At 37.5% G+C, this 126,545-nt stretch overlaps 8 protein-coding genes across 19 annotated transcripts in view; 2 read left to right on the forward strand and 6 right to left on the reverse strand.

Moving 5' to 3' along the window:
- Positions 1-15,665: 15,665 nt before the first annotated feature.
- LOC127794060 (ferric reduction oxidase 2-like) lies at positions 15,666-19,714 on the forward strand. The gene is made up of 8 exons (XM_052324945.1): positions 15,666-15,865; positions 15,974-16,079; positions 16,191-16,352; positions 16,425-16,707; positions 16,896-17,223; positions 17,370-17,610; positions 18,108-18,820; positions 19,575-19,714. Exons 1-8 carry the CDS (start codon positions 15,715-15,717, stop codon positions 19,712-19,714), a joined length of 2,124 nt encoding a protein of 707 aa, XP_052180905.1. The 5' UTR covers positions 15,666-15,714.
- LOC127799454 (uncharacterized) lies at positions 18,277-27,850 on the reverse strand. 3 transcript variants are annotated; one of them, XM_052333514.1, is made up of 8 exons: positions 27,558-27,850; positions 25,352-25,452; positions 24,417-24,731; positions 22,299-24,334; positions 21,092-22,178; positions 20,169-20,246; positions 19,961-20,076; positions 18,277-18,492 (listed from the first exon to the last, which is right to left on the reverse strand). In XM_052333514.1, exons 2-6 carry the CDS (start codon positions 25,352-25,354, stop codon positions 20,241-20,243), a joined length of 3,447 nt encoding a protein of 1,148 aa, XP_052189474.1. In that variant the 5' UTR covers positions 25,355-25,452; positions 27,558-27,850; the 3' UTR covers positions 18,277-18,492; positions 19,961-20,076; positions 20,169-20,240. The 3 variants fall into 3 exon arrangements, with proteins under 3 accessions (XP_052189474.1, XP_052189466.1, XP_052189458.1); XM_052333506.1 differs by lacking the exon at positions 18,277-18,492 and having other exon boundaries at positions 19,929-20,076; XM_052333498.1 differs by lacking the exons at positions 18,277-18,492; positions 19,961-20,076; positions 20,169-20,246 and having other exon boundaries at positions 20,580-22,178.
- Positions 27,851-30,804: 2,954 nt separating this feature from the next.
- Positions 30,805-38,022, reverse strand: LOC127797709 (proline--tRNA ligase, chloroplastic/mitochondrial). Its single transcript, XM_052330833.1, has 11 exons — positions 37,535-38,022; positions 37,376-37,432; positions 36,428-36,538; positions 36,167-36,253; positions 35,961-36,074; positions 35,653-35,859; positions 34,902-35,039; positions 32,994-33,155; positions 32,240-32,439; positions 31,194-31,277; positions 30,805-31,117 (listed from the first exon to the last, which is right to left on the reverse strand). The coding sequence occupies exons 1-11, from the start codon at positions 37,889-37,891 to the stop codon at positions 30,973-30,975; spliced, it is 1,662 nt and encodes a 553-aa protein (XP_052186793.1). The 5' UTR covers positions 37,892-38,022; the 3' UTR covers positions 30,805-30,972.
- Positions 38,023-38,377: 355 nt separating this feature from the next.
- On the reverse strand, positions 38,378-51,025 carry LOC127797693 (uncharacterized). 3 transcript variants are annotated; one of them, XM_052330810.1, is made up of 8 exons: positions 50,749-51,025; positions 49,674-49,933; positions 46,850-49,602; positions 44,851-46,773; positions 44,492-44,600; positions 40,469-40,523; positions 39,034-39,112; positions 38,378-38,616 (listed from the first exon to the last, which is right to left on the reverse strand). In XM_052330810.1, exons 2-4 carry the CDS (start codon positions 49,737-49,739, stop codon positions 45,498-45,500), a joined length of 4,095 nt encoding a protein of 1,364 aa, XP_052186770.1. In that variant the 5' UTR covers positions 49,740-49,933; positions 50,749-51,025; the 3' UTR covers positions 38,378-38,616; positions 39,034-39,112; positions 40,469-40,523; positions 44,492-44,600; positions 44,851-45,497. The 3 variants fall into 3 exon arrangements, with proteins under 3 accessions (XP_052186770.1, XP_052186762.1, XP_052186779.1); XM_052330802.1 differs by lacking the exon at positions 39,034-39,112; XM_052330819.1 differs by lacking the exons at positions 38,378-38,616; positions 39,034-39,112 and adding an exon at positions 39,120-40,380.
- Positions 51,026-53,295: 2,270 nt separating this feature from the next.
- Positions 53,296-61,281, reverse strand: LOC127803750 (uncharacterized). 3 transcript variants are annotated; one of them, XM_052340200.1, is made up of 4 exons: positions 61,021-61,281; positions 58,044-58,300; positions 55,278-57,970; positions 53,296-55,194 (listed from the first exon to the last, which is right to left on the reverse strand). In XM_052340200.1, exons 2-4 carry the CDS (start codon positions 58,107-58,109, stop codon positions 53,913-53,915), a joined length of 4,041 nt encoding a protein of 1,346 aa, XP_052196160.1. In that variant the 5' UTR covers positions 58,110-58,300; positions 61,021-61,281; the 3' UTR covers positions 53,296-53,912. The 3 variants fall into 3 exon arrangements, with proteins under 3 accessions (XP_052196160.1, XP_052196168.1, XP_052196178.1); XM_052340208.1 differs by lacking the exon at positions 61,021-61,281 and adding an exon at positions 59,931-61,006; XM_052340218.1 differs by lacking the exon at positions 61,021-61,281 and adding an exon at positions 59,623-59,895.
- A 6,025-nt stretch (positions 61,282-67,306) lies between these two features.
- Positions 67,307-80,954, reverse strand: LOC127807829 (uncharacterized). 6 transcript variants are annotated; one of them, XM_052345961.1, is made up of 6 exons: positions 80,735-80,954; positions 72,688-72,788; positions 71,442-71,858; positions 71,185-71,354; positions 68,945-71,086; positions 67,307-68,858 (listed from the first exon to the last, which is right to left on the reverse strand). In XM_052345961.1, the coding sequence occupies exon 6, from the start codon at positions 68,633-68,635 to the stop codon at positions 67,658-67,660; it is 978 nt and encodes a 325-aa protein (XP_052201921.1). In that variant the 5' UTR covers positions 68,636-68,858; positions 68,945-71,086; positions 71,185-71,354; positions 71,442-71,858; positions 72,688-72,788; positions 80,735-80,954; the 3' UTR covers positions 67,307-67,657. The 6 variants fall into 6 exon arrangements, with proteins under 6 accessions (XP_052201921.1, XP_052201940.1, XP_052201931.1 ...); XM_052345980.1 differs by having other exon boundaries at positions 71,442-71,950; XM_052345971.1 differs by having other exon boundaries at positions 71,442-71,562; positions 71,636-72,788.
- Positions 80,955-87,721: 6,767 nt separating this feature from the next.
- LOC127812551 (scarecrow-like protein 8) lies at positions 87,722-90,024 on the reverse strand. Its single transcript, XM_052352975.1, has one exon. The coding sequence runs from the start codon at positions 89,811-89,813 to the stop codon at positions 88,050-88,052; it is 1,764 nt and encodes a 587-aa protein (XP_052208935.1). The 5' UTR covers positions 89,814-90,024; the 3' UTR covers positions 87,722-88,049.
- Positions 90,025-116,993: 26,969 nt separating this feature from the next.
- LOC127790045 (protein DETOXIFICATION 35) overlaps positions 116,994-126,545 on the forward strand; it is a 9,557-nt gene continuing 5 nt past the window's right edge. Inside the window, exons 1-7 of the mRNA XM_052319299.1 lie at positions 116,994-117,417; positions 118,149-118,774; positions 119,179-119,235; positions 119,339-119,577; positions 119,664-119,782; positions 119,908-119,994; positions 126,168-126,545. The exon at positions 126,168-126,545 is cut by the window's right edge and continues 5 nt beyond it. Coding sequence (XP_052175259.1) covers positions 117,136-117,417; positions 118,149-118,774; positions 119,179-119,235; positions 119,339-119,577; positions 119,664-119,782; positions 119,908-119,994; positions 126,168-126,245 — 1,488 coding nt within the window. The 5' untranslated portion in view covers positions 116,994-117,135 and the 3' untranslated portion in view covers positions 126,246-126,545. The remainder of the gene's footprint in view (positions 117,418-118,148; positions 118,775-119,178; positions 119,236-119,338; positions 119,578-119,663; positions 119,783-119,907; positions 119,995-126,167) is intronic.

Consider the following 126,545-nt stretch of genomic DNA (forward strand, 5'->3'; position numbering starts at 1 on the left):
TTTTAGAATTAATTTGAGTTTATTGACGGAGTTCTAGTTTATTCTTGTGTTCTTTTGGGTTCTGCATCAGTAAGATGAATTATTGGTTTAGACCATGAATCTGACTCTTGAATCTTTTAGCTATTCTAACGGACTAGAAATCTAGTTCACTGCAAAAGTTTATCCAGATCATTGGTTAGGTAACCTTTATATTACTAATGCAACTACTAAATTGGCCAACACAAAAACTTGACTAGTCACTTTATATTTTGTTCCCCCTTCCTCCCTTTCCTACACTGTTTGGCTGGCCACTGCCAACAGTTATTTTATTTTATTTATTTGTTTGTATTAAACTTTTCCTCTTGTTAACTTTTTTGGCTTCTATGTGTAAATTATGTGACTAAATTAAATATTTCTAGAACTTAGTTAATGTTGTAAGAACTCTTGCTATGATAGTGTGTTTTCCAGAATAAAGCGTGACAGTGTATTTGGCCATACCTCGGGGGTGGTGAATATAATTACCTTTTTCTTTTATATTTTGCTTTTCTAAAACTCTAGTTTCTCTAGATTTTAGTTTACTATCTTTACCAAGGGAAAATGATAAGGAAATAAACTGAAGGAACTTCCAATAGTTAAAGTTTTTGACACAAAGGTGGAGTATGTGGCAAAATGTGCTTTGTAAAATGTAAATCTTTACTCATTTTAGCGTATGCGCCATCCTCTACCCTTTTGTGTCCTCCAGTGCCCCTCATGGAGTGAAGTTCACACAACACTTAGCTCCTTTTGGACCAGTCTGGTGTGAACATCCCCCTTTTACCAGCTGATTTTCACCCCAAGGCAATCTCAGCCTTAAGTGGTGTTCTTTTTCCTTCTTTTTAATGGCTTTCTGACTGTGTCCAATCATTTCCACAGTTCTGAGGAGTTTCCTCTCATAAACCAGTAAACACTTAGATTTACCTTAACCTTTCTTCATAGCAGATCCATCATCTTGTTTTAATTTGATTATTAACTGGCATTAGTTTTAACCACAACAGGTCTTCTTTGCTGTAGTGGGAGCCAGTGGAGCATAGGGAATGCCATCACAACAGCACCAAGTATTATTCGTGTTAGCCTTTCTTCAAGTGACTGTCCATATGGCTGTACTTCTTGGACTGGGAAAACTATTTCACTTTGACCTGAACCTTCTACTTTTGGCATCAAATGCTAACATTGGAGGGCCGACAACAGCATGTGGAATGGCAACAGCCAAGGGATGGCACTCTTTGGTTGCCCCTGGAATTCTTGCAGGCTTATTTGGAATTTCAATTGCAACATTTCTCGGCATTGGTTTTGAGAAGTTTGTTCTTAGACGCTTGTGAGCTTTGCACATTCGGGAAAGGTTCTTGAATTTGTTCTGGTTTTTTTAAGTTCAGCATCAATATCAGAATTCGCTTGTGGGTTCATGCAGTACTCCTGTACCGCACTGTCATTAGAACATTGGAAACTAATGGTCAACTGTACTTTCATCAAGCTGGCCTGCCCTTTACATTGTTATTTATCTAGTTCTAGTATATGCAGAGGAAATAACCGAATTGGCAGGTAAACCAACCTTTTTCTTTCACCAGGAAAAGGATTTTGGCCACGTGTACCTATTTGGTGAAAAAAATCTCCTACTGGTTCCAGCCACTAATGAAAAAGTGAAAAGATGAGCCGCCTCAAGATCATCAGGATGATTCCATTCTTGTCTTGTGTTTTTTGGGTGGCTTTTCATCCAGGTTGTCATGCCAACAAAAGCTTACAAGAATTCATGGACTCCCAAGCTGACCTCAAATTTTATAGCACAAGGTTGCTAGCCTGTGCTTTCTTTTTCTTGCTTCTTAGTTCTTAAAGATTTGTTTCGTAAATAAAATAGTGTCATGGGATGGGACAAAAAATATTCTGCTTTGCACATCTATAATGACTCTGTTCATGTCCATTTTCAGGAGGAAGTAGATTAAGTCTTTACTCCAAAGGGTCATTATCACTTCTGCCAATCTTGTTATCGGTACCTTTCTAATTGAACTTTTACCCATCAGCGAAATAACAACTCGCCATAATGTGTATGAATAATAACATTATCCAACTATTTGAAGTGGTTGCTTTACTGTGAGAAGCTCATTCTTGTGATGTCTCCTCTGGAAATAGTTTACTGCCAAGGAGCTCACTTTTGCAGCTATGCTTGTTGCAGTATTGATCTGATCTCTTGCCAACTATTTACATGTCAGCTCTGGCTACCTCCATATGCATGGACATGGAGACGAGTACATGCATTAACATCAGGTAACTTAAAAAATTTCCTACTTACAGGAAAAAATAAAATAAATTACAAGGTTCTTAAATATACTCCATGGTTGAGCTCTTAGAAGCGAGTATATGAATTTATTATCTGCCAATGGTAGGTGGCAAGCTAAACAAGCGGTGGTACCTTGCAGATCTTCAATTTTGGCCCTAGTTTGCCTTACATAAAGGTCTCACCATCTACTTGGCTATGTATGACTCATCAAATGGCACAGGTACCACCACTCATATTCTATTTTTACTTCTCCTGAACTTTCCTTTCTTGATTTTTCAAGTACATTCCTTTTCTTCCAACTTTACTTTGCTACATGTGTTCTCTCAATCTCACATTTCTCCACCAAACTTGCTGCATGTTATCGCCTCTATTATAATGAGAACTTTCCACTTTTCATTACTATGCCATCATGTGTTCTTCTTTAAGTTGATGTGGAGATTGCCTACCTCTGTCGTCTCTCTGTGTATTGACGGTTAAATTTATTAAATGTGTAAAATAGTTCATAAATCATGTACTTAAAATAAACACATAAAAATTTATGTATAATTCATTCTCAAAAAGTTCAAATCTTAGTTGTAAATGAAGTTGTTATAGTCTCTCCTTGCTAGATTAAACTTAGGAAATTTTTCCTTACAATAGTTATTGCTAAATGAATCTTCTTTTTTTGTGTGTGTGTTTTGAGGCTCCCAATAAAACCCCACAAGCATCTTGTCTGTGAATGTGGCTACTGCATCCAAGCTGCAGTGGCTACCATTTACTGTGACTTCCAATTCCAATATGGAGCCACACAAGCTTAGCACCAACATCAAACGTTTGGGAAAAACTGGACATGAAGCTTTACGAATTGCTTCCCTTTTCTGTGGACCATCTTCAGGTGTCTGTTGAGGTACCCTTTGGACCTACACCTCATTCTTCTAAGGTAAGGTTCCAATATAGGATAATGTACATGCATTAGAAATAGAAAGTTCTAAGAACCAATCCAACCTAACTATTAGTTGGATTTTCGGTTCAGTTTTCCGCAATGAAGTAAGTGAGATCAATTAGTTATTGATTTGTATTTAATTTTTGAAAATGCGGCAATGTGCGAAATTTTTATATTAAAAATAATATAATTGTCATAAACTCTTAATTCACTTTTTCATTACTAACATTGTTATTTAAATTTTAATTAAATTAAATATTAATTAAGTTAAATTATAATTAAATAATAAATAAAAACTAAAAAAAAAAAAAAAGGATCAGCCGGAACCCCGAGGGGTTATCCCGAGTGGCAACCTGGCGACTCCTATGGACGCCTCCATCACGTTTGAGGCAGTGTCCTGGAATCGAAACCGAGGAGAAGCTCGGGCCGCCCTGTTTAACCTCCTTCCCTGTGCGAAATGATAGAAACAACCAATCGATGGGTACCCATATCCAAAACCAATCAGCTCTAGTTCTGAAGCAATTGGTCGAAACTCGGAGAAAGCGGCGACCATCTCACTTCGAGGGCAATGGATCATTGAAGAGAAAGCGGCGACAACAAATCAATGAAGAAGAAGCTTGATAATTTTGGTTCAAGCTATCTGATGTCTTCGGTTGGGATTTCTTCTGTTCCTGATGAGGAGAACGCCCTCGGTCCCATAATTACGCCGAGACGAATACCTAACAGCGGTCAAAAGATACACAGCAGACAAGTATTGTCACGTCAATCAGATAAGCACTCAATAGAGAAACCCCCGAGACCTCAGGAACAGGCTAACCCACCGAAGATCACGGAGGCAACAGTTATCCCGAACTCCTCGGAGACGGAGGCTATCGCGAAACCCTTATCGGGAAAGTCCCGAAGAAGGCGGGAGGAAGATCCCGAAGATCCCTCATGATCCCTATCCCGAGAAAAGGTAAGAGAAGAAGGTGGGGGATTCTCCTTATTTTCCATCAATTAACATAGTTTAAAAGGGACAAGGAACCCTAGATCAAAGGACTAACTTAATCATCGGAGATCGACCGGGGGAGCAAGCCCCGTCTCCATTGCAGGTACATTCAGAAAGGCAAGAAGGGAACGTGCGGCTACCACTTCTGAAAATCCTTCATCAATTGGCGCCCACCGTGGGGCCGACATTCTTCTTTTCTGTCTTTCCAGTGCAGCGGACAATCTTCTCAACCGTGAATGGCGACCAGAAGACAGCCGTCTAGGGCCGTGAGGAGCAACCCCGTTCCGGAACCGAGTTAGCAGAACCCTCCCCGAAGCCCGCCGGGGAGGGCTCGGAGTCCGGAGGGCCCTCCGCCTCCTCCTGATCGGATAGCACTTCTGGAGGGTCAAGTACAACGATTGACGGAGTTACTCATGGGTTTTCTAGATGGCCAGCATCAGCAAGCCCAGCACTCTTGGGCGGAAGAAAGGCGCGAGCCCCCAAGAGAAGAGGAATCCTATCGACGGGACGAGAATCCGCAGAGGCCAGGGCCAGATGACGGCGAGGCGGCCGAGTCTCTTGACTTGTCGTTTGTGCAGCAGCGGCAGGAAAGAAGATTGCGGCAGTTGGAGGAGGAGATAGCCGCCCTAAAGCCAAGGACCGGAGAGGCTCAGGGACCAAGGATAAATCAGCCCCTTGGCCCAGAGATCATGGCGGCCATACCACCAGAACGTCTCCGTATCCCGGCCATTAAGCCCTACGCAGGGACCACCGACCCGATGGATCACCTGGATCTCTTTACCTCGCATATGATGGTACAGGACGCCTCAGACGCGATGTGGTGTAGAGTTTTCTTGGCCACTCTGGAGGGGCACGCACGGGCGTGGTACTCAAACCTGGCTCATCATTCCATCGTAAGTTTTGCGCAACTCCGGAGCAGCTTTCTGGCGCACTTTGCACCTCTCCGAAGACACCGAAGGTCCACCATGGCCTTGGTGAGTATGAAGCAAAACCAAGGAGAGCCCTTGAAGGATTTCGTTTCACGATTTAATATGGAAGCCCTGAGCATCGAGAACTTTGACCACAATGTTGCTATGGTGGCATTCCAGAACGCCTTGAGGCCCGGCCCTTTCGCCCAATCATTAGCCAAAACGCCTCCGAGCACGTTCACGGACATATTGGGCCGGGCCACGAAGTACATAAATGCCGAAGAGGTCATGCAGGCTAAGAGGGCGGAGCATGTGGAGAAGAAGGATAAAAAGAAGCATCCCGAGGAAAGGAGGAGTGACGACCGAAGGGAAAAGCATCGCCTTCGGTGGGATTCGGCGGGTTTCACTCCTCTGAACGCCCCGAGGGCAGAAATCCTGGCTACTATTGAGGGAAAAGATTACTTGAAAAAGCCTCGACCGATGAAGGCACCATCTGACAAAAGGAACAGAAGTAAATATTGCCGATTCCACCGAGATCATGGTCACGACACGGAGGAGTGTCACCAATTAAAGGAGGAGATTCAGGAACTTATCAATCGGGGTTTCCTGAGGAGCTACGTGGCAAAAACAGGTGATTCTCAGGGGAGAAAGGATCGACGGTCGCGATCAAGAAGCCCCCCCAAGAGAGACCGCGCGGAGGATCGAAATCGGGCCCAGCGGGAGAGATCACATCGAAGAGAAGATGATCATCCTCAGCCTCCGATATTCCACACACTCGCGGTCGGGGAGGTCCCAGTCATGAAGGACGAAAAAAGTAATGCGACCCGGCTGAAAAGATCGAGGAACGTGGATCCAATCTCTTTTTCAGATAGCGACCTCCCGGGGTACCCAACTCGAAATGACCCACTGGTGATAACAGCTGAACTCGGGAAGTGGGAACTTCGGCGGATCCTTGTGGATCCAGGAAGCTCTTCAGAAATCTTGTATCGGCAAGCCTTCTTAGGCATGGGGTATGAAATGACACAGCTAAGGGCAGCGAGGGTCCCTTTGGTGGGATTTGATGGTGAAGCCGTATATTCAGAAGGGATTATTCAACTCCCGTTGACGGTAGGGAGAGGTTCCCGAACTTCTCGTGTTATGCTAGATATCCTGGTAGCAGACGTGCCTTCGGCTTACAACATGATTCTGGGAAGATCGGGTCTCAATGCCCTTCGAGCCATCCCAAGCACATATCATATGATGATGAAGTTTCCCACGGATAGGGGGACGGGCGAAGTGCGGGGAGATTTGCGCTTAGCCCGTGAATGTTACATGGCCTCTATAGGCATGGCGAAGAGTAAAGAAGCAGGGTTGCAGAAGGATGCTGACCCCCCGAAGGAGGTCAGTTTTCTACTAGAAGGACCTGAAGACCCCAAAACAGCGGAGCCGGTGGACGAATTGGAAGAAGTACCTCTGGAAGAAAATTGCCCAAGTCGATGTGTAAGAGTGAGTATGGAGTTAAAAGATCCGCTAAGGAGTCGAATAATATCACTCCTCAGACAGTATGCAGACATCTTCGCGTGGACAGCCCGGGATATGCCAGGAGTAAATCCAGAAGTAATGACACACAGGCTGGGGGTCCGATCAGGCTTTCAGCCTGTCAGGCAGAAAAAACGAAGCTTCGCCCCTGATAGGGCACGGGCAATCGAGGAGGAGATCGCAAAGTTAGCAGCTGCGCGCCACATCCGGGAGGTGGATTATCCAAATTGGTTAGCGAATGTCGTGCTGGTGCCCAAAGGGCAGAGCAAGTGGAGACTTTGCATCGATTTCACCGATCTTAACAAAGCCTGCCCCAAGGATAGCTACCCACTCCCGAGGATCGACGCCCTAATTGATGGAACTGCGGGATGTTCGCTCATGAGTTTCCTAGATGCTTTTCAGGGATATCACCAGATTCCATTGCACCCGGAGGACCAGGAGAAAACGGCATTCATCACCAACAAGGCAACCTACTGCTACACCGTAATGCCTTTCGGATTAAAGAACGCAGGAGCCACTTACCAGCGCCTGGTAAATAAGCTTTTTCACCAACAACTCGGGAGAAATATGGAGGCATACGTCGACGACATGCTGGTAAAAAGTATGGTAGCCAAATGTCATCCGGAGGATCTGGAGGAATGCTTCAAAACCCTTCGTAAGTTCCATATGAAACTTAATCCTGTCAAATGTGCTTTCGGCGTTTCTGCAGGAAAGTTCCTAGGCTACATAGTACACCACCGAGGGATCGAGGTAAACCCTGCGAAGGTCAAAGCTATCATGGATATGCCGGCCCCGAGGAATGTGAAAGAAGTACAGAGCCTTACGGGTAGGATGACAGCCCTTGGCAGATTCCTTTCTCGTTTGGCAGAAAAAGGCCTTCCTTTCTACAAGGTCTTATCGAAAGCAAATAACTTCGAATGGAATTCTGAATGCCAGCGAGCTTTCGAAAAGCTGAAGGAGCACCTAGCCACGCCTCCGGTTCTTACCAAACCGAAGCCCGGAGAACCATTATACATATATCTGGCAGTGGCCAATGAGGCCGTAAGCTCGGTATTGATTCGAGAAGAAAATAGGATCTAGAGGCCCGTTTATTATGCGAGTAAACGATTATCGGGAGCCGAGGTTCGGTATCTTCCTATGGAAAAACTGGCTTTCGCCTTAATAACATCGGCGAGGAAACTCCGACTCTACTTTCAAGCTCATACGATTATAGTGCTTACTAACCAACCCTTGAAGCAGGTTCTTAGCAAGCCAGAGCTTTCAGGCCGGATGTTGAAGTGGGCAGTAGAGCTCACCGCCTTCGACATTGAGTATAGGCCGCGACCGGCCATTAAGGCGCAGTCGCTAGCAGACTTCATTGCCGAAGGGATAGGAGCTCCCGAAGGTCCCGAAGAAAATCAGAAGCCATGGTTAGTGGCGGTAGACGGAAGCTCGACCTCGGGCGGCGGTGGAGCAGGATTAATGATAAAGAGTCCCGAAGGGCAAATATGGCCTTATGCATTGCATTTTGAATTCCGAGCATCTAACAACGAAGCAGAATATGAGGCCTTATTGGCTGGGCTGAGGTTGGCTGAACAGTTGGGAGCTCAAAACGTTGAGGTGAGTTCAGATTCTAACTTAGTGGTGCAGCAGGTGAATGGAGAATATGAAGCCCGAGAAAGTCACATGGCGCAATACTTGACCCTAGCCAAAGAGCTGATGGCGCGTTTCCAACACGTAAAGGTGGAATACGTCCCTCGAGCCATGAATACAGAGGCGGACTTGCTGTCCCGAATCGCCTCTTCCTCTTTCCCTACAAGCTCTCGGGAAATTCGGATCGAATCTCTTCCGCAAAAGAGTATCGAAGAAGCCGCAGACCAATTTTGTATCGATGACGAGCCTAGCTGGATGGACCCCCTGTTGTCATATTTGAGAGAGGAGAAGCTCCCCGAAGACGACTCGGAGGCACGGGAGGTCAAACGAAAAGCCCGAAATTTCGTGTTAGTCGATGAGGAACTATACAGAAGGTCTTTTTCACAACCATTGCTCAAATGTATCCGACCTCGCGAAGCAGACTACATCCTACGGGAGATTCATGAAGGAATATGTGGAAACCACATCGGGGCTCGGGCGCTTAGTCAAAAGGCCCTGCGGCAGGGGTATTATTGGCCAACGATGGTGCAAGATTCCGAGCAGCTGGTTAGAACTTGCGATCGGTGCCAGAAAACGTCTAATTTGGTCCATGTGCCGGCAGTCGCGCTAACTCATCTCGCCACACCATGCCCCTTCGCTCAATGGGGTATAGACATCCTGGGGCCTTTTCCCCCAGCAGCTGGACAGGTCAAGTATATCATGGCTGCTATCGATTACTTCACAAAGTGGGTTGAAGCTGAAGCAGTGGCCTCTATTACTTCTCGGCGGGTGAAACAATTTCTATGGAAGCATGTAGTCTGTCGCTTCGGAGTTCCTCGGGTGCTGATCTCAGACAACGGCACTCAATTTTCTGACCGGTCCGTTCGGGAATGGTGCCAGGAGTTGGGAATCAAGCAACAATTCACCTCGGTAGCTCATCCCCAAGCTAATGGCCAAATCGAACTCGCTAACAGAACTCTGTTGCGCGGTTTAAAAACAAGAGTGGACAAGGCGAAGGGTAGCTGGGTAGAAGAACTGTCGAGCATTCTGTGGTCTTACCGAACTACGGCGAAGGTCTCCACGGGAGAGACTCCTTTCAGTCTATGCTACGGCTCGGAAGCATTAATCCCAGTTGAAATTGGAGTGCCTACGCTACGAGTAGAGCTGTTCGACCCTGAATCCAATGAGCAGAGTTTGAGGGACAACCTAGACTTCCTTGATGAATTTCGTGATCAGGCGAGGATTCGACAAGCTGCTTATAATCAGCGCATAGAGAGATACTACAATCGACGAGTAAGAACACGAAACTTTCTACCAGGAGATTTGGTACTAAGGCGAGCAGACGTTCAGGGAGCCCGAGAAACAGATAAGTTGACACCAAATTGGGAAGGTCCTTACAAAGTGACAGAAGTCCTCAGCCCGGGGGCATACAAACTACAGACCCTCGAGGGTACAACGGTGAAAAACGCATGGAATGTGCAGAACTTGAGGAAGTTCTATCAGTGATAGCTCTTTATTATCTTCATATGATCTGTTAGTTATAATTTTACATTATATGTCTTGGCATCTTTTCTTTTTATTGCTTTGCGTATGCTATCCAAGAATAAATTCATTTTTTCTCCTATGCGTAAAAACTCATCATTTCCAAAGATCTGGGAAGGCACATCAGCGCGAAGGGAAAGAATTGACATACCTTCAACGGGGCTAGACCCCTCAACTATAACAAAGGATCAGATATGATCCTCGGGGGGCCCGAACCCCCGACGAAAACAAAGGATCAGATATGATCCTCGGGGGGCCCGAACCCCCGATAAAAACAAAGGATCAGATATGATCCTCGGGGGGCCCGAACCCCCGACAAAAACAAAGGATCAAATATGATCCTCGGAAGGCCCGAACCTCTGACAAAAACAAAGGATCAAATATGATCCTCGGAAGGCCCGAACCTCCGTCAAAAGCAAAGGATCAGATGTGATCCTTGGAGGGTCCGAACCCCCGGAAGAGGCAAAAAATCAGATATGATCCTCGAAAGGCTTAAGATTGCGAGGATCAGGCGCGATCCTTGGGGGGGCCGGAGCCGAACCCCACCCCTTCTGAGCAAGCGACGAAGACCAAGTCTTGCGATGAGCAGGAGTGGTAAAAAAAGGAAGAATCAAGCCTGATCCCAAGCGGCCTTCTTTTTTCTTGTTTTTCAAAAGAAAATTGTGTGAAAAATCTAAACACTTTTATTATTACAACAACAGGTTTAATACAAAAAATGTCTACTCTAAAGAAGACAAGGCGGCGACAACATCGAAGGGGATGGAGTCTACATCCAGGTTCGGGAAGCGCTCTTTGATGAGTTTTCTCATATGCTCAAACCCACCCCGAAGAACTCCTTCTAATTCCGCGGCATAAGCTTCAGAGCTTCGGAAATCCTCGCGACCATTCTGAAAAGCCACTTGGGCATCCTTGAGGGCAGATTGAAGTTGGGCATGAGCGGTACGAAGGTCTTCTTTGCACCGGGAATAAGACTCCAACGCTTCGACCTGTCCCTTCTTGGCTTCCTTCAGCTCTAGAGTAAGTCTTTTCATATCCTCCTGAAGCTGGCGATTAACAACCTTAGTGGAATCCAGCTCCTCCCCAAGTCGGGAATTGGCCTGATTAGCCTCAAGCATGTTCTTCTGGACCAACTCCAAATCCTCGCGAACTTGAGCTTCGGCTTCGTTGGCAAGTCGGGCATCTTCTTGCGCCAGCTCCACAGACTTAGTTAAAATATGAACACGGTGCTCGAGACTCGACAGTTGGGAAGAAAGAGATTCCAACCCCCGAAGCCTTTCGACCTCAGACTCCAGGGAGATGATCCGGGTTTGAAGTTCGGATTCTCGTCGAGAGACCAGACCTTGGAACTCTGTAAGGTTCTGAGGAAGTAAAAACAAAGTATAGATTAAGACCTACTCGCATAGAAAAAGCGAAAAGTCAAAAGAAGAAGGAGTACGGTCGCACCCTTAGAATTTCGGCGCAATAGTCGATTTCGTTCGGAGTTCGTAGAGTCTCCGGTAAGACTAAAGCGGTTGAAGGAGCATTGGTGGCTTCAGGAGCCGAAGGTTCGGAGGGAGCAGCAGCTGGGGAGGCGGCCTCCATCCTGCGATGTTTCGTCCGGCGTGCTAAAATCTCCTTCGTCGACAGCACCGAAGCCTCCTCCAGCGAAGCCTCTCCCGTCAGCTCCGAACGCCCCGCTGGTGCCAATGGCGTTAAAATTCGTTTAAAAATCGAACTGATAGGGATGCTGGGAGGCGTAGCACTGGACTCCGTACCTGCCATGGTTTGCCTTTTCTGGGCCTCTGCGCGAGTTACAGCAAGCACCTGTGCGATGGTCGCCGAATCGTCTTCGTGAGAGATTGGCAAGCGCGCGGACATGGTGGAGGCTTCTCGCCGCGCGGTCGGAGAGTCTCTGGTTTGAGAAGGGGGAAGCTGGGAAGATGGGTCCCCCGAACCCCCAGCAATGCTCATCTTGGAAGCCTCTTGGAAGGTCCCGGGGTCTTCCTCCACCGCTCTTCGTGACCTGGACGGTAATGAGTTCTTCTTGTTACTCTTCTTGCTCTTTGGAATTCGCTCGGGAGGCGCAGTCCTCTCCAACACCCTCTGGTTGCCGGAAGGTGCCGAAGGGCCCTTACTCCCAGGGAAGTCCAAAATCATTCCCTTGGTGATAGCAGAATAAGATATTTCCCAGACCTCTTCAACTAAGAAAGAGATAACAACGAAAATCAAATACAGACAAAGGAAAAAGAGAGAGCAAAAGAAAAAGATGAAGGAAAAAGAGCTCACAGTTCTCGCCGTCCAAACCCGCTTGGGAAAGGCTGGGATTAGAGAGCCATCCTTCTTCCCAGTTCCGACTGTTCTTCATAAGACGGCAGGCGAAATCTTCAATGGTCTCGACACTCGGACGCTTATGCTTAGTGTCCAGAGTCCACTCGTTGCTGACAGACCAGATCTCTTGAGAAGAGCCGGATGGCCTGGGGCGGACGAAGACAAAACGCTCCTTCCAATCATCAGAATCTTTCGACCCGCCGGATTGCATGAGAGTCGAGGCAGAAATCTCAAGATTAGAGTATCCCTTGCAGGCGAGAAGACGGCTGTCTTTCACGATCCGAGGGGAGATGGAGATTCACCCTCCGGGGTCGCGGTTGGTCGTGAAGAAATAGTCGAAGAGGTCTCCAGTTGACTCAATTTTGTCAGAATGGCAAATAAGGAGGAACCCCATCAAGTATCGCCATCCGAAGGGAGACAGTTGGGCGGGAGCGATAGTAAGATGTTGCAGTAAGGTCATCACTCTTCTCCGGGGAGGGAGCCGAAAGCCCCTGTCTAAAGCACATTTATAAATGCAAAGGCGGCCGGCGACGGGATGACATGCTCGTAGATGGCTGTTGAACTCTACCTCCCACTCTTCGGGGACGTTGTACTTTTCTCTGAACTGTTGACATTCCGCTTGGCTCATCCATTGACATGGAATCGACGTAGCAGGATGTTTTTCCCACTCAATAAGCTCTGCACCGGCGGGATTAAACCTCCCAGAACCAATTATCGCCATGGCAAAGAGCTAGAAGAAAGAGAGGCGGAAGAGGTGGAAAACGCTTGCGGGCACAAGAAAAGCTAAAACTGAAGGAAAGTCGCACGGAAAGAGAAGTAGAGGGACTGAAGGGTTCCCATTTTAAAAGATCAAACTGCGGGGATAAGAGACCAAAGGACGAGCAATAATGAGCATTGATCATCCCGCACTGACAGAGCTCGAAAGACGAAAAGGCCTCGGACAGCGCATAGGGAAGGGATACCGCCGTCAAAACCGATTGATTTTCGCGTCTGCCAGACGCGCAAAAAAAAAAAAAAAAAGGGGGAGTTAAAGTGAAGAGCCTCAGGGGCCTTACTACTCCTCGGGCCCTTCAAGCCGAAGAGCTCAAGGAGTGGGGGGGCAAGTGATGAGGAGAACGCCCTCGGTCCCATAATTACGCCGAGACGAATACCTAACAGCGGTCAAAAGATACACAGCAGACAAGCATTGCCACGTCAATCAGATAAGCACTCAATAGAGAAACCCCCGAGACCTCAGGAACAGGCTAACCCACCGAAGATCACGGAGGCAACAGTTATCCCGAACTCCTCGGAGACGGAGGCTATCGCGAAACCCTTATCGGGAAAGTCCCGAAGAAGGCGGGAGGAAGATCCCGAAGATCCCTCATGATCCCTATCCCGAGAAAAGGTAAGAGAAGAAGGTGGGGGATTCTCCTTATTTTCCATCAATTAACATAGTTTAAAAGGGACAAGGAACCCTAGATCAAAGGACTAACTTAATCATCGGAGATCGACCGGGGGAGCAAGCCCCGTCTCCATTGCAGGTACATTCAGAAAGGCAAGAAGGGAACGTGCGGCTACCACTTCCGAAAATCCTTCATCAGTTCCTATTTGGATTTCTTTCACCATTTGTTATTGTTCTCTTTCTTCTGCTTCAGATCTCTTCTTTTTCTCTGTTGGATTCCTTCTTCTTCATTGATCATTTCAGGGTTTTGCGATTTGAAGATTAAGGTTTTTCACGATTTGGGAACAGGGTTTTCTTCTTCTTCCTTCTTCCTTCTTCCTTCTTCCTTCTTCTTCTTCTATACACACACACGCACACACAGACGTGTATATCACAGTATCCAGTCGCAAGAAACCCATCGGTTGATTGGATCCGACAACTGGAACCCGTAGATGGGTTTCGGCTTCTAATGCAGTTAACGATAGAATCCGTCGCTGGGGTTCCTGCAACGGAAGTGATGGACCATTCCGAAGTCCAAAACGGCAATGGAACCCATTGTTGATTTCGATGGTCGAAGCATAGCCGAGACGCCGGGGTTTGCCCTCTTATTAATTATTTTTTTGTTTATAATTAATTAACATCATTTTGTATAAAAAAAAGTCACCTGATAACAAAATTAAATCACATAAACTTCTCTCAACGTATGAATGACCAAACTAAGCTACACTGAGAACCTCGTATCATTATTATAATGATTAATGAGACTGCAGCATCGTTATAGTCAGTGGGTGCCTGCCTGCCATGACAAGCCTCATATCATAGCTACAGTGAGAGCTGCATCGCAGTGGCTTCTCTCTCTAAGCTGTTTACTAAAAACTAAAACAAAATGCGTACGAGTCTTTAATGAATTTTAATTATTTTTTTAAAATAAAAATAAAATATGAATATAAGTCGCGTTTAAATATTTTTCAAAACAAACATGTAAATATAATTAATTAAAAACTCAATTACATCCATAAAAGAGGAAGTCTTCGATTCAAGGCTTTCCCATAAAATATGAAATGAGACAACAGATGAGTGCTAGAATTTGCTCATCTCATCTAGCTTGGCAGATTAAATGACAGCCAAAACCAAACCAGGTCTCGCCAAATCGATATTGGGTGGTTATAGAGATAGGTTTTTAGGGGTCTTCTGGAGTTGCCCAATGATCAGGAGAGAGTGATAAACAGCCTAAATTCTCAACTTTAAATTCACTCTCTATGCAGTTAAAGTAGATTAAATTCAAATTTATCTCCCCAGCTAAAAATTATGAGATCGAGCAACAAGAACCCACCCGCGCAAAGAAAGGACTAGATGGTATAACAACATTTCAATAATTAGAGTCAAACCTATATGCAAATGCAATCATAAACCGCAATCTATATATTTATATGATTATTATATATTTGTATAAAATCACCCATGGAAAGGCTGCAGTGGGAATGCTAAAAGTTACCCCTTTCGTAATTGGGACAGGTCATTTGAATTGTAAAAGTCTCCACAGGGTGAAGTTAAAGCTATAGCTATGCATGAAAGCGACTTTTTTTTTAACTCTAATAAGTGCCACACAAAAAAAACATTAAAAGGCCTTTAAAATATATTAGTTACACATTACCTACCAAATTCTTTGGTAAAAGAGACGAGCCAATCTTCAATAATTAAAACCCATCTTTGGGTTCAACAATATATTAATTTAATCAAATAGTCAGTCAATCCATCTCCAACAAGAAGGAACCTTATTGAACATATTATTTAGTAGTATCTTGTTTAAAAAATTATGGGGACTACACACAAGTATTCACGCAATGACAAAGGGAAATTAAGTAGACAACCACTGGTGAAATAACTTAAAAAATCAAATCGACCCTTAATTTGGACAACTGTTCTGTTTCAAGACATTTGATTTGGAGGGACAGCAGGAGCCATGTAGACAAATCCAAATGACAATTCTTACCTATATGGCTTTCCAAATCCACAGTTTACGCCTCCCTCCCAGGTGAATACTCCCCCCTTCCTGTTGATTCTTATATTACCATCTTCTCTTATTTATTCTATTGCATAAATTATTAATTTACTCCACAATTACTATATAAGCCTCCCAAGAACCAGGAGCCAAAAACACGGAGACGGGCAGGAAAAACTAAACAAACTCCTTGCGAAAAAATCATGGGAATCCATCTAGCAATCAAGCTGCTGACAATAGTGATTTTTCTTGGGTATGGCATGATATGGATATTAATGCCAACTAAAGTGTTTTGGCTACACTGGCTGCCTGAAATTCATGCTAAGGTTGACACCACATGCTTTGGACTAGAAGGTCTGATTTTCTCTCGTCTTCCTAATAGTAATAGAAAATATATATATATGTATGTATATAAATATTGCTGATGAAACTAAATGCTATTTATCTTCGTCAACCATGCAGGGGCAAACATTCTGATATACACATTTCCAGTACTATTCGTTGCTGTTTTGGGATGTTTATACCTTCATCTAGGAAAGAACGACGTTGATCAGAAAGACGGAAGGTTGTCTTCATGGTCGAATGAAAAAACTAACGGAGGATAGTTCTTTCTATTCATACTGATGATTCTTTACCTCTATGATAGGAGTGCCACGAATTTTCCTTCGACCATGTGGAGAAAGCTAGCATTGGTGAAGGGTCCTCTGGGGATTGTTTCTTGGACAGAGCTCGCCTTCTTCTCCATGTTCATTGGACTCCTCTTCTGGTCTTTCTCAGCTTATTTACACGGGATGACAGCAAATATCACAAGAAAGTCTGCAGCACAAATGGGAGAGGAAGTGTAAGAACAACTACTTCATTTGGAGCTAAAATTACTTTGTTATCATATACCTCTATTCATAGTTTGTGTAAGAGATTTGAAGTTCAACCTAAATGGAACTGGTATGATTGGTTTTGGCAGATGGGAAGTGAAATTAGACAGCGCAGGACTATTGCTAGGCCTTCTAGGTAATATCTGTCTAGCGTTTCTCTTCTTTCCAGTGACTCGAGGATCATCAATACTGCGGCTTGTGGGCCTCACATCAGAGTCGAGCATTAAGTATCATATTTGGCTTGGGCATATAACTATGATCCTCTTCACAGCACATGGCTTATGTTACATCATCTTCTGGATTGGAACACATCAAATTTCCGAGGTACAGTATTCTCCCTGTTCAGTGTATGCAAGCAACAATACAACGATATGAACATATAGTTTCCTACAAGACATTATGATTTTCCAGAATCTATCTAAAAAAAAGGACTTAAATATGCTTAGTTGGACCACTTCTTAAATTTGAATATAGTCAGATCTTTCAACCTCGAATTTTTTGTTGCAATACAGATGCTCAAGTGGGCTAAAGTTGGGATCTCAAATTTGGCAGGAGAAGTAGCTTTGCTCTCTGGATTAGCCATGTGGATCACAAGTTTCCCTAGCCTAAGGCGCAGCATCTTTGAACTGTTCTTCTACACTCATCATCTCTACATTCTCTTCATTATATTCTTTATATTTCATGTGGGGTTCTCCTACTTTTGCATCACGCTTCCTGGTTTCTACCTCTTCTTGATTGATCGGTACCTACGCTTCCTACAGTCCCAGCAAAAGGTCCGCTTGGTTTCTGCCCGTATTTTTCCATGTCAATCAGTGGAGCTGAACTTCTCCAAAAGCCCAGGTGAATTCATGGTCCAAACAATAATTACTTAAGTTTCATTCTAAGAATTCAGTTGAACTTTCAGCATAAAAGATATAGCAATATGATAGTTGGGTTTTGAGATAGTGGCTTACTGGTGTATACAAATCCGTTCATTCTGGTGCCAGGGTTGAGTTATACTCCGACAAGCATCATGTTCATAAATATGCCCTGCGTCTCCAAGATTCAATGGCATCCATTTACGGTTACTTCCAACAGTAGTACAGATCCTGCGAAGCTAAGTGTGGTCATAAAAAGTGAAGGAAGTTGGTCTCAGAAGTTGTTCCACAAAATTTCTTCTTCTTCACTAGACCACCATGAGGTCTCAATTGAAGGACCTTATGGACCTGCATCCACTCATTTTCTCAGGTAAGCAAATAATGAAAAGTAAATGGCAACTGGCAAGCAATAGGTAAAAATAACTAAGCTTTCCATGGTAAGTGTGATCAAGGAAAATGAAGGAATCAGGTCTCAGAAGTTGTCCCACAAACTGTCTAAGCCTTCTTAACTGGACAAAAGTAAGGCCTTCAATTGAAGGAGAAGGACCTTATGGACCTTGATCCACTTATTTTCTCAGGTATGCGTAAGGAAAAGAAAATGGCAAACTATAGGTAAATACAACTAATTCTTTCATGATTTGACAGTTCAAGTTTTGAGAATGTTTCTAACAGAATGCTTCACCAGGCTTTCCCTAAGAAATTAAGACTTCCCTAAGAAATTAAGACAAAAACCAGAGTTCCAATATCACATTAGAAGAATAAAACATAAGAGAAATGATTGTTATTGTAATTATTATTAATCCAGTAATGTATTAAAAGTTTGGTGTGTGGCATACCTTAACTAAGAGGGAGAAACATCTGATGCAGGCATGACACACTGGTGATGGTAAGTGGAGGAAGCGGCATCACTCCATTCATCTCCATCATTCGTGAGCTCCTCTTCACCAAAAGCATAAGAAGTTGCATGACCAAACAGGTTCTCCTAATTACTGCTTTCAAGAAATCTGTGGATCTCACCTTGCTAGAGCTCCTAATACCAGTTTCCAGAGCAACCTATGGCATTTCTGGCTTGCCAATACGGATTGAGGCATATGTAACGAGAGAAACAGAAGCCATTTCAGATTATCAAAAGCCTTGCCGAACAATACAATTCAAGCCCGGTGCCATGGATGTGCCAGTTTCTGCAATTTTAGGCTCAAACAGCTGGTTTTGGCTTGGAACTATAATCTCATCCTCCTTTGTCATATTCCTTCTGCTCATTGGCAGTATTACACAATATTATATATATCCTATTGATCACAACAGTGATAAGAGATTTCCACATACTTTAAGATCTGCTATGAACATGCTATTTGTATGTGTGTCCATAGCAATGACCGCCACTGCAGCCTTCCTATGGAAGAAAATCCACAATGCCAAAGAAATGAAACAGATTCAAGACCTTGACATGCCAACACCAATGACATCTCCACAGCCAGACTCACAGTTCTACAATGAGGATACAGAATTGGGAAGCCTTCCCCACCAGTCACTTGTTCAAAATACTAAGGTGCACTATGGAGAAAGACCTAACCTTAAGAGTATGAATTCTTCTCAAACAACTTCTCTCCTTTTCTTATATTTGTCTAGCTGCATAAGTATAATTAGTTATACTTAAAACTGTGTGAATCATATCGAGGAGGGCATAGAAGTAAAAACTTCGGGAGATATTAATCTAGGCATAAACATAGAAATTATGACATCTTATTTATTTCTTTTATTTAGTTAATCTCTTATTTAATTCTTTTTTTTTTTGCTAGGTAAAATTATATTTATTTGTTTTATTTAGTTAATCCCTTATTTATTATGTTTCCACTTAATTATTTAAAATCCTAATCAGGGATTACTTTTAAGTTTCCTGGTTAGGGTAGAATCTATAGTCTATATAAACCCTTTTAAGATGTATTTTTGAATACCTTTGATAATTGATTTGAGTTTTCTCCGTCAAGTTCTTTGTTCTTGTTGTTGGTTCTGCATCACATACTTTCACTATCAGTAGTTTCAAAGCAGTTGTCTTCAAAAGTGAAAATTGGGTGGACAAAAATAGAGAGTCAATAAATATGGTAATACTTCATTATCTATAGAAAAGAATAAAATTATGAAGCAATTCTCTTACATGTAGCAAGTAGGCCAATATTCCAACTTCTATATTAATTTATCAATAGCCATTTGGCTCTGAGGTGGCTAAACATGTCATCCATTTTTTTCTTCCTTTCTGGGAAAAAAATTGCAGTCCCCTCCATCTAGTAGGATAGAGTTTTTGATATGTTGCTATTGTTGAAAAAAAAAATGCAGAATTGATCAGAGAGTGTGATGGATCGAGCATTGGGGTTCTTGTTAGTGGCCCCAAGAAGATGAGACAAGAAGTTGCAGCAATTTGCTCATCCTGTGAGAAAGGTAACCTGCATTTTGAATCAGTCAGCTTTACCTGGTGAAGGAAGAAATCCTTTATATTTGTAGTTCAACGTCTGGTTAAGGAGGCAAAGATAATTGTTATGATCCAAACATTATGCATCTATTGGTCTACAACATGAGAACACTGATAGAAAGGGGGGGAAAAACATGTACTTGAAATAGATGAGAAAAAAGGTACTTATACTTGTCTGCAAGCATACCTGGCTAGTTGTAGTGATGAGGTTTATATACAGAAGGAGAAACAATTACAATTACAGAACCAGTACCTTTTCTATCCCCCGTAGTTCGTTTGAAGAGGCCAGAGATCTCTACACCTCTTCACAAAGTATTCATTTCAATATCAGGCAACATCAGCTCAATGTTCTTCACAATTCATCCATATCTGAGCAAAGACATGCGCGTTAAGTCTGGATTCTAAAGCAAATGGACAGGATCCTATTGAGAAGCATTCAGCAATCAGCAAAGGAACCAAACCTCGAGATGGAGCTTTGAGCAGCACCACCAACAGTCAGATCAAATTTTCAATTAGGAATTATGGTGCTTATTTTAGATCTGCAAAAATGAGAAGTTATAGCACACAAAACAATCCCTGCACAAAAAACTGACCACTAATACCAAACAATGACATGCTATATTTCGACCTAAGATTTGCAAATCAAAACCATATGAGATTATCTACATGTATAAATATCTCAACAGATAATTGAAGAAAATATTTATTTCTTCCCATTTCTGAGCCAATCAAGAAAATAAATGAATAGATTCGATTTTAACTTTAATATTTTTCTATCATTTACCTTTTGCTTTTCCTCTCCTCCACAAAACTAGTCTCAAACATACAGTCAAGGTCAGAAAAGAACAAAAGATAAAGTTCCAACAACTAGGTAAAAGGAACAACACACCTTCCCATTGAAGGAAAGCATAACAAGCTCTAATTTTTATGATTCATTGTCTAAATGAACTTATATACAGTAACAAAAGAAGCGTTCTCCAGGTAAAAATTCCTCTTAAGGAAAGGGGGAATCCAAGATAATGATAGGAAGAGCTACATCCGGCCTATTAGAATCCCTAAAAGAAAAGGGTTAAATAATTTCTAGGCACAGTAGCAACTAGAAATAGTTTGGCTAGAAATTAAAAATATTTCTCCCTGAAAAGGAAAGATATAAGCTGATCATTGGTAAAATCTCTTATCTTCTATCTATTACTTTCAAAACTACCCATGAGGTAGTAAAAGACATGTGACTCCAAAGGCCATCACGGTCATCCTCTACTGGGTGATTCAACCTCATCATAATGTCAACTTCCTGGTAATTTGTGTCTCCGGTATATCTGAAGGGACCTTTCTATTCCCTGGCACTTCTAGGAATGTCCCTTCTGTCATTACGGGAGTTATGCACCTCAAAGCAATCTTCTGGATCATACCGAAATCGCTTTAGTGTGCCACCAGTGTCACTGCGTTTCACTTGATGAATCATCTCATATTTGTCACTGTACTTTGTTCTCTCATAGTCATTGCCATTGTATTTGTGTGCCCTGCCAGTGCCAGCAGACAGCTCAGTAAACCTTCCAGGCCGTGTTGTAGATCTAGGACGATCATCTGGCATCATTCTTCCAGAACCACCTCCTGAACCGAACCTTGGGTTACGCCAAAGGAATCTTCCAGGTGATTTTCTTTGCCTGAACCGAGGACCGATGTAATTCCGATCAATCCATCTGGAATGACGTTGTGGGGAGTAGTGAATTCTTGATGGGGACATGAAGACATCTTCACCATCTTCAGCAAAATCAGAGTTCTGGAAGGGCATTCTTGTTCTCTGCATCCTGGCATCAGACCTGAAATCTGGAGATCGACTGAGGCGTCTGGCCCCCATGTTCCTTTCCCTCTGAATATGCCAAGCTAAGGGAGACCTAGTTCTTGATCGTGATCGTGACTTCCAGCGGTACTGGGAAAAACTAGCACCTCTACTAAGGACTGGAGAAACACTGCGTTCTCTTCTTGCTAAATCATGTGACAGATGAACAGAAGATGAGGCAGGATCATCAAACATGGGCCCACGGTACTCCACCCTGGGGCCTCTGTTTACTCCTTGTTGATATATTTCATACCTGTCTCTTCTCCTAATGCGGCTATTATCTGTTGCTGATGTGGTATCCCTGACATTGTAAGCATCACCATCGCCAGATATCCTTCTAATGGCAGGTCGAAAATCACCTTTCAAGGAATGATTTATGGATCTCCTGTGACAGTAGGCAAATCCATCAATCCTCATTGCAGAACTTGCACTATTTCTTGTTGGCCTGAAGCGCCCAGTACCCTGTGAATGACCATGTTGGTAATTGTTTCTTGAATCCCCATAGCCTGTTGGAGAATCAATCCACTGATCATCCCCTTGGCTTTCATTTTGCATTGGCCGAGCAGGTCTGTCCCTGCCCAAATACTTTGCTGAAGGAGACACCTTTCTAGCTTGAAAGTATGAGTCATAACTGGATGTTATACATGAAATCAGTAATTAGTGATCAAGCTGTGGCAAGCAGTTAAAAGAATTGAAAAAAGGAAAATGAGAATTGCAATGGAGGCATATTCTACAGATCCAAACAAGTTACCTGCCCCTGTTCTTCCTCTGCAAGCCATCAGAAACGGATGGTCCTTCAATGCGTGATGACAATTTCTCACCAGTTTCCCTTGATCTGACCTCTCCAGTAGAAGAGCCTTCAATATCAAGTCCACGCATTGAATTGGAAACAAGGACTTTGTTGTTAGTTTCACCTGCCCTATTGGTAGAACATTCACAACCTTCAGGCAATTTACCTTGCTCTGAAATTTTGTTTAAGCTCACTGACGGGCTTGACTCCTTCAAAGCATTAGGTCTTCCACTATGCACGACAGTTTCTGCCAAACTTCCATTATTGTCATTTTCGCAACTCTCAGAACCAAAATCTGGCATACACTGGGGGGCAACGTCAAGGTCATCTTCATCTCTATTATCAGAATCATAGTCCACACGTTCAATTTCACCTTCAACTTCATTCTCCTCCCATGAATGTAAACCTGACTCCCTCAATTCTCCATCCTCAAATGGAGATTCATAACCAGCCTTACTTCCAGTCATTTTTTTAGCACCAATTGTACCACCATGATCACCAGGAGAAACATCAGAATCATATCCATCATCACTATGAACTTCTACACCAACCTTACCCAAGCTTGGGAAAGACTCAGGATCATTGAGATCAACATGCAACGATGATTCCCTTGGAGTAGCATGTGCTCCAGGCACTACCTTGTGCTGTTTCCTCTCCACATCAACAGCTACAGCAGGTTGGAGTCCCAAATTGGCATCTAACATATCAATATTTTCACACTCAGGTGAAGGGTAGGAAGGATGTCCTTTCCCCAATTTGCATACAGAGTACTCAACATTGGTGATACTACTAGCCAATTCTGTTGAAGAGGTCCCATTATCAATTAAATCAAATGCTTCCTTAGAATCTGTGTTTTGTTGTATGCTGTCAACCTTCTCTGTAATTTCCAGATCGAGGAGAACATCATGCTTTCCAAAATGAGCGTCTTCTGTGCAGGTAGCAGTTTGGATTAGCTGTTGCATGGAAGAAGTTCCAGAACAATCTTCTCTGGTCTGTGAGACGACATTTTTGGAAGATGCATCTATATTTTCTCTTGAAAGAGGACTGTTTGAGATGGGATTTGATACAGGGCAAGGAGAAAAATCAAGGGTTTTATCATTGACAAAAACCTGTGTAGAAACCTTGGTAGCTTCTGTAGAAATTGTTGACAGTTCAGGAGCATTGTCAGGGCCCACCCGTCTGGCACAACCTTCTGATTTTTCTGACTTCACACAGTGTACATCATCATCAGAGATATGTTCCAAATCATTTCTTGTAGAGCACGTGTTTTGATTATCATGGGGTAGCTCCCATGCTTCCATCACAGTATTCAGGTCCCAGTGTAACCTTTCATCTTTAATAGAAGCAGACCTCTTCCCAGTCTCGCAATCTATCATACCATGAAAATTTTGTGGCACAGCTACAGAACTATTCTGAAGCATCGAACCATCCACATTATCTTCATGCGCCAGGTTTTTCAGAAACAAATTGCCTTTTTCTGAGGATGTCATAGATCTTTCTAAAGGTGTAGCACGTTCAGAAATGTCAATGCCTACCGATGTCAATACCTCACATACTGGCTGATTGTCCTTAGGATTCTGTGAGTCATCAATAATGCTGTTATTGCAAGCAGCAGTGGCAAGCAGTGCAATGCCTGAAAAGTCATCGATGTAACAAAGCTTTGTATCTGTCACATCAGATGGTGCTCCATTAGCCAAAGTATTCTCAGAACGTTGACAGGACTTTACTGCTATTGAACCATCAAATGACCCCGGTTCCCGGTTGAATATTGAACTTGACAAGAACTGTTGACTTGAAGCACATTTACTATCTGCAGTCCAATCAAAATCTTCAGGTTGTGGAGAAGAGGTCTGAGGCCCAGATGATATAGACTGTTCACAATGTGGTGAAGGACTCCGCGATGGTGGTGATGGAGATTGGAGCATAAATCTCCTTTTCTTATATGGTACGTGTTTAATTTCATCAGAGAAATGCCGGCCAAGAACATCTACACCAAGCTGCCAAACAAAAACATATTGTTAATTGTACAAAATTCAAGATATACTCAATGGTAATCACTGTGTACACAAGAGAACATACCTTCTCTGACTCCGAAACTGACAACTCATCCCTTTTCGTGCTCTTACAATCGTGTTGCACGTCCACATTCAAGCTCCAGGCTTGTTTCCTAGAACGCTCACTCCTAAAACCTTTGGGCACTGTCTTCCAAGTCAACTCTGGATTGATAAGATTTGTACTTTTTGGATTGACTGTGCTAAGCATGCTTGCAGATGGAGGCCCTATTTCATACACTAAAGGTCTTCCACAAGTCTTGCAAGTAATCTTATGAAATTGCTTTCTTTTTTCACTCAAGTCCACAGAAGATGCTAACGCTGTGCAAGTACAGAAGCGAGTCTGCAAACAAACAAAAATATGCAGGTTCAAATGTAAATATGTCCAACAAGTGTCACACTTTGAATTTGGCATGATTATCAAAACCACACGACGAGATTCCTTGCTAATGATTTATAATATGCACTTTGAATGGATATTCAATAAATGTCGAAAGACCCACTGATTAATTTCCACCTACATCCAATGTTTGTGAATAAATGATACTAAACAAGAAAGTATCAGAAATAAAACAGTATAATACCTTGCTAAAGTAAGTAATCACCTAATTGGTTAAAAAATATGCTGCAAAACCTGGTCATCATTGCCATATTGAAGTTGATGAGCATTAGCATATGCTGCCAAGCATAGGTAGAATGGGGAATAAAAACAAGAAAAACAACTATTCCAATATGCACATAATAACCTAATTAATATCCAAATTGGAATTGCAGAAGCTGCGTTAAGCTCAACAGTGAGCCTACAAAGTGCACATGTATCTTAAACATGCAGAAGCAACAACAAGAAGCACCATAAGCCTTATTCCCACTTATCTTAAACATGCAATCAACCAGAATAACAAGCACCCACGTATATCATTAATGGCCCTAGAATAAGCAGAAATCGTAAATGTAGTAACTCACCATTTATTTAAAACCCGCATCAGTACCCGTTTATATCATTAATAGAACAAATTGCGATCCAGCTTTTGAATCACAACCCAAAGAGGCCACACTTCAGCAACCTGTAAAATGCACGCAAATTAATCAGGAACAACATCAAAAACTAATACCAACAAGATATAGAAATAATTGGAAGAATTGCAACAATGCCTGAAAACTGATAAAATGATTGCCAGCACATGCATCCAATAACTTCTTTGGGAAATGAAATTAACAAGTTTCTGGGGCATGCAAAAGAACTCCCTACATTCACATGCCAACATGACTGGCTCTTACTACAGGACATCTCCAAAATCAAATATGCAACCAAAACAGGATAATTCACAAAATATTACAACACAAAGACGCTGAACCCATTTATTTCAAAGTTGAATTCTTATTCTCGGAATGCCAACAGTGGACAAAAGCAATCTACACAATTCATAGCAAGTCCTTAAGACTTGTATTGATTCCCAGATGAAGGCCAACCCAGTCACAGTTGATGCCAATAGTGCCAGCAAGCTGCTGGTCAATACAAACTCAAGAACAATAACACACAAGCAGGAGAGAAGGAAACTATCTCAAATGTTGCCATCCTACAAAGAGCCTGCCTTGATAACTGTGGGTAAACCTCCATGCCTGGCATGTGGCAATAAACTGTTACATCAATGTAACAAGTCTGACTTGACTTATCAAGGCTCCTCCTCAGATTCATCCAGGGTTGGCTCAATCATTGCCTGGCTCAAGTGGAGGGCTCCACTAGAGAGAACCTCCACTTGAGACAACACTCCTCCCTTGGGACAAGCAGCTTGAGCATTGCACAGCTCACGGGTGACCCTCCACTTGAATTCCCTACTAAATCCTCACCTGTGTCCAAACAGGAGCTCGGGGGCATTGCCTGGTACGTCTCAAAAATTGGCAAGATGAAACCACGGGCCACCAAGCACCTTGCATATTGGCTAGCGGGTAAGAGAATGTGCCATCTCTTTTAAGCACATCAGGTGCATGGGATTGTGACCCTCCTTGACTTGACAACCCTGCAAGAGCAATGAAACCTCGAGCCCTAGAGACAGGGGGTAGGCCTAACAAGGAGAAGCCCTTTTCTCCTAAAACACATGTATGTTCCCCTCCCTCACACAGACACACACCCACGCCCCACGTGCCTGCACCTTCTCTCCTCCACTCTAGCTCGACAAACTAACCAGCAAAGATCATTGTGTCTAACCCAAGCATCAATTATTCACATCCACAAATTACTAAAGAGCAAGTGCCAGCAAATTCAAAATGTTGATAAAAGCCTTCATATTGGAAATTCTACAAGACCAAGGTAGATGATAGCTAAGGGACTGTCCCAATGATATCCCATCTCCTTCAGATATGAACTCTAAAGGAAAATCATCCCATATTCCTACACAAAAACATAGAACATCTTGTTTTCGGAAACATGTGGTGTTTGAATTCCAGAACATTGAACTTTCCAAATATACAAATTGTCAGTGATATCTTATAGATCCAATTCAAAGATGCAAAGGTATTATGTCCAGGAACAAGCTGGCCACATGTGCCAATGAATCGGGCACTCTTTGTGGATCCTCGGCAAAAGCAATAGTTCAATGATCGTTTAGATTTACTATTTCCGAAAGCAGCCTCTAATGGGCGGGCGTGCGAGGAAGATCCCTCTACAAACACCGCATCCCACAGCCATTTTGAGGTCTTATCATGTGATAGGAGCCAAGGAAAAATTCGATCCTAGATCCAACGCTATTAGGATGCCACAACGGTGAAAGACTTCCAGATCATGCCCCAAAATCTTATCATCGGCAGAAGGACAGAAACTAAAGAAATCAGCATGAAGATTCAGATCTCAACCAAGGCGCACAATGTAGTCCTAAACCAGATTGTAGCTTCCACCTTCAACAATCGAACCCTAACGAAGACTACAACATAATATACATAGAATAGTTCGACCAATCGATTGACGCTGTCCTTGAGCCTTGCTACTCGTTCTTCATACACAACCCTTAATAAAATTTCCTGGATCGAAGATCTGGAGATTCCTGCGGCAACTTAGAGGCTTTTCCGGCTCTTTCCCACAGGTTGTCCAGAGAAAACGCGGGCACTCCAAGTCTCCTCTGATTGAAGTCAGACAAGCAACAAAAAACGTATAGATCAAAAGAGTTTTCGATACCTGTTCTCTCTGAGCCTTGAATATAATCGCCTCCGATCGATGATATGACGGAACTCCCAAACTATCAAACAACAGAGCAGACGGCGCGAGAAAGATCTGATTGCAATAAAATCTTCAGATCGTGCTAAGGGAACGCAACATTCGACTCTTCATGGCTTCAATCACCGGCGAACAAACGGCGATTTCGCGAAACAATCAGACGCCGGCTTCCGAAACCCCTGTCCGATTCGCTGTTTTCCTCTCACCTCCAAATCCAACCTCGGGATGATAATGATTATGATGAGGAGCAAGAGAAGAGAGTGGCTTCACCACGTATTTATGGTTGACTTTGTGACGAAACTACCCCTATGTATTTTGTTATACCGAAAATGCCCTTGTATGCCCTAATTTGAGTCAAATTTCGGCAGCTGTTTATAGGTCTAATTTTAAAACTCTAATAAGCATTGTAATTTCTTACGGCCCCGATGGATGAATGACTTTTTGCGGCTCCTTCGGGACTCTTCGGTTCGATGCTAGAAAGTTTAATTGCGTTCACCCCCCTAAAATATAACTTATTCTAACGATCACCCTTGATCCACCGAACCATACAATTACGCCCCTACTTATGTTTCTTATTCCCATTTTACCCTTCAATTACGTGCAGGGAGGTTGAACAAATGGAATTTAGTTAAATAACCTTTTTTTTTTTTCCTTATCTATAATCATTAAAACATTTTTTTTATTTTATTGAGCACTCTGTGTGAAAATAGTATCATATTAATTTAAGTTAAAAATTAATTATGAAATCTTTAAAAATTATTTTAATAATTAAAAAAATCATAATAACCTACTACGTTACACGACGAATATTAATTATTTACCCGTTAAAGAAAGTATATGCATAATTGATATTTTTTTCACTTTCTATTTTATTTTAAATGTTCAAAGATGATAATAATTTGGACTAAATTAAAGAAAAATAATGGTATAAATATTTGGATGTATGATCAATTTTTTTCTAATTGTGGATTGTAGTATAATGATGCTTATGAAAAAAATTAAATCTATCATAATATAGCACAATGAACTTTATGTTTTTTTTTTATATTTGTGTCATAATTATCATGTATTTATTTATTTAATATATATTTTTTTATTTGATTGCTCCTGAACCCATTCTGACCATTTGCTTTTATAGTATCCTATATCAAGTCTAGTACTTGATTAAAGTTTTAAAATTATTAATAACTCATCAAATTTGTTTATGATATAATAAATTAGGTCAATTAGATCAAACCTAATTTAGTTGTGAATAAGGGATATGAACATATATAAAAAAAAAATTATTTTATGAGACTGTGATTTATCACTCACAAATAAATAATTTTTAGTATGGCTATTAATGAATTACATCAATAATTAGTTAGACAAAATAAACAAGTTATTATAGTTTATTGTCTCGAGTATGTGCTAAAAACAATAGGTAAAAGTCTCCCAAAACCAATAATCTAAAATAATATTAATTAAAACAATTTCAATCTAAAATAATATCAATTAAAACGATATATGTGTAATAAGGTAAATTACTTGCACATTTTATGTGATTTGACCAATTTTCAATGGGACTTCATATACTTTAAAATTGGCACTGAAACCTTGTGTAGTTTCAATCATTTTTAAGCACTTATCCTACATCCAAACTAAGAGCTAACTTTATTGATTATTGATCAAAAAGACATAATTTTATGTCAAACACTAGTAATTAAATTAAAAAAACAAAAATCATCATTTATTTCCAGCCAACAGAGATTCGATTGTCAGGAGCCATTAGTAATCGATTATTTGGGATTAATGAAAGAGAAAAGGAAAGAAGAAGAGTACGAAGAGTTAGAAAATAAAAAATCTAAATGAGAAGGTAAAAAATTTGAAGAATTTAGAGATAAAAATAAAATTGATCTGAGTTAGTTTCAAATCATCTACTAATGTACACACGAGTTGGATAGACGACAACAATTTAATTCAAACCCAATTCGATCTGGCTTTGATCCAACTTGTTTGGAAACCCATGATAACATGGAATGAACCCAAATATAAAATAAATTCAGATCAATTCAATTTTAGTCCAATCAAAACCATTTGAAGATCTATAATGAAATCTATATTGGCTGTATCTTCATCTCTTTTTTTTTGTCTTGAAATTCTTTTATCTTCTTGTTCAAATTCTTCATCTTTTTTTCCTTGAGATTCTCCATTTTCATATTCATTTTTTTTGTCCTTTTTCTCTCGCTACATCAATTTTGGAGAATCAATTGTCAGTGAATCAATGGCGATCGGTTCTCCTCTGGCTTTTTTTTTTTTTATTGTTTATGATTTTGATGTTACTTTAATTAATATTATTTGACATAAAACTATGTTGTGTTAGTCAATAACAAATAAGAGATGATATTAACTTTTAATTTAGATGAAAATGGTATATTTAAAAAGAATTGAAAACATGAAAACTTTTTAAAGCTATTTTTAAAAGACAGAAAGTGTTATTGGAAACGGATGAAACCACAAAAAAAGAAGAAGAATGTATTGTGTATTATTTACATATAGTAATATTTGTGTGGTAGGGGTTTCGGTGTTTTGCGTGGAATAAGGGGTAGGCGTTGTGTGGTGGCGATGGAATTGGAAGCTGCATAAGTTGCTTTAATTCCACGGAGGGAAGCCACCCAGCAATAACAACAAAGACAAAAAGCACATTTGTTTGGGATCGGGACCCTCCCCAAAGCAAAACCCGAAAGTCCCTGCCCATTCCCACGACAAAAGGATCCAAAGATTCCTTCCCTTATTTCTCACATCACCTTTCCGCTTCCTTCCATTACTAAAACCAAACCCTTTCATTCAAACTTTCCACCTCTCTCTCTCTCTCTCTCTCTCCTTTTAATTCTAATTCAAATTGACAAACAACTCGTGATTTATGTTTTTTTATTTTAATTTTTTATATGACAAAAAAGTTTAAAAACTAAAGAAAATATGTGTCCAAGTTAAGCTCCTGTTAGTCATGCTTTTCCAGCCAAGTTGCAGCTCACTCTCCACTTTTATACAAAAACACTTTTAACGATGAGGTGGGGGATTATGATAGTCATCTCGATAAAGAATCCGAGGAAATGAAAGCTACAAAAATGCTTCAATCCCGCTATTTATGCCCTCCGCGACGCAAAGCTAAAATCAGGCAGGCACCATGTGTAAAAACACACACACGAACTAACCCATTTTAGTAGGGTTTGGAGAAGGTCACCCTTTTAAATGAACCGTAAGCTTTAAGAATTTTAAATGAATTCATAAAATACAGAGCCTAGTAGTGCGATCTAAAATATAAACTATGAGGACAACAACCCAACAAAATTGACAACATGTTGTTGGCCAGAGAACTTATGTTAGTATGAATGATTCAATATGATTTGGCGAAAATTGCAACTTCTTCTGCTGGATTTCCAGTCATCAAACATGTTTTCTTCCTGCCTTCAGGCTGTTCAAAAGGGAAACATCGGATGGTTGCCCCCGTTTCTTCTTTCACCCTTAGCTCATCTTTGTCACTGTGCCAACAGGAAGAGGATGATATCAGAAATACACGTTTTCTTGTCTAACTATGCACAAACACAAAACAATTACCTCGCTGACCACGGTCCCCTTGCCCATTTTCCCTCACTAATTGCAGCTTTCAACTCATCATATGAGTTTACATCCACAATATTACTGAAGAGAAATGTCAATGTGCATTAGCAATGACTAGATATCTATAATCAAAATACGGATAGAAAAGCGTGCACAAAGCAAGCAAAACCAATGGGCAAATATATCAGGAGAACTTGATGCCTAGATGGTAGGCATGATTATGAATCTGAAACTAAAGAAAATTTTCAGAATGCTTTCTCGAGTAGTTTACAGCTTCGCCATGTATAACATTTTATAAAACAAAACTAGGTTAAGTACATGACCCACAAATTCCATCTAAAGCTAGCAATAATTTTAAGCTACAATTTGAGCATAAATATTTTTATATCATACTCGGTGCCATGAGCAAATTAAAAAAACACATCAAGCCTTAATTTCACTAGGTGAGGTTGGCTATGTGGATTTTTAGTCACCAATCATCTCTATCTACTATGGCCATATTTCTATAGGGCCACTAAGATAGATATCATGCCTGTGAACTTCCTATTAAGTTTATCACAAGATTAAACCATTTTGATTGTGTCTCTCATTTTATTTTCAATAAAAGCTACTCTGACCTTATGATACCTCTTTCTTAATTCCATCATTTCTTATATGGTCACACATCCATCTTGAGATCCTTATCTCCATTATGCTTAATTTTGCATATGTTGATACTTTGTTGCCCAACATTCATTCCATGTAATCAAATTCAATTTTGAGCATCTTACTAAGTTCAATAATTTTGACTCCACTAAGCAAAAGAACATTGGAGTTCATGTATTGCAGATGAAATAAGCTTCAAGTATATCAAGGGTAGCGGAGAGTAATCACAATACTTAAGATAACAAGAAACATAGTTCTCACATAAAATTTTATCTGCATGCAGAAAACTTCTCATGTCACTTTTGTATTTATATATTTAACCACTATAGAGAACAAATATCATTTGTATCTGAAGTAAAGCATAATAATTTACAGAATAGGGATGGAGAAGTGCACACCAATTTCGAAATGAAGTTGCCCTCTGCAGAAGGGATGACTGGATCTCATCCAACTTGTCAGTGACATAACCTACCAAAATGGACGCTTCCATAGATATCCCAAAAACTTTCCCTTCTTTCCCAGGAATGTCTCTCCTAGATATGACCACAGTCCGGCTTGAAACATCACGGGGGCCAACTTCAATCCTTAGGGGGACTCCCTACAAGACACATAAGATATTATCAGATAATATAGTTCTTTTGTTTTTCTGCAAGCTTACATCATTTTGTTATGAGTAACTACTATTTCATTGTGAAAATCTATAAGTGCCGACCATTTCTCATGCACAAAGGGAGACCAACTATTTTGGCAAAGGAACCACTCCCCTCAAAACATTGGCTTTAATGTCTGTGGTAACATTTAAGCATAGCATGCTACCTTAAGGCTTTGTCTGAAAAAGAAGTCTCTGGCTCTACATTTCCTGAGATTCATGAGAGGGTTTGTGGGCATCATTGGAAGTCTTAAATAGAACCCATCAGTTTCACACAAAGATGAGAAGTTATAGACTTCAAGTTGAATAGAGTGGAGATAGCTTCAGCTTACTGTTTATACGAGGAGTTTGTTTAAACAAAAGTACACAAGGATACAAATAAACCAGAAATTGCAATTAACTGATGTAGAAGTCTAGTGATGAGCATCATGTGGTTTTTACTACTTTTGTAAGCCTTGACAAACAGCATATGCATACTTTTTCCTGAAAGCAAAAAAAAGAACCTTCATCTCCCAGAAATTATATTTCCATCCTGGTGTTCTTTGGTCTGAGCCATCAATTTTGACTCTAATGTCGGCACCCCTCAGAATCTCTTTCACGGATAATGCAGCATTCAGAACTCCTGTTTTCTCTTCATCCTTCTTCCAAATTGGCACTATTACCACCTGGGAAATGTAAGCAATTTTGAATGGACAAAAATCAAATAAAGAAACAAGAACAGCAAAAATTAAAACCGAAAATGAATGGAATGTGCCCTATACACAAAGACAGAAATATGCAAACACAAGGACGGTGTCACTTCAAATAGGATAGACAATGGTGAGGGTGACAATATATTTGCTCAAGTAATTTTGCATATATGAAAGCATCAGAACAAACTCTTTATCTTGCCAAAGAAAATAGTCTTTTTGATAACTCCTTTCCTCTTATTTTCTCCCTTTTGACTAAGCCTATTTAGAACTTGCTTCACTATTTTTTTAGAACAAATTAGTATAAATGCACTGTTAGTTGATTTTTCCTTGCTACTAGTTACACTGCTAACTGATGGATTATGTGCTTAAGGGCATCTGAGAAGTATTTTGCCAACAACAAACACCACCACCACCTAGCCTTAATCCCACTAGGTGGCATCAATTATGTAGATTTTAACTAGCCAATCATTTCTATCCATGATCATATCTTCTCTATTCAAGAAGTGTTTTACCAAGTCTAGAAAATTAATTCATCTTGAAATTAATATTTCTGAAAAATATTGATTTCTAAAATTATGGAGACGTGTAAGCACATTAGTCAACTGTCCAAGAGAATCTGAGACCTATAGTTCTACAGCAAGTGTCAGAAACATGTCAGCTCTAACAGAATTTAATACTGCTTCTTGTTGGTTCATCCTCCAAGATATGAAGATGACACCCAAAAGATTGGACTTTTATCTGCAAGCCGGAAGCAATAGCTAATTAAAATTTCCACATCAATACAGATATGCATGTGATTAGCCTAGCATGGAACACACCACTGCATTAATAACATGTATCCCTCTAGTATTACATTAACATATTCTCCAAGTATGAGAAAACCATTAAGCACCTTCGGTATTTTTATTCAAAGTTATCCATGTGCCAACAGAATGAGAATCAAGCCATTAATTGTCATACTTTGAAATGCTCAGTTTTAGTACTGAGGAAAGATTAGGTAAGTTATGATCTGTTATTTAGAACTATGATTGGGAACTCCAAGATGTAATTCATTAGATAAGGCTCATATTCTTGGCATTGGAATGATCTAACCTAATGAAAAATGGACTGGGATTTGAAGGAAGTAATTTATCCAAAGTGCCAAGATATTTAAATTTCTCTCTAGTTCATGGGATTAATAGTGACTTCTAGGAGGAGATGCTAAAAGCCAGAGGTAGACTCCAATTTTAAAGGCCCACTAGTACAACAGTTGAAGAAGTGACAGCTGTACATTATCATAACTATAATCATTAACTGACACATATGACAATATCAGTTTGTTGTCTCCTTGGACTATTAAATTGTCAATGGAATCCTCTTTCTCTTGACAAAAATTAACCTAATTACTTCAGTTTAGAGATTGCAGAGTAAATTTCTTACAAGATGATTTTTTTTTATTCAATCTTAATAGAAGCACAGGAAAATCTAACTTAAAAACATGTGCCATGCCTCCCACTCTGGATGAGGATCACAGATGGTGGATGGGCAAATAACAAAACTTCTGCTTTTTTGGACAAAGTAGATGCCATGGAACTGGATTAAAGAACTATAATTACCATGTCACAAAAGTAAATAGCACAGCCTCAATAGAAATGAAATCTTATAATGCTGATGACATTAAAGACTGCTAACTTTCCAAGTAGTTACAGACTTCAACAATCAACAAGAGCCACCAAATACCTGTACTGGGGCAATCTTTGGGGGAAGCATTAAACCAGTATCATCTCCATGGGTCATGATAATACCGCCAACAAAACGAGTACTGATAGCCCATGATGTCTGCCATACATGTTGTCTTTGTCCATTTTCATCTGTGAACTATACAAAAAAAAAATCAGAAAACTTTCTTCAGAGTAGAGGAGACAACAATAATAATTATAGAGTGCCATGATTCAAGATGAAGATTTTAGGAGGGAGGGCTAGGAAAAAAGAAGATACAACAGGAATTGCAGAAATATTAAGAAAAGAGCCATTAACTCAGTCAGTTTGGCTTCTTGTATAAAACAATAAAAGAAGTAAAGATAGGGGACATGAATGATTAAAGTTTCATTAGTTAGTTCAGAGAAAGGTAAGGGAAGGTAGCAAGAATAAGTATAGGATGCTCAAGCTACTCTATATGTACCATTACTTGGATTCTCTTTGATTCAATCCAGAATACACCACTATAGAAGAAACTATAACCATAGGCCAAACCACTCCACTTCTCTATACTTGTCAGAGAACCAAACCATAAAGTGGAACTTTGTTTACATTAACACTTCCTCCTTCCAACTTACTAAATAATTTACAGCAGATTCTCATGTAGCCAAATTCCACAGAAATATTGGCAGACTCCAAAAATTTCAGGCACGAAACCAGGCATTAAAAGTCAAAACTTTGACTTAGAAGAAAGTCGGCTTATAAGTTACAATCAAAGGAAAATATCTCTGACCTGTGTTCCAAAAGCACGAGAAAAATTTTGACCAAGGTTGTGGCTGGTTCCAGCCTGAAGAGCCTTCCGATCTCCCATCATAGCTTCAATTGTATAGGTCTTGCAAGCACCAGCAAAAGTCTCCACCTTTGATTTCCGACCTGCAATAACAGGTATTGCAGCTTGCTCGTAAGCAAATTTTGTATAGACATCAATCATCTGTAATGCCTGCAGGTCAGCAGCATCAAACTGTTAAACAAAAATGATATATATATATATATATATTTCAATCAGAACAATCAGTATTACACATACATATGAATGCCTACCTCCTCCTCTGCCTCATGGGAAGTGGCATGGGCAGTGTGGCCCTCTTGCCAAAGGAATTCAAGAGTTCTCACGAAGGGCTTGGTGCGCATCTCCCATCTTGTAACATTTGCCCACTAAAATATCATTCATGAACATGAGCAGAACATCTCTAGATGACAAACCTTTAGAAGTGGCAACAACTAAAAACTGCAATTTAAGGCTGCACCTGATTGACCATAAGCGGAAGGTCACGGTAGCTGTGAATCCATTGAGTAAACATGTGATTCACAATGGTTTCACTGGTGGGTCGGACCTGCCAGAACCTCAACAAGTGCAACAATCAAAACTCAGGTCAAAGTTTTCATGAGCTTGAATTAGCATGCTCATCAATTCAAGTTATCAACTTAAACCACAAGAGGCCAAAGTAGTGGCAAACTAACAAAGGGAAGAAGTAAAAATTTTTTGGTTAGTCAAGTTCTGAATGTACCACAAGTTTTTCTTCAAGTTCCTTTCCTCCTCCAATTGTCACAAGTGCCAATTCTGGACTGAAACCCTCAACATGGCTAGCTTCTTTCTCTATAAAGGAGTAAGGTATAAACTGCAGCCAAGATTAGGAAACATGTGAAACAACTGAAAATCCAAAACTAAACAATACAATGAAGAAGGTATTTACCAAAAACAGTAACTTGTTTCAACTACTGCAACTCTTTTGCAAGTATTACCATAAGAGGACCTACAATTCAATAAAAGTAATGCTTGCTGAACTGCTAACCCCTAGGCCTTAGAATAATGAGCTGAAAAGTTTGTAAATATCCAAGAAATCTTTTGATAAAACAACATTCCGGCAAACAAGAAGAGAGTGACTAAGTAAAACTTTAGTAATTATGAAAAATAAGAAAGATGATGTGCAGAATTAAACAGATAGGAGCGTACAATTCTTTAGCCATTAAATTATAATCCACTTGTTCAAAAATTTACCCAAGGTTGTTCTTTCTTTTTGTTTTCTTATCTTTTTTGGGCATTATATTCAAGTCTTATTATTAAAAATGAGAAATTTTCAGAACATATCAACAATTTTAATCAATTATCTTGGAATGACTAGCTTAAATGTATACAAATGAATCACCTTCAACGTGCTCTACACAGTAACTCCCAAATTTTAACTTCCACCAATTTTCCAAAAATAAATATGAAAAAAAAAAAAACAGCACATTACGGCTTGAGCAATTTGCAGATAAGAATTAGGGGAAAATAAAATAAAGACTGAAAAACAACACCCTGTCTGGCACAACATGAATTCCTAATCAACATCTAGCAGTCCGAACTAAAGCTTATAGCTTTCTTTCATTTTTTTGTCAAGTAAGAAATAACAATTACCATTCCATCAAAAACTAATACAACAGAATCAACAGAAACATAATTAATATGTGAGAACCTGTGGAAAATACATGTTGCTGTGCCCGGTCTCCTTGAATTTAACATTCAAATAATCCTGTAAAAATTAATCAAGAGTGAGAAAACCAACCTCTTGCCCGAACTCCAGTAAGTAAACCCCAAACCACATCATTACACACAAATCAATCAAACGATTCACCTGAATAGCTTCCCAAATGGCGTAACCATAGGGACGAATGACCATAGTGCCCCGCACCGGCCCGTAGTCAGCGAGCTCGGCGTTGGCAATGACGTCAAGGTACCAAGCATTGAAATCCAGCGACCTCGGCGTTATGATTCGGTCTTGGACTCGGGATTTCTGGTTCGACGCGCCTCGGTCTTCCGTCTGCGGCGAAACCTCCCTCTCCGCGGTGCTTTGGCCGGAGAAATGAGCAGTTGCAGTGATCAGTCGGCGGCGGAGGCGGAACCTGTGGTGCCGCAGTAAAAGCGACGGCGAGGAGGTGGACGAGGTGGAGGCCAAGATGGAGGTGAGAGATGGCAGTCTCAGCGCCCCCATCGGTGGAGAGTTTGGCGACTGGAAAGAGTAGCCAAAGGAATTGAACCCTCAAGGACAAGAGTTCTTCAACCTTCTGCTTCTCAAGAATTTTCCTAAGGACAAAGAGGTGGATTAGACGAGTGGAGTGGGGTCCATGTGTGCATTGCGGTGCGGGCGATGGCCATTCTCCATTCCTGGCCGTCGATTAAACACCCACTATTCAAATCTTGCTCCCAGTGAATAGAGGTGTTGACATATTATATAGATATATCTTATTTTTAAATTTAAAATAATTATATTATTAATACATCGCATTTTTTTCATGATAAACGACGAATAACAGTACTTAAAAATAAAATATAATACTATTTAATTTTTAGATAAACTTATTTCACCTTAAATATGACTCTTAATATTAAGATAACATTAATATTTCACCTTAAATAGTAATATTACCCCTGATTAATTCCAATTGCTTAAACTTGTATCATACAAAGATAAAAACAATTATGGGTCCGTCCAAACTGTATAATTTCATAAGGGTTAAAAACACATTTATAACTCATCCATCTGATTACAAACCAAACTTAAATCAACAAAAAGGAAAATGAAAACAAAACTCTTAACTGATACGCTAATAAATACAAATCAAACTGAGACAAATATTAGTACGAGTTTCAAATTATACAACAAAAAAAGAGAAAGCTATTCAACGATTAAAAAACAGCCTGCCCACTTCAATCCACCTGAAATTGAAAAAGAAAACAAAAGATAATTCAGAATTCCAGCCCCCCAAAAAAATCAATACTAAAATAATGATTAAAAATAATAACACTGAAATAAAAATAATTATTGAAAAGGACCATCAACCAAATTGTATCTACAAAATGTCTCAACTCTTTGAGAAAAATTTAAGGGTAAATTGATTCCAAATCCCATGTAGTTTGGGCCTTTTGTCCAAACACCATATATGAATTTTTTTTTTTTTTTTTTTTTGGCCACAAATGGAAAATAAAAGAATCCCTTTGATAGAAAAAACAAATAATATATAATATCTGAGTAAAAGGCCCAGACCAGAGACAGCGGGGGCAATTTACCCAAAAATTTAATCATTTTTAGTAGATCGCGAATAAGTGGAATCCCAGCGATGCGAAGGATGGTACCTTCCAGTGAACTTTAAAACAAGCTTCATATTTTACTCTATTTCAGATCTCAAATTATTTATGTACATATCCAGGGAACCTAGACAATCAAGGGTCCAATGCAACATTAAGCTTAACAGCAAGTTCGTATACTATTATGCCAAACATGGTACTAAAAGATCAAACGAAGCATTAGGATCATAAACAAACCGGAAAGGAATTCAACAATTGTACCTGATCGATTATCAATAAGTTTGCTGGTTGGATCAAAAGTGGGATGATATTTGTAAAATATGTATATAACATATGTGAATTACTTTTCCCTATAAGAAAAGTGATTTTGTAGAAAGTTTTTCTGACACAATATTCATCATAGCATCATTAGTGGTAGTATTCTCTACGGTAATGGTGGATAGCTTCATATCCTTCCAATCCAATATGATGGCATCAGTAAGTACATCAAAAAGGAATACTTAAGTATACGGGATGGAGACAGATCTGAAAATTTTACTTTATACCTGTCGTGTCTTGTCAATCAAATGTCCTATAATAGCCACAACACCTATCTTGGTTGGCTTAGCTGTCCATATATTTGTAGTAGCAGCAAGCTCCTCTTTATTTTCTCTAAGTTACGTGTTTTTTGTTTCTCTAAATTATAAATTTTTGACATATGTCCCCTAATTGTGTTTCTTTAAACCATTTTGAACTTAGGTTGAATAACATTAATGAGTCTCTCAGAACCAACGTGATAAAAAGAGTACTCGTAAAATGATCATGGAAGCAAGACCATCATGAGAGATTTCTTGATCAAATAACATGACTAGCACATGTTAACTCTTTCGTTTTCTTGTGTTATCTCATCTATCCTTCAAGCACCAATTCAAGTGTATGCTTTGTCCCATTTTTAATCTTTGCATTTAGTTGCCTATTACCATGTTTATAAATAGCTCCGTTCATTTCCATCTATTGCAACCTTCTGAAAGTCCTTCCAAACAATTGATGTCAACCTCCTTTTCCTAGCCTGACAAAAGACTAGGGTTTGAGTCATCTAATGGGGATGGTGGACAAACATTTTAGTAAATACATTAGTAAAAAATTTGTAAAATATGACCCAAAAAGAAATGACAAATATGGTCAACCTAAATCTAGCAAAGAAGTAAATGAAATTTGACAAATACACATTTGATTCTTGAAAGTCAAAAAACTTCTAAGGCCATGTGATAAGATTTTACTTGTCTATCCTTCCCAAATCTTAGTTATTTGCCCTTTCATATACTCTTGTTTTCTAGTGATCACTATTCCGTATTTTGCATTGCTAAAGGATGCACAAATACGTGCAATTATTTCAGTATTGGAACAATAGAATGCCTGGATTGAATATCAAGAATTAGTTCAAAATGCAGAACACCAACTAAACAAAGTTATTAAAACATCAAGAATTGTATAGAACATGGACCTGATTAATCTCCTCTTTATTATAATTCTAACTCTAGTCTTCTCCATGAGCCAACCTTCAAGACAGAAATCCAAATAATGAGTAGCTAAGACTACACACTGAAATATTGCAGAACACATTTAATGGGAAAGAAACCAATATTTAAAAAGAAGGTGCAGCCAGGAATAATACATGATATGTAATTTGTGCCACATAACTTTATCTTGCCTAGAGACATAAGCATGAATAATAAGATGGCAATATTTATATAAAGGAAAAGAAGGAAGTTGATAGAAAAGTTGAAGAATACAAAACTCATATGCACAGGAACATAGTTTCCAGTAGTAGGACATATAGAACCAGTGAAAGGTCTTAATGATAAATTCCAGAATGAAAAAGATAATCATCTTTGTCTGTGCATTCAGGTGTCTCGTAAGAAAAATGTGGAATGTTGAAAAATTTGGCAACTAATGATATGCTATTCAAGTTATTATCAAATTCATTGGAAAGTTTTGGTGGGATCGGCAGCTCTTCTTTACACATCTCAGCTGGAAAAAAAATAATGGAGAAAAATAACATGGCAAAGACTATACAAAACTTTCATTATGCTGACTACCCATTCTCTGTTCTAGGAGATGGTCTGAGCATGACTTTTGCAATCAATGTTGAGTACTTCTTTACAACATGCTTTGTGCAACAATTCAAACATGTAGTCTGTTGGAAAAATCATTTAAACTACAGTATCCTTTTTTGGGGATGAAAAACACATTAAAAACAGGAGCCAGATTTTAGCTGTTATACTTGGAGAGAAGCCATCCCTTCTTATGGGGATTTGACTACTTATTTTAGCCTTGTCATCTGGATTCCACTCTCCAACAGTTGCTTCGCAACCAAAATTCCTGAATGATAGACAGTATGAATATGTCGAACTATAAAATTAATGAGGGAGAGCATAAAAGATGACAATCAAAATGTTTTAGTAAATGAGGGAGCGATTAAGGAGAGATGGAAGGAGTATTTCACAAAATTATTCAATGATGGTGGTGACACAAGAGTTAGGTTGGGACATCTTAGTAACTCCGAAGGGAATGTGAGCTACACATTCTATCGACGCATAAGTTCAAATGAAATAAGACAAGCATTAAAAAAGATGAAAAATCATAAGGCAGTGGGACTAGATAATATACCAATAGAAGCATGGAAATACATGGGAGAAGAGGGCATCTCCTGGCTAACGCAACTATTTAATGCCATCCTTAAATAAAAAAAGATGTCAGATGAGTGGAGGAAGAGTACTTTGGTTCCTATATACAAGAACAAAGGAGATGTTCAAAACTGTGAAAATTATAGAAGAATTAAGTTAATGAGTCATACCATGAAACTCTGGGAGAGAGTAATAGAGCAGAGGCTCAGAAAAAAAACAATGGTGTCAGAAAATCAGTTTGGTTTCATGCCTGGTAGGTCAACAATGGAAGCTATATATTTACTGAGGCATCTAATGGAAAGGTATCGAGATCATCAGAAGGACCTACATATGGTGTTTATAGATCTAGAAAAGGCCTATGATAGGGTCCCTAGAGAAGTATTATGGAGGGTTTTAGAGAAGAAAAGAGTCAAAATAGCCTATATACAAGCCCTTAAGGACATGTATCATGGTGTAGAGACAAGGGTCAGAACATGAGGAGGGGATACTGAACCATTTACAACTACAATAAGACTGCATCAAGGTTCTGCACTAAGTCCATACTTATTTGCCCTAGTAATGGATGAACTCACTAAAGATATTCAGACAGATGTGCCATGGTGTATGCTATTTGCAGACGACATAGTGTTGGTGGATGAAACAAAAGAAGGAGTGAACACTAAGCTTGAGTTGTGGAGAAACAATTTAGAATCTAAGGGATTTAAATTAAGTAGAAAGAAAACAGAATATATGGAATGCAAATTTTGTAAAAATGCAAGAGTGGATGATGTTATAATAAAATTAGAAGACCAAATCTTACAAAGAAAAGACCATTTTCGATATTTGGGATCAGTGATTCAAAAAGATGGAGAAATCCACGAGGATGTTGCACATAGAATTAAGGCAGGTTGGCTAAAATGGAGAAATGCATCGGGGGTGTTATGTGATGGTAAAATCCCATTAAAATTGAAAGGAAAATTTTATAGGACAGCTATAAGACCAGTCTTGCTGTATGGCTCAGAATGTTGGGCAGTCAAATACCAACATGAGCAAAAGACGAGTGTAGCGGAGATGAGGATGTTAAGATGGATGTGAGGACATACAAGAAAGGATAAAATTAGAAATGAAGTTATTCGTAATAAGATAGGAGTAGTACCAATCGAGGAGAAGATGAGAGAGACTAGACTAAGATGGTTTGGTCATGTGAGAAAGAGACTAAGAGACGCTCCTGTGATGAGAGTTAATAAAATGGAACAATTAGTCACAAAAAGAGGTAGAGGTAAACCCAAGAAGACTTTGGGAGAGACATTAAAATTTGATATGAAATATATGGATTTAAATGAGAATATGACAAAAGACAGAAATACATAGAAGTCTAGAATTCATGTAGCCGACCCCACATAGTGGGATAAAGGCTGGATATGTTGTTGTATAAAATTAATGGCCTATAATTTTATAAGTACTAGTGAGCTATTTATATAGCCAATGTGCCTTATATCATACAATCTAAACACACCTGCCATATTATGCACCCAATTAACAGATTAGCAAAAATTGCATGCAAGCAAATGAAAAAAAAAAAAAAAAAAAGCCTTTATTGTCATACTTATTTCTTAAATTTGATCATTTTCAGGAGTTTTTGGATGAAAGACACTTAATGAATGAACAAATTCTCCAAATTCAATACGCCAATTTTCTTCACATCAAATATCTGCACAGGGCGAGTGACATAATTATGCAACTGTAGGAGAAAACATCAAGATGATATGGATGCTTTTATTGGAAGGCATTATCAAAAAAGGAAGTCAACAGCAGTGAATCCATAGTGATTGCTTGCCAATTAAAAGTTTATTTTTGATTCCTTTCTTGTTTTATTTTGATAGCCAAGATCCTAAATCAGATCCTATAATTTAGGATCTGTTTTTCCTTGGTAATTAGCTGCCTGTTATTTAGGATTTATCTTTCCATTGTTATTAAGCTGCCTATATAAAGGGCGGCTTTACTATGGAATAAGAGATATCGATTCTCTCAAAGAAATTAGTTTCTCTTAGGAGGGGGCTCTGTCAAGGATGAGTCTGCCTTCACCAATTCACCATCAACAACCACAACATATCCAGCCTTTATCCCACTATATGGCTCACCAATTCACCATAGCTCCAAAAAAAGATTCTCTCGTGTCTAGACCTGTGACTAGATCCTACGCCAAAGCTCATAACACAAGACTGAATAAATTGCTAGTACACAAGGCAATCATGAAAATCAAACTAATGCTCAATCAGTAATCGTTGAGCAGAATGCTACCTCATTCCATACTGGAATTTTCCCTAAGAGGGCATTCCCCCAAAGAAAAGTTCAACATATCGTGAGAAACAATATCCACTAGAAAATAGTCATCTGGTCATTTCTGTATGAACATTTTAATCACCCCCATCATTGGAACTTTTCTTTTCTTTTCTTTTTTGTCAAGATGTAAAGGCACATAATAAATCAGGAAGATATCCTTTCTTCCTTTCTTTTTTTTTTTTTTTTTGGGGGGGGGGGGGTTCAACAAGTCAAGACATAAAACCGAACACCTTAAAAAGACACCTTGGAGCATCATGGACTCAGGATCAAAGCTTGTATGGATCAAACTAGTGACTGACCTACATTCTAGCAGTGTTGGTCATATTAGTGACTTCTCCATAACAAAAATTTCAAGAGTAAAACAACTACTATTTTTCCTTTTGTGACATGGAGGAGTCACTAACTGTATTTTTCTATATCGCTAGATCAACAAGCATCACTCCTAAACTGTAATCACAACCAGGAGGGCTCCAAAAATAAAGAAAGAGAAGAAAAGAAAAACTTAAACACAACCTAACCTTTTTGAAGCAGTGGTTGTCTCAGCAAAAGCAGGCAAACTGTCACAGGACCATTCAGTGCCTCCTCCAAAACAATTGCTGAAACCATTCTGATCATCACCTTGAGTTTCTTATGCCGAAAAACAGAAAAAGAACCAATTTTTAATACATACCCCAATCTTATATTTATCTTGAAATAATTCTAAATGACACCCACCTAAATGGCATAATATTAACTAATAAGGTTAAAAAATAGAAGGTGCTAAGCCCAGATCTAGGAATAAGCATATCATCAAATTTAAAAAATAAAAACAAAAAAGTGCTCAACCTAGATCTGTGAAGTATATTGATTACAAAATAAAAGTAAAATAAAGGCATACCAGATTTGAGAAAGAACTATACATCCGGATGTGACAACTGACGATGGTTACGAAGCAGTGAATCGTCAACAGCAATGGTGGGAAAATCTATCACTGATGGTGGTGGTGGTCGCCAATGATAGTGGTTAGGGAGAACTAAGTGAGGAAAGAGAAATATGAAGCCAAAGAAAAGGTGTGACGCTGAAGAGGTGGCTAATGAAAGGATCTGAGGCCAAAGAGCTGGCCGTTGAGGATGATGATGGAAGCCAGCTATCATGGTTAAGGAGCCATGTTGCAAAAGATGGATGAGAGGATTGGAGAGAAAAAAGAGAGATGCAGCTGTATTCTACTAACCCTAACCCTGACCAAGAAAATGAGAATACTTATAGTGGCAGACTTGTAAATAAGTTAAAACAATTGGGTTTATTCTGAAATGTAAGAATACACAGGTTACCAAACAGATATAATGGGTTGTGATCGTTGAATCTTAAAATTAATGGGTTTACACCCCAAACCTGCCCATACCCATTCCTACCCAATTAAGAGCACCAAATGGGGAGTGGGGGCAGGGCAGGTCGGGTCTGCCTCAAATTCTCCTCATTTGCCATCCCTATCCACAGCAGACACAAAAATGTTACTTCAAACATGTGAAGCAAACGCCGTAGTGATCATCCTCTACAGGGATCCTCCTCATAATCTTGAATTCTAGACTTGGGGCCAGCAGCGTATTTTCTCTCATTGTTGTATCTAAAAGAACCTCTCTCTTCCCTCCCTGTCCTCGGCCTGGGCATGGGCATATCCCTTCTGTCACTACCTCTACTGCAGTTGTCCTCATTCTGAGTGTTATGCAATTCACAATAATCATCTGCATCATAGTGGAATGGCCTTACTGCACCACCAGTGTCATAGTGCCTCCCTCGATGATTCATCTCATATCTGTCACCATCTTCCACTCCCTCGCAGTGTCTGCCATCATATTTATGTCCCCTACCAGCTCCACCAGACAGACCAGTAAATCTTCTGGAGCCTATCATGGGTCTACAATCATCAGACTTCATTCTTCCTGGAGAACCCCTGGAATGATACCTTGGATTTCGCCAAAACATTTTCCCAGGTGATATTTTTTGTTTGAAATGAGTAGCCATGTAACTATGATCATCAATCCATTGAGAGTCACAGTGTGAGAAGAAGTCATTTCTTGGTGGAGAGAAAAGGATACCTTCATCTGCTGGAAAATCAGACTTCTGGGAAAGCATTCTTGTTCTCTCCATCATGAACTCAGACCTCAAGCCCAGAGGTCTATCTAGGCCTCTGACTCCCATGTTTCTTTCCCTCTGCAAATGCCAATTTACAGGAGATCTACTTCTGGATTGTGATCGAGACTTCCAGCGGGACTGGGGAAAAATAGCACCTCCACTGGCAATGGGAGAAAAGCTGCGATCTCTCCTTGATAAATAACGTGGCCTGCCAACAGAAGATGATCCATGGTCCTCAGTTAAAGCTCCACGGTACTCTTCCCTGGGCCCTCTATGGACCCCATCCTGATATATTCCTGATCTGCTCCTGCTCCTAGTGTCACAATTATCTCTTTCTGCTACCATTCCCCTATGTACACCATAACCATCATTACTATCAGATATCCTCCTAAGGTGTGGTCGATAATCATCTTTTGATGAATAATTCATAGACCGCTTCTGATCACGGTAGCTCAATACATCCATCCTTGTCGTATATTTTGCACCAACACTTGACGGCCTGAAGCGCCCACTACCATGTGGATACCCAGTTTGATGGCTGTTTCTTGAATCCAAGCCTGTTGGACAATCAATCCAGCGACCATCCCCTTGGCTTGCATCCTGTATTCGCCAAGCAGGTCTTTCCTTTCTCAAGTACTTTGCTGAACCAAACACCTTTCTAGCTTGAAAACAAGAGCCAGAATTGGATCTAAATCACAAAAAAGATTAATTAGTGAAAAGACAGACAAAACTGGAGAAGAATTTTGCAGATCCAAAGAAGATACCTGCTCTTGTCCTTCCAATCCAAAGCATCAGAAAATGATGATCCTTCAATGCGTGATGACAATTTTCCCCTCGTTGCCCTTGATACAACCTCTACTACAGAAGAAGCTTCAGCATCAAGTCTATTAAATGGATCACAAGCCAATAATTCTTTATTTGTATTGTCAATGGTGGTATTACAAGAAAATCTACAAACACCAGGTGGTAGATTCTGCCCAGAGAGCTCTTTAGAGCCTGTTGACTGGCTTGATTCCTTCAAAGCATCCAGACCACCACATTCTATGACATTTTCTGCTACCCCTCCATTATTGTCATTTTTTAACATATCAGAACCAGCTTTTGACAAACAGTGAGTGGCAGCATCGAGGTCATCTTCATCTTTGATATCAGAATCATAGTCCACACATTCAGCTTCACCTTCATCTTCATTCTCCTCCAAGGAGTATACAACTGACTGACTCAATTCTCCATCTTCAAATGGAGACTCATAGCCAGTTTTACTTTCAGTTTGTTTTTCAACACCAACCATATGACCATGAACACCATGAGAAACATCTGCACCATATTCATGATTGTTAGGATCTTCAAAAGCAACCTTAGCAAAACACTCATCTGACTTGTGTTCATTCATAGCAACATATGGTGATGATTCATTTGGAGTAGCATGTATTACAGGAGCTTGTCTATCTTGACCAACTTCAAAAGTGTTGTCAAACACATGTGCATTATCATGGTCGAGTGAAGTGTGGGAAGGATGTTGTTTCCCTGATATACATAGTGAATGCTCATCATTGTTTACTCTGCTTATCAAGTCTATTGAAGAAGTCCCATTATCAGGTAAATCAAATACTTCTCTAGAATAACCAGCTTCACATCCCGGTAATTTTTCAACACTAACCATATGACCATGAATGCTGTGAGAACCACCCACACCATATCCATTATCACTTTGATCTTCAAGAGCAACCTTACCTAAAAGCTCATAGGACTTGGGCTTGTTCTCATCAACATGGAATGATAATTCGTTTGGGGGAGAATGTAGTGCAGAAGCTTCTTTGTCTGGGCCCTCTTCAGAAGTGTTGTAAAAAATGTGTACACTTTCATGCTCTGGTGAAAGGTCCAAAGAATGTGGTTTCCCTGATTTACACACAGAATGCTCATTGTTGTTGACTCTGCTAACCAAGTCTGTCAAAGAAGTCTCATTTGCAGGTAAATCAAATGGTTCTGTAGAATTACCAGCTTCACTTCCAGTCAATTTTTCAACAACAACCATATGACCACGAAAACCATCAGAAACATCAGCAACACGACCATTATTGTTAAGACCTCCAAGCAGAGCCCAACCAAAAAACTCATTAGACTTGGGCTTATTATCAACAGGGAATGATGATTCTTTTGTAGAAGCATCTAGAGCGACAGCTTCATTATCTTGGTCCCCTTCAAAAGCGTTGCTAAAGACATGATCTGTTTTACACTCCAGTAAAGGGAAGGAAGGATGCAGTTTCCCTGGTTTAGATACAGAATGCTCACTGTTATTGACTCTGCAAACCAAGTCCGTTGAAGAAGTCCCATTATCAGGTAAATCAAATGCTTCACTAGAATCCTTTTTCAGTTGTATGCTGTCAATCTGAGACACAGCCTTCTCTGAGACTGCCAGATCGAGGTGAACAACATTATGCTTTCCACAATGAATATCTTCAGCCGACAATGTTTTGATGACTTGCAGGGAAGAAGTTCCACAGCAATCTTCTCTTGCCTGTATGACATCATTTGTAGGATATGTATCTGTCTTTTCTCTGGGAAGAGACTTGCTTGAGATAGTTTCTGACACAGGGAAAGGAGAATCATCGAGGGATCTATCCTCGCTTGTAACTAAAGTAGAAACCCCGGTATCTGTAGTAGAATATGTTGATAAACCCAGAGTCAGGTAGGATTCCCATAGCTTGACACAACCTTCTGATCTTTCTAGATTTTCACCATTCAAACCATCATCAAGGATTCCTTGAGAAACATTTTTTTGGTCATCACAGGGTATCTTCCATGCCTCCATCATAGTATTCAGGTCCCAGTGTAACCTCTCATCTTTCATAGAAGCAGACCTCTTTTTTGTTTCACTGTCTCTCTTACCATGAAAATTTAGAGGCACAGTTGCTGAATTATCTTGAACTATTGAATAATCAATATTATCTTCATGTGCTGAATCTTTCAGAGACAAATTGCCCGTTTCAGAGAATATACTAGATCTCCTCAAAGGTGTAACAGACATACAAAAGTTAATATCATCTGGAGTCAAAAATTCACCTACTTCATTACCTGCCTTTGGATTCTGGGAATCATCAGTGATTATGTTATTGCAAGCAGCAGTTGCAAGAAGTGAAACACCTGAAAAGTCTTCAATGCGATCAGACTTTCTATTCATCAGTTCCGAGTGCTCCCCATTCACCAAAACATTTTCAATACCTTCATGGAACTGCACTTCTACTTCTACAGGATCATTAGATAACCCTAGTTCCTGATTGGATACGGAATCCAAACGATTCCATTGCCCTGAACTGCATTCGTCATTATTAGTTTGATTACTATCATTAGATTGTGACGAAGAGGTCTGCAGCTTAGATGATGGAGACTGGTCACATTGTGGTGAAGCAGCTTGAGACATCATTGGCAATGGAGACTGGAGCATAAATTTCCTTTTTTTAATGGGTAAATGTTTTGTTTCTTCAGGGACACGTTGCCATGGAACATCTACCCCAAACTGTCAAACAGGAAAACATGGTTAACACCATAAAATATGGTTAATCATTATGAAAAAATAGCCGAACATACCTCCTCTGATCCAGAAACTGAAAACCCATTCCTTTCAGTGCTCTTGTCATCCTGTTGCACACCCATGTTCAATTTCTAGGAAGACTTCCTTCGAAACCTAACTCCTGAAGCCTTTTGTCGCTGATTTCCCAACAAGTTAGAATTGATAAAATTTGTCGATGGAGGTCATATTCCATAAACTGAAGGTCCTTGGCAAGTCTTACAAGTTATTTTATCCATGGAATTTCTTTTTTCAGTTCAGCCCATGAGAAATGGTGCACCTGTGCAAGAAGCAGGTTTGCAAATAAACAAAAATATTCATCCAATATCCAACACAAACAAATACAACATACTGTCACTCATTTAGAAGCTGCATTTACATATCGCTTGTCTCAGCATTCAAGACACCTAATAATGATTACAGTACTACCCAAATCCACTCATCCAGAAATATTGATAAATTGCATTAGCATAGATATCAAAACCATATGATAAATATTAACATTTATTGCATGGTTCAACAGACAACAATATGCACTTTGTATTTGATATAGCAGGGAATACATATGGCTCAACAGCTTATTTTGAACTTTCATAAAACTTAAATGCATACTCATTATTGGTTATTTATTCCTCACTCTATTTTCAACTTTTCCCAATTTCCCCGATAAAACCCTGCGGTTATTATCATATTCCTATATACAATTCTATTTTGGAAGTCATGATGGTAAAAGAGTTCCAGATCATGCCCAAGGTATTATTATCACCGACAGAAGCAGAGAAACCAAAGTAGTCAGCATGACGACTCAAATTTATACGAAGGCGCACATTGCAGGCACTGTCCAGATTGTAGCTTCCATCTTCCGCCACAAAATCCTAAGAAAGCTACATCGTAACATATACAGAACAAGTCAACCAATTGATCGCTGTCCTTGATCCTTGCCATTCAGTATTCACACAAAACGCTAGATGAAGTATCTGAAATGGAAGATCTCGCGATTGCTCTATGACCAAAGACTTTGAAGCTTTTCTCCTCTAACCGAAGACAAACAAGCAAGAAGAACACGTATAAATCAAGAGCTAGGGTTTTAAGTACCTGTTCTCTTTCCCAAAAACTCGCCGCCAGTCGATGATACGATGCAACTTCCACACGCTTAAAACAGCACAGAGGCAGAGAGAAAGAGAGAGAGAGAGAGAGATTCGACTGTAATCAATCTTCAAATCGTTGGGTTCTGCAAGGCCTCAATCTTCTTGGCGAAACGTCCAAATTCCAAGTCACTGAGAATCCTTGTATGATATTTCGCTTTCTTCTCCCCCAAATGCAATCTCGCTGATAAATAATGAGCAGAGTAACAGTAGAAGACTCTGTTTGGCAGAATATTTCTAAAGGAATTGAGTGGAATGAAATGAAAAATATTATTATTATGGCAATTGAATTCACACAAATTTATATACAGTCTCACATTAAAGCAAATTTAACTTTGGTAATAGATCATGCTTATCCAGAAGCTAATCAAACTTTTTTACATTTTTTTTTTTTTTTGTGTGCTTAACAAATAATAAAAAAAAATATTTATATTTTTTATGTTCTCAAATATATCTTTTAATACAAAGGAGAAATAGGCATAAAATACAATTTTCAAATTTTTTTTGACAATGTAACACCCAATTTAGTATAATAATTTATCACAAGAAGAAATTATGATATGAATAAGATGTTTGAGATTTAACATTATTCCTACACAAATTCCTTGGTCGTCTTTTTGAGAATCGAACCTTAAAGATTAACATAATTAGTTAATTTTATCATTATCCATAGGATGGATTCAATATTAAACAAGGGTTTATAAAATTAAACATTATTTTCAGTTTTTATTTTCATTTTTTGACAATTCACGATAAAATCAAATAACATTGTCAGTTTTTTATTTCTTATTTAGCGGAAATGAAAATTAACATATTGAAATAAAAATGACAGAATGAAATAAAAGAAAAAATTTTGACAATATTTTCAAATGACCCCTAAACAATTCAAGAAAATAGAATTTTTGAAAGTTTCTCAAGACTTACCTTAGGCTCTATTGCAATCGGTTGATTTTTGAGTGACTTACTGCAACTCAAAATCAAAACAACCTGCAGTTTTTACTTCTTAAGCAGCTTTAGTTAGTAGTTACGTAAGGAGCAGGACCTTGACGGGCTGTTAAATATTAAATTTAACTAATAAAAAATATTTAACATTTAAATAAATTTTAAAACTTGATGATTTTTTGAACTTTCACGCCTCCTTTAAGACTGTCTCTAACTATTCACCAAAACCCTCGCCAAGTCAAATTTTTATCAAGGACAACGACCGCGACCTATTCCAATGCTACTCGCCATCATATTTATTACTCGCCATCTAAATAGTGAATAAGGAAATTTTTGTCTCTTTTGACTAGTTCAAAATACACAACATCCTTTGCCATCCATTTCCACAATGGTCACCGTTGGAGGAAAGGCATTGTTGTTAACATTGTCGAATCACCAAGCTTTGTTGAAGAAGAGGCATCACAATTGCCCATGATAAGAAAAAGACCTTCAACAAGTTGCCATTGCCCACAGCGAGAGAAGACAAACAGACATAATATGCTTTTAATTTCTATAACTCTTTTTCAATTTCTCTTATAGTTGTATAAATTTGATTGGTTAGTCACGACGGTGGATAAATCCAGTCAATTGATCACGACGGCGATTGAATTGTTGGGTTTTAGTTTGAGTTTTCAATTTTAGTTGTGTTTGTATTTTTTATTTTTTTTTATTTGTGGTTTTTTAGCACATTTGAACTATTGATGTATTATTTTTGTATTTAATTTAAATTAATTTGAGTATTAATTTAGTATATTTGGGCTATTTGATAAAATATATTAGAATTAAAATTTATAAATAAATAAATGAAATAGGGAGATAAAAATAGAGAATGAAATAGTAAGTGTGGTTGAAATAAACACAATATCGAGATAAAATAAAAATAAGAAATAAATTATTTATAATATAATGAAAAATGAAATAAGGAATGTCATTAAAGATAAGACTACCGCCAAAGCCCATAAAAAGCACGACGAATTGTGAAGATTCCTTATCTAATTACTTGGGGACACTTTGTTAGGTGGTTTGACATTACATGTTCCCTGAAGTCTCTCATCTGCCATTGTTAGGTGGTTGACAACAAAAATCCACCACCTAATACTGAACTCCATATGATATGAACATAAAAAAACACTCTTGACTTGATCTCGATGCTATCGGGTTAAGAAGAGCTGTCATCATGAACAACAACAATTATTGCTATTGAAATCTATAATGTGCTAACTGGATGGTAGAAACTTGTCCCAAAAGACTTGGTGTTCAAAACCACACCAAAAAAAAAAGGTCACGGCCGGCGACACCTATGGAGACTCTTCGGTTTGGGTCCGACTCAAACATAGAGCTAGACTCGACTTGGACTGATCCCAACTCGACCTTGGGGTCAACCTGACTGGGCCGAGTTGATTCATTGACTGGACGAGATGCCATGTTGCTGGGGTCAACCATCTTTTAACATGCGGATAGATTATTAACATGAAATTGGGAATAAAAGATAGCAAGGGACAGGTAAACCAAAGAGTCCGAAGGCAAGCACATACAAAGCAAGCAACGCTAACCTTTTTTTATAAACTGGTACATTTATAATAGCAACGGCAGAGTTCAGAGCTTGGCAGGCAAAAATGCCAAAAACGCAAGGGAAAAAAGGCCCATAATAAAATAAAGCAAGCAAGAATAACATCATCAAAATCCCTGCAGGAAATTGGAATGGCTGAATAATCCCAGTAGCAGCACCATTTAGAACCACCCACATGTTGCAAGAGCTGCAATGATCAGCCTCTACTGGGATCCTCAACGTATCTCGAATTCTGGATACAACATGGGGCAACTGACATTCTTCCTCTCGCTATATATCTAGAAGGACCTCGATCGCCACGCTTCCTCCCTGGTACTACCTGGCATGCCCCTTCGAGTTCAGAACTTTGCAATAAGGCGCAAAAGAAACCACATTACCTCTATGAAGCCTTGCTTCAACGTGGACGATGAAAGCATTAATCAGGAAGGATTACAATCTAAGAATCAATACCAGCCCTACACCTCTTTACATAACATTACCCAACACGTATCTGAACGAAAACATGGTGTTCGTCTTGAGTTTTAAAACACGCGCACAACATATTTCCTTCCAAAAGGTATTCGTCAAGGAAAGCAATCTTCATAATCACGAATTCTAGATAACTTGGAGCCGGGCCCAGCAGGGGTGGCATATTTCCTTTCGTTGTTGTATCTAAAAGCACCTCTCTCTTCCCTGCCACTCCTGGTCATGGGCATATCCCTTCTGTCACTACCTCTAATGCAGCTATCCTCCTCAATCTGACAGTTTCGCAACTCAAAATAATCGTCTTCATCATAGTGGAACCGCCTTACTCCACCGCCAGTGTCATAGTGCCTTGCTCCACGGATCATCTCGTATCTGCCACCTTCTTCCATTCCCTCACAGTGTCTACCAGCATCATATTTATGACCCCTACCAGCTCCACCAGGCAAATCAGTAAACCTTCTGGAGCCTATCATCGATCTACAATCATCAGACTTCATTCTTCCTGAAGAACCCCTGGAATCAAACCTTGGGTTCCGCCAAAACATTCTGCCAGGTGGCTTTTTCGGTTTGAAAGGAGCAGCCATGTAATTTTGATTATCAATCCATTGAGTGCTATTGCGTGGGAAAAAGCCATTTCTTGATGGAGACAAAAAAATATCTTCATCTGCTGGGAAATCAGACTTCTGGGAGAGCATTCTCGTTCTCTCCATCTTGAACTCAGACCTCAAGTCCGGAGTTCTATCTAGGCCTCTGACTCCCATGTTTCTTTCCCTCTGCAAACGCCAATTTACGGGAGATCTAGTTCTGGATCGTGATCGAGACCTCCAACGGGACCGGGGAACACTGGCACCTCCACCAATAATGGGAGAAAAGCTGCGGTCTCTCCTTGATAAGTAACGTGGCCTGCCAACAGAAGATGATGCAGGGTCCTCAGGTAAAGCTCCACGGTACTGTTCCCTGGGCCCTCTATTTACCCCCTCCCGATATATTCCTGATCGGCTCCTCCTAGTGTCATGATTATCTCTTTCTGCTACCATTCCCCTATGTACACTATATGCATCATTACAATCAGATATCCTTCTAAGGAGATGCTGGTAATTGCCTTTTGATGAATAATACATAGATTGCTTCTGATCACGATAGCTCAATCCATCCATCCTTGCCATAGATTTTGCACCTACACTTGTTGGCCTGAAGCGCCCAGTACCATGTGCGTACCCAGTTTCATAGCTATTTCTTGATTCCAAGCCTGCTGGAGAATCAATCCGGGGACCATCCCCCTGGCTTGCATCCTGTATTCGCCGAGCAGGTCTTTCCTTTCTCAAGTACTTTGCTGAATCAAACACCTTTTTAGCTTGAAAACAAGAGCCAGAATTGGATCTAAATCACAAAAAAGATTAATTAGTGAAGAGGCAGACAAAAAGAGTGTAGCAGACAAGAATTTTGCAGATCAAAGAGGTTACCTGCTCTTCTCCTTCACATCCAAGGCATCAGGCAATGATGATCCTTCAACACGTGATGACAATTTTCCCCTCGTTCCCCTCGATCCAACCTCTACTGCAGAAGAACCTTTGGCATCAAGTCCATGATATGAATCGCAAGCCAGTAATTGTTTATCTGTACTGTCCATGGTGGTATTACAAGAAAATCTACAAGCATCAGGTGCTTGATCCTGCACAGAGAGCTCTTTTGAGCCTGTTGACTGGTTTGATTGGTTTGAAGCATCCAAACCTCCATATTGTATAATATTTTCTGCTAAGCTTCCATTATTTTCATTTTTTGAACCATCAGAACCAACATTTGACAAACAATGAGTGCTAGCATCAAGGTCATCTTCATCTCTGATATCGGAATCATAGTCCACGCATTCACTTTCACCTTCAACTTCATTCCCCTCCAAGGAATAGACAACTGACTGACTCAATTCTCCATCTTCAAATGGAGACTCATAACCAGTTTTACTGCCAGATAGTTTTTCAATGCCAACCACATGACCATGAAAACCTTGAGAAATATCTGCACCATATTCATGATTGTCATGATCTTCAAAAGCAGCCTTACCAAAACGCTCATATGATTTGTGCACATTCATAGCAACATGTGATTCATTTAGAGTAGCAAGCAGAGCAGGACCTTCTCTATCTGGACCATCTTCAATAGTGTTTCCAAACACGTGTGCATTCTCGTGATCCAGTGAAGGCTGGGAAGGATGTGGTTTCTCTAACATACATACAGAACGCTCCACATTGGTTACTCTGCTCATCAGGTCTATTAAAGAAGAGCCATTATCAGGTAAATCACATTCATCTCTAGAATAACCAGCATCACTTTGAGGAATGTTTTCAACATTTACCATCTGACCATGAATGCCAGGAGAACCATATACACCATATTCAGGATCACTATGATCTTCACAACCAACCTTACCAAAAAGCTCATAGCACTTGGGCTTACTCTCATCAACATGGAATAATGATCCATTTGGAGTAGAATGCAGTGCAGAAGCTTCTTTGTCTTGGCCCTCTTCAGAAGTGTTGCCAGAAATGTGCAATTTTTCAAGATCTGGAGAAGGGTTGGGAGAATGTAGTTTCCCTGATTTACGAACAGAATGCTCACAGTTATTGACTCTACTAACCAAGCCTGTCAAAGAAGTTCCATTATCAGGTAAATCAAATGCTTCTCTAGAATTACCAGCTTCACTTCCACTCAACTTTTCAACACCCATATGACCATGGAAACCAACAGAAACATCAGCAACACATCCATTATCGTTATGACCTTCGAAAGAAACCCTACCAAAACACTCAAAAGACTTGGGTTTATTATGAACGTGCAATGACGATTCATTTGTAGAAGCATGTAGTAAAGGGGCTTCATTATCTTGGCCCCTTTCAAAATTTTTGCCAAATTCAAGCTCAGCTTTACAATGTGGTGAAGGGTGGGAAGGATCCAGTTTCCCTGGTTTACATACAGAACACTCACCATTATTGACTCTGCTAACCAGGTCTGTTGAAGGAGTCCCATTATTAGGTAAATCAAATGCTTCTCTACAATCCTTTTTGAGTTCTATGCTGTCAATCTGAGACATAACCTTTTCTAAGCCCGCTTGATCAAGGTGAACAACATTATGTTTCGAACAGGGAACATCTCCAGCAGACAACATTTTGATGAGTGGCAAAGAAGAGGTTCCATCACAATCTTCTCTTGCTTGTATGACAGCATTAGTTGGGTATGTATTTGTCTTTTCTGCAGGGAAAAAGCTGCTTGAAATGCAATCTGATTCAGGACAATGCAAATTATCAAGGGATCTATTCTTACTGATAAGTGGAGTAGAAACCTCAGTATCAGCACTAGAATATGTTAACAAACTCAGAGTCTGATCTGATTCCCAATGCCTGACACAACCTTGCGATTTTTCTGGATTTTCACTATCTAAACCATCATCACATGGTGTTTTCCATGCCTCCATCACAGTATTCAGATCCCAGTGTAACCTCTCATCTTTCATGGAAGCAGACTTCTTTTCTGTTTCACTGTCTCTCTTACCATGAAAATTTAGTGATGCGGTCGCCAAATTACCCTGAACATTTGAATAATCAATATTATCTTCACACTCTGAATCTTTTAGAGACAAATTGCTGGTGTCAGAGGATGTAGTAGATGTCGTCAACGGTGTGGCAGATATAGAACAGTTAATGTTTTCAGGTCTCAAAAATTCACCTTCATTACCCTGAGAATCATCATTGATGTTGTTATTGCAAGCAGCAGCGGCAAGAAGTGAAATACCTGAAAAGTCTTCAATGTAACCAGGTTTTCTATTTATCACCTCAGAAAGCTCTCCAGTCACCAAAGTATTTTCAATACCTTTATGGAACTGTACTTCTACAGGACCATTAGTTGCCCCTAGTTCCTGATTGGTTACTGAATCTAAATGAGTCAACTGCCCTGAACCAGATTCCCTATTATTTGTTTGATTACTGTCATCAAATTGGGATGAAGAAGTCTGCTGCTTAGATGATGGAGACTGCTCGGGTTGCAGTGGAGCTGTTTCAGACATCATTGGCGATGGAGACTGGAGCATAAATCTCCTTCTTTTCTTAATGGGTACATGTTTTATTTCATCAGGGAAACGTTGCCAAGAAACATCTACCCCAGACTGTCAAACAGAAAAAAATGGTTAACACCATAAAATATGGCTAATCAATATGAACAAAAAATAGAAAACATACCTTCTCTGACCCAGAAACTGAAGAGTCACTCCTTTCAGTGCTCTTGTCATTTTGTTGCGCACCCATGTTCTCTAGGATGGTTTCCTGGAAACCTCACTTCTAAACTTTGGTCACTGATTTCCAACCAAGTCAGGATTCATAAATTTGTAATTTCTGGGTTAACAATGTTGAGCTTGCTTGCAAATGGAGATCATATTCCATAAACCAAAGGTCCTTCAGAAGTTTCACAAGTTATTTTATCTACGGAAGAAGCAAATCTGCAAGTAAACAAGAATATTCACGCTCAATACAAACAAATCAAACAAACAGACACTCATTTAAAAGTTACATTTACATATCAATTGCCCAAAAATTCAATACATCTAAACAATATCAATACTCTAGAGATATGCCCTGCCCCAACCCATTCATCCAGAAATGCTGATAAATTGCATTGGTATAGGTATCAAAACCATCAGACTAATTTTAATATTTCCTACAAGATTCAACAGACAGCAACATGCACTTTGTATTTGATATAGAAGGCAATATATATAGCTCACTAGCTTCTTTTGAACTTTCATAACACTGGCTACATGGAGAGTCGTTATTGATTATTTATAAGGAAAATGTTATTAAGGGTCAAATCTGAAAACAATGTTATCCTACCACGTAAGTAATCATAAAAATGGTTTTAAAAAAGTGATATACAGAACTATCCATTTGTACATTTCAAACCGCTAATTTTTACCATACTGACATGATAGAATTCAGTGTACATTAACTAACATAGATACTAAAAATCCAAAACATCTATTAAAAAATAACAGATAATTGGCCCAATAAATTTGAGAAACTCATTAACATTGATGAATTTTTTTAGCTTCATAAAGTAACAAAACACCAGCCAACATTCATATTCAACAGCAACCTCCAATCTCTAACTAGCCTGTGAAAGCATTAAACAACCTGTCCTTTCAACTGAGGTACAACAAGAACATAATGAAATGGTAACCTGTTCCCAGTGAATCATCTTAGGAAAAAGAAGAAATTCTAAGCACTCACTGTTTTGATAAACTTCAGATCAGCATTGATCAGTATCATTCAATAAGCAGCAGAATCAATAATGGAAATTATTTCAGAGTTCATGTTATAATAGGATGAACTGCAACCAAGCTTAAACAAAAAAAGGCCAAAGCATGCCTACACAGGAAATAAACTTGCAACACTTAAACAAGTTTATGAGACACGCAAAAAAGAACATCAGTTCAACCACCTGCAAGATGCACATGAGTCAATAAGCAGCAACATCAAATAACAATACTAATTCCAAAGTTTATCTTATAACAGGATGAATTGTAATCAAGCCTAAAAAAATAAGAAAAAATATATCTTTGCTGAAATTTTCAGCCAAATTAAAGGGCTGACTGGTCAAAATGACCAGTTTGCCCTTGCACTGGTAGCAGTAATCCCTGGTCATTGCAACCAATGCAAGGGAAGACTGGTCATTTTGATCAGCTGGCCATTTAATTTGAAAATTTTGGCACCCATATCAGCGTCCAAAAAATAATTGCCAGAACACGCCTACACAGGCAATTACCTTCCAGCACACAAGTTTATGAGGGCTGCAAAAAAGTCCCTCAGTTCACTTGTAGCTTTCAACACAGTTGGTTCCTAGCGTACGAAGACTTTGAAAGGAATGATTATGTGAGAAAATCGGAAAACTCCATGTAACATTAAAATCCAAATAAATCAAACTTGTCACTTCAATAAGTGGAACTACTTAAGAAGCAAAACTTGAATCATGGATTTCAAGATGAACTCTCATTCTTAGAATGCCAAAAAATGGGCAAAGCAGTTTAGAGAATTCATGACAAGTCATTCAACTTGGAACAACTGAAGGCATACCAAACATCATCTGACACAACTTGCTCCAACCAACTGATGGCCACCATAACTTCATGAATGGTAATAAACCATCACTTGAGAATTAAGACATTTCAAATACCCCTTTAAGGAGCCATCTCAGTGACCAAATAACAATGTCACCAATTTTGGGAGGCTGAAAACAACCTTAATTTTGGGCAATTCTACAATGCAAAGGTTGATTATAACCTAAAAAGACATTCCATAATCAGATGTCATCTCCTTCAGATAGGAACTCCAAAGGACAATCATCCTGTATTCCTATAGAAAGCACAGGAATAGCCACTTTTCAGAAACATGACGTTTGAGGATTGAACTTCATAAAAATTAGCCCTCTGGATATACAAACTGTAAGCCGCCATATCCTACAGATCCATTTTGAGAGATGGGAATAGAATTATTTCTTGGGAACAAGCTCGTGAAATGTGCCAAATGAATTCAGTAGTCTTCATGGATACTCAGGAAAAGCAACGTTTGGATGTTCATTCAAGTTAAACTACATCGCAACATATCCAGAACAGGTCGACTAATTGATCGCCGTCCTCGATTCTTGCCATTCAGTAATGACACAAAACCCAGGATAAAGTGTCTGAGATCGAATATTGCGCGATTGCTCTAAACCAATTGGGGGCGTGGGTGGGGGTAGATGACGAACTTATAATTCCTAGATCCAGCTCGATTCGGATGCCACGACAGTGATCGAGTTCCAGATCATGCCCAAAGTATTATCTTCCCTAAGGGAAGCAAGGCAAACTAAAGCATTTGGCACGAACACTAACATCTTAATGAAGAGCTCCGATAAAATCCCTGCCCAGATTGTAGCTGCCAGCTTCACCCATTGAATCCAATAAACCCACATCATAACATATGCAGAATAGTTCAACGAACTGGTTGACGCCATCCTTGAGCTCACCACTCAAGCCTTCGTGCGAAACCCTACTAAATTACTAACACCGACGGTCTGGCGGTTGACATACGACAAAAGGCTTTTTTTCGGCCCTTTTCTCTCTAATCGAGGGCAAACAAGCAACAAAAGAAAGTCGCATAAATCAAAAACAAGGGTTTTCAATACCTGCTCTCTCTTGAACAGCTAGCGATGACGACCAGATTAGACTTGTTAACTGTTAAACAACACAGAAGAAAGAGATAGAAAGATTCGACTTCGATGAACCTCCAAATCGCGATAAAGGAACGCAAAAACAATCGATCTTCAAGCGTTTAACCTCCAAATTAGGAGATGGTCGAACGCCGATGGCTGAAACCTTATCCGATTTGGCTTCTTCTTCTTCTTCTTCCCCAAACGCAATCAAGGCGGTCAAGAACAACGGCGAGAGCGTACAGAAAAGAGAAGAGTCAGTGCCTTCACCACGCCTTTATGGTGGACGTGATGACGGCACTACCATCGATTTTTGTTTGTAATATCGAAAATACCCTTCGACGCCATTATTCGTGCCAAATTTTGGTAGCTGTTTACTTGTCGAGAAGCGTGGGGACGATAAACTGAAAAGGCTATAAGACAATTTCTAAAACATAAAATATTTATATTTTATTTTATTTTACGTAAAGTAACAAATAAATTACTTTATTTTAAGGCTAAATTAATTATTATATTTTTTAAAAAATAAATCAGTCAGTGTATTTTTAAAAAGACACATGATCCAAGTATGTATGAATGTTAGGTATGAATTCAGAGTTTAATTTGGGTGGTTAAGATTGTGTAGGGTTATTTTTATTGAGAATAAAATCGATTTGATTAATAAAATTAAAATGTTATTAAATGATATTAAGAAGATAAATACGGTAATGGATAAGATAAACTCAGATCTAAAAATATAGTATTTTATTTAACACTTTTTAAAATACAATGATTCTAGATAAAGTGTCAAATAGTCAAATTAGTTTTTGAGCTAAAAATATACTTGACTTATTCGGTATTTTATCCTTTTATTTTTAATGATTGGTGGGTGATAATTAAATTGTATTTTTTAGATATATTATTAATCAATAAAAATGTTAAACATATTTTATTTAAAAATAATATCATATATATTTCACTTTAACTATGAGCTTAAGATAATTGTTAATATTAACTCTCTCTTTTTCAGTAAAAAATTTAGCCAATGTTAAGGATTTCAATATGTAAAATAAGTCTGTCCAATAGACCCCTTATCACCAGACGCTAGGCAATTGAAGCTAAACGTGAAAATTTGCTTAAATTATTGTGAATAACTCATGATAAATTATGAATGACAATGTTATTAATTTGTTTTTTAAACCCCATTAGTATGCTAGTCAATCACTGAAACCCATATAAGATATATAAAATTAATACTCGATACCTATATTTTCGTTTGAACTTAACCCATACTAAGTTACCACCCTTAGACACACAGACTATCGTTTTCTTTCTTACCATTTCTAATCAACTACATGAAATTTGTACATATTATTACACTAGAAGAGTGGTAAATAAAATACTTTAAATAAAAACTTAACTTTAGGAAATGATACTAATGATTACGGTTTAATTTGTATTCAAGGTTGTTAAAATCGGGATTTTAAGTGGGATCGACAAAGGGTCCATAAAATCGTATCGTAAAATCGAATCGTAAAATCGTAAGATTTTAGAGATAATTAAAAATACCCTTTAATTTTTGTAAATATATGTTTATAATAACATAATTTTGTGGAAAATGAATTAATATCATTTAATAGCCTAATTATTCCTTATTATAATTCAAAAGATAATATTTCCAAAATATAGCTCAAAAACTAACAGGTTGGTATAGGCAATTTAAAGGCAAAATATAGTTAATTTAGAGGTAAAATATAACTTATAATTCTTTAGAGGATACTTCCAACGTCTTCCATTAGATTTAGATTGTAATTTTTTCTTGATTTAACATTGATTAAATCAAGTAATATCCCGATTTGGAGTTGAGTGGTCCATTAATTAATTACTTGTTTGTCTTGATTTACTTATGTAATCAATGTTAAATCAAGTAAAAATTATAATTTAAATCAAGTAAATTGAAACTTATGCAATTAATGTTAGATGTTATGTGACATTGGAACTTATGCAATCAATGTTAAATCAAGTTCCAATTTAGAGGCAAAATATAACAATTCATTGCATAAGTTCCAATGTCAGATGCTATGTGACATTGAGACGTTGGAAGCATCCTCTAAATTACAACTTAAATAAATTGAGGTCTTTGAATCGTAAAATCGTTTGGGGATCTTTGAAGCGTAAAATCGTAAAATCGTACATGTAAAATCGAGATTTTATAGGATTTTATCCCAAATTGGATTTTACATGGGATTTGAATCGTTTGGGGGTCTTCGAATCGTAAAATCGTAAAATCGTACGCATAAAATCGGGATTTTAACAACAATGTTTGTATTTATTCTTAAGCAAATCTTAATGGAAGATCCGCTTTAGTACAATGGTAGAATTCCTCTTCCTAGGAAAATCTATTTTTCAAGTAAAATATATAAATGACGTTTAAAAAATTAAAAATTTAACATAAGACGTGTCTACTTATATAAGAGAATAGATATATAGTTGTGTTAATTTTAAAATGTATTCTATTAAATAAGAACAAACACCCACCCTGGTTCAGTGTTTTAAACTTTGTGAATAAAATAATTTTAAAATACCCTTTAAATTCTTCTCTAAAAAAAAAAAATAACAAACAATCATATTATTTCTTGAGTCAAATCTCAAATATATGACCTCTAAATCTATTATATATATTAAACAAGAACAATCTCACTGTTACACTACCACTCATCTTATTTTAAATTTTGTATTGTCTTTTACTTACGGCCACCGCTCTAGAACATAAAGAGTTTTCGTGGCGTCGGGGTTTTGTAATAATTTGGGAACATGTTCATAGAAGTCGCTTTGTATTTCACGGAAGGAACCCCACCAACAGCTGCCTCCTGCGATAAAGGGCATTTTGCGACCTTCAGTTCCGCCAAAGCAAAGTGTGATATATAAAATAATATTTTATTAGTAGCAACAACATTAATACAAAAATATCCACGCTGAAAAACCACTCACTCTACGTCTATGTAAGAACTCAACCACCCTTAGGGACAATTCTTTTTTCTTCTTAAAGCGTTCCAACTATGCCTTTTTCCTGCTCTTCAAGCATCCAAAGCTACCTTCTTTTTTCTTTTCTTTTTTTCTTTCGATATGGTGCATAATGGTCTATTATTTCCTAGGGTCAGAATGACAGTGATCTGAGGGGTATATAAAACAAGGGCCGAAAAGAAAAGTAATCATATAATGACACGGTATAGAATTGACGACTCACAAATATTTCTTCTATAGCCTACATGTAACCCAACATATCATGCCAAGCAACTAATAACTTTAAGCTTCTACTCGAGCATAAAGATTTTAGAACACACCGCCAATCGCCCAGAGTTGCAATTGCTACTTGAGCAAGATATTTAAACTTTTAGCATCTTATAAAGTTCAATAACTTTGATTCGGAAGCAAAAAGATTATGGTGTTGAAGTACAGGGATAATACAATCCAAGTACAGAAAGGTTGGCACAAGCTGATCCAGTATACTTGAGTTCACAACAAAAGCCAGCTATTGCGAGCATAATTTCATCTACATGTGAAAGCTGATGGGACATCTTTGTTGCCATTTATACCTTGAAGAGCTTCCAAGAACAAATATCTCATGCACGTCTTTGGAGTACAACACATTAAATCTCAAAATCCAACAAGCACGCACTTACCTTATGCAGCAGAAATCACTCCTCTTAATGGAATGTTTCAATGCAGATCCTGAAATGAAAAACTTCAGCTCAATATATTTTCTAAAGTTATGATAGATTCATAAATGAAAAACTTCAGCTCAACATATTTTCTAAATTTATGATAGATTCATCAAACATTGCATGGATAGTTTCGAAAACAACACAATCAAGTGTCAAAACAGAGAATGTAGTTGGTTGGAGAAATGGCTCAAGCTCTTATTTACTTATACAAGGGTTCTGTCTCACCAAATTATACAAGGCTACAAATAAGCCAAAAGGTGCAATCTGCTGAAGAAGTGTAAAGCAACATAATGATGAGCATTGCATGGATTTTATTTTCCTAGTATTGCTTTTTAATTTATTGTAATTTTATGATTTATCCCATTTGTGTGTTCGGGGTCCCTACCCTATGGATGATTGTTCTCTAAAAAGCAAGAATAAACCTTCACCCTGGAAATTATGTCTTGGCGTTCTCTGGTCTGACTTGTCATTTTCTACTCTGATGACTGCCGTATTCAGTCACTTCACAGAATGGGGAAATTATGTCTTGGCGTTCTCTGGTCTGACTTGTCATTTTCTACTCTAATGACTGCCGTATTCAGTCACTTCACAGAATGCAGCAACACGGACAATTTTTCAATATCCTTATCGAAAATTGATACAAGTAACACCTGAATGCAAGTAAAGCAGGTGTAAAAATCAAATCAACAAGAAACAACACAAAAAGCATAGACACAAAGATGTCAATTTCTAAATAAGATAGGCGGGCACAGAGATAATTATTTAACTTTGAATATAAGAATGCATAATAGCAAAAAAAACATGCCTTTTCTTATCAATTGAACAACTTAGCTTGATAATTCCTCTCTCTCCTGTGTGCCTTCATCAACCATCTTCTGTGTATCACCCTCTTATTCCCTTGCACGAAATGAACATCTGATACATACCTTTAGTTGATCATTCTTGCATCAAGTTACACCTTTCTGAGTGCAAGATGATGAGCTTAAGGATATCTACAGGGAATTCACCAAGGAAACAAATTAACATGCATTTAAACTATTATTTACTATACTCTAGTGCTAATTAAGGCATCACATTCAAGAGAATCAAGGTCAGTCAAGCCCTTTAACCTTGCTCAAAAGACTACCCAAGTGACAGAAACCTTTCCTTGAACAGTTACATAATCACATGTATATAAACCAGATGTCTAGAAATTACAGAGCAATGAAGAAATCGCAGGGAAATAATGGTCATTGAAATGTAAATATAAAGTGAATTTTCTATTTTCATACAAAAATTTAAGTTCAGAAATTTGTGATGGGAGGATATGAAGCCTCCAGTGACGACAGTGAAAGCATTAGGCAGTGGTATATAACAGTTATCCACCTTCCATTTTTCTTTATCTGCAAGTTTCCACATCACTATCTTCGAGGAAAGGGTCACCAGCATCAGAGGGATCAAACCAGTGAGAGTTGGGCTGGTCATGGACATGTAGGATAGGTATTTGGTATGCTTGAGCCATTACCAGAATCAGAGCGAGGGATCAAGCTAATGATTCCCACTTCATGGCTTGCACATACACTGGTCACCGAAGGTTACAAGCCACATAAGCAGATTTACAATCTCAGACCAATACCAGCTCTATGTCTCTTTACCTAACATTACCTGATATCAGGAATACCAACTAAATGTGCATCATACTCTATGCATATCTGAATAAAAGCACCGTGTCAGTCTTGACTTGAGTTTTCAAGCGCATAGACAAGATCCTTCAAGAGGTATTTTCAGCAAAGAAAGCAAACTTCTAGACCGAAGCTCTGAGCAACACAACAATCATTCACCAGTAAAATACAAAAAATAAGATATAGCCAAAGAAGATGAAAACCAGGAGCTAATACTTACTGACAAAAAAAGGAAAGAAAGAAACCAGGAGCTAATATTTCTTCAATTCCCTCATGTCTGATTCAGTAAGAGTTTGCATTATAGCATTCAGGCAATGTAAAGTTAAAATAATTATCAAATATTCACGAGAAAGTCCACTAAATTCTCGTCCACTAAATTCTCTTTTCTTTGTTTGATAAGAAAGTCTATTGATTCCAGTCATTGGTAGTTGACAAAAAAAAAAGAAAAAGAAAGAAACTTACAAAGAAAATGTTAATAACACAAAATAACTAAAACAAGATGCAACAGACCCAGCAACAAGAAGCAGCGCAATATTGATTTGAGCTCTTTTTGTAGAACATCGCAATCTGTGCAGCACTCAATATCTGAGAAAAAATAATAAATTATTATGCTATTCTCTGGAACAAGAAAATGTCAAGGGAGAATAGAATGAAAGGAAAAACATCAATATTAATGTATATTTCCAATATAATATAATTAAACCAAACAATTAATTTTCAAAATTTGTAGTTAAAGCCTTAAAGGTATCAATTAATTCATATATTTCACTCTATTGTTTTTCTACTTTCCTGCAGAAAAACAAGTTTGAAAGATACCTAACATCAGAGGTAATAAAAAAATGACAAAAAAAATAAATGTTTGGCAAGCTATTACAAGAAACAGAAGACACTTGAACAGAAGACATAACATGCTCCACTCTTAATGCTTTATTATTTTTATAACCTTATGTACAGGAGCAAAGAGTTTCCAGGCAAAAGTCCCACAAATGAGAGGGAAGCAAAAAACAATGACAGCAGGAGACACAGTGCGTAATAGAATAATTGGAAAGTTAAAACAATTCAGAAAGCAATGTCAGATAGGATGAGCAAGATAAAATTTAAAAAGATTTGCCCATTCAAAGGAAAAATATATGCTAATCAGTTGTAAGGTTCCTATGTGCTAACTACCATTAAACCACCCAAAGAGGACACAAAAACATGACTATAAATACCAGTCATCATCCCTCTACTGGGATCCTCTTCATAATCTCAAATTCTAGATAACTTGGGGCCAGCAGCGTATTTCCTCTCATTGTTGTATCTAAAAGAACCTCTCCCTTTCCTGCTACTCCTGGGCAAATCCCTTCTGCCAGTACCTCTAATGTAGCTGTTCTCCTCATTCTGAGAGTTAGGCAATTCAAGATAATCTTCTGCATCATAGCAGAACTGCCTTACCAGACCAGTAGCGTCATAGTGCCTCACTCGACGAATCATCTCATATCTGCCACCATCTTCCACTCCCTCACAGTATCGGCCATCATATTTATGTCCCCTATCAGCTCCACGCTCAGTAAACCTTCTGGAGCATATCATGGATCTACATTCATCAGACTTCATTCCTCCTGGAGAAGGAATGAATCTCCCAGGTGATTTTTCCTGGTTGAAATGAGAAGCCATGTAATTCCGATTGTCAATCCATTGAGAATCACCACGTGAGAACATCTCATTTCTTGATGGAGACATAAAAATATCTTCTTCGGGAAAACCAGACTTCTGGGAAAGTGTTTGCGTTCTCTCCATTTTGAACTCGGACCTTAAGTCCGGAGTTCTATCCAGGCCTCTGGCTCCCATGTTTCTTTCCTGCAAACGCCAACTTACAGGAGATCTACTTATGGACCGTGATTGAGACTTCCAATGGGACTGGGGAAAATTAACACCTCCACCTCTAATGGGAGAAAAGCTGCCGTCCCTCCTGGATAAATAGCGTGACCTGCCAACAAAAGATGAATCAGGGTCCTCAGGTGAAGGTCCATGGTACTCTTCTCTGGGTCCTCTATTGACCCTTTCCGGATATATTGCCAATCTGCTCCTGCTCCTAGAGTCAATATTATCTCTTTCTGCTACCAATCTCCTATGTAACCTATAAGCGGCATTACTATCAGATATCCTTCTAATGTGGGGCTGGTAATCACCTTTCGATGAATAATACATAGATTGCTTCTGATCACTGTAGCTCAATCCATCCATCCTTGCTGTAGATTTTGCACCAACACTTGTTGGCCTGAAGCACCCAGTACCATGTCAATACTCTGTTTGACAGCTGTCTCTTGAATCTAAGCCTGTTGGAGAATCAATCCAGTGACCATCCCCCTGGCTTGCATCCTGTATTTTCTGATCAGGTCTTTCCTTTCTCAAGTACTTTGCTGAATCAAGCACCTTTTTAGCTTGAAAACATAAGCCAGAATTGGATCTAAATCACAAAAAAAAATTAATTAGCAAAGAGGCAGAAAAAAATAATTGCACTGAAGAAGAATTTTGTAGAACCAAAGAGGTTACCTGATCTTCTCCTTCCCACCCAAAGCATCAGAAAATGATGATCCTTCAATGCAAGATAACAATTTTCCCCTGGTTGCGCTTGATACAACCTCTACTGCAGAAGAACCTTTGGCATCATGTCCATTAAATGAATTGCAGGCTTGTAGTTCTTTATTTGTACTGGCAATGGTGCTGTTACAAGAAAATCTACAAACATCAGGCAGTTTATCCTGTCCAGAGAGTTCTTTCAAGCCTGTTGACTGGCTTGATTCCTTTGAAGCATCCAGACCTCCACACTGTATAACATAACACCCATTATTGTCATTTTTCAAACAATCGGAACCTACTTCTGACAAACATTGAGTGGCAGCATCAAGGGCATCTTGATCTCTGATATCAGAATCATAGTCTACACATTCAGCATCACCTTCGATTTCATTCTCCTCCAAGGAATATAAAACTGACTCCCTCAATTCTCCATCTTCAAATGGAGATTCAGAACCATTTTTTACTTCCATTTTGTTTTTCAACACCAACCATATGACCACGAACACCATGAAAAATATCTGCATCATACTCATGATTGTTATGATCTTCAAAAGCAACCTTACCCATACACTCATAAGATCTGTGCTCATTCAAGGCCACATGTAATGATGATTCATTTGGAGTTGCATGTAGTGTAGGAGCTTCTTTATCTGGACCATCTTCAAAAGTGTAGCCAAAAACCTGTGCATTCTCATTATCCACTGGACGGTGGGAAGGATGTGATTCTCCTGATATACATACCGAATGCTCATTGTTGTTTAATCTGCTTATCAAGTCTATTGAAGAAGTCACATTATCAGGTAAATCAAATACTTCTCTAGAATAACCAGCTTCACTTCCAGTATTTTTTCAGTATTAACCATATGACCATGAATGCTATTAGAACCACCCACATCATACCCATGATCACCAGGATCTTCAAAAGCAACCTTACCAAAAACCTCACAGGACTTGGGCTTATTCTCAGCAACATGGAATGATGATTCATTTGAAGCGCGTAGTGCAAAAGCTTCTATGTCTTGACACTCTTCAGGCATGTTACCAAAAATGTGCACATTTTCACGCTCTAGTGAAGGGCCAGAAGAAAGTGGTTTCCCTGCTTTACATACAGAATGCTCACTATTGTCAACTCTGCTAACCAAGCCTGTCAAAGAAGTTGCATAATCAGCTAAATCAAATGCTTCTGTTGAATTACCAGCTTCATTTCCAGTCAATTTTTCAACACCAACCATGTGACCATGAAAACCATTGGAAGCATCTGCACCATATCCATTATTGTTATGGCCTTAAAAAAAAAACCCTACCAAAACACTCAAAAGACTTGGGCTTATTCAAATCAACATGCAATGACGATTCTTTTTTAGAAGCATGTACAGCAGGAGCTTCACTATCTTGGCCCCCTCCAAAAGTATTGCCAAACACATGATCAGTTTTACATTGCGGTGAAGGGTGAGAATGTTGCAGTTTCTCTGGCTTACACACAGAATGCTCACTGTTATTGACTCTGCTAACCAAGTCTGTTGAAGAAGTCCCAATATCAGGTGCATCAAATGCTTCTCTAGACTCTTTTTTGAGTTGTGCGCTGTCAATCTGAGACACAACCTTCTCTGAGACTGTCAGATTGAAGTAAACATAATGCTTTCCACAATGAACATCTTCAGTGGACAACATTTTGATGAGTTGCACAGAAGAAGTCCCACAACAATCTTCTCCTTCCTTTATGACAACATTTGTAGCATATGTATTTGTCTTTTCCATGGGAAGAGACCTGCTTGAGATGGGGATCTGTTACAGGGCATGGAGAATTATCAAGGGCTCTATTCTCACTGATAACTTGAATAGAAACCTCAGTATCTACAGTGGAATACATTGACAATCCCAGAGTCCAGTCAGATTCTTGATGCTTGACATCTTTCATAGAAGTAGATCTCTCTGTTTCACTTTCTCTGTTAACATGGCAATTTAATGGCATGGTAACCGAATTATCCTGAACTGTTGAATAATAAATATTATCTTCATGTGCCAAACCTTTTAGAGAGAAATATTATCTTCATGTAGCCGACCCCACATAGTGGGATAAAGACTGGATATGTTGTTGTTGTTGTTGTGCCAAACCTTTTAGAGACAAATTGCCCATTTCAGAGAAGGTACTAGAGGAACTAAATCTCCACAAAGGTGTAGCAGACATAGAACAGTTGCAAGAAGAGAAATACCTGATAAGTCTTCAATGTCGCCAGCCTTTTATTTATCACCTCAGAAAGCTCTTCATATACCAAATGCCTCCATTGACCTGATTGGAAGGAGCAGTCATGTTGTACTTCTGCAGGACCATTAGATTGCCCTAGTTCCTGATTGTATACTGAATCTAAATGACTCCATTGACCTGAACCACATTCCCCATTATTAGTTCGATTACCCATATCATATCGTGACAAAGATGTCTGCCGCGTAGATGATGGAGACTGCTCACATTGTGGTGAAGGAGTTTGAAACATCATTGGTGATGGAGACTGGAGCTTAAATCTCCTTTTCTTAATGGGTATGTGTTTTATTTCATCAGGGAAATATTGCCAAGGAACATCTACCCCAAACTGTCAAACAGAAAAAACAAGGCTAACACCATAAAATATGGTTAATCATTATGAGCAAAATAAGAAAGCATACCTTCTCTGATCCAGAAACTGAAAAGTCGTCCCTTTTAGTGCTCATGTCATCCTGTTGCACACCCATGTTAAGTTTCCAGGATGGTTTCCCAGAAACCTCTCTCCTAAAGACTTTGATCACTGATTTCCAAGCAAGTCAAGACTGATAAAATTTGTAATTTCTGGATTGTCAGCGTTAGAGCTTGCTTGCAGATGAAGGTTGTATTCTGTAGACTAAAGGTCCCCTGCAAATCTCACAAGGTATTTTATCCACATAATTTCATTTTCTACTCAACTCTAAGGGAGATGGTGAATCTGCACAACTAAAGATCTAGGTCTGCAAGTAAACAAAAGTATTCCCCCTCAAATACAAACAAATCCATACTGTCAAGTCATTTAGAAGTTGCATTTATGTATCACTTGCCTAAAAATTCAAGACATCTAGATGATTTCAATACCACATAATTATGCCCTGCCCAAACCCACTCATCCAGAAATGCAGACAAATTGCATTGCATAGGTATCAAAATCATCTAATGAATTTTAACATTTCCTACATGATTCAACAGCCAATAATATGCACTTTGTATTTGATATAGGAGGTAATATATAGGGCTCACCAGCTTCTTTTGAACTTTCATAACTACATGGGTGCTCATTATTGGTTATTTATTAAGGATGAAATCCAAGAACAATGGTATCCTACCATGTATGTAAGAAGTTATATATAGCACCACCCTTTAGTTTATTTGGAGCTGCCAATTTTTACCATAATGACGTGACAAATCTTGGTGTATCAATACTAACATAAATAAAATGCCAAAGCATCTATTAAAAAATGACAGATAATCAGCACAATGAATTTGAGGAACTAATTAACATAGTTGAAATCTTTTAGCTTTATATAGTTTTGAAACACCACCCAACATTCACATTCAACAGCAACCTCCACAGCTAGCCTGTGAAAGTATTAACTAACCTCTCCCTTCAACCAAGGTACATCAAGGACATAATGAAACAGCAACCTGTTCCCAGTGAATGGTCTTAGGAAAAAAAGAAAATAGAAGGACTCACTTTTTTTATAAACCTCAGATCAGCGTTTGTTTGTATCATTCACAGAACAACTTGCTCTCCCACTACCAGAGCAGCACCCAAAGTGGCCACACTTCAACCACCTTCAAGATGCACAGATGTCAATCAACAACTACATAAAAAAACAATACTAGTTCCAAAATTTATCTTTTAAAAGGATGAATGGCAATCAAGCCCAAAAAAATAATTACCAGCATGCCTACACAGGGAATTACATTGCAGCACTTAACAAGTTTTGGGGGCCTGAAAAAAGACCCTCAGTTCACTTGTAGCTTTCAACATAGCTGGTTCCTAGTATAGGATGACTTTGAAAGCAATGATACAAGAAAATTGGAGAACTCTCATTCTCCAATTTGTCACTTTAAAACCCAAATAAATCAAACTTGTCACTTTAATAAGTGGAACGATTAAGAAGCAAAACTTGAATCATGGATTTGAAGATGAGCTCTCATTCTTAGAATGCCAAAAAAGTGGGCAAAGTAATTTAGAGAATTCATGACAAGTCATTCAACTCATAACAACTGAAGGCATGCCAAACAACTTGCCGCAACCAACTGATGGCCGCTATAACTTCCTGAATAGGAATAAACCATCACTTGAGAATTAATACATCTCAAATACCCCTTCAAGGAGACATCTCAATACCCAAATGACAAGATGACCAATTTCACAAGGCTGGTAACAGCCTTGATTTGGGTGATTCTAGAACGCCAAGGTAGATTATAACCTAAATGGATACTCCAGGATTAAATTTCATCTCCTTCAGATACCAACTCCAAAGGCAAATCACCCCACATTCCTATATAAAGCACAAGAATAGACAGTTTCTGATACATAAAGTTCAACGATTGAACTTCATAAAAATGACCCCTCAAGATATACAACTTGTCAGTCATCCTAAAGACCCATTTTGAGAGATGGGAATGATATTGTTTCTGTTGCGGAAGATAAATGTTCAAAACAGAAAAAGAGGTTAGAGCAATATATAATCAAACCAAATAGTTATCGAACAAATCAGCCAAGAACATGATAGAACAAGAGAAACTCCCTGTAAATAACTTGTCAAGGCTCAGATCTGGGTCAGTCCAGATTATACCACCCAGGTAACACCAAAATAGGGACACCAAGCCTCACGGAAGCTCACAAGGAACAAGCCACACAAGACCCCCAAATCGGAACCCTAAACCCTCTCGGCCAGTACACCAATCTTCTCCCAAAACCACACAGGTAACGTTCACCACAAGATCCACCAAGGAACAAGAACGATCACAGAGATATGAGACGAAGAACAGTATCCGAGAACTTACCTCAAACGGATCTATCGCGCCAAGTAAATAGAGGCTACTCACCGACCGACCATTGGCTTCCCAAAGGAAAGGAAGATCACTCCAAGAAGATGAGATCTGACCGAAGAAGGAAAGGACCAGCTTACGGATCTCAGCCATCGAAGGAAAGGATCGGGAGAGCAAAGAGAAGAAGAGAGAGAGAGAGAGAGGCCGCCGAATGAGGACAAAGAAGGCAGAAAAGATGCCTTTTATATGGTGGTACTAGGGCACGGTTGCAAAGGGCCATTTGGCTTGGGCTTGGGCTCGGCTTGGGCTTCCTTAGGCCTTGAGCAAATGGGCTCAACCCATTTCTCCTCCAAAAGGCCTAATTAAGGGCTTATGGCCCGACTTTTAATGGGCTGCCAATGGGTGGTATTTTTTGGACAGTACTTCAATCCCGGGCCGAAACCTATGAAGATAAACCCGAATATTTCGTCATAGCCTTGGGCCTCTTTGGGAAACAAAAAACAACAAATCTCCACCTGATTCCCAAAGAGGCCAGCAAACACAAACAGAAACATGAACAGCAAGATGCAACATAATGCAGATGATGTATAAGCAACTATCAAGTAATTTTGCCAATGTTAAGTAAATCTAGGCAGCTTTTAAATTTAGCCATAGGCAGAATTTTAGTTCCCATGTCAGCAGGATTATATTCAGAAAGCACTTTTTCCAATCTAACTATGTTTTGAGATACGATATCACGAATAAAATGCAGTCTCACATCTATATGTTTGGTGCGTTCGTGAAAAACAGGATTTTTACATAAATGAATTGCAGATTGGCTATCAGAGAAAACGGTCACATTTTCATTAAGAACACATAGTTCATTTAGCAATCCCTTAAACCACAGAGCTTCCTTAATGGCCTCTGTAGCAGCAATGTATTCAGACTCGGTGGTAGAGAGGGCAACAATATGTTGAAGTTGAGACTTCCAACTAATGCATGATTCACACAAAGTAAATACATAGGATGATGTGGACTTCCTATTATCTTTATCACCAGCATAGTCTGAATCAGTAAACCCTTTTAATATCACATTATTAGACTTATGCTTATATATTAATCCTACATTATAGGTGCCTCTTAAATACCTTAATAACCATTTCACTGCTTCCCAATGATAGGGACCTGGGTTTGTCATAAATCTGCTGAGAGTACTAACTGCATAGGCTAGGTCTGGCCTAGTACATACCATGAGATACATGACAGAACCTATAGCATTTGAGTAAGGGATTCTATTCATATATTCCTTTTCTTCCTCATTATCAGGAGATTTATCTTTAGATAATATGAAATGGTTTCCTAAAGGCAAAGATACTGATTTACTATCATGCATACCAAATCTTTTTAAAATTTTTAACACATATGCTGTTTGATGCAAAAATAACATAGAATTTGACCTGTCTCTTTCAATTTCCATATCTAGGATTCTCTTAGCCATTCCTAGGTCTTTCATGTCAAATTCTCCACCTAATGCAGATTTTATGCTATTTATCTTTTTGATATCAGGACCAATAAGAAGCATATCATCAACATAAAGTAAAAGAAACACACAGTCATCATTATTTTTGTGCTGAAAATACAAGCAATGATCAAACTCACTTCTTTTAAAACCAATTGTTTTAACAAAGGAGTCAAAACGTTTGTACCATTGTCTTGGGGACTGTTTTAAACCATATAAGGATTTTTTTAAGAAACACACAAAATCAGGCTTTCTTTTGTCTTCAAAACCTTTTGGTTGATACATAAAGATTTTTTCTTCTAAATCACCATGCAAGAAGGCAGTCTTTACATCTAGTTGTTCAAGTTCCCAATCAAAATATGCAACTAATGCAAGCATGACACGAATGGTAGTGTACTTAACAACTGGTGAAAAAATCTCATTATAATCTACCCCTTCCTTTTGTGTAAATCCCTTGGCTACTAATCTAGCCTTAAACCTTATTGGTTCTCTATCAGTTGTACCCTCCTTAACCCTATAAATCCACTTGCAACCTACAATGGACTTATTCTTAGGTTTAGGGACTAATTCCCAAGTTTGGTTCTTGTTAAGGGAACTCATCTCCTCTTTCATTGCTTCTGTCCATTCTTTTGAGTATTTACTTCTTATGGCTTCCTCATATGTGTTAGGCTCATTTTCTGCTAGGTCTTGATAGCTTGCATAGGCTAATTCAAAATCTGAGGCTAATCTTTGAGGTAACCTATGAGACCTTCTTTCCCTATCCCTAGCTAGTTGGTAATCAGAAACTGATGGCTGGTCATTTTGAAAATCTTCTACTGTTTCACTCTCCTCATTTACTTCAGGCTGATTTTGACTTTCTACTTCACTAGAGGTGGAAGAAGTGTTCTCCACCTGATCTGAATTAGTAGGGGCTTGGGTGCTTGAGTTTTTCAACTCTTCTTGAGGACTCTTGTCCTCATTAATTTTGTCACCACAAGGCTTTGTACAAGGCATTTCTGATTCATTAAATGTGACATCTTTACTAATAATAATTCTTATTCCCTTTTGGTTTCTATCCCATAGCCTATACCCTTTGACTCCCTCAGGATATCCTAAGAAAACACATTTCTTAGCTCTCGACTCTAATTTTCCCTCATTTTGATGAGTGAAGGCTGCACAACCAAAGGTTCTAAGAATTGAGTAGTTGGCACATTTTCCATGCCATTTTTCATAAGGGGTATCACCATTTAATGTAGCTGAAGGAGTAAGATTAACTAGGTAACATGCAGTCATAACTGCTTCTCCCCATAATGACTTAAGTATATTAGAACTAATCATCATACACATAACCTTATCTAAGAGGGTCCTATTCATCCTCTCAGCTACTCCATTCTGCTGAGGAGTGTAGGGAACTATTCTATGCCTAGTAATTCCATACTCCTTGCATAGGTTATCAAAATCAGAATTGCAAAATTCTAAGCCATTATCAGTCCTAAGGTATTTTATTTTTTTGTCAGTTTGATTCTCTATTTGAGTTTTCCAGTTTTTAAAACTTTTAAAAGTTTCTGATTTATCTTTTAAGAGAAGAACCCAAACTCGCCTAGAGTAATCATCAATCATAGACAAAAAATACCTATTACCACCTGATGTGGGTTTTGATGCTGGCCCCCAAAGGTCTGAATGAATGTATTCTAAGGCTCTAGAGGCTCTATGAACATTTGAGGAGAAAGATAGCCTATGATGTTTTCCTAGGACACAATGATCACAGAAAGGGATATCAGACACAAAGTCCTTACCAAAAACACCTTTATCACTTAGCAACTTAAGCCCTTTAACACTTACATGTGCTAACCTGTTGTGCCACTTGATAGTGACATCAGGATTTATTGATGCTATATGAGATCCTAGATTATTAATTACCTCAGCATTTAATACATAGATCCCATTTCTCCTTACCCCTTTACATACTACCATTGATCCTTTAAACATTTTTAACACCCCATTTTCAATTTTTCCAGTAAGACCACTCTTTTCTAATTCTCCAACTGAAATTAAATTTCTAGCCATTTCAGGTATATATCTAACATCTTTTAAATTTAAGACATAGCCATTGTCTAACTTAACAGAGATGTTTCCTACCCCAACGATTTTATATGCTAAGTTACTGCATACTATGGCATGCCCACCTTCAGATTCATGCAAGTTTTCAAACTAATGTTTTTGTGATGTAACATGAAATGATGCTCCTGAATCTAAGATCCATTCATGCATGTATGATTTTGCAGCAACATTAATTTCAGTGGAATCAGAATCTAAGAGCATGTAGACTTCACTAGGATCATATGAGGTTACTACATTAGCTTCTTCTTGATCCTTACCCTTTTCTTTATTTTTATTTTTCTCTGCATAGCAATCTTTAATAAAGTGTCCAATCTTACCACACCCATAGCACTTTTTCCCCTTTCCTCGGTTTTTGGATTTGGACCTACTTCTACCCTTTTTCTTACTATCTCCCTCTTGGTTTTTAAATTGGGACCTACCTCTCATCATATGGACCTCACCATGCCTTTTCTCATGTTTAAGTTCCATTTCTTTACTTCTTAAAGAATCTATAACAATTTCAAGTGTTAAGGTATCCCTACCATACTTAATGGCATTTTTTACCTCTTTATAGATATCTGGAATTGCATTTAATAAGATCACAGCCTTATATTCTTCAGATACTGTTTCACCACAATTAGTGATATCTTGAACTAATTTGTTGAAGACATCTAAGTTGTCATCTAGATCCTTAGAGGGGTCAATCTTAAAACTGAAAAATTTTTCTAACAAATAGAGTTTATTTGGTGTAGACTTCTTTACATATAATTTTTCCAATTTTTCCCATAGCTCTTTAGTTGTGTTAAGTTTTCCTATCTTTCTTAACACTGAATCAAAGAGGTGTAAGATTATTGAAGTGTATGCCAATTCATCAGCTTCTAGTATTTGGTCTTCTTTAGTACCTTCAGGGTATTTACCATCTATGGCCTTAGATACCTTTTGTTGTACTAAAATCCCCTTCATTTTTTGTTGCCAAATAGAAAAGTCCCCCTTCCCATTGAAAACCCCTAGTTCAAAGTGTGTAGTCATACTCACTAAGTATATGAATTTCACACAGAATATGCAGCCTAATTAAATTTAATACAAACACACAGTTTTAAAATTAATTCAGGCAGCAAATTCTCAAGAGGTTAATAAAGCAGAACTGATCAGGACTAAACAGAGTAGTGAAGACTGATTTACAAGGTAATCAGTATTATAGATTTGCACACAGCCAAGAATAACTGATATCACACACAGTAAATTTTCAGAATGCACTAGGAACGTATCGGCAAAAAAAAAATTGAGAACAGTAACAGCAGAACAAATAACTAAAGCTGATACAAACTTTACCGAGCTAGATCTCAAGAGAGAGATCTAGAATGAAATAGGGTCGGATCTCTCGAGCCTGCCAACCTTCACGGGCCAAAGTCTGTCACTACACGCGCCGTTACCAGCCGGAGTGTAGACTGGCACGCGCCGGTCAGGGCGAAGCTACTCGGACTGATGATCACGGATCTGGGGTTGGTTTACCCCGAATCATTCACTGCACAAAGCAATATGAGTTAACCGATTCAGGTTTCAAGTAAACCCTAGAACCACTTACCGTGAAAAAATTGATCGAAGAAACCAGAGGGCTTTTTTTTTTTTTCGATTAGGGTTTGATTTTGCACAACCCAGGAGCCACACAAGGCTCTGATACCATTTGTTGCGGAAGATAAATGTTCAAAACAGAAAAAGAGGTTACAGCCATATATAATCAAACCAAATAGTTATCGAACAAATCAGCCAAGAACATGATAGAACAAGAGAAACTCCCTGTAAATAACTTGTCAAGGCTCAGATCTGGGTCAGTCCAGATTATACCACCCAGGTAACACCAAAATAGGGACACCAAGCCTCACGGAAGCTCACAAGGGACAAGCCACACAAGACCCCCAAATCGGAACCCTAAACCCTCTCGGCCAGTACACCAATCTTCTCCCAAAACCACACAGGTAACGTTCACCACAAGATCCACCAAGGAACAAGAACGATCACAGAGATATGAGACGAAGAACAGTATCCGAGAACTTACCTCAAACAGATCTATCGCGCCAAGTAAATAGAGGCTACTCACCGACCGACCATTGGCTTCCCAAAGGAAAGGAAGATCACTCCAAGAAGATGAGATCTGACCGAAGAAGGAAAGGACCAGCTTACGGATCTCAGCCATCGAAGGAAAGGATCGGGAGAGCAAAGAGAAGAAGAGAGAGAGAGAGAGGCCGCCGAATGAGGACAAAGAAGGCAGAAAAGATGCCTTTTATATGGTGGTACTAGGGCACGGTTGCAAAGGGCCATTTGGCTTGGGCTTGGGCTCGGCTTGGGCTTCCTTAGGCCTTGAGCAAATGGGCTCAGCCCATTTTTCCTCCAAAAGGCCTAATTAAGGGCTTATGGCCCGACTTTTAATGGGCTGCCAATGGGTGGTATTTTTTGGACAGTACTTCAATCCCGGGCCGAAACCTATGAAGATAAACCCGAATATTTCGTCATAGCCTTGGGCCTCTTTGGGAAACAAAAAACAACAGTTTCTGAGGACAAGCTCGTGAAATGCGCCAAATGAATTCAGTAGTCTTGAGGATACTCGGGCAAAGCAATATTTTGATATTCATTCAGGTTAAAATGTTACTGTTATTGTATGTGGCTTTCAGTGGGAGCGTCTGAGGCCGATGCCTTCACAAGCAACGCATCCGTTACCCCTTTTTGCTGTCTTAAGTTGTAATAAGGGACCAAAAAGAGTTCATTATTCCTATATGCAACTCCATTTGGAAGTCGTGAAGGCAAAAGAGCTCTAGGCCATGCCCAAGGTATTATCCTCACTAAAGAGAAGCCAGAGAAACTAGAGCAATCGGTATGAGTCACTCAAGTCTCAATGAAGGCGCAAAGTGCAGTCACCATCCAGATTGTAGCTTCCAGTTTCAACCACAGAATCCTAAAAAAACTACATCATAACATATATAGAACAGATCAACCAATTCACACAAAACGCTGTACATCATGACATATGCAGAATTCACAAAAAACGGTGGATAAAGTGTCCGAAATGGAAGATCTCGCGATTGCTTCATGACCAAAGACTTTCAAGCTTTCTTCCTCCTCTAACCGAAGACAAACAAGCAAGAAGAAAAGGCGTTATCAGTACCTGTTCTCTTTCCAATAAACTCGACCTCGGTTGATGATACGTCGCAACTTCCACACGCTAAACATAGAGAGAATGAGGGAGAGAGAGTCGACTGTAATCAATCTTTGAGTCGTGCTACTGCTAAAGAAACAAGAGATTTGGTTCAGCAAGGCTGAATTCCAATCTTCTAGGCGGATCCTTTGTCAGATGTATCCGGTCTTCTCTTCTCTCCCTCGCAAATGTAATGTACCAAGTAGAAGTGAATGGATAGCAGAGCAGAGGATTTTATACAGGTTGAGTACTAGCGCTTTTACGGTTTTACCCTTTTCGAGCCTACAACAACGACTACAATTTTATTGTACAAGCAGCAACCGCACGGACGATGGTGGAGATTACCTTGCGGGGATATATTTTGGTATAATAATTAATAATTTTCTTATTTATTGGGGGTTTAGAATTTAGAGGCTAATTATTAAATTTAAAATACAATTAATTTTTGTTACTAAAACTTATATTGCTAAAGATTTTTGCTTGACTATAACTTCAGTTTTGAAAATATTATATAAAACAGTTATAAGACTAATCTTGTTATATGGCTCAGAATATTCGACAGTCAAATACCAGCATGAGCAAAGACAAGCGTAGCGGATATGAGGATGTTAAGATAGATGTGCGGCCATACAAAAAAAGATAAAATTAGAAATGAAGTTATTTGTAATAAAGTAGGAGTAGTGCCAATCGAGGAGAAGATGAAAAAAAATAGACTAAGATGGTTTGGTTATGTGAGAAGGAGACCAAGAGACGCTCATGAGAGTTGATGAAATGGAACAATTAGTCAGAAAAAAAGGTAGAGGGAGACCCAATAAGACTTTGAAAAAAACATTAAAGTTTGATATGAAGTGTATGGATCTAAATGAAGATATAACAAAATACAGAAATACATAAAAGTCTAGAATTCATGTAGCCGACCTCACATAATGGGATAAAGGCTGGATATGTTGTTGTTGTTGTAGAATAGAAAATGTTGAGAAGGGGTGGGGGGAAGAATAATAATAAAATAAAATAAAATATAAAATGGATAAAAATAATTTCCATTAGTGAAAGCATAGCACGTCTGTGTGACTGCCCCCTATTTCTCTCTCTTGACTCGCCGAAAAACGACCAGCAATGGCTCTCCTATTCCGAGCGATAATCCCCACGGCAAGTCCATTGCCTGCCCATTGCCATTGATGATGACTGGAGATGAGCAGTTGCAATGCTCTGAAGGCTCCAGTTTTATAATATGCTTAAACACTAAGGGAGCGTTTGATACGGGAGAAATTTTTAAATTCCTGAGATTCATGATTCTTGGGAATACTCTTGAAAATATTTGATTTCTAGAATTTATACAATTCTATGTTTGAATAGATTTAAATATTCTCAGGGATGTTGAGTATTCTTTTCTAAGAATTTTACATTCCTATGTTTGGTTTAAACGTAACATTCTTAGGAATTCATATTCTTTTTCTAAAATTATCCTTATTTAATTTTTTATTTAAAAATGATAAATTTCCTCTACTATATAAAATATTAGGACCCACAATATCTTTAGAAAATATTTTTTTTATTTTTTTACACATTATGTATATATATATGCATGTGTATGTATATATAATATATATACATAATAATATATATGTTTGTATGAATATCTACTTTAATATGTATAATATTTTATAATAAATAATATTAATATATTATAATATAAATTTCATATTTAATATATAATATATTTGTATGGGATTATAAAAGGGTAAGGGGTGTTTTAATCTTTTTATTTGTTAAAAACATTTCCAAGTTCATGGGAAATTTGGATTCCCAACCTCCCATGAAAATCTTTTTGTTGGAAAGTTGCTTAAAAATCATTCTCGAGAATCTTACTTCCCATAATTCTTTTTATAAAAAAGTTGTACCAAATATGGGAATACAGATTCCCAACCTAACATTATCAGAAATCTTAAAATTTCTCTTGTACCAAACGCCCCTTAAAAAGCTATGTTACCATTTAAAAATTTAGACTTAAAATTAAATCAATCATTAAGTAAATCTAAATTAACCTAATCCAATTAATATTATCAATTAGAAGATTATAAAACTACATTATAATTTAATAATCTAAAACTTGGTCTTGCAGTACACCAACATATTAAAATTTATTTTTAACATAATTAAAAAAAAAAAAAAAAAAGGCAAACGGATTTGACCAAAGACGATTTTGAAGGTATGAACGACTTCATATTAATTAAATTAAAATTGAATCAAATTTATAAATCAGATGATATAAATTAGTCAGGCATACTTATTCTCAACCAAACAAACCCAAGGGACTGCTCGCATGTCAGGGAACCTCTTCTTCCCTCTTATAGAGGTAGCCTACTCAAAGAGCAAGGTATGTTCTTTTCAGCCTATCGACACTTTTTCAACTCAATACCTTACTTCACCAAAACCAAACTCAAAACATCTTTTTCCATCGGAGTATTTTGCTAATGTCGCCACCCTTCATTCCGATCACCGAAACTAGCTTCGACGTCCCGAAACCTCCCCATTCGGCAATCCTTTGGGCAGGAAATAACACAAACAAAATTTACTCCGAAAACCTAGACAATTGAGTAACAAATTAAATAGTGTTCTCCGAATTGAAAACTGAATAAGGCAATAACCGATCAACCATGACCAACAACAAGTGATTGAAGAATGAAGACGCTAAAACTACTAATAAAATAATGACTACAATGCATGAACCAATTCACTCAAACAATTAGATAATATTCGGTTTCAAAGTGAATCCCAAACTTACCGTGCAGTGCAGATTCATCGAGTAGATGATCCTCACAAATCTCAGAAAGCAAAAGAGAACTCTCTCCGAGTCCTTACCATTTTTTGGAAATGACCGATCGACTCGGAGACCTTTAGCATTTTGTTGGTGATCTGTTGTGATGCACGGAAATGTTTTGTGTGCATCGTTTCAACATTTTTAAAATATTAAAAAAGATAAAATAAAAAATGTTTTTTATCTTTTGTGAGAAGTAATTTGAGGTTGTTTTATAATATTAAAACACATTTTCATATAGATGAGATTAGAGATGGAAAAAATCGTATTCCTAACTCTAAATTTTTTATTTTTTCAAAATTTATTTAAATGTATTATAAAATTTATATTTATTTTTTAATTAAATAACTATTTCTTATAATTTTTATATTAAAAATATGTTTAAAAAAAGTTTTTATTTTTTTATTTATGTGTTTTTACTTCTTATTTTCTTGAAATTTTTTTTTTTATTTTCGTTTCGTGTCATATTCATTTCTTATTTCCATTTTAGTGCAATTTATGTGATCTTAAGGGTGTGCAAACGATCGAGAACTGACCAAAATGCAATAATCGAAAAAACAGAAATGGACTAAAAAGTCGAATCGAATCAACTGATTAAATCGCACAATTGAACTAACCGAAAATCAAAAAAATCTAACCAATCGAATAGACACACACAAAAAAAAAATCAAAGAACTGAGAAAGCCAATAAAACTGAAAAAACCCAATCAAAATATACTAAGCAAAAATAACAAAACTCATTTTTGTGGGGTCATCGGTAGATTGATCACGAGTCACAAGTTAGAGAAGGGAAAGGCAAAACATAAGGAAGGTCAAAGGCGAATAGGACTCAGATGAGTTGGTTCTCCATTTGGGTTAACGAGAGATGAGGACAATGTTCGTCGATTAAAGGTCAACGACAAAAGAAAAGGTAGGATTGGCTGAAAACGACAAGAGAATAAGGACGACGATCGTTGGTTGAAGGCCAGCAACAAAAGAATAGGTAGAACAACAAAAACAAGTAAGGTCAATTGGTCGAAGGCGAGATCGATAGCTAACAAAGAAAGGAAAGGCAGTGGAAGGTCGAAGACTCAAAGGTGGTGAGGCAAATGATGAAAGGTCAGGGTTCAAGCATTGAGTTCTTTGACCTTTTTTATTTTTTATTTTCTTCTTCAATGGATGCAATAAATAAAAAATAATATTATTTTATAATCATTAAAATGATGTAGTTTTAACATTCAGTAAAAAAAATTAAATCAAATTGACAATTTCAATTAACTCAATTTAATTATTTTGATTAGACCAAAATTTTATAGTGATCTAAAGTGATAGTAAAGACAGACTTGAAGCCTGCAAATAAGGCCAGACTGAGGGCCCAATAGTTGTTTGTGGCCGCGTCCAACCTTACGGATAATTGTCATAATCACTCTTAGATTAATGATTAATCTTAAGTACCAGAAAGGTTGTGGATGAATCATATCCTTAATCCTTAAATTTCACATTTCATAATTAATTAACTGTTCATTCTACATTATTTTTTGTTATCACTGTTATTAAAATTTAATTTTTATTAAAACTTAAATCTTTTTTACTTTTTTTCTTGAATTCTGTTAACAGAAATTAACTGGGCATACTTTATTATAAAATTTAAAAATTATTTTATTAATTTTGGAGTTTAAGTTAATTTTAACATTAAATAATTTTTAAATTTAAATAACTATACGCCACCACTTTTGCTTTCCTTAAAGATAATTTTATTAGAAATGACATTTTAGTGGGTATCGTGATTGAGAAAAAAGGGGCAGTAATCAACTTATTATAGAATATAAATTCTAAAATTTAGGGGGTAATTACGTAATTTATCCTAACATATTTTTCGTTTTATATGTGAGATTTTTTTTTTTTTTTTGTATATATGTGCAATTTGTCATCATTAAAACTACAGGAAGTTAGTTTTGATTTCAAAAATTAAAAATGACTTACAAAAAAACATTTAGGTAAATTACTTTTTTAAATATCAAAGAAAACCTTAATTGTATTCTCATTTTATAAAATAATAATGATGTCAATTGAACAAAAATATAAGAAATATAATCAAAATAAAAATTTTATACGAATAAAATAACATATTTTTCTCTCTCTGTTGCGACGAAATAGACATGATCTCTATCTTTTCTAAGTTTGAGTACGAGTATGTATTAATATTTGATTTGTTATAACTAGACTTTAATCGGTTTGGGTGATTTTAAAATTTTAGATTTAAAACTAATTTAATTCAAAGTAAAAATCAAATCTAATTAAATTGGAATTGAGTCTTAATTTAGATTGTCATGGTTACATCCTAGGGTTAGGAGAGTTTTGAGATGGCCTATTTGCCCCCCAATGTTGCATGCCCACCTTGGGCAAAGAGAGCCAATCTTTGGATATTGTTGGAAAGAACATCCAAAGATTCAATGGTCACTGGCTTTAAAGGTCACTCCGGCTTTTGGCTTGCCTTTTTCCAATCCCTCCATTCAATGGGGGGGGGGATCTATCTATTTATTATTGAAGGAGGTGGTCATGTTTTGGGCCTTTGAAAGAAAGCCATTAAATTGGCTCCACTTTTATCAATCTCTCATTCACTTTCTTTTACTCCCATCATTTATATGGTTTTCCTACTCCCTTTATGAGAGCATTCATATTTACCCATCCATTGCAGTAAGTATTCCAACTTTGTCAGCGGCCTTGTCCCTCGCTACCTTCATTCACACCATGCATTCAATTCTTTTGTTCCCTTATTTTTCACAGTTCGTCACTGTCTATACAATCATCATAAGATTTATAAGCACTAACAAAAATTACAAAAAAAAAAAAAAAAATTAAAAACGCATTCGCTAACTATTCAAATTTACACAAAATATCTTTACTATTCAAAAATTACATCAATGAGCTCAATATGGCAACTCAAATCTATCTGAAAGAGAGAGATTCCATAATCAAATATACTAGTTAGGAATGAAAGAAAGAAAGAAAAAAATGATTATAGAAGGGGAAACATATCAAATAATGCAAAACATTCTCTCGTTCTTGCAATTTTTAGAAAAGATAGGAGTATCCTATTATACAAGTATGCAAAAACTATAATTAAGGATGTTTAATCTTAAAATGAAATGGCATTTTCATGTTTCGATATTATAATTTGAGTCTCTCCTTTTGCCAAACACACTGTAACTGTTAGTTAGAGTTGGGTTCATAAAATAATAATAATAAATATAAAAGTTGTAAAACGTAGTAAGATGCACGTGCATTATAATTGGGTAAAATCTTGGGGTGACAAAGAGGGTATATATAATTACTCTATTAAGTTTTACTGATATTATGTATGTATAAAATAGGAGGAGGGGAAACAACGGAGGTGCTTCTGTATTTTGTAGGGGTGGTGGGGTAAAAGCGCATTGAAAGAATCCAAGGAAAGCGATGCTTGTAGTAGTAGTACTGTAGTAGTAGCAGCAGTAGCAGTAGCAGGGTCCCCTTCTTCAAGACTGTGAAATAAGCTAATTATTATATGGAATGGAAATAGGAAGCAACAAAATATGAAAATTTCAGGGTTTTCACATTCATATGATGGGTATTTTGGAAGGTTGAGATGGGTGGCTTCATCTTATCTTCTTATGATTTTGTTGTGACATCCCCATCCCCATCCTCATCATCCTCGTCCTCATCCCCCCCCCTTCCACCTCCTCCTCAATATTATTATACCAATTTTGAAAATATCTTCTTCTCTTTTATTAAAATAAAACTATGTAAATGATATGAAACCAAATGGAAATGGTGATGTATTCTGAGATAGTTCAAACTAACCTCTTCTTCAATTAAATGAAAAAAAATGTGTTCATTTAGAGATCAAATGATTTACCCTCTTTCGGTTTTCCTTCCAAATCCCAAACTTACAAAGGAATATGAAAATGGGGGAACCCGAACTGAATGATGGATCTCTTTTTCGCAAAGCCCATTGACAAATGAACAAAATAGCAAGCGTTAGAAAAAAAAAAAAAGAACCCAATCTCAACAGCCGGGCGTGACACACCCAATTCTTCCTATTGAAAATAATAATAATAATAATAATAATAATAATAATAAAAGGAGAGTCCAATGGAATCCCCACACACAAACTCCAAACATAAACCGGGAAATTATAATCTATTGAGAAGAGTGGAGCCCTCCAATTCCATTGAACTGGAACCCCAATCCATACAAGTCAGCAGACAAATATATGCCAAGAAACCCTACTTCCACACCCTTCATACAACAGTAAATTGGTATCCCACCCCGCTTCCCCAAATTACATAATTACCCCCTGCCTTTCTGTCTCTCGTCCAAACGCGCCGTCTATTTGTTTTGTCCGGTGGGCCCCCGTCTCTCTCTCTCCGCTCTTTTTTTTTCTTTTTTCTTTTTTTTTGAGGAGAATAATGGAAGCGTCAACAGTTTCAGAATTACAGGTTTTCCAAGTTAACGCCAAGCCGATACGACGGTGAGCGTTCGTCCCATCCAGCCAAGGCAGATGCCTCCGGTTTCTTCCCGTACGGTGAATCCCGGGTGGCCACGTGTCAACGAGTTGAGGCCGGTCCGGACCGAGTCAGCGAGTTGGGTGCTCAGCGGATTCGGGTTGAACCCGGCCATCCCCATCCGGGCCCGCCACTTACCGAACACTTCGCATCTTTCAACGCGGTCCCTCCCTTCACAAGCAACGATGTTGCTCGCTTTCCGACCCAGCCCCTCCTCGATCCGGACCCGGTCCGGGTTGTCCCGCATCGTCGCCTCCAGCGAGTCGAACAGCGCGCCGAAATACTCACGCGCCTCCGTCACGCGCGCCCCGAACGGCGCCGTGTTGACGTTCAGGTCCTGCTCCACCACTGTCACCACCCTCGGCGACAGCCCCTTCACGCGGCGGAGCAGTTCGTCCCGCAAATTCTCCGTCGTCACGCTCTCGTCCGGCAGCCTGAACAGCCGGAAAGAGAAATTCACGGCCAAAGATTCCTCCGGCTCCACGCCCAATGTGTCCGGCCCCAGATCAGTCATTTTCATCGACAACACGTTGAAATTCAACGAAACCCCGGCCTTGTTCGCCAGCGCCTTGAGCCAGTCTCCGACCGTCTTCAACCTCTCCTCGCTACCGTACTCGGCGAAAGTCGTGATCTTTAAGGAGGCGGGGGAGCCTTCGCCCTTCCTGGACGACAGAAGGCGGATCAAATGCACGTAATGGCTGCCGTGGCCGATGTCAAAGTCCACGACGTGAAGCTTGTTGAGCCTCTGCTTCTCCTCAGACGTCGCTTCGACGATTGCGAGGTTAGCCGCCATCAATCCGAGCTTGAAGCACGGTGACGCTTCGTACAGCTTCTGAGTCGAAGCCGTGTGCTCTTCCCCGTAAAGCTCCGCGAATGGCGGCGGGTATCTTGTGGGGTTCAGGCGCGACTGGAGCGCCCCTGCCATGTACGCCGTCAACCTCTGCTCAGACGTCCCTCTCACGTTGCCGGCCTGGCTCAGGCGCGTGAGGATCTCCGCCGCAACCTCCGTCTTTCGGTCGGATATAGCGGCCGCCGCCTCGGATATCGATTGCTTCGGACAGAGAGTCGGCGGAGAAGCCGATGACGAGCAAGACGACGAAGACGACGTCGGAGAAGGGGAAATGGGCTTCTGGGAGGGACTGATGAGGCTCTGAATCGTCTCGGACCACTCACTGTGGGTAACCGCGGACACAGCGTCGGTTTCTTCTTCATCGTTGTCGTCGAGGAGCTGTTTCTCGAGCTCCTGAAGTCGATTCATCATCTTCTTGTCCGATTCCTGCCCTTGTTCTTGCTTCACAGCCCGGTTCTGATACGAAACTCCGAAGATTGGCTGCTGCCGCCGTTGCTGCAGAATTGGGACGCTGTACCGGGCGGAAGAGACGGAGGATGCGGAGGAAATTGACGGCGCGTCCGGCGAAATGGAGGCGGAGAAATCCACAGGCGAAAGCGGAGAAATCGGCGAAGCCTGTTGGAAAGTTCGAGCCTTCACGTTCCGAAGGTAAAGCTCCAAGGCTTGTTGCTGCTGGTGAAGCGAGAGTTCTTGTTGCTGCTGGTTTTGAAATTCTGCGAGCGATCGTTTTCCAATCAAATCGAGCCGGCGATGGGCGATCTGAGAAGCCGGGTCTCCTAGAAATTGCGGATTGTTCATGGCCACTGACTTCCCGGCGTTGTAGAAGTTGGGAGCTCCGCCGGAAAACCCCGACGACATTCTCGCCGGAGAAGCAACCGAGACAAAGAGGAAGAGGAAGAGAGAGAGAGAGAGAGAGAGAGAGGGAGGGAGAGATAGAGACTAGAAGTAGCTTTGGTTTCTACACCAACACATTTGGTTGGCTGAAGCAATTGGTTCGATACTTGTCATTATAACAGCGTTTCGAGAGAGAGAGAGAGAGAGAGAAAGAGGTTTCCAACTGGCCATCGCTCAGCAGGTTTTCGTGATGAAATAGCGTTCCTCCGCGATGGGCCTTTTCCCGCAAGACCATATCTCCGCCGTGGGATCGTCTCAAATCTGATTGATCTTTTCGCGTAAACGGTCAGATGTCTTTCCTTGGTTAAGTAGCACACACACCCGACACGGAAGCCACATAAACTCTCCGCAGTTCCAACGACGCGCTGTCCACTCGCACCGGACGCAAGTGCTAGCCACGTTAATCCAATTATCGGCGCGTGGGGAAGACGCGCTATGATCCGTCGGGAACTACAACTTGCCTCAAGGGAAATGAGATGATCTTTGCGCTGGATTGCTCACCTGACAGTACACGACAGATCGCAGCAACAGCCCCGCCGGACACGTGTCAGACAGGCGAGGGCTGGGTGAGAGAATCAAATGCGACAGCCCGGTGACGGTTAATCGGCGGACCGCTGGTTTGGCAAAATTCGAATCGGGCAGCTCCACCAGGGGCAAAATATTCAATGCAACTGTGAGTTGATATTTTAATTCCCTTAAATGTCACGTATTTATTTACATTATAAAGTACATGTTGATTCGTAAAATTACTTTTTTTTTTTTAATTCCTTAAGCTTGTATAATATTAGGACATATAAAAAATATAATATAAGAAGAAGACATATTTTTATGTTGCATAATAATATATTTATTTATGACGTCGTTATACAAAAATCAATATCAGTGAATATTATAAATTTATTTTATATTTACGTTTAAAGACGATGAGAGGACGTTAGTTAGGATTGAAATAGGCATAACCGGTGGATTTGCTTGGATTGCACGCACACGTGTCGGTGGAGCACTGACAAATGGTGGTCTGAATGGGGAAGTTGGGGTTGGCTGCGTTGGCGAAGGCGCGACCATTAAATATTAAAGAAAAAACAATACGTATTGATACATATATAAGACTAAGGGAGGGTGGAGACTGGAGCTTCAAGCTTCCTTTCCTTCCGTTTTACACTGTGTAAAAAAATGACCGAATCAAATTAAATTTCGGGATCTTCAGCAGTTTCAACGCTGCCGAATGTTGTTGCCCCTTCTTGGTCACGTCAGAATTGTGCCCTTCATTTTCCTTAAAATTACAATATGGGTTGAGTCTGTCTGATCAGGGATTATTATATTATTATATATTCACATGCCTTGACTTAATTATCCTTTTATTTTATTTTTACAGAGTTAGAAAGTAGCATTATCGTGTTTCTTTCTTCTGTAACAATTAAAATGAAGGAAATTTAATTCGTGTGTTTTAAAAGAAGTGGTAAAATAAATTAATCAATTTGTATTGAATGACACGAACTATGGAACAATATGGAATGATTATTTGTAAAGTAAGGAGCACCAGAGAGAGCCATGTGTGTGTGTGTGTGTGTGTGACGGAAATGTTTGTCTTTATCTCAATTACTACTACTACTACTACTACTTCAGTACTGTTGTAAAAAGCATGAAAATATATTGTTGTCTATGCACGTAATTTGTTAAATTAGAAAATAGGAAAAAAGAAAAAAAGCAAAAAAAAACAAAGAGATAAGCATAGTTTGTGGAATGAATGTAAATGGAATTTGGGTCCCATAGTTTTTGAATTGGTCTGCTTGTGAATGAATATATTGATTATTGAACTTAAAGAAAAGACCGTAGCAACTTTAGTCCCCCCCGCCATGGGTTGGGATTAGGTTTTAAGTTGAAGGTAAAGCCCAGCCAGTGCTGTGCTGTGCTGTGCTGTTCAGCGTGTGTGCGTGTCAAAAAGATTTCGATGCGATAACGATATTTGGTAATTTATGCGTGTTGGCTAGTTACAATATGACATAGCGTAATAATATAATGGTATCACATTTTCATGTCCTCCTATTTGCTGTGGATATTAATGGTATCCCAAAACTCTCAAAGACCCGTCTAAGGTGTACGGGCAAAGAGAAGGCACGCGTCCCCATTGTCCAACCCAACCTCCTCCTCCACCACCGTCTCTTATGTCTTTACAACATATACATATATATATATATATATATTTTTCTTTTTCTTTTGTTGTTTTGATTTTTCATTGGAAAAGCTCCTACTACTAAATTCCAGGTTTACCTAACTCCTTCCTTCTTGTACAATCACAAGATACTTCTTTGTACCCAACACTCCACCTAAGTTTTAACTAACCTAATGCTAATTGTATCCACCTGCCAAGCCCATATTTGTCATTTCACTACATCTCATGATTCCCACTTCAATTAAAGCCGCTTCTTTCTTTGGCTAATGCATTTCACACACACCCACACCACACGCTTTCAGTCTTCTATAATTATTTTTTAATACAAAATGATATTTTCAGTCAATAATCATATTTAGAGGAGAAAAAAAAAAAAAAAAAAAGGCACTCCAAATGTAGCAGCTGGCAAGCTTATGGGTAACGTGACTTTCATGCATTTTAAAAAATTTAATAAAAATAATTTGATCAAAATTTTAAATTTTTTTTAACTTTATTTTAATCTAAAAAATATTTAAATTTTATTTTCTCATTTTAACAAACGCTAGTGTATTATTTTTAGACTCAAATACTTTATTGATAAAATATTTAAAAATTAAGAATAATATGCATTATGTATTATTTTTAGACTCAAATACTTTATTGATAAAATATTTAAAAATTAAGAATAATATGCATTATGTACATACATTTTGGATAAATCATTCAATGTTTCATTAAAATATTAAGCAATTTATATGGCTAAAAAATTCAACATAAGCAATTAAATACCGGCACCGCTCAGGTCAGGCTTCCAGTTGACGCATAAAAAGACGTCTCGAAATCGAAGTTGGTGGAGGCCACCCGCCCGCAGCCAGCAGCCACCACCAGAAAAGGACTCGGCCCGAACTCGTGGGCGACTCGGCGGGCGGTGGGGGGGGTGCAAAACGGTCATTTGGGCGTGCCCAGGCGGGGCCTGCCGTTTGGTTACGTTGTTTTAAATAAGCCAACCGGGAAGGGATAGTTCTCTGTGTTGGATTCCATTCCCCCAAGATAAGGCAGCCGCATCCCCACGCGCGCCTCTCACGCTCCACACGAAATCCACGCTTCCGAATGAGATCTGAATCTCATGGGGTTGGAAAGCTCGACAGGTAACGGAAGCCACCTGCCTGTCCAGATCAACGGCCTCGATTCGGTTTCAACTCCCAACGCCGACGGTCGATGGATAGATCGAATGTTTATTGTTTCCAATTATTTTATTTTTTTTTATATATTTTGTTAGGTCAACTATTATCTATTTTATTTTTTAAGCAAATTTCTGAAAGATAAGAATCTTTTAATCTTTATTTAATTTTAATGAGTGTGTACAAGACACAAAAAAATTATTGATTTTTTTGTGACATTGTCTATTAATATTAAAATAATATTTTATAAATACTATTTAAATAATTAATTATAATATTTATAAATTTACGTACCATATATATTAATATGACATAAACTACAACATGTCAATTCATAAGTAACATAATTGGGTATTTTTCGTAAGTGGCAGTGTAGAGTACATCTCTTCAAAGTGAGAGGGCTCTTTATGTGCGGTGAGTTTGGGTCTAGCCACTGCATCCGGCTGGATCACCATAAGTAACCTCCCCTCACGTCCTATCGGGTCGGATGTGAGGCATTCGGGGTAAGCTATTTCACCTTTTGTACCAACATAATTGGGTATTTAAATAACTTTTGCGTCTCCACACGCACAAACTGTCTAATCCAATGCACACCAAAAAGGCACAGACTAGTGGCTCTTTGTCATAAACAAATCATTATCTATTATATAATTATTTAAACAATTTAATGTTGATTGCTGTATTAATAGCAATGGTTAAGAATTATTAAATATATTTATTTTTACAAACAAGACAACCCATGTTTATTATACATTATTTTTAGACCTAAGCATTTTTATATTAGTTGCTTTTATTATAATAAATACATTTATTTTAGCATAGACCCATAAAAAAATTTAGAACTAAAAGCAGGGTAGAATAAAGCTTTGCCCATAAAGCGATTTTTCAAAATATTCTCTATATATTTTATTTATAAAAATAAAAAATAAATTTGAAAACATTATATTATCACTACAGTAACATTTATTTTTATTTAATAAAATAAAAATTAAACTAAAACTCTCAAATACACAAGTTTTCATTTGAAATCTTTTATTATTTTTATTTTCCTGTGTATAACACGAATCACATGCCTAGAAATCTTTTAACATAAGAATTAAGCTCATATTTAGGTAAATAAGATGGTTGTATTGAATTTGATAAACCTTTTTACAAAGGCCCTTTAAAAATGTCAATTGTAACCATTTTAATAATTGGAGGTTACCTATGTAATTTGAACTCCTACCCTAATTCCTAATGGGATAACCTAACTTTTCATTGTCGATCCAAAAAAATAATAATAACTTTATATGTACATATACACAAATTCTCACCAACTTGGAAAAGTTGCCATAAAGGAGGTGAGAGGTTGGCCACATTACCAATGACAATGAGCCACAACACATAAATATGTTGGAATAAGGCTGGGAATGTTTAACAATTCATGCAAGTAATTTGATGAAACCTTAAATCCTTCACCCGATTCTTGGTAAAATGGGTAAGGTTGGATTTTTATGGGACATTGTTTGCTTTTAATAAATTTTGTCTAATTAACTACTATATTTACGAGGCTATATAAGTTGCGACTTGTTAATATTTTCTTGATACTGTGAGTTATCACTAATTAAAATTTGGAATTGTAAAAAATAATTTGACCAGACATATAAAATTCACTAAAAGATATTCATTTAGTTTTATGATATTAAATAAATTTCAATATTTATTTATGTGTAATACGAAAAGGTGTAAAAAATTTGCAAGTTATCAGTCCACTTAGATAGTATTTGTTAAAATGAGTAAAATAAAGTTGTAATACTTTTTAAACCAAAATATGAAATGATTAAGATAAGTCTGAGAAATATTTTAATATTTTTATCATTTTATTTGTTAAAATTTTTAAAATGTACGGCATGACACATACATCATTTCTTTTTATCTATAAATGTTAAGATAAATTTATTCAGAGGATGAGAGATAAATTTATCTAGAAAAATTCAAATAAAAAGTTATATGACTTCTTTTTTAAAAGTTATTAAATAAATTTAACAAATATAATGAAAAACACTTTTATTTAAAATAATTTTTATATCTCATTTTTTACGATTTATATCTTGATTAACAAATACTATTTTAATAAAAAAATTCACTAAAAAAACTTTAAAATTAGGTTTTTCCTTTCCATCCAAAATATAACTTTCTATTCTAATAGAAAATTACGTTGGTTTGCCCACTTGAGACTTTGAGAGAGAGAGAGAGAGAGAGAGAGAGCAAGTAATCAAAGTACGTGAATTTTTTTATATTATTTAAATCTTTTAGTGTCCACCAACAATTTGTTAAAGAGAATCACATAATTCAATTGCACTAAATGACATTTATGAGATCCAATAACATCTATTAAGTAGTTATTGTTATTGGAATTGTCTTCTTGGCCTTTTCATCCCTTAAATGAAAACCAATCGAGCACATTTAAGCCAAAGAAAACTTCCATTTAAGTGCTCAATCTGTAAGTTCATTCATTCATGAATTATAATTTGTTTATAGTTTCATCTGTGGCTTCTAATTATCAAATAATGAGTGTTTTTTCAAATTCTTTATACTAATAAGTAAATGTAACGCCCCGTTAATGGTGATTTAAATTAATTTTGGGATAATTTAATTTAAAATAAATATTAAAATAATTTGTTGTGATTAAATAAAATTAAATTATGTGATTTCAAGGAAATAAGAAATTAAGATAATTAATTTTGTTATTTTAGGAATTTCTGGAATTAGAGAAAAATTAAAATAAATCAAGTTGTGTGATTTTTGGAAGTTCCGGGTGTTACTGTAATTATTATAGGGGGTGAGAGTGTGATTTATGGAAGTTAGGGGTGACTAGTGCGAATTGCGAAAAGGCCAAAAAGTCACTTTAAATATAACCTAAGTTCTATATAGGTTGAGAAGGCGTGCGGGCGCGAGCGGTCACACGCGAGGCAGGCATGGGTGAGGTCTCGGCTTCGAATCGCGGAGGCTGCGCGCGAGGGAGGAATTTTTTTGGCTGAATTAATTCAGCCACTAGACGTCCGAAACGATGTCGTTTTGATAGAGGCGGTGGCCTCTCCAGCGGCTGGCCGCGCGCTGCCACGTGGCGCCCCCTCCCTTGCTCCTTTTGGCCATATTTAAAGCCCGATTTCGGGCATGTTTTGTGCAAGCAAACAGTAAGAAAAAATTACAGAAAAAAAACAGTAGCGTGCGCGAGAAAATTTGAGAGATTTAGGCTTCAAATTCGGATTAAACGTAATTTAATTCAAGATTTTATTTACCAGGTATGTACCTAAGCTAGTAATTAATATTTTGTGCGGTCATAATTTTGTTTAGGGTCCAATTTTATTAATTTTGAGAATAATTGGGATATTACAGTTTGTATAACTTTGACCGCGTTTGGTCAAATCGAGCCTAAGGCTATCTTCGGAAAGGCAAGTTCTTTATACTCTCGTTGTCAATTCTTTCAATGTCAATTTATTTGACCTTCCTTTGTTGATTTCGGTTGTTAATAAATTATGGAATTTAAAACAGTGTGTTTTAAAATTTAATTTATTAAACTGGTCTCGAGGGTTTTATTCGTTGGTTGCCTACGGAGGTTTGTGCCACCCCCAAGCCTATGGGAATGATGTCGTACTCACCCGAGGCTAGGTTCTTAGCTGTCGGGTACTATTATTGGATTTTTGATTGTTTATTGGTTAGAGCGGTTGGGCAGTGAGGGCAAGGATTGGTTGTTCGGTGACAAAGTGATTGTCGTACGGTCTATCTTAGGCCGTTGGCTGGTCTCTCCTATCCACTGACCGTTGACCAGTGCCAAGCACTGTTGACTGATTCTGCCGTTACGTGATTATAACATGATTTGGTATCATTTTATTCTTGTGGCATGGTTTGGTATGCACATGGGTACGGGCTGCATGTTGGGATTTATCATGTTTTGGTTATGCTTGGTCACGGACATTCTAGCTTGGTCAGGTTGCATCCAGCACGAGCATATGCATCGCGTGTGATTTACTATATGGGCGAAGCATGGCCTGATGCCTGGATGTATGGGCGCCTTGAATCACGTTGATGCTCATTACGCCATTGCATTTTATATGTATTGCATGGTTACTGGTAGTATTTAGTTCTCGGACGAGAGTACCGTTCCGAGGGAGCCTATGGCTCGGTTGTCGAGAGTACCGACAAGGATACGGGTGACGGGAGTACTGACCCGGGACAATGCGCACAGGTTTGTTGGAGATCTATGTTGCCTTTCAGGGCAGCGGCAGATTGGTATGGGACTTGGGTGTCAGGTATCTTATGTGGGCTCCAAGGACCGGTATGTGTTTTTATTATGCGGCACTGTTGCGTTGTTAAGTCACATGGCTTGTGTGTACATGTGGGTTTATATTTGGGGTGATCTCCTCTTCTGTTTCATTTACAGCCTTCATTTTCATATAAATTTGTTGAGTCTTGCGACTCACCTTGCTTTCCATCGTTCCAGGTAAGGGTAAAACAAAAGTCGAGGACGAGGACCGCGCCATCTAGCAGCCGGCCGTGTCGGTAGGGTGTATAGTTAGCTGCCCCCATCTTCTCTGATGTTTTGTTAGGAGTTTTGACTCTCATTTTTGACTGTGTTTGGTTGTTCCTGGTATCTTTTATTTGTTAACACATGTGTTTGTATATTTTTATATATTCCTTGACCGTTGTTCCAGCGGGGTACTTGTGGGCGTGCATGTATATTGTTTTGCTTCCATTATTGTATTTTTTGTATGTACGTATGCCAAAATATTTTTATCTTATGTCTATTTCTTTTTTCCTTCTGTAAGTGTTTTTGTTTGAATAAACCAGGCGATTGAAATATCAGGGCGGGTGCTTACAGTAAATGATTCTCAAATTCTAAGTTTAGAATTAGGTTGAGCTAAGCTGGAGTTTTGATTTTGACTTTGAATTGATGGCATTCCCGTAAATAAGTGTATTATTTTTATTATATATCTATATATTGGTACAACCATTCTAAAAAGTAAGAAATGAATATTGAGAAAAGTTGGAAAGTGAGTAATATATGAATAGAATAAGATGTTAAAAAGGATTTGAAATTAAGGGTTACAAGTAAATTGAACACATTTATAATTTTATTATATTATTTATGTCAAATAATATTATATTTGTTCAGCGTAAACAAATTAAGAGAGAGAAGGAGACGTGAATTTATTAAAAAAAACTCACACATCTACTTTAATGTTAGTCCGACGCAGACAACATATCATTGTTTTATGATAATATTAATTAATATAGTTTTTCATTTATGTATGAAGGGGAGAGGGGTGGTTTGAAAATTGAAGGGTGAGGTTGAGAGTTAGAATGAATAATGAATGGTCCCCCTCCCTCCGCCCCAAGTTCCAACTGGTATGGTAATTTTGCAGGCAGTTGTTTTAACTTATATATTTCTCCAATTAATTTCTAATTGCCAATCAAAAGATTTACACTTAACTTTTTCTTGGAAGCCCCACCCACCCACCTTCCCCTTCCTTCCTTCCGCAACCTTTTATTAGGCTTTTCTGCTCTACCTGCCGGGGAGTGCAAATTCCATTCATGTGGGTCCCTACTTGACACCGCATTTCGGTTAATTTAACGTTTCGTTATTCACGTCATTATTATATATAAATGACTAATAATAATATTGTCACGAGTTTTTTTTTTTTTTTAACGGATAAAATACTTGACTTGATTACTGTTAAGTTATCGTTTTGTAAGATTAAAGTTTAATATAAAACCAAAATATATTTTTATACGATATTTAATTCTCTTTTTTTTTTTTTTACGATTTTGGTACTCTGTTATGAATGTGAGATTTATTTATTTAGACAATTCATTAAATAAAAATAAAACAAAAACCAGTTTAATTAAATATATATATATATATATTTTTTCCCGAAATTGGATTGGACAAAACCTTTCCCTTATCTTTTTGTGGGGACCCACTCTGCGGGTTGGGGTGGGGAATGGAAGCATCAGCTGAGGCAGAAAAGGCACCCAAAAGAATAGATTCTTTAGATACCCTTTTTTTTAAAAAATTTCAAAATGACCTTACTTCTCTAAATCAGATGGAAAATTATTAAATTTTTTTTATTAAAAGAAAAAAGTGGAATGGAATGAGAAGTCAATTTAATTTGGGTATAATATCCAAATTGCTTTTTAAGAAGGTGAGATGAGAATTGAGAGATTCAGTGTATTTAGAAAGGGTAGGGTGGGGGTGGGGGGAGATATTATTAGTTGCATCTTATTTCATTCCCTTGTCTTCACACTACTACACTAGCAAGACGCCCCAGCCGCATGCAGTACCCGTGACTTGTCTCATTTAATTTCTATCTTCTGTTTTTGCTATTTTCAGGTACTGTACTGTACCCCCTCAACACTCACTTTGTTTGTTGCACTGATTTTGTGATCGAATAATACTAGAGCTATAGGGGTGGTTTTTTGGTCTGGCCTAAACTCGATAATAATCCAATATTATTAATAATAATATTACTAGTCTAATCTTAAAAAATTGAATTTGGGCATTGAAATTGAAATGGAATCGGCAGAGGTTTACATTTCAATGGTTGAATTGAGGTAGAATCCAAAAATATATTTGTATCATATAAAAATATATATATATATATTGAATAAAATTATTATATAAAGTCCACATGTTAATAAAATAATAAATGATATTCAAATGGTTAACTCATTTCAAATATCTCAATTTATTATTATGCTTTCTAATAGTAAAATAAAAATAAAGACAAATACTTCACTAATTCAATTGGTTCATTGATCCAACTATATATGGTCCTTGTAAAAGATCAGTGAGATATTTTATCATGAGATGTACCAATTCTATATAATTTGATTCGCATAGCATTAGTGGGTCAGTTTGATTTTTCTTCTAAGCGGGTCAATTTGATTTGATTCAAGTTTTTTCCAACTTAATTGCAGCCCGCCTTGTTCTATTAATTTTTATTAAAATAATAATATTGAATTGAATGGGGTTTAAATTATGACTATTATTATTATTGCGACTAACATAAAAAGCCCATTTTCTTTTCCTGTAAGTGTTTTTCTTTTTCCAATTTATGTCCAATCCATTTGTTTACTTTTGTGCAAGCGATTGCTTGTCATTTTCTTTTAACAATTTATGTAATATTTTTATCAAAATTTGATTTACGAAGAAGACGTCTACGCCGGACGGACGACCGGACATAGCCGGTTCCGGCGACGGGTCAAAAGAGAAGCGATGCCACGCCGCACACGAGACACGGGTGAGCCTTACTTTTTGACTTTTTCAGTGTTTGCGCCGAAAATCAAGTACCAACTTGGCTGGATGGCTGGCTTACGCGTGTCGCGTGGTTATTGGTCAGACTCGTTCCACGTCGCCCACTAACTGACCGGCGGTTGAAACTTGGAAAAAGTTCCGTCCCATCCCAAACTCGGCCCATCGTCGTAGCCCACTCCACGTGCCGACCCCTACTCACCAACGGACATCGTCTTATTATTATTATATTTTTTTAAATTTCCTCATATTATATAATTATCATCATCTCATTTGGGGTTAAGCATTCAGTTCATTTTATAGAATGGTTTAATTCGGTTAATTTTTTAAGTAATTTAATTAATTTAGTTTAATTTGATTATATTATAAAAAAAATTAAAACAATTTAATCGATTAAAAATTTTAAAATATTATCATATAAATCAAAATAATCGAATATAACCGTAATCAAATCGATCTGCACTTGTATGCTCGTTGTTTATTTTTTAAATTATTTGTTGTTGGTTGAATGTTGCACCTAAAGGGTTGTGTAATCATATTAGATAACAAACTTTGTTATGATTCAGTTCCATGGAATGTCATATGTTATTTGGCTGCTTAGTATAATGAAATTTAAAAGGATAGATTATATTTTTTGTGACAATCGAAGTTGAACAAAAACGGTTTTGCTTTCTTTGTTATTTTCTGTTTTTAAGTGTTGACATAATCATTCTATATAGATACTGTTTCAAGTTATTGTGTATAAATAATTTTGTATTAAATGTTATAATATAATTTATTTATACTTTCTTTTCTTACTTAGAATTGTTGATATTTTAAATTATTATTGAGTAAATAGGTTTACATTTAGTTTGATCAAGTTAAAATAGAAAAATAAGTATATTTTAAAATTTTGGTCTACTTAGATAACCAACTTAACTTAATTTTTTTCGGCCTGTTTGGTCCATTCGATTCTGTTTGATTTTTTACGTCACTTTGATTTATTTAGTTATATCAATTCGACGAGTTTGGTGCTTAGGCTCATATCTTATAATAATTAAAATAGCATATATTTTCAATTGAAACCCGCTAATAAAGTAATTTTTATAAAATTCCTAATATATTTTATTAAAAATAAAATTCACTCTTTCGACATAATTTGAACTCAAAATCTCTCAATTAAAATAAATTTTAAAACAACATTATCAATATATTAACACTCATTTTTATTTTTATTTTACTTAAAAAACTAAACTAAAACAACCAAACACCATCTGATGAGTCTTTATTTGATGAAATCTTTATTATTTCTACTTGCACATATGTAATATAAATCACACCACTAGTTAAGTTTAATATTAATATGTGTTTTTATCAAGATATAATAATAAATTTTTTTGACTAGAAACATTATTGTCAAATCACTTAACCCTATGAGAAAAGAAATGGTCAGAGGGTGCAAAGAAATTTTTGTGTAAACACTTTGATACTTCAGTTAAATACTCTAAATGTTGAAAACTCAAGAGTAATATTTACACCAGTAATAGAGACGTGTCTTTTCTAAAATAAGGGTATGTTTATTTATAGAGGGGTATAGAATAATTCTAAGTCCTCAATGATTATGATTCTTAAAGAATGCGTTTATCCCTTATTGATAATGTTTATCCTTTCAGAAGGACTTTCAATATCAAAGTTATCTAGTTTGGGCATTGTGTAAGACCCCTTAGTCTTCAGAAAAAAAAAAAAAAAAAATTGGTGATGAGCCTGCCTCTTTAGGTTGGGATTGCCCCCCATTGGGATCGATTCTTAGGTTGTAACCGGCCTATAGTGGCCGTTGGCAACGGGAGATCTCTTCGGAGAGCCATCTCTCTTAATAAACCTTTGTCGTCTCCCATGATTGATTGCGGGGGCTATCATTGTCGCCTCGCCGTAGCCCTTAATGGCGATCGTCTCCATTGCAGCCATCCACTGCAACCGTCGCACGACCTAGTCGTCTCTATTGCAACCATCTGCCACGATCGTTCACATCTGTTGGCTTTTAGGCTTGGGCTAACTTTTTCAGGTTGATCCACATTTCTAATTTGTTAATTATTTTCTTTAGATATTTTTTCTCAATACCCAACAATTGTTCCCTGCTCTTTTATTCAAGTTATCTCAGAGAGAATAACAAGCTATGTTATGACTTACCTTTGTTTCTACTTCTTGTGTTTTAAATTTTAGGGTTGTTCTTGCTTGTTATACACTTTAACCCATTCTTATGCTTTTACGCATTAATTTTTGAACTGTTCTCACACTTTTGCACTTCAATTTTTGGATCATTTTTATGCTTTTGCTATTCATTTTTTTGGATAATAAGCTTAAGGTCATTCTTGCACATTCCATGCTTCGATATAATCTTTTGCAATTTAGTTGTGCTTTCCTTAGACCTTGGTTTTATAGAAGAACCATTATATAAAAGTCGATCATCTCGAATAAAATCATTCGTCTCTGATTCCTTATCTTGAGCATAGGAGAAGCTGGGCTCGCAATGAACTTGTTGATTAAGGCTAGAGTTAAGAGACTATGCTTGGTCATTTGCCTGTTATTGGTCTCGAACTTGTCCACCATGTAGAATTCAAATTTAGTTAACTCCAGCTAAATTACCCTTGTGGGCTTTTAGTGAGGAGCTCTTAGAGTTAAACCATTAGAGAAAAATAGAGTTTAGGCTGAGCGTCACTTGACTTTTAGTCCCAAAATAGATCATAGGATTGCTTTGAGGTGGTGATATATGTGAGACTGAGATGGAGTAGGGATGCTATGCAATGTGGCTTCCCAGTCTTTTGGGTAGACTAATTCTATCACATGACTTTTCATTGAAGAGGACTACATCTTCGTTCTTCAATCCTTTAAGTGGACTGGACTTTTCTTCGAGGAAGATTGCGTCGTTGCACCCTAGTCATTTGGTCTTGATGAGGCAATCTTTTGCATACGAGTGTTGTCAAATTTTTTAATCAATCATTTGTGTTTAGGGCAAGTCATTTGCGGGTGACCCCTTAAACATCTCAAAATTCTCAACAATCTTCTTATTATCCACTTGTTTGGAGAAGCAACAATTTTTTAATATATCAGCCATTCACTACAGCCATCGCACCCTTATCGCCTTTACTACAACCATTTGCCCAATCATTCTCTGCCACCGACTTCGAGGCTTGAATTGACTTTTTTGGGTTAATCCGCCTTTCTAATTTGTTAATTATTTTCGTTAAATATTTTTTTCTCAAGACACATCATTATGCAAAAAATTCAAAGTGAAATAATTTGAATAAATCAGCCCAATTTATTTATTTTTTCCCCTCATTTTGTTAGTTTTAATAATTGAATTGGTAAATTTTGACTAATTATCAAACATCTAATCAGCCCTTCTCCCTTATTTGGGTTTGAAACTAATCATAAATAGAAATTCACAACCAACTGTCACAATTAACTAAGATAGGTTCTAACATTTCCCTGTGAGAACTTTATCTAATTGTATCTTTAACATTAGTTAAGATATGCTATTAATATTAAAAATAATAAAAGATATGAATGGATTAAGGTGACTAATGGTAGGGCCATTTGTAGGATTTCGAGCCCGAAAATGGAGGGACTATGCTAACAATTAGGTTCCCTTGAGATCCTTTATATATATATATATATAATTTTTGGCTACTATTTTTTTTCTTAAAAACTTACAAATAATCAGCACAAAAATTTGAAAAAAAAATAAAAAAAATATCGTCTTTGAGATTAAAATAAAACTACACTTTGTATATATATATATATATATTGGGTTTTTTATTAGTAAAAACTTTATTTTATTTTATGAATTGCCCAAAAAGCTAGGGGTCCTCTTAGATAATGACATTGGAAATTTCCTAGAATATGAGAAGAGCGTGATAACATTCAAAGCAGTGAGGAAGGCAAGTCCAAGGACGATTGCGTAATTTTAGGGCTGTTAATCAATTCCCACCATATTCTATTTGTTGTAATAAAGTATATCCCGTGACACTTGACAGCCCAAAACCATAAGGAATTAAAAGAAATATATATATATATATATATATATGTGAGTAAGTTCCGGAATTAAAAAGTTTACGGGAATCTCAGGGGTTGGCCTCTTTATTCCCTGTGGGCTCTTTCCCACATCTTTCAACAAAAGTGAAGATAGCAACTAAGAAGGAAAGCCTATCAATTCTAAAACATTTCTATATCCTTATTTTTAATAACGCGATTTGAAAGTTATATTCACTATACCATGGATTTAATTTATCTTGAAAGTTAAATACAAAAAGTCATGTGATTTATTTCTAAAAAATATAATGAAAAATACTTTTATCCAAAATATTTTTTATATCTCATTTTTTTTTTGTTTATATTTTGATTAACAAATATTACCTTAGTATATATTTTAAAAAAAGAATCAAAATTTCTCTAATTTTTATAGTGTTAAATAAAAATAAATGATAATTTAAAATTCAAGCGGCCGACCCAGTATGATTATTCGGCCATGGCATCTAAATCAAGTAGCAGTTTGTCAATGTTGTATTCGTTTCAGAAAATGACGGGCAAAGAAGAGTGTTGTGTGTTTTGGGGGTGGGAGGGGGGGGGGGGGGGGGGGGGCCGAAAGAAGTGTGCGGCCATGGGAAATGAAGCTTCATAAAGGGTGCTGCCCTCTTAAGTTGTGGGCCATCCAGCTTCTCCCCAAAAGTAAGTGATTGCTAATTCTATTGAAGCTTTGCATAAATATAATAAATTACGCATCCCTTATACAATAAGTAAAGATTAAAGATTGTATTATAGTCATGTATGTATTCTTAAGTAATATTGACTGACCTTATGCGAATGTTTTTTTTATTTATTTAATTTAATAGAAGAATATAAATAATCTATCCATTGGTTCAACCAAGATCATTGATTCTATGTGTAAAACATTTTACAATATCCAACCAAATCTATCTATAAAAATTAAGCCTTAAAAAAGTGAAGCCCGAAGAATAAGAATCAAAACTTTCTCACCACATTCATACTTTTCCCCCCAACAATTAATCTTTAATCAATGTCTCATCATCATCATGGAATCAGTTTAAGCACTTGGGATTAAGATATAATAATAATAATATATTGTGAAAGGAAAGAGAAAATTAAAGGGCCCAAAATCTCCATTTGTGATGGGGCCTTGCAAATATCATGGTCCTCTCCTGGGCGCAATAAGTAAATAAATGGGTCTGATGATTGTACCAATCTGCATGCACACTCAAAGTTCCCCTTTCCACTATTTCTTGATTGGAGAGGTCAGTGGTATTCATCATCGTTATCACAACTTTTAATTTTATTGCGCCATAATGAATTTTAAATTTTTGGGTTCAACTCGGATTATTAAGCCCACCCATCAGCAATTGGGTTTCCAAATGGGCCACCCATAAAGAAACCAGATTGTTTCCCAGACAAGAAAGAAGCATATATATATATATATATATTTATAGAATTTTAATCTTTTAAGTAACGTCGTTCAATTTATATAATATTAATGTGATAACTCAAATATAATGATTATATGAGATTCACCTATTTAATTTTTTTAACACAATAACTTGATAAGATGTATCTCACATCATTATATTTGAATTGTCACATCAGCGTTACTTAATTAATAACATTATTTAAGAGATTAAAATATATATATATAGAGATGTGAGTGTAATAATTTGAAATTCTTTCCCAAACAAGATTACAATTATTGTAATATGATGTGACCGTAATAATTTGTACAGAAGGTTTTTATAAAAAATGTGGTTTAAAATTTTACATTGACAAGTCAAGAATATATATAATTTTTATATTGTCTTAAACCAAACCAAATTGTAACGTTATAATTTCTTATTAGTTCAATTTTGCTGCTTAAAAAGCCTTGATTTGATTTATTAAGAATAAAAGCAAAAATTTAGTCTCTAAATTCTTTAAGACCACACCCTAACATGCATTTTAAAATTTTTGTAATTATGATCTTTTTAAAAAAAATAATAATTGTTGTATTATGTTATTTGAAGATCCAATTGTGGAATTTGGAGCAAAGGCCCAAAACACATATTATTGGCCCAATTCTCTTACCCTTAAAGCTTCCAAGTTTTGAAAGTTTGGTCATAAAATTTCTAATATCCATTTCTATTCTTCTAACAATCTTGGTATTATAAAATCCTATTAATAAAGTAGTATTTGAAGTTGTCATTTAAAAAATAAAATTTATTATATGAAGAAGATTTAAACTGATGAACTCTTATATTTAACATAAAATCAACTTAAAAGTTTCTATTTGACTATCTATTTCATTTATTTATTAATAAATTTTAATTTTATTTATTTTATCTTACCTATAATTTTCACTACTATAAAAATTTATAATCAAATACACAACTTAATAATCAAATATACAAAATAATCAGATATACATACACAAAATTAATAATTAAATACGCATATATACAAAATCAATAACTAAATACACAATATAACTCAATTAATACGAAAAATAAATACAAAATATTCCAAAATCATATACATACACAAACCCAAATTCTGGTCGGTGCCTGTTCTCCTTCCGATGTTACTGGTTTGCTTGTCACCTATTGTTGCTGCATGTTGGACAGTCCATGGGCCTATTTCGACACAAATCAGCTGTTGAGATGGGAGAGATGGCGAGGTTTGATTGGACGAGATGAATCACTAAGTCTAATGAAGTTTTGGCTGTTCGCTATTAATTTAACAAACATATTTGACGATAAAAAACACTGTAAGTAGGGGCGGATTTAAAGGTGAGCTGTCATGGCTTCAGCCCAGGACAACCCACAACAAAATAAAAAAATTTAAGGTAAAATTCAGCCCAAATCCAATTCAACCCACCCCTAGCTCAGCCCACCCCAAGTTGCTGGATCCGCTCCTGTCCGTGAGAGTGAAGAAAATAGCTCCGACCCTCTAAAGTTTTGGGTTAGGGAGACTAATGACAAATTGTTGGAGTCAGCCTTCGTTATATTAATTCACGTCACATTGGTGCTCGGCTGGCTTGCGAGGGCCAGCCACCTAAAAGTCAATTAAGAAGAGAGGGTAAGTTATCATTTTCCCACGTTTCTTTCGTTCCGCAAGCTCCTCCAATTGAATCTCCTCCGCCGCTATGTCACCGCAGAATTCAACAAATAATTAGCAGTGGGTGTAGTGTCGGTCACAGTTGTAATCAAATAAGAAAAACATGACACGAAATGTTGAAGAAAATGTAGGATTTTTGTCTCCATTTGCTAACCAATCCATAGTTTTGCACTTGTTGCGTCCCTCGATCTAAAACCCTTTCTCCTCAAGTGTAGTAGATGTCGTCACTGTTACCATTACATGCGCAATCAAATAAGAAAATGCGACACCCAACGTTGTCTCATATTCCTAGCCAGTCAATATTGGTACTCGGTTGTGTCCCTCATTCTGGTATTCCCAACCAATCAATGGCTTCGTGGAATTAATTGTCCCAACAAACGTACATACTACTTAAATCACTTTTCTCTCTAACTCATCACTATTGGTGTTCCTTCCCATCCAAAACAATGGTTATACGTTAGCTCGCAACAGTAAAAAATAAATTTTGGATGATGGTTGGTACTTACGAGCATTTCGATCCTTAATTAAGTAAAAGAGTAAAATGACAAAATATCAATAGGTTAGAGAAGAACATACTTTCACTCTAGAAAAAAATAGTTTATATGGGAGGAGGATATATAGGTCCTCCTATATGTATGCGTCGTGTATTTGTAGAGTGTTGGAATTAAATATCCGACACCAATGAGACTCTCTGACAGTGACATGGTACTAATGAGACTCTCATTAATGTAGATAAGATCTGTTATTAACGAGAATATGATCTGTCATTAATGAGGATGGAATCTTGAGTAGGCTAGAAATATCCAACGCGAAGTTGTAATGATATTGTTGCAGTCTGGCACAAGACCAAGATCAGGCCGAGGGCTGAGATTGAGCTAATAGAGTCCAATTGGAAAAGTGTAGTTTCGTTGGTTGTTAGTATTTAGTCATTTATAATATGTTCTATACTACAATATAAAAGCTAAATTCTAATTTGATATCTCACGTCTGTATTTTTGTTTAAAATGTATTTTGAAAATTCAAACACGCCTTTAATACTTATTTTCAATATTAATTACTAAATATAATATCACATTTAATGGGGCCAAGATATCAATGACAACAATATATGATGCTGCGTCTCACCCAAACAAAACCCAACCCTTTTATGGATTAACTATTTTCCAAGCCTGGCAAAGGATGGAGATGCCTAATTTCATAGTTTTGCAATTCTTGCAGCATGGCAATCTAGACATTCGGATCTTTATTTCTTTTCCTCGTTTTTTTTTTTTTTTTTTTTCTCTTTGTCAACCTAAATTTTGACCTTTTGTTGTTCTCTTTTCCAATCTTTGAAATTATTGTGTATTATCCAACACCGACTTAGTTTTTAACTTTTAAGATTTACATACCTAAAACCTTACGCTAGCGTATTAAATTATTTGTCATATTTGAGAAAAAAATTCTCTAATTTTCAAATTACTTCTTCAACAAAAATTATCTAGATTTTCAATTTCAGCACATTTCAGTTTTATCTCATATGTAAAAATATTTTTATGAATCATTTTTTGATCGTTATATAATTTTATATATATCTATAAATAATTTTATATTTATAAATAAGTATCCAAAAATTAGATTCAGTTATATCATTATTATAATATTAATTTTATCATAATAATATTTTATTCTTTTTACATGTAATTTTTTTCTATTTGAATTTTTCACATAAAATTTTATGTTTATTTGTGTTGTTAATGGTTTAATTGTGATTTATTTTCGATTCAATTTCACAACAAACTATCAGAGCTATTGAATGTGCATTCATCATCTTTCAGACATAACATAGGTTGCCTAGGTGTCGCCACAAGCACCGTTGTCGTCGCAACCATGGTCAACACATTCTTTCCTTTTGCCAGTGACCTTTAGTTCTTGTGTGGCCATCGTCAATCGCCACTGTCGGACGCAACTGTTTGCCTTTAGCCATTGCCAGCGACCACTCCATCTTCATCTAGCTCGCTGTCGACAGACATCTCTATTTAGCCTGATCGCCACAAATTAGTTGATCATCCTTACGTTCACTATCAAACACCGCTCTGACGTCATTTTCTTTTCTTACTCACGATCGACCCACAACAATCGATTCCTCCTCTCTCGTTGTTATTTTGTCCTTTGCCATTAACAACAAGCTTCAAGTACACCCAAATTTGATTTGACCTGATCCATTGGCCCACTTCAGATCCGACAGCCCATATCCAAATCTATTTTTGCCTAGATTTACTACCCATATATGATATTCTGGTTTAGTTTTTATTGAGATTTTATTTATCGATTGTTTGACATTAATTGGGATTATTTGATTTTTGTATTAGTTATCTTGAAGTATGATATTTTATTATTGGATTAGAATATTTAACTCTCACTATGTCAAGTTAAGATGCGTGCAATTTTGGAAAGATAGATTTAGATGACAGTGGAATCATTAATTAATGGAGATTTACATTAATAAATGTGGAGTCATTAAAATCAATAAAGATCGATATATTGAGACTGATTTCTTTGCTTATGCTTTAAGTACGATTGAAAATATTCACTATAGTAAATTTTGTGTGGATTTGATTGATATTTTTCGTAGTGTAGATTTGATTGGTATTTGTCAAGAAGATTAACTCTTCGTGATTTTGTTATAAAATTTTTTTTTGAATAATTTCATATTTGAATTTCATGTCAAGTTAGAACTTATTATAACTGTGATCCATAATTTAAATTTGTCTATGATTGAGATTTCTAATTTGATCATGATTAAAACTTTGAATTTAAGTGTGATTATAATGTTGTCAAATTTGATTTTAACTGGAATATATATCATATGAAGGAATACCCTTATAAATCATATTTTGATCAGAATATAATTTATTTTATACATTTATAGATAATTTTTAGATTTATAAATAAATATTTAATATTTTAAAATTAATTACACTTATATCATTATTATTATATTAATTTTATTATAATAATATTTTATTTTATTTACTCATATATATAATTTAATTCTAATTTATTTTTTATCTAATTTTCCAATAACCATCATCCAATTCAAAGCCAACATGTATGCTTCCACGTGATATGGGAAACATCATCAAAAGGCAGGAATAATAATAATAATGGGGCAACAACGACGAAATGGACTAGCTTGAGCTTCTCTAAGACCATCTCCAACTGAGACGACAAAACGGCAAAATTAACTGATTTTTTCGTTTTTTCATCTCCAATGGGACAGCAAAATATCACACCAAAATGGTGTGATGAACAGTGGGGACGCCAAATATGGCATCTCATTGTTCACCCACGGTATCTTGTCGTGGGAAGTTTATGCTCAAATTACCCTTTTTCTTTTAATGTAAAAAAATGTTATTCTCCTTATGTTCTTTTTTAATTTTGTTTTAGTATGTATAATTATTGATTTTAGTCTTAATTTATATATTTAATTTGATATTTTTTTTAAGAACATAATAAATTAAAATTAAGCAAAAACAATTATAATTATTTAACAAGAAAAAATATTTTACACCATAAAATTTAAAAAGTTGAGAATAACATGAGTAATACAGTAAACATTGAAAATTAAATTCCAACATATACTAAAAATGAAAGATAAATATTTAATTTGTAATTACATAAATAATTAAATAATTTTTTGAAATAAATTAATTGTTATGAATTAAAAAAATTAAAAAATAGAAATAATACTATTCATTTGATGTAAATTTTGGTATAATGAGTTGGACATGGTTTGATAAGATAGTGTAAAAGTTGCATCAAAAGTTATATCTTGGATCGTAGATGATGGCCCTGTTTGTTGCAGCTTAATTAAAGAAATTATAGCTTATAACTTCTTAGATTATAATTTCTAAAACTTAGAATAAGTTGTGAACCTGTTTGCTGCAACTTCTTAGAAGTTGTAGTTAAGTAGTTGTGGTATTTGATACCATAAGTTGTAAAATAACTTATTTTTGTATAATTGTTCATAATACTCTTAGTAGTTATAGAATGATAATTTAAAAATTAATTAGTGTATATGTATAAGTTTCAAGTATTATAAAAAAATTAATTAAAGTATAGAGAGAGAGGAAGATGACGAGAGAGATGAAGAGATTTGAAAATGGAGATGACGGTGGAGAAAAAAACCCATGATTGCGTAGACAATAGGGTAATTCTTTGCTAAAACTAAGGGCAAAATTGTCATAAAAATGTAATTATTTAAGCAGAAGTTGTAAAAGCTGGGGTACCCCAACTTTGAAAAAACCAGATTCTATCCCTTCTAAAAGTTAGTAGAAACTATAAGTTAGAATTCTATAAACTAAAACAAATACTACATCCCAACTTTTTTAAAGTTAAAAGCTAGAAATTGTCACTTTTAAACTGTAACAAACAAAGTGGGAATGATATGACCATCGATCAATACGAGTGCAATTAATTCTAAGGGCCCCCACATCACGTGCCAATTTCTTATCCCTTCAATTTGGCAAACAAAACAGAAATACGTTGATCAGCCAATCTCACCCGTTCATCCTACCTACCCACTAGCCACTTCTCTCTATTTCCCCAACCCCCCCAACAAAAACAAGGAAATACTTCTTATATACTATAATATCTTTATATTAATATATATCATATTATTTGTTTAATTAATACAAATATATAATAAATGAATTTTAAAATATTACATTAAATGTCATTTTTAAATATTCAGATAGTACTTCCAAAAAAGAACATAATAATATAGTAAAAATATAATTGTAATAAAAGAATAAATTTAACTTAAATTTCAAATAATTTAGTTTATTCTTACAGGTATTTTATGTAATTTTCTTGTAGTATTTTGAGTTTATTTGGTTCATTTTTTAAAAGATACTTTCTTGTTTATGTTAACAAAATATTATTTGGACACACAATTTCAATATTTTTACTTACACTCTACATTAATATACTACACAATGAAAAAAATAATATAAAATATTATAAAAAATATCAAACTTGTGTGTCCAAATATCATTTTTATGATCTTAATCCAGACTAAACATGTTTTTGACTAAAAATAGTATAAGATTTTTTAATTTTATTTAGAAATTATATAATTTCAAAAATAGCCAAAGAGAGAAAAATGATTAATCTAAATCCAACAATCTTAGAGGCTGATCAAAGGCGCAAGACAGTCGGCACTGTGGAAGGGGAGGCGGGCAAAGAAGGACAGGAAGAGTAAATTTGTAATTTAAGGAAGGGTATTTCTATCATTTTGGCAATCTTCGGTGAGCCTCTCCATAAGACTGTCGGGCCGTGTGCCGTGGTGCGTGGTTGAGCCAGCCACCTTTTGCACTCGCTATATATATATATGCATGCAAGGATGGGAAATAGGGCCAGAGGTGAGCGGGAGACTTGGTCGGAGAGACGTCGTGTTCTTCTCCGGCGATACCGTGCTACGCCGCCGTACCTGTTAGTCTACGAGGACTGTCCAGCCGGGAAATGGACTCGCCACTGCTCCCCCAAGTCTCCGGCGAGGCCGAACTGATCGCTGCAAACGGAGACTACAAGTCGGTGAAAGGCTTCAAGGAAGTGAGGACGGTGTTCTGGAAAGAGACCGCCAAGCTCTGGAAAATCGCCGCTCCGATTGTTCTCAACATTCTCTGCAACTCCGACACCATCATCTTTGACGTCGGCCACATCAGCGACGTCGACCTCTCCGCCGTCTCCATATCTCTCCCTCCGTCATCGGCGTCTTCACTTTCGGCTTCATGGTTAGCATTCTCTCTCTAGATTCAAATTCAAGTTCACGATATCCCACCACCAATCTGTGAAATGAAATGGTATAATCAGACTATCTTAATTGATAACTAGTTAAACAGAGCATTTGGAGTATGATGGAATTGTCAAAATTGGGATAGTTTTCAGTTTCTGTTCATGCAAACGCTGCGTTGAGATGACTTGTAGTTTATCCGTACGTGAACTGTCTCATTATATATAGTTTTAACCTTTGTGTCTTGTTTTCTCTTAATTTTTGTGATTGATGCGTGTTTCAATCTTCTTCTTCTTCTTCCAACCATAAGACAGCGATCACGTTTCCAAGAATCCTGATCTTAATTTTGTGGCGTTTCAGTTCGGAACGGGGAGCGCACTTGAAACCCCATGCGGCCAAGCATTTGGGGCAGGGCAAGTGTACATGCTCGGCAATCGGCATATATATATATGCAGCGTTCGTGGCTAATCCTATCCGTGGCCTGAATTTTCCTCTTGCCAATTTACGTATTAATTCGCTTCTCCCATTTTAAAGCTCCTCGATCGGCCAGGAGGAACAAATCGCTGACCTCGCCGGAAAATGCTGTGCCTCGATCGAGGTGTGGTATACGATGAGCATCATCATCCTTACCGGCCATCTTGATAATGCTGTGATTGCTGTTGGCTCCCTTTCTATTTCAATAGTTCATAATTATTTGGCAACCAGGCAGAGTATTGTTTGCCATAATTAAGTTAATTCGAATTTCTTATTAAATTAAACTTTTTGTTGTTCTCTTTTCCAATCTTTGAAATTATATTGTGTATTACCCAACACTGACTAATTAGTTTTAAGATTTACATACCCAAGACCTTATGCTAGCCTATTAGATTATTTCCCACAAATTTCTCTAATTTTCAAATTACTTCTTCAACAAAAATTATCTAAAATTTCAATTTCAGCACATTCTCTTTTTATCAAAATTATAAGCTTTTAGGAATTAAAAGTTCCCATATCTTTTCTCAAAATTGCAGAAAAAGAGCTTCTACAGAATTAAAGTACTTTCCACATTTTAAAAAACTTTCCTAAAAAATAACTAAATTTTTAGTTATTTACATTTTTCTCATCCATTCTTAGTATAATACTAAAATTTTTCTTCCTCTTTTAATTTTTTCTGTTTTTGGTTGTTGACTCTTCTTCGTCTATTGTCTAGCTAAGAAGCACAAAAACGTTCTCATTTCGAAACTGGCAAAACTCCCTCGAAACGGTATTCACGCCATTTATGTAAATTGCGAAATATTCTGGGGTCGTTTCACAATTTATAGAAAGTAGTTGAAAATGCATTTTGCGACAAAGGATGTGAGAAGGGTTGGCAGGGAAAGCGAGAGGCAGCGACGATCGAAGTCCAACGAAATGAAGGATGCAGCGGTGGTCAGCGGTGAGGATAAGGCAAGACAAGTCGGCGGTGAGAAGCGAGGTGATGCGTCAACGACGAGATAAGCGTCGACGGCATAGATGGAGGATACAGCAACGGTCGGCGGTTGGCAGCGAACAAGTCAAGGACAAGGCAAATCGACGACGAAAGCAGCAAACAACCGAGTCTTTTTGCTCCAAACCTTGAAGCTTCACTTCACTGCATTTGCAATTTAGGGTCTACAACATATAATACTGTTTATATCATATAAATTATATATTAATTTTACATATACCCCTTATTTATTTTATTCTAACATTTATAATTTTGACTAATTTTACATATACCCCTATATTTTTCAAATTTATAATTTACCCCACGTTTTAATTTCCTTAACTTTTTAGAAAATGTTGTTTCCATGTTTTCATTTTGTATCGAAAATGTTTTTCATTTTTGTTTTCGTGCAACCTAACTGTCTAGCTATGCATGGTTGGTTGGTTAGATATAAGACTTGTTTGGCTAGGCGGATTGACCATTTATAAGTTGGTATATAATTTTTAAGTTACCTAACTTATTTGACTAAAGTGTTTGGCTTGTCATAAAAATATTTAAGCTATATAACTTAAATGCTCTTACATCAACATTTTGTAAAAGCGTAGCTCGTACATTTTTGCAAAATACTGATACCAAATAAGCTGTGTTGACTGAGTATTTTATCATTTTATCCTCATTATTTTTGTTAATTTTCAACAATGCCCTTCTTCTTCAATCTCTGCCTCCCACCATCAATTGCCCCAATTTTTTTGATAACCACCATCGGCCATCGCCTTCACAGCCATTGTCGTCTCCACCCCCATCAGTCACGACCTCCAGCTTCATTGTTGCCATTGGTTGTTGCTTCCAACCTCTATCGCCTGCATTCGTCGGTCGTCATTTGCCACTTCTAATCTTCATCGCTCGTCATCCACCACCTACGATCATTTCTCTGTGGGTGTGTATATGTATCTATATTGTATTAGTATATTTTTAATAATTATATATAATTTTGGTAAAATTTTATTATTAAGACATTAATTTATAATTTAATTTTATTAAAAAATAATATTTTTATATCTTTTATTTGTATTATTTAACATGTCTATTTTTGTTTTTTTGTCAAGTTCTGATAATTTATTAATTTTTTTAAACTAAACATATAATTATTAATTTAAACAATATCTAATTTAAAGAATTTAAATTATTTAAAACCTGAACAACTTAAAAAGTAAAAAAAAAAAAATAGAAAGAAAGAAGCAAGCTTGGACAAGAGGCCATATAGTCATGGACCACTAGATCTATAGTCATGGAACAAATGGACCACTAGATCTATCATATTTTCGTGGCTGGATACTATGACAAAAGGTCTGACAATTTCCATTGTGGGGGCACCATGTCTGTGATATTATTATTGCCCATCAATCAGGTCAGAAATGTCTTCCTCTTGGTCAACCCTAAATTAAATTTGATATTCAACAAATTACAGTGTGAATTTTTATATATAAAATGTTAGGAATGTCTCGTAAAATAAATTTAATAATAAAGAGTAATTTAATATAATTTTTGAATAATAAATATAGTTTTCCCAATAAGGAATAATAAATAGTTAACATATTTTATAACTCAAACTATAAAAATTAAATGTAATTTGAACTAAAAATAATTTTGTACCCAATGATTAGAGTTTTTTTTTTTTATGACTACTAGTAATATAAATCAATTAATATATTTATACCAAATAAAACTTAAACATCAAGGTCCCAAAAATCATTTTTTTTTTTTGTACAAATGAACCGAGTAGAAAGCCCACCCCACTTGTATTTGTACCAAAATTTTAAAAAATCACTCTTGTTTATGCTACGAAGTCGTCAAGGAGTGAAAATAATGTTCTGAATGATAATTATTATTATTCAATTAAACTTAAAGAAAAATTCTTTAATTTGAGTTTAATTTTTATTTTGTGTAATAATTTATTTATTTTTTAATTTAATTGATGACATGAGTAGTGAATCGCGCAAAGACAATCATCATGTTAAATTGTTGAATCACCATTGAGGATTAAGATTATCGGAGATATTTAGTAATTATATATATATATATATGTGGAATATTATTATTCATCATGTGATGTGCTCTCTTCAGATCCGTCAACGCAACGCAAGCAATAGCTTGCGTGTGTGGAGCTCATTTACAGGCACTGCTGAGTACTGACTATATATATATATATATATATATAATAATATAAATATTCCGGCGACTGTATTACAACGTTGTCGACTCGGAGACGAAGGAGGCTCGTCGTCCACTTGTTACCGGCCGACGGGAAATGGAATCGCCGCTGCTCACCAGTAGTAGTTCAGGTGATCCGCAACTGACTACGGCCGACGGAGATTACCGACCATTGAGGACCTTCAAGGAGCTGACATCTCTGTTCTGGATAGAAACCGCGAAGCTCTGGAAAATCTCGGCTCCGATTATAGTGACTACCATCTGTAACTATGCGATTAACTCCACCACCAGCATCTTCGTCGGCCACCTCGGCGATGTCGAACTCTCCGCCGTCTCTATCTCCGTCTCCGTCATCGCCGTCTTCTCTTTCGGCTTCCTGGTTAGTGTTTCCTCTCTCTGTCTGCGTCTCTCTTGATCTTTTGAATTTGAACTACTAATTATATATTGTGTTTTAATTTTCCTGATATAATTTTCATTCTTTAATTTCTTTCGTTTTAGTGTATTTGAAATTCTTACTCGATTGCAAATCCTCTCTTCGAATTTCAGGAAAAATAGAATAGGTCATTATGAAGTGGTTGATGAATGATGATTAAACTTAAATTTGTTCATATGAAGAAAGAGAAAAGAAAAGAGAACGAACTTGTACACTCATGTTAAGAGTTTTGCTTCAATGCCCTAGTACTCTGGCAGTTGAACATGGCACGTTACCATTTGAACGCTTGCTTGTGATGATATGTCAAATTCTAACACCTCTTTGTGCAAACAAAATTGAAACACTATGTAAAAAGAAATTACAGTTATCATCTAGCGAAAAAGAAAAATAACATCACAGCGTCTATACACAAAACGCATGATAAAGATTGATTAAGGAGGTGTTCTTATTCCTCGTAGCATTACTTAAACAGTACGGGGGAAACTTCAGAAAAGGTGCCGATCGAGATAGTGAATATGCTAAGATTTGGCTGTTATACCACTTGTTAAGGTCGCACGAAAAATTTAACATAGTTCGACCTCAATGCATTTATGTATATAACTTCTTAGTATTGGTGCCTTGTGCCTTATATTCTTGGTGACTCAAGTGGAGGCTAATCCTCTGGTATGCTAGTGTAGCTTGGTATGGGGAGTGCACTAGAAACACTCTGTGGCCAAGCTTATGGTGCAGGGCAAGTTCACATGCTTGGGGTCTATATGCAGCGCTCATGGATAATTCTGTTTGTCACCTGCATTCTTCTCACGCCAATTTACATATTTGCTACACCGGTCCTGAAGCTCTTCGGCCAAGAAGACGAGATCGCGGATCTTGCAGGGACATTCTCCATCCAAATCATTCCCCAATTGTTTGCTCTTGCTTTCACTTTTCCTACCCAAAAGTTCCTTCAGGCACAGAGCAAGGTCAATGTCCTTATGTGGATTGGAGCGGGGGATCTAATAGTACACATTGCTCTGCTTTCGCTGTTTATTTACGGATTGGGTTGGGGCACCACAGGCGCGGCCATAGCATTTGACCTCTCGAGCTGGATGCTTTCAGTGGCTCAAATTGTTTATGCAGTGGGGTGGTGCAAGGATGCTTGGCAAGGATTGTCATGGGCGGCATTGAAGGATATTTGGGCCTTTGTCAGGCTCTCCCTTGCCTCGGCTGTTATGCTATGCCTAGAGGTCTGGTATATGACGAGTATAATCGTACTCGCTGGTAATCTTGATAATGCAGTGATTGCGGTTGGATCACTTTCTATTTGGTGAGATTCACTTACTTGTCTCGATCTTTTTATTTCTTGAGTTGTTTTTCTGTTTCAATAATTTTCTGTCCGGCAACTCTGTTACGGACTTGCAGTTTTAGGAGCCTGTAATTAATGTGTTCCCTAAAAATTAGAACTAATATTTCCACCTTGATGTATGTAACAAATTTCTCAGTAAGCTCAATTCGGTATGCATATAGTTTTCTCCCTGTTCAAAGTACATGATTGAATAATTCATCTATTTGGGGAAATTGTTTTACAGTTCAATTACACTTTCTGGGGCTTGCTATGTTTGTCTACATAATGAATTGTCGAAAAATAGATCTTTGGAATGATAATGTGATTACTTTTTCAGCTTATCTTAACATTACATTGACCTCTTTACTCTTGGTTTCTTCTTTCAGTATGAACTTCAATGGATATGAGTTCATGTTGTTCATCGGAATAAATGCTGGGATAAGGTAAGAAAATTTCCATATTTCACATGCCATTTTGGGGTTTCGGATACAGCAGTTGTGTCAAAATACTTTTCTAATTCCTTATTTCTGACATTCTCTTGCTCAGCGTTCGTGTCTCCAATGAGCTTGGTTTGGGCCATCCAAGAGCAGCTAAGTACGCCGTCTATGTTACAGTTCTTCAATCCTTGGTCATTGGGATTCTCTGCATGATTGTTGTAATGGCAACTCGAGAATATTTCGCCGTCATATTCACAGACAGCAAGGATATGCAACAAGCCGTATCTCACCTAGCATACCTTCTTGGTTTCACTATGCTTCTTAACAGTGTCCAGCCCGTGATATCCGGTATAGCTTCAATTCTTTAAGCCGATGGCTCACATTGAGATCTTCTTAAACCGCTCCTTCTAGCTTTTAGTTGCCGTATTACACAGGTGTTGCGGTCGGGGGAGGATGGCAAGCTATGGTAGCTTATATCAACTTGGGTTGTTATTACATTTTCGGGCTTCCTCTAGGCTATGTTCTTGGTTTTGTAGCAAATCTAGGAGTACAGGTGAAAATTTTCAGCTTTTATTTCCACTACTAAGTATACTTCGAATCTAAAGTATAGGAATTGAACTTGTCGATTGCCTTCTCAGCTATTGCTTATGACTTTGCTTGATCTAAACTGCTTTGTAGGGACTTTGGGGTGGTATGATAGCTGGAACTGCACTTCAGACACTGCTCCTTTTGATCATTCTTTACAGAACCAACTGGAACAAAGAGGTTAGTAAATTCCTATTTGGATTGTTGTGAAAGAACGCACAAAAACGACTCACAGAAACAAATCTCAAATAGCATAAACTTTCGATAGAACTGAAAAGATTAAAAAACTCCCAACACGATCATGGCAAACATATAAGAGATACACGTAACAGAAACCATAAACAACAGAAAAATAAATAACGCAAAGGGGATGAGATTTTTACTGTGGTTCACTCAAAATTTGGGCTACGTCCACGTTGAGCTCTGGTATGAAGAGCTCACTGCACTATAAAGAGGAGTACAACTGATTTACATCAACATATCAAACTCTCTGTACATCACTAATCTTGCTAACACAATCGACCCAATGATCACAAAATCAAGATCAAAGGTCTACCAATCAAAACCAGTGAACAAAGAGAATATACAGAGCATTTACAGAAGACAAAAATGGAGAATAGAATGATCTCACCCAGACCCCCTAAGAGAGGAAAACCCCTCAAAGACTTTCAGCCAAGACGACAGAAAATAAAAAAAAAACCCAATCCTCAAAGCCCTTTTTCTCCCTTTCTCTCTTTTTCCCATCAATGAACGAATCCCGAGGTGGAACATAAATAGCCAAGATGGATGGTTGAGATAACCCGAGATAAAGCAAGATTGATGGCCTGGATCAGCTCGGGATAAAGCAAGATGGATGGATAGGATCAGATCGGGCGAAGTGACTCGAGCTGGCCAGCTAGAGGTTGCCGCGTGGCCTTCCAGCAGGTTGCCAAAAAAACAACCGGGTTGCCCCGCTACCCTCCTCCAGCCAAGACCCAAAACGGCATCACTTTGATGCTTCATAAATAACAATCTCCACCTTGAAGCATCAAAGCATCAGTAAACTCCCAATCTTAGAAAATGCAGTATGCTTCAATTCTCACCTTTATTGCTCGAGTTGACTAATAGATCAACCAACTCCAACATGCAGCAAGTCCAAGCAATGCTTGAACTTGGTTGCAGTTAGAGTTTTTGTCCCCATATCAGCTGGGTTATCTTCTGTAGGCACCTTCAATATGCTCACAGTGCCATTAGCTATTAAATCTCTAACATAATGATACCTTACCTCAACATACTTTGTTCGTTCATGATATACCAGGTTCTTGGAGAGGTGGATGGCACTTTGACTGTCTGAGAACACAGTCACTTTGCTTTGAAGCAAGTGGATCTCCTTAAATAGACCTTACAGCCAAATAGCCTCCTTGAAGGCATAAGTCACAGCAACATATTCAGCCTCGGTGGTGGACAAAGCCACCAGAGGCTGAAGTTGGGATTTCCAACTGATACAATTTCCACCTAAGGTGAAAAAGTATGCAGTTGTTGACTTCCTTGAGTCCCTATCACCTGCAAAGTCAGAATCTACATATCCCACAAGATCAAGAGAATCAAATCTTCTTTTATAACACAAGCCAATGTTAATAGTTCCATTAATATATCTTAACATATATTTTAGTCCATCCCAATAAATTTTCCCAGGATTTGACATGTATCTACTAAGCAGAGATATTGAATATGCAACATCGGGCCTAGTACTAATCATTGAATACATAACAGTTCCGATAGCATTGGCATAGGGGATATTTTCCATTTTAACTAATTCTGAATTAGTTGTAGGACATTGAGATTTAGATAGAGCAAAGTGTCCAGCTAAGGGAACTCCTACAGTCTTGCAGTTATGCATACCAAACCTTTGAACAACTTTAATAAGATAGTCATGTTGATGAATTTTCAAAGATGATTTGCTTCTATCTCTCTCTATTGTCATTCCTAGAATTTTTCTAGCAGGCCCTATATCCTTCATATCAAAATTAGTGTTTAACATTAACTTTAATTCACTAATTTTATCTTTAGACTTACTGATTATCAGGATATCATCTACATACAGCAGTAGATAAATAGGGATATCAAGGAGAATAAAGTAAAAGCAATTATCATATTGACTTCTTATAAAACCAATCTCTAAAACAAAACTATCAAACTTTTTATACCACTGTCTTAGAGATTGTTTTAAGCCATACAAAGATTTTTTCAGTAAGCATACATGGTCAGGATGAGTAGGATTAATATAACCAGTTGGCTGAACTATATAAATGCATTCATCAAGGTCACCATGCAGGAAGGCTGTTTTTACATCTAATTGTTCTAATTATAAATCAAATTGAACAACAACAGCAAGTATCATGCGGATGGTCTTAAATTTGATTACTGGTGAAAAAATTCATTGTAGTCTATACCCTCCCTTTGAGTAAATCCCTTAGCAACTAACCTAGCTTTGTATCTAAGTGGATCAGTGGGAGACATACCTTCTTTTAATTTGAACAGCCATTTGCATTGGATCAGTTTCTGTTTCTCAGGTTTGGGGACTAAGGTCCAGGTGCCGTTTACCTTGAGGGAGTTCATTTCCTCATCCATGGCTTGTAGCCACTTAACACAGTCTTTGGAGTTGATAGCTTCCTCATATGAGGTTGGCTCACTGCTCCTCAATTCCTTTCCAGCAATTAAAGCACAGTACACTAGGTCAGAGTAGGGATACCTTGCAGGGGGTCTGGAGACCCTCCTGCTCCTATCACGGGCTAGCTGATAGCCACTGAGATCTTGAGGTGAGCTATGATGCTCCACCTCAATCTCAGGTTCACTCTCTTGTTCCTCTTGATCATCATCATGATCAGAGGCACTTCCATCATGAGACATAGGCAGGCTAGAATTCGGTTGATTTTGATCAGGTAAGGTTGGAGCAGCTAGTAGGTCATTACTTCCTGCTGGTTGCTCCACCTCAATTTGAGACCCCCCTAACACAGCAAAGTCATCTAGGTTTTCCTGGGTGTTTGTTTCTTTTAGGTTGTTGGTTTTACAAGGAAAAACATTTTCATTAAAGATAACATTTCTACTGATTATAATTTTAACTCCAGCAGATTCCCTATCCCATAACCTATATCATTTGGTACCTTTTTGGTACCCAACAAACACACATTTGATAGACCTAGGTTCAAATTTACCTTCAGATTTATGAGCATAGGCTTCATAGCCAAATACCCTTAAGTAATTAAAATTCAGTTTCCTACCAATCCAAGTTTCCTCAGGGCATTTTAAATTTAGAGTAGTAGAATGACTTCTATTTATCAAATGAGCTGCAGTGGATAGAGCCTCACCCCAAAATGACTTAGACATATTTGATGTGAATAATAGGCACCTAACTTTTTCAAATAGGGTTTTTTTCATCCGTTCGGCTACCCCATTTTGTTGGGAAGTGTTCCTAATTGTTCTATGTCTAAGTATACCATGATCATTACAGAAAGTATCAAAGGCTCTATTGCAGAACTCAAGGCCATTGTCAGTCCTAATGGTTTTAATTTTCCTATCTATTTGATTTTCTACCATTGTTTTTCCAGTTTTAAACTTCTCTAGGGTCTGGTCTTTTGATTTTAATAAAAATACCCATACCTTTCGAGTAAAATCATCCACAATAGATAGAAAATACATGTTGCCTCCAAAGGTGGGGACCTGAGAAGGCCCCCATAGGTCAGCATGAAGATATTCCAAGCATGCCTTCGCCAGGTGAGTTCCCTTATGGAAACTCAACCTGTGTTGGTTGCCCAGAACACATGGCTCACAGAAATTGAGGGACCCAACAGGCACTGTTCCAAGGTAGCCTTGGTTTGACAGTGCCTGAAAACCTTTCAGGCTTATATGGCCAAGTCTCAGGTGCCAAGTATCTGTCTTATCCGTATTAGCTATGCAGGCAGAATGTATGTTAACAAGGGAAGAGTAACAACCATTTAAAATGTACAAGCCATTTTTCTTAGTACCTGACAGAATAAGATTATCATCTTTAAAAACATGTAGGAAACCATTTTCAGCTCTATATGAATAACCTAACTCATCAAGTGTGCGAAGAGATATTAGATTTCTTTTTAATCCTGGTACATACCTTACATTAGTTAACATTTTAATTTTATTGTCATGCAATTTTAAGAATATGCTACCTATTCCTTGGATACTACATGACTGATTATTACCCATGTATACAGTACCAGTTTCTCTCTGATTAAAATTTTGAAACCATTCTCTATTTGGGCACATATGAAAAGAGCAACCAAAATCCATTACCTATTCATGTTCAGCAGATAAATGAGAGACATTAAGAACTTCAGCTAAACAGTTAGAGGTTCCTGCATTTACGTTTGTATTTCCCCCTTGTTTTTGTTTCTTAATATAATCATAGCAATACTTCTTAATATGACCTTCTTTTCCACAGTGATAACACTTCCATTTTTGTTTACCCTTCTTGTCCTTTTTCTTACCCTTTTGCCCTGACCCGTTAGTGTGATCATTGTTACTAGTAAAAGATTTTTTCTCATTCTTACTCTTTACAAACATGTTATTTCCAGACCTTTTAGATGTTCCTAGTTCCAGTTCCCTAGCTTTAATACCCAAGATAACAAGATTCAAACTAGGAACAATGCCAGTATATCTTAATGCATGCTTTACTACATCATAGTCATCATGTAAAGAATTTAACAGGATCATAACTTCACTTGTCTCTCCTAATGCTTGATCAGTACCTCTACGTAATAATGTAAGTTTAGTGAATTCATCTATGTTTTCATCCATTGACTTAGATGTATTCATTTTGAAATTAAATAACATGCCTTTCAAGTATACTAGATTAGGTGCAGACATTACAGAATATAAAGAATCTAATTTATTCCATAAATCAGTAGGAGTGGACATACCATCTACCTTTCGTATGACTGTGTCACCAAGGTGAAGGAAAATGAGGTTAAATGCCTCTTCTCTTATCTCCTCTGTTCTTGAAAGCTGATCAGGTGACCATTTTCGGTCATCAGCTTCCAGTGCTATCAGCACTTTATGATGAGAGAGTAGAACTCTCATTTTCTTTTTCCAGCTACCAAAATCTCCTTTGCCATCAAATATTCCGATTTCAAATCGGGTAGACATCATCTTCGCCTTGCACGAAGGTAACTTAAAGTGGCTCTAGACTCTTACTGAGACACACACAGCAAACAACCAGCTGACTTGATTCTCAGAAAACCCTAAGTGGACAGAGACCACAAAACTGACAATAACCCTAGATTTGAAACCGATAGACTCTGAGAGTGTTCAAACCCTAAACAGTGCTATCAAAGATAAAGGCTCTGATACCACTTGTTGTGAAAGAACGCACAAAAACGGCTCACAGAAACAAACCCCAGATAGCATAAACTTTCGATAGAACTGAAAGGATTAAAAAACTCCCAACACAATCATGGCAAACATATAAGAGATACACGTAACAGAAACCATAAACAATAGAAAAATAAATAACGCAAAGGGGACGAGATTTTTACCGTGGTTCACCCAAAATTTGGGCTACGTCCACGTTGAGCTCTGGTATGAAGAGCTCACTGCACCATAAAGAGAATGAGTACAACTGATTTACATCAACATATCAAACTCTCTGTACATCACTAATCTTGCTAACACAATCGACCCAATGATCACAAAATCAAGATCAAAGGTCTACCAATCAAAATCAGTGAACAAAGAGAATATACAGAGCATTTACAAAAGACAAAAATAGAGAATAGAATGATCTTACCCGGACCCCCTAAGAGAGGAAAACCCCTCAAAGACTTTCAGCCAAGACGACAGAAAATAAAAAAAAAACCCTAATCCTCAAAGCCCTTTTCTCCCTTTCTCTCTTTTTCCTCTCAATGAACGAATCCTGAGGCGAAACATAAATAGCCAAGATGGATGGTTGAGATAACCCGGGATAAAGCAAGATTGATGGCCTAGATCAGCTCGGGATAAAGCAAGATGGATGGACAGGATCAGATCGGGCAAAGCGACTCAAGCTGGCTAGCTGGAGGTTGCCGCGTGGCCTTCCAGCAAGTTGCCAAAAAAACAACCGGGTTGCCCCGCCACCCTCCTCCAGCCAAGACCCAAAATGGCATCACTTTGATGCTTCATAAATAACATGGATCATGCTAGAAATTATGAGGATTATTTCTAGCTTTTGTTCTTGTTTTCCCTATTTGAGATTTTGATCAGAAAAAAGAATAACCTATCTACATTGAACATTTTTGGAAGAAACCTTGAATAGCCTCAAACCAGAATTTGATTCTTAAAACTTATATTCTGGAAATAATTTGCAGGTAGAGCAGACAACGGACCGAATGCGAAAATGGGGAGGGGAAGACATAATTGCTGATAAGTTAGATAGCAATACATGAGCTGCTCTTACTTGGAACAGTTTATCATTCACTTGGTATCCTCAACAAGTAAGCAACCTAATTACTATACATCAGTTCAACGCTTTGCCGACTGTTTGAAAGTTACATATAGCTGCAGACTCTGCTCTTTCCAATATTTTGCAGCATGGAAATGTATACTCAATTAAACCCTTGTCTGATATTATTTGTTTCAGTTAATGGCACTTTTTGCCTTCAGAATGAACAATGAATTATGTACCATGAAATGAAGAGAGAAAATCAAAGCAGAAAATAAAATTTAAGGGATTCTTCAGTTGCAGA

This window comes from Diospyros lotus, chromosome 1 (genome assembly GCF_014633365.1).
Source record: "Diospyros lotus cultivar Yz01 chromosome 1, ASM1463336v1, whole genome shotgun sequence".
NCBI lineage: Eukaryota > Viridiplantae > Streptophyta > Magnoliopsida > Ericales > Ebenaceae > Diospyros > Diospyros lotus.

Bases quoted from the DNA above. Each gene is read 5' to 3' on its own strand.
- LOC127794060 (XM_052324945.1), top strand. From the start codon at position 15,715: ATGGGAATCCATCTAGCAATCAAGCTGCTGACAATAGTGATTTTTCTT. The intron at 16,080-16,190 runs GTCTTCATGGTC...GACCATGTGGAG, and splicing joins GATCAGAAAGACGGAAGGTT to AAAGCTAGCATTGGTGAAGG. The intron at 16,353-16,424 runs GTAAGAACAACT...AGTTTGTGTAAG, and splicing joins GCACAAATGGGAGAGGAAGT to AGATTTGAAGTTCAACCTAA.
- LOC127799454 (XM_052333498.1), bottom strand. The intron at 24,335-24,416 runs GTATGTTCTCTT...TTTGTTTGGCAG, and splicing joins CAGTTTCGGAGTCAGAGAAG to CTTGGTGTAGATGTTCTTGG. The intron at 22,179-22,298 runs GTAACTTGTTTG...TATAACATCCAG, and splicing joins CAGAGGAAGAACAGGGGCAG to TTATGACTCATACTTTCAAG.
- LOC127797709 (XM_052330833.1), bottom strand. From the start codon at position 37,891: ATGGGGGCGCTGAGACTGCCATCTCTCACCTCCATCTTGGCCTCCACC. The intron at 36,075-36,166 runs GTGCAGCCTTAA...ATGATATTTTAG, and splicing joins TTCCGCTTATGGTCAATCAG to TGGGCAAATGTTACAAGATG. The intron at 31,118-31,193 runs GTAATTGTTTTG...CTGTTGGCACAG, and splicing joins AGGGGACCGTGGTCAGCGAG to TGACAAAGATGAGCTAAGGG.
- LOC127797693 (XM_052330802.1), bottom strand. From the start codon at position 49,739: ATGGGTGTGCAACAGGATGACAAGAGCACTGAAAGGAATGGGTTTTCA. The intron at 49,603-49,673 runs GTATGTTCGGCT...CCTGTTTGACAG, and splicing joins CAGTTTCTGGATCAGAGGAG to TTTGGGGTAGATGTTCCATG. The intron at 46,774-46,849 runs GTATCTTCTTTG...TTTGTGATTTAG, and splicing joins GATTGGAAGGACAAGAGCAG to ATCCAATTCTGGCTCTTGTT.
- LOC127803750 (XM_052340200.1), bottom strand. From the start codon at position 58,109: ATGGGTGCGCAACAAAATGACAAGAGCACTGAAAGGAGTGACTCTTCA. The intron at 57,971-58,043 runs GTATGTTTTCTA...TCTGTTTGACAG, and splicing joins CAGTTTCTGGGTCAGAGAAG to TCTGGGGTAGATGTTTCTTG. The intron at 55,195-55,277 runs GTAACCTCTTTG...TTTGTGATTTAG, and splicing joins GATGTGAAGGAGAAGAGCAG to ATCCAATTCTGGCTCTTGTT.
- LOC127807829 (XM_052345998.1), bottom strand. From the start codon at position 68,635: ATGGATGGATTGAGCTACAGTGATCAGAAGCAATCTATGTATTATTCA.
- LOC127812551 (XM_052352975.1), bottom strand. From the start codon at position 89,813: ATGTCGTCGGGGTTTTCCGGCGGAGCTCCCAACTTCTACAACGCCGGG.